This window comes from Microcaecilia unicolor, chromosome 3 (assembly GCF_901765095.1).
Source record: "Microcaecilia unicolor chromosome 3, aMicUni1.1, whole genome shotgun sequence".
NCBI lineage: Eukaryota > Metazoa > Chordata > Amphibia > Gymnophiona > Siphonopidae > Microcaecilia > Microcaecilia unicolor.
In genome coordinates, this window is record NC_044033.1 from 207,669,923 (window position 1) to 207,808,525 (window position 138,603).

Consider the following 138,603-nt stretch of genomic DNA (forward strand, 5'->3'; position numbering starts at 1 on the left):
TTTAAAATGTAATAAAAATAATTTATTAAAAAAAAAGAGAGAATGGCACTCATGGACAAGGTGGCCGCAGATGATCTAGGACAGCCAGTCACAGGGATCGACCAACAAGGCTGTTAAGAACTTCCCAAAGCGACTGAAGACTTGTGTTAAAGCTGGGGGTGGGCACTTTGAGCATCACAGTGACTGTAAAATTCTGACATGTTGTTAATTGTATCTTTTGAATGATGCCATTTTACTGAGTTTTAGCTCGGAGCAAAAATCGATAGGTTGTAATACTAAAATATCAGTAACATCAACATAGCTTAAGATAATTAAAAGTTGTTTAATAGTAATATGTAAGTATGATGTCTAAATAAGTACATACACTTTCTCATTGAAATTCAAAGCGCTTGCTGAGAAAACGGCAAAAAACTATAGGGGGTTACTTTTTTTTTTTGCCTCACCCTGTAGATAAGGAGCATCCCCTATTTGGGATGTTATAGTTTTGGTCTTACGGAATCTTCTCAGTCAAACCCAGGACATCACTTGTGGCTACCCAGGAATCTTTTTAAATGTATTTTAAATTTCCAGCCTCCTACCCCACTTATCCCACTATTGCATTGACGTCTACAGAATGCAAGTGCCAGGTTACATAGACCTATGTCTGACCACTAGGTGTCACTGTTATACAATAGCTTGGACTCCTTGCCTCCCTCACCCCTAGGGCTTGTGAACCCTACAGTATCCCTGGCCAAATGCAGGACCAAAGCTAGGAATTGAACCCAGGACCCTTCTCATTGCATTTTACCAAGGACCTACAGCCCATATGAGTTTTTAAAGCTTGTACAGAGAATACAAATCACTTTCTGTTTCTACCATTCCCCTTCATGTTGCCTTATCAGGTACCCTTCTGCCCAATATCCACTGATCTGGTCACTCCCAGTAACTTTTTCAGGTCATGCTGATCTGTTTTCCTGCTCTAGTGCAACAGTTTTGAGTAGCCTAATGGTTAATGCAGTGGGCTTTGATCCTAGTGAGCTGGATTTCATTCCCACTGCAGCTCCTTGTGACCTTGGGCAAGTCACCTAACCTTCTATTGCCCCAGGTACAGAGAAGTACCTGTTATGGTGGTCCTTTTACAAAGGCACGCTGAAAATGGCTTGTGGTAGTGTAGGTGTGGGTTTTAGGCGTGTGCCGATCCATTTTTCAGCACGCCTGTAAAAAAGCCCTTTTTAAAATTTTGGCCGAAAATGGATGTGTGGCAAAATGAAAATTGCTGCGTGTCCATTTTGGGTCTGAGACCTTACTGCCAGCCATTGGCCTAGTGGTAAAGACTCATGTGGTAACCGGGCAATAATGACCTATGCGCATCAAATGCCACGGCGCACGGCTGCTACGCTCAGCTGAAAATTAAAAAAATATTTTTCAGATGCACATATTGGATGCTTGCCAAAAATGAAATTACCACAAGAGCCATGTAGTAACTCCCTTTTGGAGTAGGTTGGGTGAGCATAGAGTTTTTTCTTTTTTTGTTACATTTGTACCCTGTGCTTTCCCACTCATGTCAGACTCAATGTGGCTTACATAAACAGGTACTTATTTGTACCTGGGGCAATGGAGGGTTAAGTGACTTGCCCAGAGTCACAGGGAGCCGCCTGTGCCTGAAGTGGGAATCAAACTCAGTTCCCCAGGACCAGAGTCCACCACCCTAACTGCTAGGCCACTCAGATGCTTATGTGACTTAGTAAAAGGACTCCATAATGTGTTTACCTCTAGTATTGTTATAGAAATGATTAATACTAGTAGGTGTTCATTTCCAAAAGTCACTCTCACAGGCTAAGATGACAGCAGCTCTGCATCTGTCCACACCCTCTGTGAATCCTAGTAAGCAGAGCTACCCAGATCCAGGAGGAAGAGTTCTCAACCAGCCCTGGTTTTTAACTTACAGCCCAAAGTAATGCGGGATTCACAGTCCCTGATGCTTATCATTGGAATCAGTGCTGCAGGTCTCATCCTGAAATCAGGATGATGTTGGAAATCCAGGACTAGCCTAAAATCACCCTCTGGAACTGGGTAACTCAGCAAGTCTGCATATATTGAATGCACTTGCCTATGTTTTATACATCAATATAATGGATTGGAGGTATTAAATCTAGAGAAACAAAATGGGCAACTGTACACCCAGAATAAGAACTTCTATCTGAAATTTTATGTCAAACAGTAGACCCTACCTAGTTATCCATGGCAAACAGGGCTGGATTTAAGATTACAGCACTCAAAGGCAGAGGACTGGTGGGAAGTGGGAGATCCCCGAGCCCCAGTTTTTACTACTACTACTATTTAACATTTCTAAAGCGCTACTAGGGTTACGCAGCGCTGTACAATTTAACATAGTTTTTGGCTGACTTCCAAATGTGATGTCCTAGGCTCTTTCCTATGTCTAAGCCCACTCCTGGTGGAAAAACTCATCTGAAATTCCTATTTTCATGGGGGTTAATTTCAGACGCACTAGTTTCCAGCTTTTCACCTCCATAAGCCTAGATGTTACCTTTGGGACCCCCTGAGAAAAAGAAATATGGTCACAGTTATATCTTGGATGTAATAACAGTATCTTTTCTGAACTGCCAAGTGCAGGTATGTTTCTGTCAATTCTGTGAAGCCTGGGTTGTGATTTATGGCAACATGATTTAACCATTTCTTTTACAATGGAAGATTATTTCTGATTTCTCAGCCTGTCTGGACCCTCCCCCTTTGCACAGTAGGACCTGTAAGTGATATAATCTTAACATGCATGCCTGTCCTCTTATTTATTTATTTTTTGGAAGGGGGGGGGGTGTATGAAAAGTGGGTTTTCTAGGCAGGTGTGACAGAGCAGAGACAGGTCTGGGAGAAGCCTGCTGTTGCTCTCAGCATCCTCTCTTTCCTGCCCGGGTGGAGGGTCTCCGGAGGCTCTCTTGTGCATTGTGTGTCTAGGAAATATCACTGAGACTGGCAACAGGTTCATTTTGGTTCCCACGGAGCCAGGGGGAGGCGCAGGCTCATGGTGACATGTCCTGTGTAGGACGGAAAGTTGAGGGCGGGAGGGGGTGGCAGTTCCTAGAGATGGTCCTCTGTCTTCAGCCTGTGTGTGCAAACAACAGACCTCACCCCACGGTCTCTGGGTCGGAGGCAGCATCTCACTAGAGCCTCTACTGTCTGGACAGAGCCAGCTGAGGGGGGGGGCTTCTGAACACCCCCCACCATCATTACCACCAGGGCCTGGCCTTTTCTCCTTTCTGTGGATTTACAAATTCCCCACGCCTGGGGAGCCACTGACCCTGAAGGGGGGGATGGAGCAGTGCCCGTTACTTCTCCTCATCTTCCTGTGTCTGCAAGTTTGTCAAGGTAAGACAGAGACCCTCCCTCCCCTCCCACAGTCAGACAGAGAATGAGAGAAAGAGAGACTGTTTCAATGTGATGCCATGAAAGACAGAGAGAAATGTCAGGGGGAAAGGGGAGAGACTGTCTCCACTTTAGTGTCAGGGTGTGGGGGTAAGAGAGAGTTCGGCAGGGGGAGGGAGGACCCCCGCTCTCTTCACCCTCTCTTTGGGCAGAAGCAGCTCTCTTATGTGATGTCACAACTGAGTTTTTACTTGATTATGACATCAAAGAACAAACCTGTTTGCCAACTGCATTGAAGCTTCACTGTGCCACCCCCCACCCCATCCCACCCTCTATATCCAGAGACCCAAAGGAAAGGGTAGTAAACTTCAGATCAGTATCCACGATTCCCAACTTTACTCTTGCAGGTTGTGATCCCTTTGCCACAAAGGGTGGGGGCAGGAATTGTCGGGGTGCTCCCTGGTATTTTCAGCTCCCTGCTGGTGTTTTCTCCTTAGAAAGAGCCTGGCTGGGATTCCTCACCCCTCTCCCACAAAGCGTTTCCTGAGAGGGGGGGGCAGCAGGATGGGGGCATTGTATGAGGTGCCCTCAGTCCCCAGGCAGGAAGCTGAGCGATAAGGGCAGAACAATGATGGGGCCGGATCTCCAAAATGCAGTCCCTGTATGGACCATGAGAGGAGGCAAGAGACTGCTCCTTCCTGTCTCGCTTTTGAATCTTATGTGAGACGGAGGAAGCTCTAATGAGGCTGTTAGTCCTTTATATAGCTCCTTATGACCTTGGGCAAGTTACTTAATCCTCCATTGCCCAACCAACATTCTGCACCTCTAGCAGTGCTATAAAAATGATTACTAAATGCATTACTTTGAAAACACACTGAAAAATTGTCTGGCTAGGAAAGATTCCCTGCCCCCTGCTCCAGAGATACTGCCTTCCCTTCCCGTCGCTGTCTCGTCAGGGAGAGACTGCTCTGCCACCCTGTTCTCTCTCCGACAGTAGAGCAGGTTTACATTTAAATAGGCTGTTGCCTAGGGCGTCACATTTTGAAGGTGTCACATATCTGCCTGCTCCTGCTTACAGTAAGGCGGTGGTGGATCTCAATCCAGTCCTCGGGACACACCCAGCCAGTCAGATTTTCAGGATATCCACAATGAATATGCATGAGAGGGACTTGCGAGCTCAGGATCGCCATTGTATGCAGATCTCGTTCATATTCGTTATCAAACCAAAGTAACTACTCTGCTTGACATGTAAAATTATTACATTTCTTTATTGAAAACACATCATAATGCTTATAAAATTCTTATTTTTCTATGTAATCCAAAATTATTTCCTTAACTGGACACTCCCCTCATTAGTTAGTGGTTCTTTTTCATAGAAATGATGGAATATTTGAAGTGAATCCATACGTATAAGTTTAAAACTTGTGAAACAAAAAATAGACAGTTCCCATAACTTTGACTGTGGTGTGTATGGTATGGATGTGTTGATATGTGTTGCATTACATAGAAAAATAAGAATTTTATAAGCGTTATGATGTGTTTTCAACAAAACTCAACAATCTAAAAAAGCTGGAGAGCAAAATCTACACAGAAACTATAACAAGTGAATCAATTTGCTCTTATATTGGCTCCCACTCACTACAGATAGAAGACCAAAGAAATTCTTTAACTAAAGGAACCTCAACTGCCTGGGGTGCCCCAAAGTATGTCTAAACCCCCAGTAACAGCTACTATCATGGGTTTGTGTGTTTTCAACAAAGAAATATAATAATTTTACATGTAAAGCAGAGTAGTCACTTTGGCAGGGCCGCCAAGAGACTGGGCCGGGCCCGGGGCAAGGCCGCCCCTGGGGCCCCGCCCCCCGAGGTCCCCGCCGCCGCTACACCCTCCCCCCCCCGAGGTCACTGCTGCTGCTCCCCCTTCCACCCGCCCCCTCCGTCCACCACCAGGCCGGGCCCCCTGCATTGAAATCACAGTGCCTCTCACCTCCCTGTGAAAGCGCTGCAGGCAGCAGGGCAGCAGATCGCCTCCCTTCGGCCCTCCTTCCCTCCTTATGTCCCGCCCTCGCGGAAGTTACGTCAGACGAGGGCAGGACACAGGGAGGGAAGGAGGCCCGAAGGGAGGTGATCTGCTGCCTGCAGCGCTTTTACACGGAGGTGAGAGGCGCTGTGATTTCAATGCAGGGGGCCCGGCCCGGTGGCGGATGGAGGGGGGCGGGTGGAGGGGGGAGCAGCAGCGGTGACCTCGGGGGGTGGAGGGGGTGGAGGGGGTAGCGGCGGCGGTGACCTTGGGGCCCAGTGGCAGATGGTCGACGACGGAGGGCGGGTAGGACTGCGGCGCCGGGCCCCCCTTGGAGGCCTGGGCCTGGAGAATTTTGTCCCCCCTGCCCTCCCCTCTTGGTGGCTATGTACTTTGGTTTGATATAGCTTGATTGTAACTAGATTGAAATCAAGATACTTAGGTATTGGTGTGTTTCATATTCATTAGGAATATCCTAAAAAGCTGGCCTCTAGGCAGCCCTCAAGGACTGGGATTGAAGACCTAGGACCTAGACATGGGCAAAGGTATAATCATTCTTTTGGACATGAGTGCTACTTCAGCTTTGGTCAAGCGCTTATTTTTAGCTTGTTATAACAGCTTGGCATTGTGGGAGCTTCTTTACATTGTTTTAGGGTAGGTCATTCCCAATCCAGTCCTTTGGGGCACACCAAGTCCCATCGGGTTTTCAGGATATCCACAATGAATATGTATAAGATAGATTTGCATGCCCTGCCTTCTTAGCATGCAAATCTGTCTCATGCATATTCATTCTGGAAATCTTGAAAACCCAACTCAATTGTGACCCTGAAGGACCAATGGTTGCCCACTCCTGGTTTAGGTCCTTCCTATCTGATTGTGCTTTTTGTGTAGATGTCTATACCAGTCCTCAGGGAAGGGGATGGGATTTGATATACTGCCTTTCTATGGTTACAATCAAGGTAATTTACATATTAAATAGAGGTAATCATTTTATACCTGGGGTAATAGTTAAGTAACTTGCCCAGAGTTACAAGGAGCTGCAGTGGGAATTGAACCCAGGTTCTCGGGCCGCTGCACTAACCACTAGGCTACTTCAGGATAGCCACAATGGAGTGGGGGAGTAGCTTAAAGGTTAGTGCAGTGGGTTAGGGCCCTGGGGAACTGGATTTGATTCCCTATGAGCCTGGGCAAGTTACTGAATCCTCCATTGCCCCAAGTACCAAATAAGCACCTGTACATACTATGTAAACTGTATTGATTGTAACCACAGAAAGGTGGTATATCAAGTCCCATCCCCTAGTGTTTAAAAACACAGTATTGAAGCACCAGTGGGCAGCCTTCCCTCTGACATAGACCCACCTATGCGGAAACAGGAAGTTGCATCAGAGAGAAGGCTGTGGGGGTGGCGCTAAGCAGCATGCATTGGTTGCTAAAAAAAAGTGGGATTTAAAAAGTGGGGAGGGGGAGCTCAGAGCCCAGATTGCCTGCAGGGGGGAGGGAGGGAGTGGAGTTCCTTTGCCCACCCACCTTCGGCCCAGGCCCACCCAAAATTGGGTGCCTGCCTAAGCCACTGAGAAGCATTGCCCCTCCCTCTCGGTCACAATACAGTGGTTTGTGTTACTAATTCTATAATGGCTTGCACATGCCTAATACCATTATAGCATTCACTTCACTGGCTTCCTATCCATTTCCGCATACAGTTCAAACTCCTCTTATTGACCTATAAGTGCATTCACTCTGCAGCTCCTCAGTACCTCTCCACTCTCATCTCTCCCTACATTCCTCCCCGGGAACTCCGTTCACTGGGTAAATCTCTCTTATCTGCACCCTTCTCCTCCACTGCTAACTCAAGACTCCTCAAGACTCCGTTCCTTTTATCTTGCTGCACCTTATGCCTGGAATAGACTTCCTGAGACGGTAGGTCTAGCTCCATCTCTGGCCGTCTTCAAATCTAAGCTAAGAGCCCACCTTTTTGATGCTGCTTTTAACTCCTAACCCTTATTCACTTGTTCAGAACCCTTATTTTATCATCCTCACTTTAATATTCCCTTATCTCTTGTTTGTCCTGTTTGTCTGTCCTAATTAGATTGTAAGCTCTGTCGAGCAGGGACTGTCTCTTCATGTTCAAGTGTACAGCGCTGCATACGTCTAGTAGTGCTATAGAAATGATAAGTAGTAGTAGTAATTGGCATCCCATTGTACCACCTAAATTGAGGCACAGAGGTTTAGAATTTCACTCTAAGGTGCTCATCAATCTGTGAGATCACTGCCCTCCCCACCCTGTCCCTGCTCCTCAGGGTCTGCTGTGTGGTCCTGCCTTGGGCACTCAGATCCAGCCCTGCTCTGTTCCTCTCAGCCCACCCCTCTGAAACAGAAGATTCCCTCACCCCTTCCTCTCATAAATTGATTCTCCAAGGGCTGCCCCCCCCATACAAGGGTATCAGGTACCCCAGGGCAAACTTCAGCCTCATGCCCTCATCCTCCCAGTTAACTCACGTCCCTGAGATTTTGCAACTAAACTCAACAACAATCCCTTCCAGAACAAGCCTGTAAAAATGCACATCACACCAAAGGCCAGAAAACAAAGTTTAATATGATATATAAATCTGTATCTATTTCTATCATACATAACAAGGGCAATTTCAAGGGCTGTGCAGCCAGAACATTTTTGTTTCCTGGAAAGTTTGAGAGAGGGGGTCATTTTTAATTTTTTTTAACTTTATGTCATCACAGCACAATGCCATTGACCCCTGGATTCTATAAAGTTAAGGCTCAACTTGACACTTTGTGCATGCAATTTATAGAATAAGTTCAGCTATCGTGCAACCTAATTTAATAATTATCTGTTAATTGGCATTAATGGACAATTATTGGCTTTGATTGGTGTTAATTGCTGCTAATTCACTTGTCCAACTGCCCCTAGTTGGTATTCTATGGTGCTGAACTTCTAAGAGGGTGTGGAAGTGGGAGGGGCATGGACAGGTCAGAGGTGGCTAGGTGTTCTGTGCATGGGTTATACAACGCTTGGGGTTACGCTTCCAGCTGCCAACAATTATTATTATTATTATTACAATCTTATATCCCGCAACTATCAATCAGTTCAATGCGGGTTACAATCAAAGACATTGAAGTACGGGCAGGCGTAGTTGGTCGCACCGACGGTTCTGCAGGAAACTGCGAACTTTGCTGGTGTTTTATAAGAGCAGTTCTGCATGGAACTGCCGTTCTAGAATTCACACTTAGCACGCATCATCTCAGCACCTGAATTTTGGCGCTTTTCCTTGAATCTACGCCGAAGAGTGTGCACTGTTGATGGCACATGATAAAACCCCCACAAATTTCATGGGGTTTTTTCTACTCATTTTTGTTTGCCAGTGACATGGGATACGTTGTTGACCTTTCTTTTGTCGTGTCAAACAAATTCACATTTTTATATTCCAAAAAATCATTTACATAAGAACATAAGCATTGCCATACTGGGACAGACCTCACCCCATGCTTGGAATAAACTCCCTGAGCCCATACGCCAGGCCCCCTCCCTGCCTATCTTCAAATCCTTACTCAAAGCCCACCTCTTCAATGTCGCCTTCGGCACATAACCATTACACCTCCATTGAGGAAATCTAGACTACCCCAACTTGACATTTCGTCCTTTAGATTGTAAGCTCCTTTGAGCAGGGTCTGGCCTTATTTGTTAAACTGTACAGCGCTGCATAACCCTAGTAACACTCTAGAAGTGTTAAGTTTAGTAGTAGTAGTAGTAGTAGAAGACAGACTGAAGGTCCATTAAGCCCAGCATTCTGTTTCCAATAGTGGCCAATCCAGGTCACAAGTACCTGACAAGATCCCAAAACAGTACAATACATTTTATGTTGCTTATCCTAGAAATAATCAGTGGATTTTCCCAAGTCCATCTTAATAATGGCTTATGGACTTGTCTTTTAGGAATTTAGCCAAACCTTTTTTAAACCCTGCTAAGCTAATTGCTTTTACCACATTCTCTGGCAATGAATTCCAGAGCTTAATTACACATTGAGTGAAAAAATATTTTCTCCAATTTGTTTTAAATGTACTACTTTCTAGCTTCATTGCATGCCGCCTAGTCATAGTATTTTTGGAAAGAGTAAACAAGCGATTCACGTCTACCTGTTCCACTCCACTCATTATTTTATAGACCTCTATCATATCTCCCTTCAGCCATCTTTTCTTCCTAGCTGAAGAGCCCTAGCCGCTTTAGCCTTTCCTCATAGGCAAGTCGTCCCTATGGAAATTAGCCACCCTCACTGCAGGTAAAAATACAGGCTGATGGTTCCTTGCGGAATTTTCAGGGCTACTGTTTTCCTTTCACCACAGCTCTTTGCCATCCACTTTCAATTTGGCACTTCAGGTGACTATCTAGTCTTGCCTAATGGTTCAGCCAGCCCTGATTGCCCCCATCCCCCTCACCCTTCCTCTCAGTGACTGTGGTGAGTCTTCACTCATTTCTTGCTACCTATTGCTCCCCCACCTTCTCTGTCACTGACTGGAGAGACTGCTTCTCCATCTCTCTCTGTCTGACTAAGAGAACACTCCTCCACCCCTCTTCCCTACTTGTTTTTTTTCTGATTCTGGAGAGACCGCTACTCTCTCTTTGTTTGGCTCTGGAGAGACTGTGCCCTCGGTCCTTCTAACTCTGAGCAGACCACCTCCCCGCCCATGTCTCTTCTTCTTTGACTGTGGAGAGACTGCTCTCTCTGTCTCTCCGTGACTGTGGAGAGACTGTTTCCCCACCCTCTCTCTATTTCTGATTCCCATGCTAAAGAATGACGCTCCCATGACTTCCTACAGGAAATCCTTTCGCTCCAGGACTATGCAGGCCTCTGCAAATTACACAAAAGCTCAAACGTAGACTCCAAACAGGAAAAAAAACAGGAAAGGTCCAAAAATGAGTCCCCATCACAGCTCCCCTGGGATTTCCTGAGCCCTTCCCTGACCAGCCTGGGCCAATAATAGTTCTATGGACATGAAGGGAGAGAGCAGGGGGCACTGGGAACTAATCACAGGGGGCAATACAGGTTGTCAACTCAACAGACTCTAGATTCACTCAACAATGTTGACCCAGTCCTGGTGCTTTTTCATAAAAAATGCAATTAAGAAATCATGGAGATTCAGCTGGGCAGGAGAGGTTTGTGCCTGGTGAAATCACGGTCAGTGGGCTATCAGGTGATATTTAGTGGCAACTAAATTGGACAGAGCCGCTGATTTTCAGCAAAGACCGCCATGGTTCTGGCCAGGCAGAGACAGGGAGGTCTAGGGGTGGTCGGGATGGAGCTGGAAGATGTACGGGCACAGGCAAGTTGGACCGTGCAAAAAGCTAACTGCCCGGTTAAGTAGGTGTGTACAGCATGAAATATTGAGTGGAGGTCCACCGAGACAGAGGAACACGGAAATCCCACAATGAAACAACAACAGAAAACGAAGAATAGGAAACAGACCAGGCTGACCAGGAACAAACTAGGAAACTTCAAATGCTAATAAAATATTCATTGGTGAAGACGCAACCAGCGCTGTGTTTCGGCAGTGAGCCTGCTTCAGGAGTCTTTATAAAACATACATAAAAACCATAAAATCGACGATAAACGTTGGTACAAACAGATCTCGAAGATGGTCTTGAGAAAGACTTTTACAACAAACGGAAAATCCAGCATAGAATGAGTTGTCTAAGTTCGAGATCTGTTTGTGCCAACGTTTATCATCAATTTTATGGGTTTACATATGTTTTATAAAGACTCCTGAAGCAGGCTGACTGCCAAAACACGGTGCTGTGTCGAGTCTTCACCAATAAACGTTTTATCAGCATTTGAAGTCTCCTCGTTTGTTCCTGGTCAGCTTGGTCTATTTCCCATTCTTCTTTATTTTCGGTCAGCACGGAATATTGGCCATATCCGCTTACTTTCCAGAATGTGATTATATGTGTTGTTGTATAACAGAGATAATATGTAAAACAAGATATATGATATGGGTTATGCTGTGGTATGTTATATAATACTAGTAAAAAAGGCCTGTTTCTGAAAGAAATGAAACGGGCGCTAGCAAGGTTTTCCTCGGAGTGTGTATGAGAGTGACTGTGTGAGAGAGCGAGAGAGTGAATGTGCGAGTGTGTGTGACAGAGAGAGAGTGAGACTGGGTGCGAGTGTGTCTGTGAGAGAGAGTGTATGTGTGAGATTGAGAGTGTGTGTGCCACCCCCTCCCTTTGAGTTCCAGGGTCGTACCCTCCCTCCCTTCGAGTTCCAGGGTCATCCCCTCCCTCCCTTCAAATTCCAGGGTCGTCCCCTCCCTCCCTCCGAGTTCCAGGGTTGTCCCCTCCCTCCCTCCCTCCATCCGAGTTCCAGGGTCATCCCCTCCCTCCCTCCATCCAAGTTCCAGGGTCGTCCCCTCCCCCCTCCGAGTTCCGGGGTCATCCCCTCCCTCCCTCCCTCCCTCCCTCCTCTCTCCCAGTTCCAGGGTCCCCCCTCCTCTCTCCCAGTTCCAGTGTCGTCCCTCCCTTCCAGTTCCAGGCCCCCTCCCTACGAAGTTTGAAAGTCATCTTGACTTACCTTGTTGGGGTTACGGCGGCCGCCAGCAGCGGTAAAAGGCGTGCAGGCTCGGCCCTTTTCTCTCTCTCAGCTGTGGTCCCGCCCTCATTTCCTGTTTCTGCAAGGGCGGGACCACAGCTGAGAGAGAGAAAGGGGCCTAGGCTGCATGCCTTTTACTGCTGCTGGCGGCCGCCGTAACCCTGACTTGGTAAGTGAAGATGGAATGACCGGCACCGATACCTGAGCGGGAAGCGAGAGGGACGTGGGGTTGCGGAGGAGAGTGGCAGCGATGCAGAGGCGACCACAGTAACATCTCCTGACGTCAGGCACGCAGGCTTCTACTGTGGGCGAGTGACGTCAGGAGATGGTTAGGTGGCAGAGCTGGTGGTGGGAGGCGGGGCTAGTGGTTGGGAGGTGGGGATAGTGCTGGGCAGACTTATACAGTCTGTGCCAGAGCCGGTGGTGGGAGGCGGGGATAGTGCTGGGCAGACTTATTCGGTCTGTGCCGGGGCTGGTGGTTGAGAGGCGGGGATAGTGCTAGCCAGACTTATACGGTCTGTGCCCTGAAGAGGACAGGTACAAATAAAAAGTAGCACATATGAATTTATCTTGTTGGGCAGACTGGATGGACCATGCAGGTCTTTTTCTGCCGTCATCTACTTTGTTATGTTATGTTATGTTATGTTATGTTACGAACGCAGGTAGCCTCATTGGAACGTTGGAGGAGCAAATTATTAGATTAGATGTAATATAAGATATATATCATGAGTCAGCTGTGATAGTTATTATGAGTAGGATGTCATATGAGATATTTAACATGGGCACTCCAGGTAGGAATTGCTTCGGGGTTCCACTGCTCACCCCGATATTCAGTACCACAGCACGGACATGGCCTAGCATTGAATTTCCAGGCTTCATTCAGCCTATGAGTGTCAGCAGCATAAAAACTACTTAGCACTGTGGGCAGAATATTTCCTCCCTCCTCCCCCACCACCCCCGGACACGTAACAGGGTAAATTCAAGACCAGATCAACCCTGTTGGATGAATCTTGAGCCAGTTGACAGTCCTACTTGGGTAAAGACCAAAGGGGAGAGAGCACTGACCTGAATGATAGGTAAAGAGCAGGTTGTTCTGGAAACTAGGTGAAGGGTAGAGAACAGGAGTCATTGGAAACTAAAGGAGGAGGATAGAGCGGTGAGTAGAGGATTATGGGAACTGACCAAAGGACAGTGAGCGGAGGATTCTGGGAACTGACTGAAGGAGGGTGATTAGAGGATTCTGGGATGCATGATTCCCTCTTACCCAACTGTATAGAGTGACAGAAGTTAGTTTCATAGCAACCCCTTTTCTCTCTGCCTTGTCCTAGCTCAGTTTTGTCGTCCTGTTTCATGCAGGTCTGCGCTGTCTGAACTCCAAGGATTCTTGTGCCAATGGTGGGATATGCCTGAGTTTCCACAATGGCACTATGGCTTGCCGGTAAGTGCACCTACATAGCCTTGGTTCTGGATGGTTAATACTCTGGTAGACACAGAGTATTATAGAAGAGCTGGATCTGCTTGGGATATTCTCCAGGAAAGCCAGGATCTGTTTGTGCAGCGCTGTGTACGCCTTGTAGCACTATAGAAATGCTAAATAGTAGTAGTAGTAGTAGGGTAACACTTTGGTAGAGCTTGGGATTAATGGTTGGATAATGTTCTAGTAGAACTGGAGCTTATCTGGGCTTTGGTTGAAGAATGCTTCTGTAGAACCAGGCCTTAACCAGGCTCTGGACAGGAAGTTCTCGTGGGGTATCAACCAAGGCTCGGTTGGATAATGCTCCAGTAGAGCTGGAGATTAACTGGGCTTTGGCTGAGTTATAAAACAAGAGACTAGCTGGACGCTGGATGGTTCATTCTCTGAGAGGACCGGGGATTAGTCAAGCTTTAGTGGATGTTGCTCTAGTAACGGCTTTAATGCTTTATTATTATTTATTTGGATTTAACTCCCACCTTTTCAGTAGTAGCTCAAGGCCTGTCCCAGAGGGTTTATGATCTAAGTTTGTACTTGAGGTAATGGAGGATTAAGGGCCCCTTTTACAAAGCGGAGGTACCTGTACCACTGTTTTGCAGTTCATCATTTCGGCGCTACCGCTGGCCCACCGCAAGAGCCATCAGTACTGCCACCCCCACTGTGCACCATTTCCAGCATAACAGAATTATTTTTTTGCACTGGGGGCTTTGGTGCTGCCCGATTACCACCGGGTTAGCACAGAAGCCCTTACCACCTCTTAATAAGTGCCATTAAGGGCTCCCCCCCTCCTCCGGAAATGGCTGCCCAGCAAGTTTGGGGTTTTTTTGCCTTTTACCCACAGCATTAGAAGGGGCCTTGGCGCACTGCAAATTCATGCACTGATGCTACCACAGGGCCCCTTTTGCTGCAGTTTGGTAAAAGGGGCCCAACATCACTTGCCCAAGATCACAGTGGTGGGATTTGAACTAGGCTTCTCTGGTTGCCAGTCTGGTACTCTAGGCTACTTCTTTGTTCCACTTGAATTTCCTGGGCATCAGTTGTGTAATGCTCCTGTAGAGCTGGCGGTTGGTTGATTAGGCAATACTTCAGTAGAGCTGGGATTTTTGGTTAATTAGGCAATACTTCAGTAGAGCTGGGATTAACTGGACTCTGATTAGGTAATACTTCAGTAGAGCTAGGATTAGTTGGACTTTAGTTAGGTAATACTTCAATAGAGATTGGATTAGCTGGACTCTGATTAGGTAATATTTCAGTAGAGCCTGGATTAGTTGGACTCCGATTAGGTAACACTTCAGTAGTGCTGAGATTAGCTGGACTCTAATTAGATAATACTTCAGTAGAGCTGAGATTAACTGGACTCTGATTAGGTAATATTTCAATAGAACCAGATTATCTGGATTCTAATAAGGCAATGCTTCAGTAGAGCTGGGATTACTTGGACTCTCATTAGGAAACACTTCAGTAGAGCAGGGATTAGCTGGGTTTCAGTTGGGTAAAGCTCTGGTCAAGCCAATGATAAGTAAGGTTCTATTTTCTCTCACAGGTGTGACTCTGGATTTGTCGGAGAGCGATGCCAGTTCCCGGACCCCTGTGTTCTCAGCCGTTGCCGTAACGGTGGCACCTGTACAGTTCTGCTCCGCCCCTCGTCCGCTGGCTTCCTCTGCTCCTGTCTGCCAGGGTTCACTGGTGAAGAGTGTCAGGGCATGATCGGGGATGCCTGCTTCCCACAGCCCTGCAGAAATGGAGGAACCTGTCAGCGGTTCTCCACCTCTGAATACCAGTGCAAGTGTATCCCTGGCTGGACTGGTGAGAGCTCAGTGATACTGGGGGGCAAGGTGGGAGAAGAAAATACATCCTGGAATTGGTGAAACCCCCACCCCCAACTGCCATAAGCAGAGGGAAGAGAATAGGCGTTGTGGTATAGATATATTATATAGATGTTATCACATGGGAAAGGTACTATATAATGGGAATAGTTTATATTGTTCAAGCATGAGAAGCCCCCTAGTGGCAGGGGAAGAAAAGCAGAAAGCCACAGTATAGAATAGACACAGGCAGACTGCAGGGACCAGGGTTTTCCTATTTACCAACATCTACCACATGGGTTTAGTGATACTGATTACAAATATAGGGATCCTTAGGCCACTTAGGCGCCGACGCACACCCAAACGGGCGTCAATTTGGTATAACCGACCGGCTACCATGTGGCCAAGGCGGTAATTTCATTTTTTACGCGTGTCTGCTACACGCGCCAGAAAATAATTTTTATTTTCTGGCGCATGGTAAAAAACATTCTACATGCGTAGACCATTACCGTCCGGTTAACATGTGAGACCTTACCGCTAAGTGAATGGGTGTCGGTAAGGTCTCAGACCCAAAATGGACGAACGGCAATTTTCATTTTGCCGCACATCCATTTTCGGCTGAAATTTTTCAAAAAGGCATTTTTTTACAGGTGCGCTGAAGAATGGATCTGCGCGCGTCCGAAACACGCACTTACACTAGCGCAGGCCATTTTTCAGTGCACCTTAGTAAAAGGACGCCATAACTGGCATGATTATTGCAGAAACAATTTTCAGAACCATTAATCAAAGTGAATCACTATTTTCCTGGATGAAACAGGTCCCTCTCCCACCAAGCTAAAAGTGGGTGCCAGCCTTCATGATCTGCATACTTTTAGCCAGGTGAAAGAGAGATATTTTCAGGGCTGGGGTTTTGCACCCCCACTCTCCCACCCACACAAAAAGAGCTATCTTCAAAGGAAAACCTTGCACAGAATTTTGCACTAGTACTTTCTCATCCCACCCATTTCCAGCGTGAGTAATGCAAGGGGGCTATTTTCAAATGGCCCCATCTTGCTGTATTAATCTCTCTTTAGATAACTGTACTCAGAACATACACGCAGGTATGCTGGAGTAATTTATATCCTTCCTATAATCTGTTATAAAATGTTATGGGTAGTGAGTGAAATATGACATAGATCCAGTGTATTTTTTCTAGCGAAAAAGATGCCGGGCCACCCTTCAGGGGTAGGGTAATCACTTAGGGACCTACCTCACAATAGCTAGGCCCCCTGCAATCAGTCACAGAATCTATGACAAGGCAGAATTGGTGTGTCGAGCCTGAGCTCTTTCATTAAAACTTGGGGACCATGGGTCAATTTTTGCAGACAATGGAAAAGGTGCCGGTACTCAGTACCCCGAAGTACCCCCTCAAAAAAAGCCCTGAATAGATCTCATGTATATGAAATAGAAATAGTGAGCAATGTTCAGAAACACTTGAGTGCTTTTTTCCCCTTATTTATTATTTTATTTTCATGATTTAATAAAAGTAACATTATTAAAGCATAAAATAACAGCTTTGACTAATTAAATGAAGACTCTATTTTCCAAGCAAAGACCTCTTTGGTGAATTTCCATCACAGTCTAAAGCTGTAAATTCCCAGTGTAAACTTTCTTAATAATATCTTTGAAAATTGACGAAGACATATATATTTCTTGTTATGACATTTGGGGTATGTTTACTAAGGTGTGTTAGCGATTTTAACGCACCTGTAAAGTTTGTGCCCATACATTTCTATGGGCGCGTTAGCGTTTAACGCGCATAAACCGTTTCCCCTTAGTAAACGTAGGCGAGAATCACAAGAAGCTCATTCCAGATAAAAGCTTTCTTGAACTGCGGTGCCGTTAAAAATTTGTGAAACTGCACATCCTTTGGATTATAGAGGAAGGTGAGTCCACAAATGCGCTCCTTCCACATCAAACATCCTGGATCTACAGTCCTCCAGTCTAATATGTCTATAGGAGAAGTTTGTCACTCAAACGTAGTGAACGCTGGGGACGATGTATTCTCAGCATCATAGCCTACACTGCCGACGTCTTGTTATGAATTGATTTGTAAATAAGTGTCAAAATCTTTAATTAAATGATATCGGCTGCCAGTGAAACAGCAGATTTAATTTAGGTTGGTAAAATTCTCTGGTGGCTTTACAGAGAGATTTGGTGATCTGTAGAATGGCCCGATTTATCTGTGGGTCATGGGCCTTCCTGTAGCACGATCAAAGCAATTTACAATTATTATGTATGGGTACTTTTCTCTGTCCCTAGTGGGTTCACAAGTTAAGGGGCCCTTTTAGTAAGCGACAGTAAGCCCAACGCAGGCTTACTGCTTGCCATTTCAGTACTACTGCCATCCCCACACGGGCGCCGGCAGTAGTTGCATCCCCAGCATGCGCCTTTTCCTGTGCTAGCGGAAATATTTTAAATATATTTCCACAGGGAGGGAGGTCACCTGGCGGTAATTTGGCAGCGTCGCACGCTGCCTAGTTTTTGCCTGGTTAGCGCAGGAGCCCTTATCGCCACGTCAATGAGTAGTGGTAAGTACTCCCCCCCCTCCACATGGCCATGTGGTAAGAGCAATGTTACTGCATGGCCATATATTTTACAGCCTTTTTACCTGCTGCGGTAAAAAGGGCCACGTCCCCTGTCGCTAGCGCAGGGCCCTTTTTACCGCAGGTTAGAAAAAGGACCCCTATTGTACCTGGGGCAATGGAGGCTTAGATGACTTACTCAGAGTCACAAGGAGGTACAAGGGAATTGAACTCAGGGTCTTGCATGACCCACTGCACTAACCGTTAGGCCACTCCTCCACTCAGGAAAAGGTGAGTGGTCTGGGGGTGGAGCTAAAGTGGCAAAACTTTCAGTGGTGAAATTTGACTGCTGAACTGCCGATGGGTAAATAGCACATCTAATTACTGAACGTATAACTAGGCATATCTACTGCTGAGATGGCCAGATATATTTACAATTTAATTGCTGGCTGCACTGCACAATATTGACCTCATAGTATAACACATGATATATGATTTTTATGTTTCAACGGTTTTTATTGATGACAAATCAGCAAATACAACTTTACTATAACACATTAATATCATGTTTGACAGTAACACAACTGGCACTCATCCTTATTGATAGTCATCAAATTTTTTACATTTTAACCCTCCCCCTCAACTATTTATGTTTCAACAATTCGCTTATTGATGACAGAACGATCATCTCCAACAAGTGCGATGTACATAGGTCAAACATCAGATTTTGTTCCCCCACAACAGAACATTAATATCAGTCAGCAAGCTTTGTCTGTTATCTCCCCCCCCCCCTTTATATTCAACAAGTTAGTACTATAGCAGTGTTTTGTCCCCAGTGTCAACCTTTAACATTCCCCTCCCTGCCCTACCCATCCCCCAGTCCCCAGGGTAGATGTTTGCCCAGCCAATTATGAGATCGTTTTGCCCTAGTATATGTGTCGTTCCACTATGGGCAACTTTCAAGTGTGGACAACAGCAAATTCCAGATGAGGGGTCCTTTTTCCCTTAGTACCCCCCAATCCTCTATTCGGCCAACCTTCATGAAAATGCCATTGATTGATCACAAAGTGATCCCTAACGCGCCCCTCAATGAGCATATATCTCCCTGCAGTTAACTGGTATAATAGGATAAGGTCTCTCATCCCCCCAGAGCTCTGACCCCCCCCCCTCCCCCGCTGTCTCATTCACTCCACATTCATCCCAATACATTCATCACCTGGCTTCTGGATCTAGGTGCCATGATGTTTAGGTAAGCTCCCCATACTCTAATGAACAACTTCCTCCTGTTCCCAAAATGACGGGCCCCTTGTGCTTCCCATAGCATCAGTGCATGTAATTTATTCCTCCAATACCAATAGGATGGAGGGGTGCCTGAAATCCAATGGTTGAGTATACATTTTTTCCCCAGGATGCAGGACTTACTAAGGAACAATTTCTCCTCTCGAATGATATATGATTTTATGTATTGTTGTATAACATAGATACTATGTAATACAAGCTATATGACATGGGCTATGGTGTGGTATGTACTATAATACTGTTTATTGCACATAAGATATAAGATATATATCATGAGTCAGCTGTGATAGTTACTAGGAGTAGGATATTAGATATATAACATAGGTGTGGTGTGATATGTTTCAGGCAAGAACTGCCAGCAGATGGATTACTGCTCTGTGAATCGTTGCGCCAATGGGGGTAAATGCATCAACACTTACCCTGACTTTGTCTGCCAGTGCCCGCCAGGCTTCGAGGGTGAGGCATGCGAACGGGACATTGACGAGTGCCAAGGAGACCCCAGCCCCTGCCAGAATGGTGGGGTCTGCCTGAACCGGGTGGGCTCCTACGAGTGTTCCTGTCCTTCCGGCTTCTCTGGCTCTGGTTGTGAGTTCCAGCTGGGGTCCTGCACCCCATCTATGTGTCCTAATGGAGGCACTTGCCGGCAGATTGGCCAGGGGCTCTTTGAGTGCGTGTGCTCTCCTGGTGAGTTGACAGGACACCATATTACACTCGAGAGTGTGGCGCAGTATGGTTTACCCTTCCCCCTCCCGGCATGCCATACAGAACAATCCTGGTTTCTAATAGCTACTTGAGAATGCCTGCTTGCCCTCATCAAATATGGTTGACTTGGTAAGCTTTGATTCAGGTTGGGGGTCTTTGAAGGTGTGTGCTTTCCAGGTGAGCTAACAAAACACCAGATTACATTCATGAACTCATAGTTTATCTCTCCCCCTCCCTTGCCGACATGCCATATAGGATCATTCTAGTTGTAGTGGCCGCTTAAGAATGACTGTTTGCCTTCATCAAACGTGGCTGACCTGGTAAGCTTGGATTCAGGCTGGGGGCTCTTTGAAGGTGTGTGCTTTCCAGATGAGCTAACAAAACACCAGATTACATTCATGAACTCATGAGTGTAGAGGAATATAGTTTATCTCTCCCCCTCCCTTGCCGGCATGCCATATAGGATCATTCTAGTTGTAGTGACCGCTTAAGAATGACTGTTTGCCCTCATCAAACATGGCTGACCTGGTAAGCTTGGATTCAGGCCTGAATGTGTTTTGTACCAGGAAAAAATATGGCTATTGAGTGACGGCTTTGTGCGATGGAACATTGTATCAGAATAGAAGGATGAATATTTCCATATTCTCATTTTGCCTTTTCCAACCTTCCCACAGGGTTTACAGGACCACAGTGTGAGCAGAATGTGGATGATTGTTTAGGGCACCTCTGTAAGAATGGTGGGAAATGTGTGGACGGCATCGGGATATATACTTGCAGCTGTCCAGAACAATGGACAGGTGAGTACCCCATCACCTGCAGCTGGACCCCACCCTGTGTGTGTGCAAAGACAGCTGAGAGACCCCCTCACTATGACTCCATCACCTATGCAGGTGTCTGGGGCTGTGGACGGGTTAGAGATCCCTTACCGTGTCCCTTCACCTATGTTTACTTAATTCACCATTACAAAAATACATAGAACAACTCTCTGTGAGAATGCCCAAGACAGGGACAGGTGAATAACCTCTCACAGTCAACCCCATCACCTGTACCCAGACTTCTCTCTGTGCGTCGGTCTTTGGGATCTCATCATTGTACCAGCTCCTTCATGGGCAGGTGTCTGGGACTGTATACAGGTAAGTGACCTCTCACTGCACTGTTTCTCAATCCAGTTCATGGGACACATCCAGCCAGTTGGGTATTCAGGATATCCACAATGAATATGCACGAATGACATTTGCATACTTACGGTAATTGGGAAGCAAAACCAGTGCTGGGCAGACTTCTACGGTCTACGCCCTGATCGTGACTGAATAGATAGGGATGGGCTGGAGTGTAAATTTTAAGGGGCTTCGACGTTAGCTTCAGAACTTAGTACAAGAATAGCACTGGGCAGACTTCTACAGTCTGTGCCCTGAGAATGGCAAGGACAAATCAAACTCTGGTATAAAGTATCACATACCATGTAAAATGAGTTTATCTTGTTGGGCAGACTGGATGGACCGCTCAGGTCTTTATCTGCCGTCATTTACTATGTTACTGTTTGGGGTTTTACATGGAATGTTGCTGGTAATTGGGATTCCGGAATCTTGTAACTCTTTAGGATTCCAGAATCTTCAGAACTTTTAGTACAAGAAGAGTGCTAGGCAGACTTCTATGGTCTACACCCTGATCGTGACTGAATAGATAGGGATGGGCTTGAATGTAAATTTTAAGGGGCTTTGATGTTAGCTTCAGAACTTAGTACAAGAATAGCGCTGGGCAGACTTCTATGGTCTGTGCCCTGAGAATGGCAAAAACAAATCAAACTTAGGTATAAAGTATCACATACCATGTAAAATGAGTGGGCAGACTGGATGGACCGTACAGGTCTTTATCTGCCATCATTCATTTAGTATGTTAGGAGGCAATGCATGCAAGTCTCTCTCATCCATATTCATTGTGGATATCCTGAAAATCTGACTGGCTAGGTGAGTCCCATGGACTGGGATGAGAACTCCTGCCTTACTACGATCCCATCATCTGCATGTAGTATAGAGTTTTTGAAGTATTGGAGGAGTGGCCTAGTGGTTAGGGTGGTGGACTGGGGAACTGAGGAACTGAGTTTGATTCCCACTTCAGGCACAGGCAGCTCCTTGTGACTCTGGGCAAGTCACTTAACCCTCCATTGCCCCATGTAAGCCGCATTGAGCCTGCCATGAGTGGGAAATAAAATAGATACTATTGGAGATTCTAGATGGAATGTTGCTATTCCACTAGCAACATTCCATGTAGAAGGCTGCGCAGGCTTCTGTTTCTGTGAGTCTGACGTCCTGCAGAAGCCTGCGCAGCCACATTGGTGATCTGCAAGGGCCGACTTCTACATGGAATGTTGGAATAGCAACATTCCATGTGTAGAATCTCAAATAGTAGCAACAGTGGAGGAGTGGCCTAGTGGTTAGGGTGGTGGACGTTGGTCCTGAGGAACTGAGTTCAATTCCCACTTCAGGCACAGGCAGCTCCTTGTGACTCTGGACAAGTCACTTAACCCTCCATTGCCCCATGTAAGCTGCATTGAGCCTGCCATGAGTGGGAAAAGCACGGGGTACAAATGTAACACAAAAAAAAAATACACTTAACATAGAACATTATCAGTAGGCATGAATTTGTCACTTATTGCAGTCAGTAAGAATTAGATTAATTTTATTTTTGGTAACTTTGTTGTCACCATGTTAATTTTAGTATGTTTTTAAAGGGTTTTTAATGTTGATGTATCCATAATTGTATATGTATAAAGTGAGATCCACCCGGGCTAGTGTAGAATTATAAATTAATAAACCATAAATCATCTTTACTTCTCCCTGTATGGGTAATGCCAAGGGACCCTAATCCCCGATTCAAATAACTTTTTTCCCGGTTTCACTCCCCTCCTCCCCATCGTCTTCCCCCAACAGGCTGGGACTGCTCTCAAGATGTAGATGAGTGCCGAGAGTTACACCCCAAAGTCTGCCAGAATGGGGGCACCTGCCACAACCTCCCGGGGGGGTTCCGATGCGTGTGTGTCAACGGTTGGACGGGGGCCACCTGCAGTGACAACATTGATGACTGTGCCTCTGCCACCTGCCATGAGGGATCCACCTGCATCGATCGCGTGGGCACCTTCTCCTGCCTGTGCCCGCCGGGCAAGACTGGTGCGTGGGATGGTTATCATTGGTGAGGTGTGGGGGAGGGGGGGTCATGCAGGTAGTGGAATAATTGTGATGTGTGATGGACAGGAAGAAGGGGGGAAGGGTTGGCTAATAGACTAAGAGTGAATAGGGATGGTGCAGCCTCTCTATGGATACTGTCATGGTACATAAGTACATAAGTATTGCCACACTGGGACAAACCAAAGGTCCATCAAGCCCAGCATCCTGTTTCCAACAGTGGCCAATCCAGGTCACAAATACCTGGCAAGATCCCAAAACAGTACAATACATTTTATGCTGCTTATCCCAGAAATAAGCAGTGGATTTTCCCCAAGTCAATTTAATAATGGTCTATGGACTTTTCCTTTAGGAAGCTCTCCAAAGCTTTTTTAAACCACGCTCAGCTAACCACATTCTCTGGCAACGAATTCCAGAGTTTAATTACACATTGAGTGAAGAAAACATTTCTCTGATTCATATTAAATTTACTACTTTGTAGCCTCATCGCATGCCCCCTAGTCCTAGTATTTTTGGAAAGAGTAAACAAATGAGGGTGTATTTCCGTAGTGCCCATCAAAACGGTGCCCTGGGCAAGGATAATTTCTGACACCTTCCTTCTCATCTGGGTTCACATGCTCGCAGATTCAAAAGAGTGGCATGAACCCCCACCCCTCTTGGCTTGGTGACCGGGGCAGTCGAGCTTTCATCCCACTCCTGATGACAGCTCAGCCCATCGGGTTCACTTCCTGCGTCCTGTAGCACTCGCTTCCTTGACATGACACATGACTTCTGATCCTTTCTACTTGTCTCTGTGTCTTCCAGGCCTCCTGTGTCACCTGAATGATGCCTGCCTCAGCAGCCCGTGTCATGCAGATGCCTCTTGTGACACTAACCCCCTGACAGGCTCCGCCATCTGCACCTGCCAGACTGGCTTCACTGGGCCCACATGCCGGCAGGACCTAGATGAGTGCCGCATGGGTAAGTATGACACCAGAGTCGTGATCTGTGCTTGGGGATGGTATTTTGTTGGGCAGACTGGATGGACTGCTCAGGTCTTTATCTGCCGTCATTTACTATGTTACTCTTTGGGGTTCAACATGGAATGTTGCTATTAATTGGGATTCCGGAATCTTGTAACTCTTTAGGATTCCAGAATCTTCAGAACTTAGTACAAGAAGAGTGCTGGGCAGACTTCTACGGTCTGTGCCCTGAGAATGGCAAGGACAAATCAAACTCGGGTATAAAGTATCACATACCATGTAAAATGAGTTTATCTTGTTGGGCAGACTGGATGGACCACTCAGGTCTTTATCTGCCATCATTTACTATATTACTATGCTTCTGAGAATGCAGATGAGAATGCATGCATTCAATTTTTCTCATCTTGATGCAAACGCAGCCCCGGGCATGTGCCTTTTTTAATGTGGGTATAATGACACGCACTGTGAACTCTGGGCCAGAATAATACAGGGCAATTTTCTTACTTGGGGTAAGATGCTTGAAAATTAACACCTCCCCACCAATGAGAGAATCATATGGTTCATATACAGCTCCCTGTATTCCAGCATATCCTCAGTGCCCTGTGCACTAGTGACTCCACCACCCCACCCCACAAACAGGAGGACCACAGCAGATCACCTTTTCTACCACAGTCCTGCCCTGCCACACACGTGCAAATGTAACATTTTTTTTTTTTGTTACATTTGTACCCCATGCTTTCCCACTCATGGCAGGCTCAATGCGGCTTACATGGAGCAATGGAGGGTTAAGTGAATTGCCCAGAGTCACAAGGAGCTGCCTGTGCCTGAAGTGGGAATCAAACTCAGTTCCCCAGGACCAAAGTCCACCACCCTAACCACTAGGCCACTCCTCCACTCATAGTAAATGACAGCAGATAAAGACTTTTACAGTCCATCCAGTCTGCCCAACAAGATAAACTCGTTTTACATGGTATGTGATACTTTATACCTGAATTTGACTTGTCCTTGCCATTCTCAGGGCACAGACCATAGAAGTCTGCCCAGCACTGTTCTTGTACTAAGTTCTGAAGCTAACATCGAAGCCCCTTAAAATTTACACTCCAGCCCATCCCTATCTATTCAGCCATGATCAGGGCGCAGACCGCAGAACTCCACCCAGCACTGGTTTTACTCTCCAATTACTGGCGTTGCCACCTAATCTCCGCTCAGATTCCGTGGATCCATTCCATCTAAACAGGATTCCTTTGTGTTTATCCCACACGTTTGAATTCCATTACCGTTTCATCTCCACCACTTCCCGTAGGAGGACATTCCACGTATCTACCACCCTTTCCGTGAAAAAAAAAGCACTAGTTCCAACCATGCAAATGAGTAGTGGATGCCAGATTGCAAGTGATTTGAATGGTTTCTATTGCATATTGTATGCTGTCCCACGAAAGCTGGTTTGTCGTGTAGGTTTATTTTTTCTTATATTGAAAAGATTTAACTCTGTTTGTCTCTGATTGTGGTGTTCACATTTAGGAGCCGAAAACAAACAAACAAGTGTTCACAGAACGGAAGAATATTTAATAAAAATATATTTTTAAAATGCATATTTACAAGACATTTTCAAAGGATAGAACCCGCCTGCTTTTCCTTTAAAAAGTCTATGCATTAAAATTGCCCACTGAATGTATCCTCCCTCCTTCATACTCTGTGCAGGTGCTAATCCCTGTGAACACGGGGGTCGATGTGAGAACACCGTCGGCTCTTTCTTGTGCCGCTGCCAGCCCGGTTACACTGGTACCCGCTGTGAGAGTGACATGAATGAGTGCCAGTCTCAGCCATGTCAGAACCGAGCCACCTGCCTGGACTTGCTGGCCCACTTCCAGTGCCTGTGTGTGCCTGGTGAGAGCTGCCAGGACATCGAATTGTGCCTCTTTCCTCTCACACTCTCCTTATTTTATTTTATTTTGTGGTATGTGTGTCTTTCACTCTCTCTATCCAGTGGCCACAGGTGGGCTTGGGTGGGCCAGGGCCCACCCATTTATGGCTCAGGCCCACCCAACAGTAGCACATGTTTAGTGGTAACTGGTGGGAATCCCAAGCTCCGCCAGCTGAAGATTTCCCCCTGTTGGTAACGAAAACGCTACTCTCCACAAAAACCGGCACATGCTCAGTTTTCAGTGCATTCCTGCTCTCAAGGTGGAAAGAAGCATTTTCCCACCATCTGAGATTTTTTTTTTTTTGGGGGGGGGGGGGAGAACACTTGGTGCCCACCCAATTCTTGCCTAGGCCCACCCATAATCTGTTGTCTGGCTACGCCCCTGTCTCCATCCCTCCTTCCCACTCTCTCATGGTCCTTCCTCTCTCTCCTCCCTCTCCGTACCTCTCTTCCACTCCCTCTTTCTGATACTCCAATTCTCCCTCTCTGTTTCTTAGAGTCCCTCCCTCTGTTTCATTCTCCCTCTCTCACCCCCCCACAGGTTTTGAAGGGGTGCTGTGTGAGATTGACACGGATGAATGTCTCAGTGACCCATGTCTGAATGGGGGCATTTGCATCGATCAAGTCAACGATGTGAGGTGTCAGTGTCCACCAGGTTAGTAACCCAGGAAGAAGAGGAGACATGGGGGAGGAAAAGATGCGCCAGTGAGCATCAGGGTGGGAAGAGTTGGAGTGTGTGTGTGTGGAGGGGGGGGGGGGGGAATGCAGGAAGAGGCTTAACAGTGTCCCTAGGTAAATAATCTTGGAAAGATAGAGAGTGAACAAGAAGAGACAGACAGGATGAGAGAGAGGCAGAAAAGATGGGGGGAGGGAAGGAAGAGTCTGAGAGGAGAGTGAAGGGGGGGGACAGGAAGAGTTAGAGAGCAAAGAGAGGGGGCAGCAACAGGAAGAGAGAAGGGGCAGAAAGAGTTGGAGTGGAGGGATGAAAAGCAGGAAGAGAGGGTGGGAGGCAGGAAACGCCCAAGATTCGCTGAGTAAGTCAAGCAAGAGATATGTACCCACATACAGGGACGCCCCCTACTGGACAGGCACTCCCCCATCCTAGCACGTCCTGTCTTGGGAAGATTGTGTGCACACACAGGGCTGTACCTCTGTATAATTTATTTATTTTATTTATTTATTTGCATTTGTATCCCACATTTTCCCACCTATTTGCGGGCTCAGTGTGGCTTACAATACATTGTGAATGATGGAAGTGCAATTGGTTGCAGTACAATTCTGAGTTACATTGTGAAGAGTTATAGAAAACAAATTAAATACAGGGTATCATTTGGGGATGGAACAGCGGAGTATATGGGAGTACAGTTGGTTGCAGTGAGCTTATAGGTTACATTAGGAAGAATTGTAAAAGACAGAGTAAATTCGGGATATCATTCGGGAATAGAACAGCGGAATATAACAGTGGCGAGTTGAAAGGGGGACATAACAGTATATAAGGCAATCTGTCCCATAAGGCCTTGCATTAACTCCAAAGTGCTGAGTGGCCCAACTCTCAGTCTACTGCCTGGCACACAAACATGTTCCATAAAATGATGAATTGATTCCTTTCACCTGTCACAGGGTTCACCGGCTCCAGATGCCAGAATGACATGGATGAGTGTACCAGTGGTCCGTGTCAGAACGGTGGCCGTTGCCAGGACAGGCCGGGATACTTTGAGTGCCAGTGTCTGGAAGGTTGGTATACCTAAATCCCTTAATTTCAATCCCACCGCTGACACCAGACAGCCTAGTATTGAACACAGAGCTGTGACCCCTGTTGACCCCCAAATCCTATCCCACTTCTGCTGCCAGCTCTCACCGTGCATTACCACAGAGCTGTGACCTGTAACATCTGTCCCTTTCCTTGCCTCACCAGGGTTCGAGGGCCTCTGGTGCCATCTGGAGGTCGACGAGTGTGCAAGTGGCCCCTGCCACCATGGACACTGTGTGGATGGTGTAGGAACCTTTACCTGTGACTGCGAGCCTGGGTATGTGGGTCAGCTCTGTGCCCAGGAGCTAGATGAGTGCCTGAGCATGCCCTGCCGTCGTGGAGGAAGCTGCAAAGACCTAGTTAATGGGTATCGGTGCCTCTGCCCGATTGGAACCTCTGGTGAGTCTCTGTGTTCTCGGCCCTCTACTGTGTCTAAGAACATAATTGACGATCGAGAGGGAACAGTGCCACCTAGTGAGGATAGCACATGGCTAGACAGTGTCCCAGGCCACTGAAATTCGCACTCTGCAACTAGGGGATCTGCTGTTATCCCATCCCTGGGAGTGGAGTGGAAAGGGTAGATGTTTACTCTTTCCAAAAATATTAGGTCTAGGGGGCATGCGATGAAGCTACAAAGTAGTAAATTTAAAACGAATCAGAGAAAATATTTCTTCACTCAACATGTGATTAAACTCTGGAATTGGTTGCCAGAGAATGTAGTAAAAGCAGTTAGCTTAACAGGGTTTAAAAAAGGTTTGGATGGCTTCCTAAAAGAAAAATCCATAGACCTTTATTAAAATGGACTTGGGGAAAATCCAGTGTTTATTTCTAGAATAAGCAGTATAAAATGTTTTCTACTTTTTTGGGATCTTGCCAGATGTTTGTGACCTGGATTGGCCACTGTTGGAAACAGGATGCTGGGCTTGATGGACCTTCAGTCTGTCCCAGTATGGCAATACTTATGTACTTATGGTTTGCTCCCTACTGCACCGGTAACAGGTTTTCTCCCTTCCTCTTACCTCTCCCGGCAGGCGAACACTGTGAGATCGATGTGGATGAATGTGCCAGTGATCCTTGTGTGCATGGGCACTGTGAAGACGAAACGGCAGGATTCACGTGTGACTGCTTTGCAGGATTCACAGGCAAGTGCATGTCAGTCCCGGGGGGTGGGCTCTGCACTGAGCCCTGAGATGGGATTACTTGAGCCCTGGTCCATATCCTACAGTTCTGTGCCTCTCTCTGTCTCTCTTCCCCTCTTTGTAGCTGTCCTCTGATATCCATGTACTGGGGATTTCCTGGACGCTCTCTTCCTTTTCTCTCTGGATGGCAGACTCAGGGTAACTGGCTCCCCTCTCTTCCTCTGCAGGATTTCTCTGTGAGCTGGAACTGGATGAATGCACCTCGAACCCCTGCCAGAATGGGGGGAGATGTGAAGACAGGGAAAACACCTTTCTGTGTCACTGCCTCCCAGGGTTCCTGCCCCCTTACTGCTCCCTCCCGGAAGACAACTGCACAGACACCCCCTGCGTCCACGGGACCTGCCACAGTACTAGCTACGGGTGAGACACAGGGATGCATTTTCACACCAGTTACTCCCATCCCCTCAGTGGCATAGCTACGGGTGGGCCTGGGTGGGCACAGGCCCACCCAATCTTGGCTGAGGCCCACCCAGCTGCAGCGCCACACTGCTCTCTTCCCCCTCTCCTCTGCGGTGTCCCGGCATCTGCACTCCAGTCTCTGAACCCCTTCCCTCCCCGGTGTCAGTACAGGTGTACTCGGCGCCTGCAGCAATTCAAGCACCGGCCCCGCAGGCTTCCATCTGCCGCGTTTTGCCAGACAGGAAATGGGAAATGACGTCAGTGAGGGTGGGACATGGCAGATGGAAGCATGTAGGGCTAGCGCAAGTAGCGAGAATGAATCACTGCAGGCGCCGAGGACGTCTGTACCGACATTGGGAAGGGATGGAGTTCAGAGACAGGAACGTAGGTGCCGAGACGCCACAGAGGAGCAGGAGAAGATGTGGGGTAGGTGGGAAAAAAAACCTCTTATGTTCTTAAAAATATCTCCGGGAAGATATCTGTGGTGTGTGGTTTGGGGGGGGGGGGGGTGCGTGGAAGGGCCCATCCAATGTACCTCTGGGCCCATCCAAAATACCAACTCTGGCTACGCCTCTGCATCTTCTTATTGGTCAAGGTGATGGAAGGAATCGTAGCAGCCCAGCTCCCTGACTGTCTTTCCAGCTTTCGTCTCCTGCACGTGTCCTAGTCTGACTTCAGGCCCTGCTATAGTACTGAGACTGTTTTAACCACTTTAGTTTCTACCTTCAGGGAGGAAATTTGTTAAGGCAACAAGGTCCTGGTTATGCAATTCGACATGTCAAGTGCCTTTGATGTGCTGGATCATGATCTTTTATTTGGGATTTGTGAGAAAGTCTTGTCCCGGTTTCAGGGCTACCTGGTCTAGGTCTCACAGAGTAAAACTGTCAGGGGGGGCGCATTATCGCCGCCTTGGTCTGCAAATCGTGGTGTGCCGCAAGGCTAACCCTAGCTCCAATATTATTTAACGTCATGATGGCTCCGTTGGGGGGGGGGGAGACTTGAGTCAATGAGATTCCATCCTTTTATCTACGTGGATGATGTCACTATTTACATCCAGGGAATTCTATATAGGATTAAAATTGGCCTTGATTTAATGGGATCCTGGGCTTTTGAATTCAGGCTAAAATTAAATCGGGAAAAGACTAAGACCCTCTTTTACTAAAGCGCGCTCACATTTTAAGCGCACGCTAAAATTGGGTGCACGCTAAACGTTAGAGATGCTAATGCATTCCTATGGGCATCTCTAACGTTTAGCATGTGCTCAATTTTAGCGCGTGCTAAAAGTGTGAGCACGCCTTAGTAAAAGACCCCCCTATATTTTTGCCAATAACCAATTTCTTTAAACCATGATCCCTGCAGTGGTGTAGCAAGGGCAGGGCGGTGGGAGCGGTCCTCCACGCATGCACGCTGCTGGAGGGTGCAGAGAGCAGCCGCGCGCCTGTGGGCTCCGCTGGTTCCCTGCCCCTGGAACAGGTTACTTCCTGTTCCGGGGCAGAGGGAGCCAGTGGAGCCGAAAGGCGCGCGGCTGCTTTCTGCACCCTCCAGCAGCCAAGAATGCACCCGGTGGGGGGGGGGGGCTTGATGCGCCGGGGAGGGAGGGTGTCATTGCACTGGGGGGGGTGTCGTGCTGCACCCTGGGGGGGACGCCGCTGCACCCGGGGAGGGTGTGCAGCAGCGATCCGCCCCGGGTGGCAGCCGACCTAGGATCGCCACTGGATCCCTGCAGCAATTGTAGCATTGACTGTGTTTCTTATGCTTTGGCGTCCATTCTAAAAATTTTAGGGCTTGTTGTTGATCGGCACTTAACCTTTGAATCTCAGGTGTCCTCGGTGGTTACTAAAACTTTTAAATTTCTTTGGAAGCTGAAGCACATTAGACCCTTTTTTTCAATTGATATTTTCAGATGACTTACCCAATCTGTTGCGTTGACCCAATTTGACTACTGTAATTCCATCTATGCAGGGTGTAAAGAATGTATCTTACGGAAACTGCAAACTGCCCAAAATACTGCGGTTAGACTTGTTATGCATGTACCATGCCAAGGGCGGACTGAGAGTACTCTAGGCCCCTCTCCCCGCCATGCTGTTGCTACTGTCACCAGTGACCCCCACCCCTACTGGGCTGCCTCCCTCCCACTGTGTGGCTGCTGTCCCCCCCCTACCTTGAAGGGCCCTATTGGTCTAGTGGCTGTGACTTCTTCGGGGGCAGGAAATAAATCCCCTCTTTCCTGCCCATCCGCTGCCTCTACTGTGCCCGGTGTGGCGCCGTGTTTACAAAATGGCTGCCAAGACAGCGGCCACTAGACCACCAGGGCCCTGTGGGGGCTTTAGTGTGCGGCGGCCGGCTACCAGACAAAACCTCTGGGCCCTCAGGCAGTGCTCGGTTGCCCAAATGGTCAGTCTGCACCTGTACCATGCTTTGAGAGGGCTACTCCTTTGCTGATACATTTGCATTGGCTTCCTATTAGGGCCAGGATCGTATCTAAACTCTGTGCTCTCATATTTACTACTACTACTACTACTACTACTTATGATTTCTATAGCGCTACTAGACGTATGCAGTGCTGTACACTTGAACATGAAGAGACAATCCCTGCTCGACAGAGCTTACAGTCTAATCAGGACAGACAAACAGGACAATTAAGGGGTAAGGACAAAGGGTAGCAAGATTCCATGCAGAATTCCAAAAAGTAGCAAGATTCCGGAATCCCAAAGAGTAGCAACATTCCGGAATCCCAAAGACTACTACTACTACTTATCATTTCTATAGCACTACTAGACGTACGCAATGCTGTACACTTGAACATGAAGAGACAATCCCTGCTCGACAGAGCTTACAATCTAATCAGGACAAACAGGACAATTAAGGGATAAGGACAAAGGGTAGTAAGGTTCCATGCAGAATTCCAAAAAGTAGCAAGATTCCGGAATCCCAAAGAGTAGCAACATTCCGGAATCCCAAAGACTACTACTACTACTTATCATTTCTATAGCACTACTACACATATGCAGTGCTGTACACTTGAACATGAAGAGACAGTCTCTGCTTGACACAGAGCTTACAATCTAATTAGGACAGACAAACAGGACAAATAAGAGATAAGGGAATTACTATGGTGGGAATGATAAAATAAGGGTACTGAACAAGTGAGTAAGGGCTAGGAGTTAAAAGCAGCATCAAAAAGGTGGGCTTTTAGCTTAGATTTGAAGATGGCCAGAGATGGAGCTTGACGTACCGGCTCAGGAAGTTTATTCCAGGCATATGGTGCAGCAAGATAAAAGGAACGGAGTCTGGAGTTAGCGGTGGAGGAGAACTTGAAGGGTGCAGATAAGAGAGATTTACCCAGTGAACGGAGTTCCCGGGGAGCAGTGTAGGCAGAGATGAGAGTGGAGAGGTACTGAGGAGCTGCAGAGTGAATGCACTTTCAGATTTTGGGCCCCGTTTACTAAGGTGCGCTAGTGTTTTTAGCGTGCCTACACTTAGCGTGTATGCTAATCATGTAGGCACCTATAGGGGCACTGTAGGCACGTACATGGTTAACACGCATTAAAAATGTTAACGCGCCTATAACGCTGCTTAGTAAACAGGGTCCTTTGTATGGTTTTGCCCCTGACTAAATGTTGCCTCTTGTCACTTTGTCTTCTTGCAATTCAGTCTTTGGTGAAAGACACGACCCTGCATCTTCGTTTTCCTACCTGTAAGAAAGTAGTTTATGAATCTATATGTTCAGCTGCTCTTTCATACCGAGGTATTAAATAGTGGAATTCCTTGCCGAACACTATTTTATTTATTTGTAACACTTATACCCCGCACTTTCCCACTTGTTAGCAGGTTCAATGCCGCTTACATGGTACTACAGGTTAAACAAGTAGCTAAGAATGGATGCAGCTGTAATATAGTGAATAAAGAGGTGGTGGTTTACATAGCATTACAGGTTAAACAAAGTAAACAATGAAAAGCACACCAAGTAGAAGAAAGAAAAACTACAGTACCGACAACTAGTTACAAATCATAACGATCTGTCACTGAGGAGAGAGCAAGCAAGAGGGAAAAAGCAGAGACTGTAGCCTCAGACTTGGCACCTGACCTTGGGAAGAGAGGGGATAAGATCCCAACTTAATTCTTTGTTTTTTTTTTATTACGTTTTTGAAATCTTTCCTTTTCAAAAAATTTCTGTCAAGTGTTCCTGGTGCCTAATCTCCCCCCTCTTCCATTCTCCCCATTATGCTTTATTATTTAATTCTTTATGTATCTATGATTCTTTCCTTATTGATATGTGTGGGTTTATGTATTTTGTTTCATATTTTGTCATGACTTCTTTTTTAGCTTGTTAGCCACATCGAACTCAAAATTGTACGGGGAAAATGTGGAATACAAATGTCATAAATAAATAAAATTGCTCCCCGTCCTTTGTTTCTTATTCTATGCCGTGGCGCAGAGGGCAGGACGAGGGTGCTGGGGCAGCATATCACACAGTGTGCGATTCTGTCTTGGTACAGTCCTGTTTCACCCGTGGCAGGAAAGTGCCCAAGGCCACAAGTTAAAACTTAGCTCATGTTCTGAAGAGAAGTTTTAGCCACACAAAGTTGTGGCTGAAACGTCTCCTAAATCCAAGTGGACAAAATTAGTGGCCAACTCTTGGAGTTGGGCAGCACAATCTGGTTATTTAATGTTGAAAATCAGCTCTAGGGGGCAGATTCTTTTCCTATTCTCTGGCTGCATCTAGGGTTGCCCAGTTTTGGGGGATTTTTAAAGTCAGGACTGATGGGCCAATGTCAGGAGTTGGCCAGCCAGCCTGCTTTAGAAATCCGCCCCCCACGAGAGCCAGGCTGAGAGGATTAGAGCTCTGGAGGCGTGGCAAATTTTGTGTCCTCCATAGGAGCCACTACATTACCAGCCACCGGGAAGAGGATGGTGCAGGAGAGCTTGGTCTCGGCTCTGGTGGTCTAGGGAAGAAAGGGGAGTTTGGGAGTAATTTGGGATTATGATGATTTTTCACCAACCCTCCCCCCCTGCAGGTTTCTCTGTGCCTGTAACCCTGGCTGGAGCGGGTCACTGTGTGATGTGGACATTAATGAATGCAGTTCTGACCCCTGTGAACCCCATGGACACTGCCACAACCTGGTGGAGGGCTACAACTGCACCTGTGACCCCGGATACGCTGGTAAATACCCAGGGAAAGAGTCGTGGGTAAGAAAAAAAAACCGGAAGCGGTCATCGAATACCCCAGAATCAAACTGAGTGGGGAAGGGGAATCATCGACTTCACCAGAATAAATCTGGGGTGAGGCCACCAACATAGACAAAAGGACTTCATTGGATAGCTAGGTTCCTGCCCGGTTAAATCCGTCTGGCAGCAGCAGAGCACCTTTTCACTTAACCAGACAGTGCCGCTGAACATCTGTTCTGAAACCGTGGCTCGGTCCAGGGGTGGAGTCTGGGATTTGCCTGGTTAGGGTTCTGTACAGTCTGCTAATCATGTAAGCTCCTGGATAAAGTTAGAACCGGTGGCGTAGACACAGGTGGGCCTGGGTGGGCCATTTCTTCTCCCTTGCATAACTTGTTCTCTGCTACGCAGCTGCCAGTCCTCTCCCCCCCCCCCCCCCCCCCCATAGACAATCGGCAGTCTCTCAACTCTACTCTCCCAACCCCCAGTACCTTTTAAAACCTTCAGTTCTTCACCGGCAATGAGCAGAGACAAATAGCCACTACTCAGACCGAACTGGAGTCTTTCCTCTGACACAATATCCTGTTTCCACTAGGCAGAACGAGGTCAGAGGGAAGGCTTGGGGCCGGTGCGAGCAGCGGGTATGAATCGCTGCACACTGCTGGTGAAAGGCTGAAGGTGGGGAGGAGTGGAATTGAATGTCTGATTGCTTGGGGAGGAGGGGAGGGAGATATGCCGGGCATGGTTTGCGGGTTGTGTGCCCACCCACTTTGGACTCAGGCCCACCCAAAATGAGGTGTCTGGCTACGCCCCTGGCAACCGCTGACCCATTTCAATCTCCCCCCAGGACCCCACTGTGAACTGGATATAGATGAGTGCGATGTGGACCCCTGTAAGAACGGAGGGCTGTGCATTGACCAGTCGGCAGGTTACACCTGTCAGTGTAATTCCCCCTATACAGGTGAGTGCAGTGGGGGATCTCCATCAAAGTAGTACTCTAATAGTCTGTCCCCCCCCCCCCCCCCCCCCCAATCTGTCTGGTTTTGTGTTTCTCATGTTTGCCTCTTTATTTCGGAAACCCTGCCTTCTGTAGCTGAAAATTGGCTTTGATACATACAGCAATAGGCAGAATATCAGATTAATAAATTCAGTTCCTCCCCCCCCCCCCCCCCCCCAGCATTGGTTAATTCAGATTTTCTCCCCCTTCCCCGTTCTCCATCTCCCACCCTGTCACAATGAGATTGTCTTTTATCTAATTGTACTCAAATTCCATGTTGGAAATGTATAAATGATTACATTTTGTCTCCTCTCCCACCCCTGGATATTCTCCACCTTTTTTCCAGGTACACACTGTGAGACTCTCATCAGCCCATGCAGCTCGGACCCTTGTCAGAACGGAGGTGTCTGCCATCACTCCCATGCCCTCAGGAACTTCACCTGTAGCTGTCCCAAGAGCTGGCAAGGTAGCCCGGGGTTAGGGATAAAATGGAAACTGCCCTCCAGGAACTCCTGGGAGGAGGGAGAAGCAGGGAATGAAAAAAAGAAATACAAAAATAATTAAGGGGCCCTTTTACTAAGCCGCTTAAGCATCTATGCGCGCCCAATGCAGGCCAAAATGGAGTTACCGGCCGATTACTGCATGGCTTTTGTGGTAATTTCATTTTTGGTACGCGTCTGATATGTGCTTCTGAAAAATATTTTTTTTCTTTTCGGGCGTACTTAATGAACGCGCACAGGTCATTACAGCTAGGTCAATGGCTGGCAGTAAGGTCTCCGACCCAACCAGTGGCAGGGTGGTGGAGGTGGTCCGGTCTGGTTCCCTGCTCCCTCTGATGTTACTTCCTTTTCCAGGGCAGAGGTAGCAGGGAACCGGTGAAGCTGACAGGCATGTGGGTGCTCCCAGTACCCCAGGGGGTAAGAGCAATACACCCGGAGGGTGTTTAGAGGTGATGCATGGGGGGGGGGAAACAATGCTGCACTCGGGGGAGGACGACACTGCACCTGGGAGGGGGGGTACAGCGGCAGTGCGCCCTGGGTGTCAGCAAACCAAGGAACACCACTGCCCCAACCTTGCCCAAGCTCCACCCCCACCTGCATCAACCAACTAGAGGTACCTTCCTTCCTCTGGAGCGTTTCTTTCCTCTTTCTTCTCATCCACTGATTTAACACCGCCCTAAGTGAATTCCTTCAAAAAGGTGGTAAAATAAATCCCTAATCCTAATAAATAAATATCAGCATGTCACCTGTCCCTCCAGTCAGCAGCAGGACACGTTAATAAGACTGTCATCTCCAGCTGCCATGGGGACAGGTCTCTTATTGCGAGACTGGACCCGTGGCAACAAGAGATGATGTCTTCTTAATGCATTTCCTGCTGCCACGGAAAGAGATGGCTACTGCAAGTTTGAGCCCTCAGTGGGAGTGGGGGAGATGCGGGTATGCAGTTGGGGGGGGGGGACACTGTGAAACAATTGGGGATGGAGGGAGGTGATGAGAAGGTAGTCCCAAACAAAAGGCAAAACAGTTCCACTGAAAAGAAGGCGCCAAGAAAGACACAGCAGAGCAATGGAACCTCTCGCAGATGGTGTTCAAAAACATCTTTATTAAAAAGTTCTTCTAAAACAATGAGGGAAACCCGACACGACTCGTGTTTCGGCCTAACCGGCCTGCATCAGGGGTCAAGGAAACTGTCATTCAAAGAATGTGTTCCTAGATTGGTCGTCGAAGGACAAAAATCTCCACTCCATAATCAAGCCAACTGGATAATACACTCAGTGGTGTTCCTAGGGGGGCTGACACCCGGGGTGGATCGCCGATGCACCCCCACCCCCCGGGTGCAGCGCCCCCCTCCCCCCCGCAACAGAGCGACGCCCCCCCCCCCGGCGAAGGAAACCCCCCCCCCCCCCGGGTGCACGCCGCTGGGGGGGGGGGGGGTGCCGCGCGCCTGCCGGCTCTTCGTTTTCATGCTCCCTCTGCCCCGGAACAGGAAGTAACAGGAAGTAACCTGTTCCGGGGCAAAGGGAGCATGAAAACGAAGAGCCGGCAGGCGCGCGGCACCCCCCCAGTGGCGTGCACCCGGGGCGGACCGCCCCCACCGCCCCCCCCCCTTGGTACGCCACTGAATACACTTATATACCAACTTAGTGCCAAGTGCTGTATCTGTAGGATAGGCCGAAACACGAGTCGTGTGGTCTCTCTCATTGTTTTAGAAGAACTTTTTAATAAAGATTTTTTTCTGAACACGATCTGCGACAGGTTCCATTGCTCTGCTGTGTCTTTCTTGGGAGGTCATGAGAGAGCAGGTGGGGACCATGAGACAGTTAGCAGGCAGGGGATTGGCGGAACTGTGAAAAGGTCAGTAGATACTCCTCTCCTTTCACTGCTCTCTTTTGGGAATGACCTCTAGGGGTAACGTGCTCTGAAGATGTGGACGAATGCCTCTTCGGCCCATGCCTGAATAATGCATCATGTGAGAACACAGCTGGGGGTTACCGCTGTGTCTGCCTCCATGGTTACACCGGCCAGCACTGTGAGACCGACAAGGATGACTGCTTTCCCCGTAAGTAACCCTGCCTCGGGGACCCCAGCAGACCAGGCCAGGCTTCCCAGCTACCCTCAGTGCTGACACCAGAACTACACATCCCACAATGCATTGTAGGCTGAAAAGGAGAATCAAAGGAGACAGAAGGGACAGGCTGAGTTAGGGGCCTGGTTTAGTCTTGAGTGTGTCTATGGACCCACAGTTCCTGGGAGGAAGGGAACTTACATAGAGAAATTAAACTACAAGACCCAGCATTTAGTGCAGGGAGGGGATGGCTTGGAGCCACCAAGTGACCCTTCTAAAGTCTCCTTATATAAACAAGTCACTAGATGTGACATTTTTTTTATTTTTGGAGGGATGGGTGTGGGACAAGAGGAGATCAATGACATCTTGTACTAAGGTGCACCAACCAATAGGGAGACAGTTTTCACAAACACTATAGTTGCTTCCAACCAATCACAGAGAGGCAGGCCTGGAAATAGTTCATTCTATAAGCTTCTGATTAGCTAAGCACCCCCTGGTGGTAACAGGAGATGATGCATTATAGCCCTGGGGGTGTGAGGGAGGTCTAGAAGCAAGAGGGTTATTGATGCGTTCTTACTCCTGTAGACCCCTGTGAGAATGGAGCATCCTGCGCTGACCTTCCTGGGGGCTTCTTCTGCTACTGTCCTCTGGGGTTCCAAGGCCAGCGGTGTGAGGAGGACGTGGAAGAATGCGCCAGTGACCCCTGTCTGAACGGTGGCCTCTGCCAAGACTACGTTGACTCCTACACCTGCAACTGTCTCCCAGGCTTTGAGGGTCCCCACTGTGAGAGAGACATGCCGGACTGCACAGACAGGTGGGACACAGCCGGGAGTGGGGTAGGGGAGGGGAGAGAGGAAGGAGTTGCAAGACCCAGCTTGGAGGTTGAGACACAACTGGAGTGAAAAGGGAAGGGAGAGGGGATTTTAGATTTAACTCATGCCTTCTTCAGAAGTAGTCCAAGACGATTTAAATTCGGGTACCACAGTCATATGCCGTCCAGTCCAGCCTGTCCTATCCATACCACCCACACTCAGGCAGAATGACTGTTTAATTTTTGTGAAAAAGGAACATGATCACCTCCATTTCTCTTTCAATTTGAGACATGACTATAGGTCCTCTCCATTACAGAACTTTTTCAGACCACGGCATCACATACTGCCCAAATTACTTCTTCTCCCTTCAGTAAAATAACTCGTATGTCCTGGTAACCGTAGGGCTGGAGGAGAACGACAACATCCTTGACCCGACCCAGCTAGCACAGAAATCTTTACTTTTGTGTCTATAGCTTGTCTTATATCCTCTATCTCTGCTTATTCTTGGTCTCAGGGCCACCTAGGGGAGGGGGCAGGGGGGACAAAATTCCCCGGGCCCGGCGCCACAGTTCCCGATCTCACCCGCCCTTGGCTCCGTCGACCATCCGCCACTGGGCTGGGCCCCCCGCATTGAAATCATCACAAGCTAGCGCCTCACCTGTCACCTCTGTGACTGAAAGCGCAGCAGCGGCAGATCGGATTCGCCTCCCTTCGGGCCTTCCCTCCCTGTGTCCCGCCCTCATCTGATGTAACTTCCATGAGGGCGGGACACAGGGAAGGAAGGCCCGAAGGGAGGCGAATCCGATCTGCCGCTGCTGCGCTTTCAGTCACAGAGTGAGGTGACAGGTGAGATGCTGTGATCATTTCAATGCAGGGGGCCCGGCCCGGTGGCGGAAGGAGGGGGGCGGCCTTGCCCAAGGCCCGGCCCAGCTTCTCAGCGGCCCTGCTTGGACTTCTCTTGCTTCCTCTCTGCCTTTCATGTTCTTTGTCTTTTATGAATTCTTTTCCAGTCTTCTTCTCATTTCTCTTCACTCCATGCGTTTGGCTCTCCATAGTCTGTCTCTCTACCTTCTCTCATCTCACTTCTTTCTAGTGTCAACCCCCCATGCCAGTTCTCACCCTTGTCACCTTCATGTCTCTTCCCTCCATCATGACCTCTCCTTTCTCTCAGCCCCTCTTTTCCCAATCCCACAAGGATACACTCTACCTCTTTCAGCTCCTCTTTTTTCAGCATCTTGAGTCCCCTCTGCCTGCTCTTCTTCAGGGCCACTGAGGGGAGGGGGGGGAGGGACAAAATTTCCCAGGCCCGGGCCTCCAAGGGGGGCCCAGCGCCGGGATTTCTCTCTCTCTCTCTCTCCTGTTCCTGATGGGACCCGGGTGATCGCGTCCTGACAGGAGCAGAAGAAAGAAAACTCCGGTGTCGGGCCCCCCCTTGAAGGCTGGGGAGGACCCAAAGCTTCCTCCAGCTCTGCTCCTCTGCCCTTTGCTGAGCGGCTGCTTTTCCTCTCAGGTGCGCATGCTCAGTTTTGAAACCGAGCATGCCCTGAGAGGAAAAGCAGCCGCAGGGGTAGGCACTAGGCGCTGGAGGAAGACGTCCTCTGCTGGCGGGGCCTGGGGATCCCTGCCAGCCAAGGTATCTAGGCAGTGGCAGCAATCGGTTGGAGGTGGGGGTCAGCAGCAGCAGATGACGATTGTGCGGTGGGAGGGGCGGCAGCAGCCCTGCCCCAGGCCCAGCAGCGGTGGCCCCGCCCTGGGCCCGGTTCAGTCCCTCGGCAGCCCTGCTCGTCTTCCTCTCTCCCAAATCATGTCTCTTTCTTCCAGCTCCCTTCTCTCATCATAACCCTTGCTCCCTCTCTCTGAGCTCCTCTGGTTCTCAGTTACCAAAAATGGGACAGACAGCAAGCCCTTGTTTTCAGTACATCAAATCCCATCCCCTTTCCTTTCGTGTTTTTTATCCTTAACAACCGGGCTGGGGACAGCAGAGCAGGGAATCGGGTACTTTTAGTAATATTTTGGCCAGTTCTTTTACGGGGGGGGGGGGGGGGGTCAGCATAACTTGACTGCTGGTGGACTTCAAGCAGTTATTGAGTAAATTCAGTAGGCAGGTATATCTGACCTCTTAGCTAGTCTACCACACCTAGCTCAGGATAAGATAGACTAGAACTCAGTGTCATGACTCTTGGAGCTTGGTAATTAGAAGCCCCAATATCATGGAGCATAACCCTGGCGCAGCAATCACCTGAAGTCTCTATTATTTTATGAAGTCTCTTTTATTGAATAAATCACAGATAATTTACTCACAGATAGATGTTCAGGATACAGAGACTTCTTAATCTGGAGGCTGTGGGAGGTGGAGGTCTGAAGAGAGGTAGTTGTATTGCAGGGGGAGGGGAAGGTAGTTGAACAGGTAGAAATAGTCCAAAGCTGGGTGACTGGAATGTGCGATATCTCATTTGGAAGAAGATATTCACAGGGTAAAAAATCCAGGTTCGTTACAGGGATTTTCAGCAGGACAGAGCTGTGTGGAGCCAGATGGTGTTGGCTCCATGTTCCTGGCTATAATGGAGGAAGAACAGGGTTGCCAGGTGGAAAATATTTTTCCAGCCCAAAGGAGCCCAAAATCCAGCCCAAAACCCGCCCAAACTCAAACCCCGCCCCTGACACCCCCGCCCCCGCGTCATCACCCCCGCCCCCGCCGTCATCAACCCCGCCCCCGCCGTCATCGGCCCCGCCTCCACGTCATTGGTCCCGCCTCCCACGTCATCGGTCCCGCCTCCCACGTCATCGGCCCCGCCTCCCACGTCACTAACCCCGCCCAAAAACGTCGCTAACCCCGCCCACCGCGGCCGAAAAAGCAGCCCAAAAAACCGCCCGAAGCCCAAAAAGCAGCCCAAAAAACCGCAACCCGCCGCGGGCAAAAATTTCCCGCGGCGGGTCGCGGAAAACCGCCCAATTGGGCGGTAAAACCGCCCACCTGGCAACACTGAGGAAGAAGCCCCACGTGGCTGAAAGGACAAAGAAGTGGTGGGGCTTCACACAGGGAGGAGCAGATAGAGACCAATGGGGACAGAGCCTGCCATCGGATAGCAAGGGGTAGTCCTAGAGATAAGAGGGAAAGGTCATACCTGGCTGACCTCTGAGGACAGATAGTAAGACTGAACAGGAAGACAAAAGAGCCAAGCTTGGCAGAGAGAGAGAGAGAGAGAGAGAGAGAGAGAGAGAGAGAGAGAAGGTCTGAGCAGCCTCACAACCAGTGATAGCAGTTCTTACACAGCCAAACAAGTGTGGTTCAACTGCCTGTGAACTACATTACCCACAGTGCATTGCTCGTGTATTTTCCAGTGGGAAACTGCAGCAATGATAGTCCTTGGGGCTGAGAATAACAGTAAAGGCATTACACACATTTTAGGATCACGTTATAAACTAGTGCGAGGCTGTCGGAGAACAGAACACTCAGTGTCCTATATTTAATCAAACCTCTCTAACCATCAGCCAGCCAGTTGCTAAGACCTTGCTTTTTCCTCCCCTTGTAGGTCAGCCTTGCAAGTAAGGCATTTAAACCCAGTAACTCTCTAACACAGTGTTTCTCAAACTTTTTTCTATTGTGACATGTCTGAAAGACAATATTCACATCCGTGACACACAACACTACAGTTGATGTCTGAACAACAAAAAGAAAATCTGTTATACACAGTGTCTGGAATAAACAGGACCCCTTACATAGTTTCAAAATACAGTGTGACTGTTTAGTATTAGTGTGGAAAGGGAAATAATGTATCACATTACATGGTATATACAGATGCTTATTTGTACCTGGGGCAACAGAGGATTAAGTGACTCAGAAGGAGCTGCAGTGGGAATCAAACCCAGTTCTGCAGGGTCATAATCCACTGCATTAACCGCTAGGCTACTCCTCCACTAACTTTGACAATACACTATAATAATGGATGGTTTTTTTTTCAGTTAAGTCATCATTTATGCTCAAAGCTTCCTCCTTCAACCTTGACACATTCACTGACTAAACGTTATTTTTGCTAAAATGGATCGTCACGGTCACTTGCTGAACGGTGTAATTTTTTAAACGGGGACCATCCGGTTTTATAGCACCTTGTAGTAAAACTTGTCAATGATAGCTATAATTTTGCAATAACAGTGCATTTGTTTTGGGGTTATTTGGGAAAATATTGGGGGTTCCATTATTTCCAGACATCGTGTATATCATTCATTATTTACTAAAAATGATGGAAAGAAAGGTGGTGACTGCTGGGTGGGGAAGAGCAAACTTGCAACATTTCCAGTTGGGGCTGATGGCAGCAGTGCGCATGTAGGGGTGGGTGGGGGGAATACTGAAGCAGAAAGGACCAGTTATATAGTAACATACATAGTAGATGACGGCAGTTCCATCCTAATCTCTTGACACCTCCCACAGAAATTAAACCCTGGAAAAGTTACACACCTCCGACCTGTTTCCCAATGGCCTCGGTGAGTCGTCTCGGATGTGAAAATCCATTTGTCTGTACAGGGATCCCACGCATAGGCAGACAGGCAGGAAGCGTTCTTTCCTTATAAGTAATAAGAGTTTCTCCTCTGATCCCCTGCTGTGTTTTTCCCCACAGCTCATGTCTGAACGGTGGAATCTGCGTGGATGGAGTTGCTAACTTTAACTGCATCTGCCCCTCCGGATTCTCTGGAACCCACTGCCAGCTTGATGAAAATGAGTGCGATTCGAATCCCTGTCAGAACGGGGCCACGTGCCACGACAGCTTGGGGACCTACCGGTGCATCTGCCAGGAGGGGTATTCTGGGAGCCAATGCCAGGTAGATCGTTAACCCCCACCACACACACACCCCATGACTACCACAGGGGAACCATATAACCAAGTGGCCAGTATATCACAGTCCTCTGGATTCTATATATGGCGACCAAAACTGGTTGGGGACCCCTGCCAGCAAAGATACCTGGCTGCGGCAGGGGAGGGTCGGCGCGGGGGGGGGGGGGGGGAGTAGAGGGGGCCAGGGCTAAATCTGTGGGGGCCATGCCCCCATCTAGCTACGCCCCTGCTGTATAGAATGAGAAAAATGTTTTTGTTTCTCTCACTGACTGATGTGGATTTGCTAATTAGTCCATGTCTTTCTCTTTCATAGACACTCATCGATTGGTGTTCTCTTCATGTCTGCCAAAATGATGCCAACTGCACCCAGACTGGACCCATCTTCCAGTGCCAGTGCCGGAGCGGATGGGCCGGGCCATACTGCGACATCCCCCGAGTGTCCTGTGAAGCTGCAGCACAGAAACAAGGTGTGGCTGAGGGGAAGGGGTCTCTGTTTTCATCTCCTCTTCAACCTGCACCCTCCTCCTCCTCGTCATTCACCAAAACTCTTTGTGCCCCCATCCCCTCCCACACAGGTGTGGAAATAGACCGCCTCTGCCGCAATGGCGGTCGATGTTTCGATACAGGAAATTCTCATCGCTGCCAGTGTCCCCCTGGCTTCACAGGCAGCTACTGCCAGGAGCCAGTGGATGAGTGCCAGCCGGACCCATGCCAGAATGGGGCCACCTGCCTGGACCTGACGGCTACCTACTCCTGCCAGGTAATGGATTCATGCATCTAGTATGGAGCATGAGGGGCAAAGGAAATTGGACATGCTTCTCATTATAAAATGTCTTATAATAAAGCACACGGCTTAGTCCAGTGTGATCTTATCCCCAACCCCATTTAACCCATGTAATTTGTGCTTCTGACATATGAACATCTCTGCACACTGCAGGGTGTATTGTGCATGCCTGCGCGTGATAATTTCCATATCATCTTTGTATAGCCCTTTATTGCACGCAGCTTATACCCCAGAGGTAGCTGTATGCACATTTTAGTAACATTAGTAACATAGTAGATGACGGCAGAAAAAGACCTGCACGGTCCATCCAGTCTGCCCAACAAGATAAACTTATATGTGCTACTTTCTGTGTATACCTTACCTTGATTTGTATCTGTCATTTTCAGGGCACAGACCGTAAAAGTCTGCCCAGCACTAGCCCCGCCTCCCACCCACCAGCCCTGCCTCCCACCACCGGCTCTGCCACCCAATCTTGGCTAAGCTTCTGAGGATCCATTCCTTCTTAACAGGATTCCTCTATGTTTATCCCACGCATGTTTGAACTCCGTTACCGTTTTCATCTCCACCACCTCCCGCGGGAGGGCATTCCATGCATCCACCACGCTCTCCGTGAAAAAATACTTCCTGACATTTTTCTTGAGTCTGCCCCCCTTCAATCTCATTACATGTCCTCTAGTTCTACTGCCTTCCCATCTCCGGAAAAGGTTCCAGTATTTTGAAAAAGTACTGCCACTGTAAATTCATAGTGACCCAGCATGAGAGAGTCTTTCATATCATTGCATTCCTCCCCCCCCCCCCCCACTCCAGTCAGTCATTCTCACTGACCCGAGGAGGTGACCAATGGGCTGAGGCCTTTGCAGTTCTTATGACACACATGTATATCATGGGATCTCTTAGGGAAAGGAGGAGATAGTGGTTGCTGGGGATGGGCATACTGGATGGGCCATTTGGCTCTTCTCTGCCATTATGTTTCTATGTAATAAAGACATGTAGGTTAAACTAAGTGTTGGGTACATGTTTTCTTTTTCAGTGTGCCCCTGGGTACCACGGCGTGAACTGTTCGGAGGAAACCGATGAGTGCCTCTCGGATCCTTGCCAAAACCATGGTGTCTGTGTAGATCGTGTGGATGGGTACCAGTGCTCCTGCCCCCGGGGAACACGGGGTAAGGTCTGATCTGAAAGAGGCAGGATAATTTACTGAAGGGGATTTAGGGAAGGCCAGACAGGTGACTGAGTTGAGGCAAAAGATCATAGATGAGGGAGTGAATGATGCAAGAAGGATAGACGATGGAATGAGCTTAAGAAGGCAAGTAGATAATGCAGAGGGATGAAAAGAAAGGCAATGAATGATGGAGGTCTGAGTGGAAGGATGGAGCTGTCAAGAAATGTGTTAACAGTTTGAAGAAGGTGTGTGGCTTTGTAGAAAGATAATGAGTAGATGAATGAAAGGTATTGGATGGGTGGATGAACAGATATATCTGAAGAAAAGGATGATTAGATGGAAACAACCCCATTGCAGGGTAAAGGAAAGAGAACTTGTGTCTGGGGGTGCCTTCCATAAATATGTTTGGATGATGGATGGACTGATGTGGGCTATGATGGAAGGTGGGGGAATATTGAGAGTCCCATTGATGGACTTGTTGGATGATGGAAGGTGAAGGAGGAATGGTGGGATTCCCACTGATGGACTTGTCAGATGATGGAAGATAAAAGAAGGGTGTTGGAAGTCCTGTTGATGGATGTGTTAGATGATGGAAGGTGGAGGGATGGTGGGAGTCCTGTCGATCAGCTTGTTGGATAATGGAAGGTAAAGAAGGAATGGTGACTCTGGGCGAGTCACTTAACCCTCTGTAACCCCAGCTATAAAGTAAGTGTACTTGTATATAATATAATATGTAAACCTCTTTGATTGTAACCACAGAAAGGTGGTATATCAAATCCAATCCCCTTTCCAGTTTCCCTTTGGATGATATAAGATGGAGGGATGTGGGAATCCCATTGATGGACTTGGTGGATGATGGAAGGTGATAAGGAATCCTGACGATGGACTTGTTGAATGATAGAAGATGAAAGAGGGGTGGTAGGAGTCCTATCAATGGACTTGTTGAATGACGAAAGTTGAAGAAAGAATGATGGGAGTCCTGTTAATGGGTTTGTTGAATGATGGTAGGTGAAGGAGGAATGGTGGTAGTCCTATCGATGGACTTGTGGAATGATGGAAAATGGAGGGATGGTGGTGGTCCCATTGATGGACTTGTTAGATGATGAAAGGTGAAGAAGGCATGATGGGTTCCCATCAATGGATGTGTTGAATGACATACGATGAAGAAGGGATGGTGGTGGTTCCATTGATAAACATACTGATTGATGGAAAGGAAGGATGTTGGGGGTCCTGTTTTAGATGTGTTGGATGATGGAACTTAATTGCCATGCCAACTCGGACTAAAGTTCATTCAAGACCACTATTGTCTCAGACAATGGACAATCCTGATCAGTTGGAGGTACACTGCATATCCAAAAAGGAAGATCCATTTGCTGCTCAATCCCAGAATAGATGGCCCTGCAAATACCTGGCTAATAGCTGTTAAGCTCCTCTCTGCCAGAAAGTTGTCCAAGCTTTGCTTCAACTCAGCTATGCTAACCTTTACCATAATTGGCAAAATGCCAGTTGAATTATTTACTGAGTGAAGAGAATACTTTCATAAATCTCTCTACATAATTTGCTTAACAAACAACTGCTCCCCTTGCCACACAGATCAATAGCAATGGTGTTGCATCAGAGGCAATGAAGTTCCAGCGGCTGCCTGGGCTAGAAGGAGACTCCAATAACGGCTACAACTCACATGGCCGGGAGATGGACTACAGCCCAGACTGAGGGGTCCACAGGTGTGTGCCGGTTAAAATGTATGTTCATCTGGTTCTGGCCTGCATGTGTCAAATGGCCTGGTAGTAAGAGCCAGGGAATAGTCACAGCGTCAGGTGGCCTGGAGGGGAAAGCTTCAAGACAGCCAGCGTGTCGGGCAGCTAGTGGGAAGAGCCTCCTGGCCACAGCACAGATGAAGCATCAGGAGCCCTGGAGAGGCGAGAGCTGCAAGGCTATAAGATAGTCGAAGCACTGAGAGGCCTGGAGACGACGGCTGCGGACCAAAGGCAGACAGAGCAACATACAAGTTGATGCACTTAATGTGCATTATAGTAAACAGATACCATTGCATATAATGGGACCTGTGGTAAATAATGAGGGTCTTAATGTGAGTTAGTGTGCAGTAATGCAGGAAAACAATTTTTTCTGCTTGGACCTGTGAGCAGAGCTGTTACATCTTGTTCTGTCTTAAAAGCTGCAAGCACAGTTATGCTCAGCGCAAAAGAAGACACTGGCATTAATCCTCTCAGACCCTACTGCGGAAGAATGAACTAACTCCTCTACGCCTCCTCAGATCTGGTGTTCAAGTTGCAGCGTTGTGTTTGCCTTAGTCTTCTGTGTACTTCTCTGCATTGGGGCTGAATAGCTAACAGTCTCATTAAAATTCATTTTAACATGCTGCCCACAAGTGTCTTACACGCGGATTCATATAGCGTTTTATCTTCTGTGTGAAATACTTCTCTGCATCGTAGTGGTGTAAACATGCATGTGGATGTCTCGCTAATGCTGTGCTTATTCCCACATGACCTTTTGGTGTTGGCTTCTCTGTTCGGCTTGCTGTTATGCTTCTCCACTTCCAGAGACTCCTTGGTCCGCAGCTTACTTAGCAGATTCATCTGGGTATGTCTTGGTACTCCGTTAACTAAAAATCCAGAAGGGACCTCCCAAGCTGACAAAATATAAAAGGTGCTGCAGCGGCACCTCTTGAACTCCACCATCTTGGCACTTCAGCTAAGTTACTCAGGTCCAGAAGGGAGACATAAGTACATAAGTAATGCCACACCAGGAAAAGACCAAGGGTCCATCGAGCCCAGCATCCTGTCCACAACAGCGGCCAATCCAGGCCAAGGGCACCTGGCAAGCTTCCCAAACGTACAAATATTCTATACATGTTATTCCTGGAATTGTGGATTTTTCCCAAGTCCATTTAGTAGTGGTTTATGGACTTGTCCTTTAGGAAACCATCTAGCCCCTTTTTAAACTCTGCTAACCGCCTTCACCACGTTCTTCGGCAATGAATTCCAGAATTTAATTATGCGTTGAGTGAAGAAACATTTTCTCAGATTTCTTTTAAATTTACTACACTGTAGTTTCATCGCATGCCCCTTAGTCCTAGTATTTTTGGAAAGCGTGAACAGACACTTCACATCCACCTGTTCCACTCCACTCATTATTTTATATACCTCTATCATGTCTCCCCTCAGCCGCCTCTTCTCCAAGCTAAAAAGGCCTAGCCTCCTTAGTCTTTCTTCATAGAGAAGTCGTCCCATCCCCACTATCATTTTAGTCGCCCTTCGCCAGTCCTGGTTTTAAGCTTACATCCCAAATGTAAGCCCCAAAATGCATCTGGATGAGGTTGGCAGAAATCCAGGATTGGCCCAAAATGTCCTTCCTGGAACTGGATTAATTTGGCAGCTTTTCCCACCCCATGCTGGCTCGTTCTCAGTAAGTAGTGTTTATTTATCTGTCCTGTAATTCTGTTCTTAACAATAGCTTCTACCATTTTATATGGCACCATTGCCAAGCTCAGCAGTGTGTAGTGTAGGATCTATTTGCATGCATTCATTCATTGAGGAAATCTTGAAAACTGGACGGATTACCCACCCGTTTTAGTGGGTCTATTTTAGATCAAGGGTTCTCAACCCAGTCAGTCAGGTTTCAGGCTACCCACAATGAATAAGCAGGAGATAGATTTGCATAGAATGGTGGGTAGTGCATGCAACTGTTTCTCATGCATAATCATTGTGGATGTCCTGGAAACCTGACTAGTTTGATAGTTCCCCAAGGAATCTGTTGAGAAACATTGAGTGGAAGCCAACTTCCACAGATTAATGTGATAAGAAATTTATTTTTTATAGCTCTACTAGATGTGTACATTGGTGGTAAAATATTCAGATATACTGCACAGCCTCCAACAAGTCTGTGGCCCTCCAGGACAGCATCCCTGCTTTAACCCAAAATTTCAAAACTTCGGTGCTTGGGCTACTGCAGCCAGACTGGTTTTCAAGATAATCACTCTGCATATGCATGACATAAATATGCAACCCTGCCTCCGTTGTATGCAAACCTAATCATGCATATGGATGCCCTGAAAACCGGACTGGCTGGAGAAGCCTTGCTCTAACCACCACTAGGCTCTTCCTCTCCTGATTAATGTTGTTAACTTTGCTTCAAAGTTCAGAGACGTCGGAGAAGGCACTGAGGGGAGGGGGGGAGGCTTTTGAGAAAAGGTCAAGGCTTGACCGTCAAGCTATTGGTCCTCGGAGCTCAAAAACGGGAGCAGTAACATGAAAGTGCAAGGGCGAAAAGGGCGTGCGACGTATCGCGTGCGTGACGAGACGACCAGAAGAGCTCAGGGAGAGGGGCGGAGTCAGCGCGAGGGCCGGAAGCACTCGCGTCCCAGGGGCGGGATACACGCGGAAGGGAAGGCAAGCTATTGGAGGGCTACAGGCAGAGGCCAGAAAAAATGATTGAAGCGAAAGAGGGAAACCGGAAATAGCTGATGTTCGGGGCGAAAAGCAGCGGTGAGAGAGGAGGAGGTGTGCGTCCGTTTACTCGCTTAGTTGGACGACTGGGTATGGTACCGCGACGAGAGGTGATGGGGCTAGAGGAAGAGAGCCGGGAGGGTTAAGAGGACGAGGAGAGAGATGGAACTGGGAGATGCACCCAGGGCAAGCATTAGGGCTGAGTCCAGTGTTCCTGAATCTGGGCGTGGGCTAACTCCACCTTCCCCCCTTGTTTTTCTGATATCTATTATGAATACGCATGAGGGAGATTTGCATACAAATTTGGGGTATAAGTATCCAAAAAAAAAGTTTGGTTTGTGTTACTTTAATAACATAGTAGATGACATAGATGACGGCAGAAAAAGACCTGCATGGTCCATCCAGTCAGCCCAACAAGATAAACTCATATGTGCTACTTTTTGTGTATACCTTACCTTGATTTGTACCTGTCCTTTTCAGGGCACAGACCGTATAAGTCTGCCCAGCACTATCCCCGCCTCCCAACCACCAGTCCCGCCTCCCACTACCGGCTCTGGCACAGACCGTATAAGTCTGCCCAGCACCATCCCGCATCCCGCCACCGGTTCTGCCACCCAATCTCGGCTAAGCTCCTTAGGATCCATTCCTTCTGAACAGGATTCCTTTATGTTTATCCCATGCATGTTTGAATTCTGTTACCGTTTTCATTTCCACCACCTCCCGCGGGAGGGCATTCCAAGCATCCACTACTCTCTCTGTGAAAAAAATACTTCCTGACATTTTTCTTGAGTCTGCCCCCCTCAATCTCATTTCATGTCCTCTTGTTTTACCGCCTTTGCATCTCCGGAAAAGGTTCGTTTGCGGATTAATACCTTTCAAATATTTGAACGTCTGTATCATATCACCCCTGTTTCTCCTTTCCTCCAGAGTATACATGTTCAGGTCAGCAAGTCTCTCCTCATACGTCTTGTAACGCAAATCCCATACCATTCTCATAGCTTTTCTTTGCACCGCTTCAATTCTTTTTACATTCTTAGCAAGATATGGCCTCCAAAACTGAACACAATACTCTAGGTGGGGCCTCACCAATGATTTATACAGGGGCATCAACACCCCCTTTCTTCTGCTGGTCACACCTTTCTCTATACAGCCTAACAACCTTCTAGCTACAGCCACCGCCTTGTCACACTGTTTCGTCGCCTTCAAATCCTCAGATACTATCACCCCAAGATCCCTCTCCCCATCCGTACTTATCAGACTCTCCCCGCCTAACACATACGTCTCCCGTGGATTTCTATTCCCTAAGTGCATCACTTTGCATTTCTTCGCATTGAATTTTAATTGCCAAACCTTAGTCCATTCTTCTAGCTTCCGTAGGTCCTTTTTCATGTTTTCCACTCCCTCCGGGGTGTCTACTCTGTTACAGATCTTAGTATCATCCGCAAATAGGCAAACTTTACCTTCTAACCATTCGGCAATGTCACTCACAAATTTATTGAACAGAATCGGCCCCAGCACCGATCCTTGAGGCACTCCACTACTCACCTTTCCCTCCTCCGAGCGAATTCCATTCACCACCACCGTCTGGTGTCTGTCCGTCAACCAGTTCCTAATCCAGTTCACCACTTCGGGTTCTATCTTCAGCCCATCCAGTTTATTTAAGAGCCTCCTGAGGGGAACCGTGTGAAAAGCTTTGCAGAAATCTAAGTAGATTGCGTCCATAGCTCGTCCCTGATTCAATTCTCCTGTCACCCAATCAAAGAATTCAATGAGATTCGTTTGGCACGATTTCCCCTTGGTAAAACCATGTTGTCTGGGATCTTGCAACTTATTGGCTTCCAGGAAATTCACTATCCTTTCCTTCAGCATCGCTTCCATTACTTTTCCAATAACCGAAGTGAGGCTTACCGGCCTGTAGTTTCCAGCTTCTTCCCTATCACCACTTTTGTGAAGAGGGACCACATCCGCCGTTCTCCAATTTCTCGGAACCTCTCCCGTCTGCAAGGATATATTAAATCTTTAAGACGACCCACCAGAACCTCTCTGAGCTCCCTCAATATCCTAGGGTGGATCCCATCCGGTCCCATGGCTTTGTCCACCTTTAGCTTTTCAAGTTGTTCATACACACTCTTTTCCGTGAACGGTGCTCTATCCACTTCAATCTCATTTGTACTTTTTCCAGTCCATCGCGGTCCTTCTCCAGGATTTTCTTCTGTGAAAACAGAACAGGAGTATCTATTTAGCAAATTTGCTTTTTCTTCATCATTTATCCACATAGCGGTTCGCAGTATCTTTTAGTCTCACAATTCCCTTTTTAGTCATTCTTCTTTCACTAATATACCTGAAGAAAATTTTGCCACCCCTTCTTACATTTCTAGCCATTTGTTCTTCCGTTTGACGGCAGAGAAAGACCTGTACGGTCCATCCAGTCTGCCCAACAAGATAAACTCATATGTGCAACTTTATATGTACATCTGACCTTGATTTGTCCTTGCCATTTTCGGGGCATAGACTGTAGAAGTCTGCCCAGCACTAGCCCTGCCTCCCACCACTGGCTCTGCCACCCAATCTCCGCTAAGCTTCTGAGGATCAATTTGGGGCTTTTTTTAAATATTAATTTCACCTATTTGTGCTAGTGGCATATTTATTCAAGGTGCATGTATTGCATATGCATCCCCTGTCAGACTCGGCACTCCCCACTGTACCTTAAAATAATCTCGGCAGCAGTACACATAGACAGCCTGCACCGGGATTTCCTCTCTGATCCGTCCCGCCATTTCTGATGCAATTTCTTGTTTTGTGACGGGCGGGACGGTTCAGAGAGGAAGTCCCAGTGCAGGCCGCAGGCAGCCAATGATCGCCACTGCCTGGGCGAAGACTGGAGCAGAGCTTTTATTTTTTTTAAAGTCTGAATGTTTACTAAGCCGTGCTAGAGGTGCGCTAACCGTGTTGGCCCATAATATTCCTATGGATGCCTACACAGCGTGCACTAAATTTTAGCACGCGCTAAAAAAACTCTAGCGCACCTTGGTTAATGGGGCCCTATGTTTCTTTATTCAAAGACTTTGTGAAATACTGAAAGAAACAGTAAACCATCAATATAGAGCAACTGAAAGCCTTGACAGTACTCTTTATATTCTTCCCCTTCAGCAAAAAGTTTAGCAAATGGAGAGTTGTCTGATTCCTTTATATTACATAGAGGAACTTGACAGGGATGTCACCTCTCCACTATTGTTTAATCTAGCCCTGGAGCTGCTTTTAGCAAGAATTAGGCAGGATGCCTGTATAAATAGTATTCAATTTAAACATTATGCTGATGATATTTTACTGTACCTATCTAATCCTCAACAATCATTATTTAAGCTCACTCAAATAGTCTGTCTTATGCCACTTAATGACCTCTGAATCCCATTTACAATTCCCAACTGTCCATTTAAATAGGTCACCACCTCTATTAAATAACTAGGTGTCAAAATAGAGAGCTCAAATTCTCAGCAAAGATTAACATGGACAAAGTATTAGGCAAGGTGAAACACGCTTTGACCCCCTGGTTACCACTTCAGCTTTCATGGTGGGACTGTCTAGATTCTTTGAAAATGGTTATTACGGCAAAAATATTATACCTCCTTAATATGTTCCGGTCTTTGTTTCCAACCTCTTTTTATACCTCATTAGATAAAATCATGTCTAAACTTCTCCGGGCAGGTAAACCGCACAGAACATCATTATCTAAATTAAAGGCTCCTAAATCTACCGGTGAGGTACGATTCCCTGACATTTTACATTATCACAAGGCCTTCATATTACGCCAAGGTGCAATATGGCTATTAAGCTTGGTTTCGAACATTACTCTCACTCAAAGATGGTTAGAAGTGGAGCAGAGATGATTTTAAGGTACCGGGGAGGGGGGCACGGGAGATGCACCCCCTGTAAAAAAAAAAAATTCCTGGCTATTCCACTGCTTTGTGTACATGCTGGAGGCTGATGCAGAAAATTGTATTAGAGCCATGTGCCAATGACTAAGTGCAGGAACAAGAAATTTATGCTTGCTGTTTTAGTGAGCAAATCATATTCATATTTGAAGCGCGTAGAACTTGTGCGCTAATCAGGGTAAGTCTACAATGCCCACAAGATTCAGTGCCAAGGGCAGCTAGCATTGTGCGCATGTCCAAACGAACAGAAAGTGTCAGCACAGGTTCTGGACCATTATTATGCAGATAAATATAAGCATCACAAAACCTTCCCGAACATAAAATCTTTGCAGTGTTGATATTTATGCTCAGAACTTTCCAGTTCATGCACAGATACGATTTTTCTGTTCAAATCTGCATGCAGAACCATTACCTCCTGTTCTGACTTAAAAGTTGCTGGTACTGTTATGCTTCTACCAAACAGAAAAAAAAATCTCAACCAACCCTTCTAAGCCTCCTCAGACCTGGCATTTCACGTTTTAGCATTGTGCTTACTTTAAAGTCTTCTGCATAGTTCTTGTGTTGGGGCCGGATAGCTGTAGTCTCATTGCAATTCATTTTCATGTGCTGTACACCATCCTACGCGCAGATTCTTGGAGTTTTATCTTCTGCATGAAGCAGTTCTTTGCATTGTGTGACCGTAAAATTGTGCATTGACATCTTGCTACCTGCTTGCTTCTTCCGTTGGCTCTGATGTGCTAGAACTTCTTTGATGGTGCAGATCAATTGTACATATGTTAACTCATTGAAATTACCATGTAAAAGCAATTTGTTAATTTTTAAGCGCCCAGACTAACTGAACATGTGTTCATCAATGCGCATCCTTAATGCAACGCGATCTCATGCATATTCATTATGGATATCCTGAAAACCAGGTTGGTTACAGCTGTTCTTTACCATCCCTTAGAAACCATCTAGTCTGCCATTGTTAAACCAGACCCTCTTTGGGGAAGGGAGGAAAACAATTTGGGGGACACAGAATGGTTAGGATAAGATTTCTCTGCATATTTTTATGGTCAACAAGGGGTTGGGGGCCCTTGGGTTAGAGGAAATAAAATTGATTTTCCATTGCTGACGGCTTTTAGTTTTTGTTCTAGAGCTATTACTTGAATTTCTGCGGTGAGGGCCTGGCAGGCGACGACAGTTGATGGAGCCCAGGCAAGGAGGGGGAAGCGAGGAACCCTTTTTACGCCATGTGGAAAAAGATGTTTTAATTCCCAAAATAATGAGGGAGAAAGCAAGGGAGCTTTGCTCAGACCAAGTGGAGGCATTTACAAAATGTTGTAAAGAAACTGGCATTCTGATGGTGGTGAAATGCCAAGAAGAAAACAAAGCGCTGAAAGCCTGTCTTACCGCCTACTACAAAGACCCAGCGTTTTATGAAGAATGCAAAGAAGAATATTTAAAAGAGAGGGAAGAATACAGAAGGACTGGAATACCCGCTAAACGGAGAGAGCAGAAACTTCCTACCAGCATGTAGCAAAACACCAAAAGAGAGCGTTTTCCTATGACATTAAGAATCCGTGTGTTGTCCTATACTGAAATGGTTTAATTATGAAGTATTATCTCATTATCTGAACTTAAGAAAAATTGCTTTTTCCTATCCCTTAGATTTATTTTCTAAATTATGAACATGTGTGATGCTGTAAATTTTATTTTTCTGTTTAATAAAATGTAAAAACAAGGCCTTTTCGTTAAAGAGTATTTCTGAGTTTCACTTGTCTTTTGAAGAGCCCATCTATGGTGGAGTAATGTATGTTCAAGAATGAAATTACAGAGGTTTGTGTATTTCAAATGTGCTTAAATGGTAGCAGATTTTACATTCTTTTTTTTTTTCAAGGAACTTCTGTAATGTTACTGAAAACTTAGCTGTTGTACTCTGTAACCTGTGTGTTTTTCTTGTTCATGTTTTTCAGTTTCTTTGGAGTTAGTGTATTAGCTGAGCATTTTTAATGGTACAGTGAGTTGGGAACATTTTAGCCTGAGCTGTAAAGAAGCAATGCAGGCTTTTTGTGTGTGTGTGGGGGGGGGGGGGGGGAGTGTGTTTGTGGTTTTTTTGTTTTGTTTCTTTTATTTTGAGAAGCAGACCTTGGTTAAAATTTAGTTTGTTCCAAAAAGGAAATTGACTCAACAAACAGGATGGTAGTGAGTCGGGTTGGGTCTCTGTCATTGTGCTCAGTATTGCCCCCCCCCCCCCCCCCCCCCCCCCCCGAAACAAACATCCACCCGGTAGGGTTCTTTCCCACCAGCAGCAGGAGAACAGGGCTCCTTACCCATTCTGTTTGGTGCTTTCTCTGCTGGCCACTGTCTGAAGTCTAAAGTACATGGAGGTCTCCACCCCCAAAACACACACATTTTCAGACTGAAGCTGGCAGAGCCAGGAGGGAGCCCCAGATACGAAATTCTGCCCCCTGCTGGTGAGAAGAGGAGTGGCCTAGTGAACCAGGTAAGCCAGGGTTCAGATCCTGCTTCTCCCACTGATACTCTTCATGATTTTGTTCAAGTCATTTCACCCTTCATTGTCTCAGGTACAAGCTTAGATCATAATCTCTCTGGGGAGTGGACCTACCTACTGTACCTGAATTGTAAATCTCCTTTAGCATAGGTTTTTAAAGGTGAGTAATTCAATCTAAAGTGATAATTGCTCTGGAGGACTGCCTAGGGACATATTGGTTGGCAGGAGGGATTGGGGGGGGGGTCTAATCTATGTCCATTAGATGGCAGGAAAACGGATGCGTGACTAAGGCATGGATTAACATGGCTATTTATGTCATTTTTCTCTGATTGCAGCTTCTAGGATTTATAATGATCTATTTGTGGAGCTGAGACCACTCTTTCCTGTCTCCATATTTCAGGAGCCCACTGTGAGATTAACATCGATGATTGTGACCCTCTCGCTGATCCTGTGACCTTTGAGCCCAGGTGTTTCCATGGGGGTACATGTATTGACAAAATTGGAGGCTACTCCTGTTACTGCCCCGCAGGGTATGTGGGCGAGCGCTGTGAGGGTGATGTGAATGAGTGCCTCTCGAACCCCTGTGATGCCCGTGGTACCCAGAGCTGCTTCCAGTTGATCAATGCCTACCGGTGTGAGTGTAAACAGGGTTACACAGGTAAGTGCAGTGACCTCTGAGAAGTGCTCAGCAATGTACAATCTTTGTTGGAAACAGGATGCTGGGCTTGATATACCTTTGGTCTGTCCCAGTGTGGCAATAATTATGTACAGTGGCCAATCCAGGTCACAAATACCTGGCAAGATCCCCCCCCCCCCCCCCCCCCCCCCCAAAAAAAAAAGTACAAAACATTTTATGCTGCTTATTCTACAAATAGTGGATTTTCCCCGTCCAATTTAATAATGCTCTATGGACTTTTCCTTTAGGAAGCCATCCAAACCTTTTTTTAAACTCTGCTAAGCTAACTGCCTTTACCACATTTTCTGGCAATGAATTCCAGAGTTTAATTACACATTGAGTGAAGAAAAATTTTCTACTACTTTGTAACTTTATCACATGCCTCCTAGTCCTAGTATTTTTGGAAAGCGTAAACAGACGCTTCATGTCTACCCATTCCATTCCACTCATTATTTTATAGACCTCTATCATATCTTCCCTCAGCCATTTTTTCTCCAAGCTGAAGAACCCCAGCCACTTTAGCCTGTCCTCATAGGGAAGTTAGGGACAGATATACTCACATCACTCCTCTCCTCAAGTCACTTCACTGGCTTCCGATCAGGTACTGCATACTGTTCAAGCTTCTCCTACTAACCTACAAATGCACTCGATCCACAGCCCCTCCTTACCTCTCTACCCTCATCTCCCCTTACATTCCTACCCGTAACCTCCGCTCTCAAGACAAATCCCTCCTTTCAGTAACCTCCACCGCCAACTCCAGGCTCCGCCCTTTCTGCCTCGCCTCACCCCATGCGTGGAACAAACTCCCAGCGCCCATACGCCAGGCCCCCTCCCTGCCCATCTTCAAATCATTGCTCAAAGCCCACCTCTTCAATGTTGCCTTCGGCACCTAACCACCACACCTCTACTCAAGAAATCTAGACTGCATCAACTTGACATTTCGTTCTTTAGATTGTAAGCTCCTCTGAGCAGGGACCGGCCTTCTTTGTTGATCTGTATAGCGCTGCGTAACCCTAGTAGCGCTCTAGAAATGTTAAGTAGTAGTAAGTTGTCCCATCCCCTTTATCATTTTTGTCGCCCTTCTCTGCACCTTTTCTAATTCCACTACATCTTTTTTTGAGATGCGGCGACCAGAATTGAACGCAATATTCGAGGTGCGGTCGCACCATGGAATGATACAAAGGCATTATAACGTCCTCATTTTTGTTTTCCATTCCTTTCCTAATAATACCTAACATTGCTCCCACTAACTCTCGTTCCATCATATTTCAGGAGTACGCTGCGAATCTCTGATCGACGCCTGTAAACTGAACCCTTGTGCCAACAAGGGAACCTGCACTGTGACTGTTAACACACCACTGGGTTTCACCTGCCGCTGCCCACCTGTAAGTAGTCTTCCCTATCGGGTATGGAAATCTGGTATATGTATTCATGTGATGTTATTGCATTTTCAGTAATGCCATCTCACTGCTTGGTTCGCTAGGGCAGATGCAGCAAAGAGAATGGGTTGTGGTTGGAGAGAGTTGTTACTGATAGCTAATGCCTTGACTAGACTCACAAGAAACCCTTCTGCACGGGGCAGTTACCCGGTAGTTAATGCACTGCTTGGGTTCATCATTGTTCTCACGTGCCTTCTCTTATCCCTAGGGCTTTGAAGGTGTTACTTGCTCTCAAATCTTGCCAAAGTGTGACGGGCATCACTGCCACAATGGAGGGGTGTGTGATACCGTACGAACCGTTCCCCGCTGCGTTTGCCCTAGTGGATTTACAGGGCCTCAGTGCCGGGTTCCCAAGACCAGCGCCTGCAATCAGAAACCATGCCAGCACAACGGTACCTGCAGCGAGACCCCCACTGCACCATTCTTCCGCTGCACTTGTCACCCTGGTTTTACAGGACCTTTCTGCAGGCTCCCGGTCTGGGAGGGGAGGCCGTCCAAAGGGCCTCATCCGGCAATCACGGATGAGAGTAATGAGTGTGCAACGCTAGCCAGTAGCGGAGTCTGTGAGCCACAATGCAGCATGCACGAGACCGGCTGGGATGGGGGAGACTGCTCCCTGCAGAACCCAGACCCTTGGAAAGAGTGCCCTGAGAGTGACTGCTGGAGTGTTTTCCGCGACGGAGTGTGTCAGGAACGCTGTAACACCGAGGAGTGTTTCTACGATGGTCACGACTGTATCGACTTTAAAAACTGCAAGTAAGAGGCACCGTGGAACGTCTCTCAATCATGTACGCTCTCTCTGTTTCTCATTTATTCTACGCGCTCTCCCTTTCCATCCTTTCTATTCCTTTCCTGATGGGTTCTGCCTCCCTTCCCTCATGTTTGGTAGGATTCCCTTGGATCTGTACTTCTTACAGCATCTGCGTATGTGGAGACCAGGGAATGAATTGGGGGGGGGGGGGTCTTTGAATATGACTGTAAGTTGGTAGGGTGGGAAGTTATGTTTGGGGTGGGTGGGTGGAATGGAAGGTTTGCTTCAGCCTATTCACAGGAACTCTCAGGAGAGCCGATGCAACTTCTTCATCTCTCGCCTGTTCTCCTTTTTTTGTATCTGCCCTTAGCCCCGTCTACAACCGGTACTGCCAGGATCATTTCGGGAACGGACACTGTGAGTTGGGCTGCAACTCTGTGGAGTGTGGTTGGGACGGTGGAGACTGCATCGGGGAGACCTCGGGCCCCAGAGTGACCCTCGTCCTGCTGGTGATGCTGCGCCCGGCATCTCTGCGCCATGACGTCACTATGCTGTTACGAAGCCTTGCCATGACTCTTCGTTCAGCAGTACGGCTGAAGCAGGATACGGCTGGTGAGATGATTTTCCTGTGCTCTTCCTGCGAGGACTTGGAGAACAGGACTGCGCTGCAGAGATGGCAGGAGCCAGAGCCCAGGCCTGGGAATGACCTGAAGAGATCGCTGAGTGCAACCATGAGCAGCAAAGAGTTACAGGACGGTGGTCAAACTGAGCGGTGAGGAATGGCTGCTATTTACTTGTTGTCTACCATGAGTCCCCAAGCCCTCCCATCCAGGTTTGAACAGGGATTATTATTATTATAACACGCAAAATACCGAAAGTATCGGGAATTAAAATATTTTAAACCAAATTATACAATAATTTTCAAAAAATACACCGTTACTACAAATTAGTAAAATTTCTTAAAAAGAAATATCTTAAAAGAGCTTTCCTAAATTGATAACCACAAATTCTTAAAAGATAAGAAGGGAGAAAATTCCAAAACTGTGCAGCCTGATAGGAAAACATAAATTTAAAAAATCCTCTTTGCCTTTACTTGGCAAAATGAGATAAAGTTAAGTAAAAATTGGTTTCTCGTAGATTTAGATCTTTTGGAGAAACAAGATACACCTAAATAAGCAGGAGTCGATCCATACAACGCTTGATAGGTCAAAGCTGATATCTTAAATTGCATTTGTTACCATTGGAGGCAAGATTTTCAAACGGAATATCAAAGGAGTAATATGTTCATAACATAACTCTTGCTGCTGCATCCTGTACTCTTAATTTAGACTTCTGCAATTTTGTACAACGACTATAAACCGTTACAGTAGTCCAGTTTTGAAAGATTCAAAACCTGAACCAACCATCTAAAGACCGGCAAATCAAAAAATGTCCGAAGAGTCTCTTACCACCTTAGGAGCCTGAGTTCCTAAAGAAAATTGACTATCCGTCTCAATTCCCACAATTCTGGAAGAGACATCCAGTTTTATCTGAAAATTATTAACTTGTAATATCACATGACTCAATGGGAATGGTGGACCTACCCATAAAAACTTTGTTTTCTCTTTATTCAGCTTCAGCTTATATGCAGACACCAACTAAATCAAAAGAACCATAAAGAGGAGATTCATGTCTTTTGTTGCCAGTATTGAAAGGCAATACCATGGTAATGTGGTCTGCATACTTAAAGAATTGGATCTTTGCATTCTGTAGACTTTTTACTAGTGGTTGCATCAAGATATTAAACAGCGTAGGGGACAATGGGGAGCCCTGAGGGACCCCACAGGTAGCTGTCCATGGCTCCGCCATTTCCCCATGTATTTTCACTATATATGATCTATCTAGAAAACCTCTGATCCAATACAAAACAGGCCCCGAGATAACCAAAGTCCAATAGAATCAAAAGCATTACTTAAATCAAACTGCTATAAGGGAAGTCTGTCCTAAACTTAACATATTCTGAGCTGTAGTGAAATAAGGATGGTTTCCGTGCTAAAACCCTTCCAAAAGCCAGAGTGTGACTGGTGCAATATTTGAAATTGCTCCAAAATGTATTCCGTGACTCAACCCTCCATGCCATGCTGTCTCTTACCTTACTCCTCCTCCATTCTGCTTTCACCAGGGATTTAGCTCTCACACTGCTCACCTCACACCTTCCCCCAGGCTGCTTTCAGCAGAGAGTCATGTTTTCCAGATGTCACACTTTTTTTGTTGCCTTCAGGCACAGGCTTCCAGCATTTTCTAAAAACTCCTCTCCAGAATCTTGCTGCACCTCCTTCCCCCATCATCCCTGGGCTTAGCAGATTGCAGCCTGTGATAATGCCACTTCTGGTGCTGCTGTTTTTCAGCCTCCTGGCATCACAGTGAGGGCAGCACCAGGTTCTCCTTACTGGGGTACGAGTGTCTTCTCCAAAGCACCCTGTTTCAAGCATTCACATTGTGTCAGTGGAAAGTAACATAGTAACGGCAGATAAAGACCTGTATGGTCCATGCAGTCTGTCCAACAACAAGATAAACTCATTTTACATGGTATGTAATACTTTATACATATACCCGAGTTTAATTTGTCCTTGCCATTCTCAGGGCACAGACCTTAGAAGTCTGCCCAGCACTGTTCTTGTACTAAGTTCTGAAGCTAATGTCGAAGCCCCTTAAAATTTACACTCCAGCCCATCCATATCTGTTTAGTTACGAGAAGGACGTAGACCGTAGAAGTCCACCTAGCACTGGCTTTGCTTCCCAATTACCAGTGTTGCCACCCAAGGTCCGCTAAGATTCCACAGAACCATTCCTTCTAAACAGGATTCCTTTGTGTTTGTCCCACGCATGTTTGAATTCCTTTACTGTTTTCATCTCTACCATCTCCTGCGGGAGGGCATTCCGTGTATTCACCACTTAACTATCATAGTGGTGGTGCTGGTGGGTGGGGGGGGGGGGGGGGTGCGATGACGTCTCTCCCTTACAGTTTTTCCCCTTTCTCTCTCCCTCCTGTTGCATAGCTTTGTTGTGTTCCTGGAAGTGGATACCAGCCTCTGCGCAGACCTGCACCCACCCTGTTTGAAGTTGGCGGAACACATGGTGCGATTCCTCGCTGCGCTGGCAGCAGCCAACACCCTGGAGAAGCTCCTCCCCTTCCCGCTGGTGGCGGCAAAACATGAGAACAATGAAATGGGTATGAAACTTTTATAGTCTGTTGTAATACAAATACGGATGCATCCTCATTCAAGCTGTATGTTTGGAATTGCATTCCTAAGCGAACAAGACAATCTCTACATAGCACGAAGTTAAACGGGACATTCTGAAAATTTTAATGCACAATTAGTACTTAACAGGCTGAAAATATTATAAAAGTGTGGCAGGTGCAAATATTTGTGGATCCATCGTAACCTTTGTGGAGGTGGGTGAAGAATACATGGCACTGATACTCTGTTAGTGATTCCCAACCTGTTCTGGGAATCCTGATTCAGCCGGTCAGTATTTCAGAGTATCCATCATGAATATTCATGAGTGAGATTTGCATGCACTGCCTCCACTGCATGCAAATCTCTCTTATGAATATTCATTGTGGGGTATCCTGAAACCCACTGCTCTTGTTAATGCTTCAGGAGGGCTCATGCCATGCCATGCTGACAATTAAAAAATGATGTCTTTAACGGACAATGGGGCCAGGGTATCGGGATAATCATCTGAGAAGGAAGGGAGGGAGGGAAGAAAGACGGAGGGGGTTGAGGGGGAAGGGGGAGGATGAGGGTTGGGAAGGAGGGAATGAGTTGATTTGTTCTGTTATACACAGCATTATGATTCTGTATACTATTTAAACTTACTAAATAAAGTTTAAAAAAAGTCTTTGGTAAAGCAAGTTGTACTTGGTCAATGTGACAAATTCTGCAACAGCAATTCACAGGGTCCAGTTAATATTCACCTAGAGGGGCATAATCGAAAGGGACACCCAAGTTTGGCTGAGGACGTCCTCGCAAAACGTCCCGATGGAGGGGCGGGGAAACCCGTATTATCGAAACGAAAGATGGACGCCCATTTTTCGTTTCAATAATACGGTTGGGGATGCCCAAATCTTGAAATTTAGGTCGTCCTTAGAGGTGGTCGTCCCTAGACTTGGTTGTTTCTGATTTTCGGCGATAATGGAAACCAAGGATGCCCATCTCAGAAACGACCAAATGCAAGCCCTTTGGTCGTGGGAGGAGCCAGCATTCCTAGTGCACTGGTCCCCCTGACATGCCAGGACACCAACTGGGCACCCTAGGGGGCACTGCAGTGGACTTCAGAAAAAGTTCCCAGGTACATAGCTCCCTTACCTTGTGTGCTGAGCCCCCAAAACCCACTCCCCATAACTGTACAGCACTACCATATCCCTTACAGGTGAAGGGGGCACCTTCGTGTGGGTCCAGTGGGTTTCTGGTGGGTTTTGCAGGGCTCACATTTACCACCACAAACGTAACGGGGGGGGGGGGGGGGGGGATGGGCCTGGGTCCGCCTGCCTGAAGTGCACTGCACCCACTAAAACTACTCCAGGGACCTGCATACTGCTGTGATGGACCCGAGTATGACATCTGAAGCTGGCAAAAAATATTTTGAACGATATTATTTGAGGGTGGGAGGGGGTTAGTGACCACTGGGGGAGTAAGGGGAGGTCATCCACGATTCTCTCCGGTGGTCATCTGGTCAGTTTGGGCACCTTTTTTTATGCCTTGGTCGTAAGAAAAACAGGACCCAGGTAAAGTCATCCAAATGCTTGTCTGGGACGCCCTTTTTTTTTCCCATTATAGGTCGAGGACACCCATGTGTTAGGCACGGCCAAGTCACGCCTTCGCTACGCCTCCAACACGCCCCCCGGGAACTTTGGTCATCCCCGCGATGAAAAGCAGTTGGGGACGCCCAAAATCTGCTTTCGACTATACCAATTTGGGTGACCCTGTGAGAAGGGCGCCCATCTTCCAATTTGTGTCGGAAGATGGACATCCTTCTCTTTCGAAAATAAGCCTGCTAGAGTATTAACAAATTCAACATGCAATTGAAGCCATAGTACTAGTAATTTATAGCCATCTTTAACTATGTACAAGGCAGAGCTGCTGAGCTCTAGGGAAGGGCTATAAGAAACAAGGCCCTTTACTGATATACTTTGTTAACTTGTCTTTTGCCTTTGTATCATGGCTTGCTTGGGTTGGCTGTCAAATTGTTCTTACAGTCTGGGAATGTCAACCATCAGATTCGTATACAATTGAGGGAAGGGGGGGGGGAAGAGGGATTCTCAGTGTAAAATGTTATCAATATGTTGGAATTGTTTTTTTTTTCCTCCTATCTGATTTAATAAAAATGTTTGAAATAAAAAATGTCTTTCTTTGACCCTAATCACTGGGCTTTTCATGAAGGTTGTGTTGTGTGATTGATTTGAGAACCTGTCTGTTGTGGGTTTGAGGATAATGTGCAGCCCTTTTGCTTGGGGGTGGTGAGCTTGGGGTATCGATGGCTTAGGTTCAAGTCTCTGATTTTTTTTTTTTAGTTCAAAATAGCAGAAATCCTTATCAAAGTTAACAAATGTAGAATGATACCATTGTATTGAGGTTCCCCCCCCCCCCCCCCGCCCCTGAAAATGGCTACATCTTAAAACTTTTGTATACAGATTCATAAGTGTTGCCCTACTAGGATAGACTGAATGTCCGTTGAGCCCAGTATCCTGTTTCCAACAGTGGCCAAATCCAGGTCACAAGTACCTGACAAGATCCCAAAACAGATTTTCTGCTGCTTATCCCAAGAAATAAGGAATTATTCCTGCTGTGGCCCTTTTTTTGGCACTGAGCCAGACTTCGGCGGGAGGGGAGTCCAGAGCCTGAGGTGAGGGGGCACATTTTAGCCCCCCTGGCGCCGCCCCTCCCCCATCCCTTTCGACCCCCCCCCCCCCCCCCCGCCGCTGCCAATTCTCCCCCGCCACCGCCAGGTACCTTTGCTGGCGGAGGTCCCCAACCCCCGCCAGCCAAGTCCCCTTCAGCTCCGGTCTCCGAGTCCGACGTGTTCGCTGATTTGGATTCCGCTTCTGTGAGTCCTGACATCCTTCACATTCCTACGGAGACCGGCGGCGGGGGGGGGGGGGGGGGGTCGAATGTGGCAGGGGAGGGTAGCGGGGGGGGGGGAGTGAAAGTATGGGGCAGGGCTAAATCTGTGGGGGCCCATGTCCCCGTGGCCCCACCTAGCTACACCCCTGCTGAGTGCTGGCACTGGAGGTGACACGGACTCCCTCCCTCTGTACCAATTCTACATCTTTGTCAGAGATCCCTCTTGCTTTTGTTTCCCCCTATCGCAGAACTCTACACCTCAGCTCAGCCGCCTTGGAAGCTCATCTCAAGCTCTGTTGCCGTGGGCTTGGCAGTGGTACTGGGGATATTAATCGGAGTTCACCTGAGCCGCAGACGCAAGCGGGAACACGGCGCCCTCTGGTTTCCTGCTGGCTTCACCCGACACAGGGACCCGAATGACCGACGGAGGAGGGAGCCTGTGGGGGAGGATGCCATCGGACTGAAGTGAGTGTACCAGAGGCATCTTGTAGGCCAATGGCTAGAGCTTGTTGAGCAAGGGGTTCAAGTCCCGCTTCCGCAAGTGACGCACACGAAGGACATCCGCATCGGAACATCCCGAAATACATCCATCTCGCGTGTATTTTCAGAACAGGAACTAGGTTGAGGTTTCCTGTTTGAAAATGTGAGATGGATGTCTGCGTGCTGTCGACATCCAGCATGAACGACCACTTTACCAACTGGAATGCCAAATTATGAACGGGAAAACAAGGGACATGAGCATCTGTATGGCAGCATTCGTAGAAAATGGCCATACAGACGTCCTTGAAGAGCAGAGGAGTAGCTAATGGTTAGTGCAGGGACACAGTTTCAAAAATCCCACTTCAGCTCTTTTATTTTGTAACCGTGAGCTCTGCAGGAACAGAAAAATACCTACTGTATTGAATGTAAACCACTTCAATAGCCCTGAGGCATGCAGGTGTCATATTTAGATACAGTAAGTATTTTTTCTGTTCCTGGAGGGCTCACAATAAAAATATATTAAAATAGGACCAAAGAGGGATTTGAACCTGGGTCTCTTAGTTTACAGTCCACTGCAGTAACCACTAGGCTACTCCTTAGACCTGCTTTTTGTTTTGTTAAGAATGCCCATAATACCTGAAACTGTCACAGAGCCTGATATCCCCTATCAGTTTCACTGTCCAGGGAGAGGAAGGGGGGACAACAACCACTGAGGAATTAAGGAGGTGTCATGTCTTAATCCCTCAAGTGGTCAGCTGCTCAGAGCATTGTTTTGTACTCTGGACGTCCTTTTTAGACCTGGATGCTTCTTTCCTTTTGCTAATCGCTGTTGGACTCCTGATTTTAGACCCACCCTGGCCTGCAATGTGTCCGCTTGCTATTTGGACCTACGACAGTGTCGTACATCCAAATCCTGGCTTTGCAAATTTGGGATTTGGACGTTTCAAGCACACGGATATCCATTTCAGCCTTTTGGGACGTCCATACACTTCGAAAATCAGTGTGAATTTGGGCAAGTCACTTCCTCTTCTGTTGCTTCAGTACCCACTTAGGTGGTAAGCTCTTTTGGGGGGGGGGGGGCATATTCTACCTAAATATTTATCATCACTGAGCAGTGCTGGGTACGTCCACCAGTGCTATAAAAATAACTGTTGCTAGCCTATGGGGTGTGGTAGGCACGTGCTCTCTCCATAGTTAAATCCACTCCTCTCCCTACAGCATTCCCTATGGTCATCTTGCCTCAAAAACAGGAGAGACTGGTATTGCAGGAGCTGTGAGCTCCCCTAGCACTCTTGCAGCTTTCTCTATAGCACCTCCTGCTGGAAGAGGCTAGGGCTGCAGAGGCTGAGAAATCCCTTGCATTAATCTTTGCTGCCAGACCATGTTGTGCTAATTTTCTCCTCAGGCCGCTGAAGCAGGATACAGACTGTGAAGAGGACTCTGACGTTTATTCCAGCCCTGAGGATAATGGGCCACCGGCCCCCAGGAAGATGAAGGTGAAGAGAAATTCTCTGCTGCTGAGAGCCTGCATTCCTTCTTAAATACTGCAATTTCTTGTGCTGGGGCCCCAGGATCCCTGTTTCCAGTCAATGGCATAGCCCTTAGTCTCAGGGGAGGGGGGGGGGGGCTTGGCCCATTCCCACTCCCACATTGGACTCAGGCCCCCTCCAAACCTGCAACACCCCATTAAATGTCTGGTGGGGATGCCAAAGCCATGCCAGTCAAAGAAATTTGTGATCTGAGCCACCATCTTGTGCTGCTGTTGTGATCGGAAGCCGGTGGCGTGCCTCCAGACGCTGACGCCGGGACTTCTCCTTGTGCATGCTCAGTTTGCGCAAGGACTGAGCGTGCTCAGGGAGTCCCCAAGTCGGTGGCTGGAGGCACGCCGCTGGCTTCCAATTACAGCAGCAGCACAAGAAGGTGAGAGGCTCGGAGCCTGAATTTCTTTGGCTGGCAGGGCTTTCAGCATCCTCGCCTGCAAAGGTGTGTTTAATGCATAGGAGTGGCGGTGGAAGGGGAGGGAGGAGGGAATGGGCCCTCCCCCAAAATGAAGGTTGGCTACACTCTTGTTTGCAGTAACTGTTCTTGTTGCTTCTACTGGGGCCTCTCCCTGCCCTGACTGGTTAATTCTTCTAATATTTGGGATCCTTTCTCTCATTTGTAGTCTCTGCCTTTTAGGGGGGGGGGGTCAATATTTAAAGTGATTTAACCAGCCAGAAATAGCTCTTGGCCGGTTAAATCACTTCTTTTGGGGATAACCGGTCATATCAGTGGTACTTAAGCTGTTAGTGCCTGCATCAAAACCAGCTAGTTTGAGGGCGTTCCAGGGGCAGAGTCAGCAAGGTAACCAGCCAAGGTAATTGCATGAAAGTCAGTCCTAGCGTTATACGGCGCTGAATGATTTAGCCGGCTCTGTAAACCTGGAAATTCAATGCCGGAGCCTGGATACGAATTTTCAGGCATAACGCCAGCGTAGTCAGCAAAATGCTAATTGCTGCTGACTGAATTTCAACCCCTTAATTCCCTTCAGTGGGGCTCTCTCCTGGGGTGAGGTGAACTATGACAGGATGCCTGAGGTTAAAAATCATTCTTCTGCTATCTTCTCTGACCCCCACAGCTAGAAGAGGGTTCATCTGTCCTGGACCGTCGACGTTGGACCCAGAAACACATCAAAGCCGGTGTCCACATCCCAGAATCCCCTGCTCTCACTCCTCCCCAGGATGAATCCGAGTGCCGTGACATTGACGCAAGAGGCCCGGGTATGCAAAAACCCCATCAAAAATCACAATTCCCCCATCACAGACTTCTATACATGTCACAGCCCTTCTGGCACACAATCCTGTCTGTAGAAGGGTGCACAGAAGGGAACATGACCCTAAAGTGGACTTCAGGCCTGTATCTATGTATCCAGAGCCTTTGTTCAAATATAGATAACTTTATTTACCAGACAATTTGGCATATGTTGCCAAAGTAATACATTTTGTAGTTAGACCGCAAAGGATTTTTTTTCCCCTTTAATTTCTTTTCCTCTGGCAGATGGGGTCACGCCCCTCATGTCGGCAATCTGCGCCGGGGTCGGCCTGGAGGCCAGTGAAGGAGAGGACACAATGCTGGAGGGTTCAGCCACAGTGATCGCCGATCTGATCGTGCAGGGTGCCAGCCTGAACGCCCAGAAGGATTCTACGGGGGAGACTGCCCTGCATCTTGCCGCTCGATTCTCCCGGGCAGATGCGGCGAAGAGCATGCTGGATGCCGGTGCCAACACCAACCTGCAGGATAAGCTGGGTCGCACCCCTTTGCACACTGCCATTGCTGCCGACGCCCTGGGCGTGTTCCAGGTAGCGCCAAGCAGCATCTTTGCAACTAAGTGGTGAAGGATAAGCAGAAAATTAGAAGGCATGAGGCTGGAGGTGTTGGGGGGGAATGGATGAATCGGGTTATGGCTGGAGAGATTCAGAGAATGGATATGGGACTGATAGTTGAATTTTGGATAGATGGATGGAGAAAGAAATACAAGACAATGATGATGAATTAATTGAGGGGTGTATTAGATGGAACATGGTTGAATGGAGGTGGATAATTTATAGTGTGACGAGAGCAGTGATCAAGTGGATTGGGAAGATGGAAGGAGGAATGCATGTCCGATACAGATGGTGAAGGGATAGATCACGGATGGGATGCCTAAGAAAGCTGGATAGATGGATTTTATCAGAAATTCAAAGGACGAAGGGATGGCTCGCAGATGGATAGGAAAGATAAATGGCTGTCTTATAGTCTGAGGAGCTGGGAACATAGAGATTCACAGCAAAACAGAAGTAAGACTATGGGGAGAGAGGTCATTGTCAACATGCGGAAGAGATATCGATGGGTGATTATATCAAACTAGAAAAGGAAAGACAAACATGATCAGCTGATCTTGTGCCTTGGAAGAGGGTGAAGAATCTTTTTGAGGGAATAACAGTACTTGTAGAACGACACCTTCTAGTTTATTTAGTAGCAGGAGAGGAGTTAGTTCAAGGCTCCTTACTGAAATGAACGCGATGGTTGAGGGTGACTGTAAGGTGGTAGAGGGTTGACGTGGCTAAGCCTGTAACTTTTTTTTTTTCTCTTTTTTGGTTACAGATCCTTATCAGGTGTCGCCAGACTGACGTGGATGCCCGGATGCAGGACGGTTCCACGCCGCTTATCCTTGCCACTCGCCTAGCGGTGGAGAACATGGTGGAGGAGCTGATAAATTGTGGTGCAGAGGTTAATGCCACCGACGGACGGGGTATGCACTTCCCCCAGTTCTCTGGTCAACTGGAGAGGCTAAGAGAGACAGCGCTATGTCTTATGGAAGCCACTGGGGGTGTGGGGTAAATGACGTCTGGGAGGAACCACAGAATGCTGGAGAAGTGGGACTGCAGCAGGTTGTCACAGGTTGTCTTGCATTCAAAAAATAATTTTGTCATTGGCATGGGACAATGTGCTGTGAGAGCCCTAAGAGGCGAGACGGGGAGGGGGACAAGCTGTTAATCCTATTAGAATGTTAATAGGTTTGTACTTTTTGGGATCTTGCCAGGTATTTGTGACCTGGATTGGCCACTGTTGGAAACAGGATGCTGGGCTTGATGGGCCTTTGGTCTTTCCCAATATGGCAATACTTATGTAGGTTACCCCATGAGGATGAGGGTGGTGATGTGAGTTACCCGAGTTAAGGGTCAGGTTTTGATGAGGACTGTCCCAAGGGAAAGGAAGTACCCTGGGGCCTGGTGAGGGGCGGGGAAGAGCACAGAGGTGGTCCTGCAAATTGAGTGGTACTCCTGATGACTTAGGGAGGTGAAGGAGTCTCATAAATGATAGGGCTGTGTGGGGTAGAGGTTATGGGGACCAACTCATGCCTTAAGTCACCACAGTAACACTTTTGGGAGATGAAAGGCTGTAGTGGAGGTTGGGGAAGGCCCGTGGCAGGATGGGGGTGGTGATTATTATCATGGCCCAAACACAAACTGGGGAAATCTCTATGTCATCAAGACCAAACAAGAAGAAGTAGAGGCTGATTCAAGGACGTATCCACCACTGGAGATGTTTATGGAGCAAACACTTTATTGATGCAACTGTAAAAGGACCTGACACGGTCTGTGTTTCGGCATATAAGCCTACATCAGGGTTCATACAGATAGTTCTAAAAGAACAGGAAGTCTTGCACAAATATGAATAACACATATATAATACTTACAGTAAAATACAGTGATGTGAAACAACTAGTAAAACGGAACAATCTAAAATGTATAAATCTATATAAATAAAAATGTAAATGTTTGTTCAAAATCTTAAATCTCCGAAAGTTCTTCACTGATTGCTTTATTTGGACACAACGTTGCATTCGAATAGGCGCATGTTTTTATATACCTACTATTATATAGATGTCACAGCTGGCGTACTCGCGGAGCGGAAGCAGTGCGACGAGTAATTGCAAATCAAACTGAGGAAGAACGGCCATCAGCGAACGAACGAAACAGACAAAGAATGGCTCAAATACATGCTGAGGAAGCAGCAGAGCGACGTGCAGCCAGACTTGACGATGCACGGTTGCGAGCACGGCGATCGCGTTCTGCAGCTTCAGATCTGCTTCGTTCTCAACAGAATCAACGCGACAGGCTGAGAGTGGCTTAAATCTCCGAAAGTTCTTCACCGATTGCTTTGAAATTTCAACACAACGTTGCATTCGAATATGCGTGTGTTTGCTTGCAGGAGATTTCAGGCAAACATTACCTGTAGTTCCTCGATCGACACCAGCGGACTAAATGCTTGCCTAAAATACTCTACTTTGTGGCAACACGTAAAGACGTTAAACTTAACTACAAATATGCGTGTCCAGCTGCAAAACGATCAATCAGCTCAGATATTCTCACATCAATTGCTGAAAATTGGGAACGGAAAGGTGCTGGTTGATCTGACCTCAGGACGAATTTCATTGCCTCATAACTTCTGCAATTTAGTGACCTCAAAAGAACAATTGGTTGAAAAACTATTTCCCAATATTCAAACCAATTATAAGAATCACGATTCGCTGAGTGAACGAGCTATTCTTGCGGCCAAGAACAAAGACGTCTACGAACTGAACAATATTATTCAGTCTAACATTCAAATCGAGCCACTCACATACAAGTCCGACGACACTGTTCTGGAAGCAGATGAAGCTGTTAATTATCCAACAGAATTTTTCAATTCACTCGATCTGCCAGGGATGCCACCACACGTACTGCAATTGAAAATCGGTGTGCCAATTATGTTGTGAAATATCAACCAGCCAAAGCTTTGCAACCGCACGCGGCTTGCAGTAAAAAAATTAATGAGCAATGTCGTACAACCAACAATCTTGACAGGACCTTTCAAAGGTGAAGATGTCCTCATTCCTCACACTCCTATGATTCCAACAGATATGCCATTTCAATTTAAGAGATTGCAATTCCTAATTCCATTGCCGTTTGCAATCGCCATCAACAAAGCTCAGGGCCGATCTTTAGAATTCACCCGTTTACATCTACACACGGATTACTTCTCACATGGACAATTATATGTTGCATGTTCTACAGTCGGCAAACCAGACAATCTCTATCTCTGCACACACAATGGAACAACAAAAAATATTATATACCCACAAGCTGTTGCGTTCCAAGCATTGTGAAATTAAACATTAGAAACGTGCGCTTCCTCTTTTCTTTCTTTTCCATTTAACCAGACTGAGCCATAGCAACGCGTGGCCGGGTAGAGCTAGTAATAAATAAAAAAACTAATTAAAACAAAGGACGTATATAAATGAATGTTCATGAGTTGCATCAATAAAGCGTTTACTCCATAAACATCTTCAGTGGTGGATTAAGTCCTTGAATCAGCCTCTACTACCTCTTGTTTGATTTTTATCATGGTCCCACGCCTGGTTACTAGTTTGAAGTTCCGATGACTGAGTGATTGCTATCTTTTCTCTGTAGGTAAATCCGCTCTGCACTGGGCTGCAGCTGTGAATAACGTTATAGCAGCTCACGCTCTCTTACGGCACGGCGCCAACAAGGACTTGCAGGACAGGAGGGTGAGTAGTGGGGGAGGAAGTCTGAACTACACACATAGCACTGTACAAAGTTTACTATTACAGAAGTACCATACATTTTAAGAATAGATATGTATCGGCCACTCTTTCTTCTGTAGGAACAGACCCCTCTCTTCCTTGCTGCCCGTGAAGGAAGTTACGAGACAGCCCGGCTTCTTCTGGAGCACCGTGCCAGTCGTGAGATTCCAGACCACGTGGGTTGCCTACCACGCGATGCAGCCCACCAGCGGCTACACCATGACATCCTCTACCTGCTCGATGACCACAACCTTTCGCAAGGCAGCGGGGGAGCCTCTCATGGGGCGCCGGGACCAGGCGGCTATCCAGCTCTGCAGACACCTGCCGCACCTCAGAAGAAGAGCCGCAGGCAGCACTCTCGCAACCCTACCCACGTAAACTGTGAGAAGGCAGGGGTGGCACTCAGTGGTGCCCCGGGGAAGGGAGCTGTGGCTCCCCCGCCGCAGATTGACCTCAGTCAGTCTTACTGCATCCATGAGCCAGTCTCTCCATCTTTAAGGAGCCCTGATTTACCTACGCCTTCGTTCCTCGGTCTGCACCCCCTGGATGGACGCTACTGCCAGTCTGGCCTGGGCTCCATCCCCCACCACCAGGCTCCGGGGTTCTTTGGCTTTGGGGGGCAGCGTGACCTGGTGACCCCCCATGAACCTTGTCATCAGTACCTTAGCAGCCGAAGCAGTTCCTTTTCTGGCAGCATTTCTGGGGGACCAGCAGGGCCCTGGGCGAACAGGTCATGTGAGTGGGTCTCACTGGGCCAGCATCGAGGGAGGGAAGGATCCATTCATAGCTGTGGGCACCATGGAGGGCATTATTGTGGATCAGCAGTGCCTCCAGGCCAGACCCTAGTAGGCAGTGTCGGGTCTCACTGCTCCATGCCCAATGTCGCATATGCCGCTGTGCCTACCAGGTGCTATCAGCGACAGGCACCACACCCTGGAGGTCTTCATGGCCAACCTCTACATGAAGTCCCGTATCCAGGTGACCAACATCAGCATACAATGTCACAGCACCATGACCCCGCTGTGGTCTCACCCTCTGAGCTTAGCACTCCCTGCCTTCCCCTGCCTCCAGAAAAGGGGGCAGGATGCTTCCCCACAAGCAAAGATCCGACAGGGAGGAACCAAGACACCAGCCTCTATCTGACCCCTCCATCCCAGCACAGCTACCCGTCACCTCCCGGGGCAGACCACATCCCAGCCAGTCGCACCCACCATCCTTTTCTCACTCCTTCTCCTGAGTCCCGGGACCAGTGGTCCAGTATCTCACCCCACTCTAACAAGTCAGACTGGTCGGAGTGTGCAGCCAGCCCCAACGCGGGAGATGTGAAGTGATAGCAAGGTTATCTGCATCTTGTCCCTTTAGGATCAGATTCAAGAACTGCATTACCGATAGGTGGGTGTTGTGGAACTTGAAAGGACAACCCCTGCACTAAAGCAGCCACAGAGATCAGTTGCTGCTGTGTTTTTTTGTGGCTGGATTCAAGATCCCACTGCTAACACCACTTCTTAAATATGTCAAGGTTTGTTTTGAGGGCACTCAGGATGAAAACTTTTTGGAATTTTTTTTTGATCTACATGTAGCACTTTGCCCCTGCATGGCTCCCTTAGTGTGAACTAGCCCAGTGCTTCCACCACTCCCTGCCTTTGTCACACGTCCACACTATTCTGTGACAGAAGTGCATTCTCAGCATGTTTGTAAGATGCTACATCTCTCCCGCTTTCAGCATTTCTCCCTTTCAAGAGTGACCTGGACATAGCAGAGGGAGAAAATGAGGGCAGAATAGGAGCAAGGGACACAGAACCACACAGGCTGAGGCCTGTACTAGCACAAATGACAATGCCCATGTTTTTGTAATGCTAGGCTCTTCTTCCCAACTATGACATCATCCCACTCCAATGATGTCAAGAGCAGGGGGAACACAGCTGGGGCTTCATCAGCTATTGTCACTCCAGCAGTATCTTGAGAGGTAATGACTATTTTTTTTAAACTAATACGGTGCTGCGGGAGTGGCAGGGTCTTATAAACTTAACTTGTAGGGTGGGGAGAGGGTGCTGTTTTGTACAGTGGAATAGGTGCTGGGTAATGAACCTTGCCTCATGTGTGCGGTGGAAGTAGAAGTACCTCTTTGCAAGCACTAAAAAAAAAAAAATGAGGTGACAAGGAAGAGGACCAAGCCCCCATTCCAAAACTGTAACATTAATTTATAATAAAATATTCGTGAAATATTGTCTTTCATATTGATATTCTGCATGGCACGCAAGGAATAAGGTAAGAGGGATCTGGTTGTTAAACATTCCCCTATGATACTAGAAGCAGGATTAATTTTTTGGTGGGAGTGGGGGCTCATCTCGGATTCCCCTTTTCTGCTTCCTCTTCAGGCCAGGTGAAAATTGCACTCGCCGGCTGACGGTGAACCTATAACCTCAGTAGCCATAGAAGTTTGAAACTTCTTTGGATTGTATCGAGCAGAATACCCAACCACAGGGCTGGATGCTTTCTGCGTAAGAAGGAGAATGGGTTTGGGGCAGAGCAAGTGCGTGCAAAACCTTATCTGGACTGTGAGATCCAGCCACCAAACTGGAGAACTTGCATGTTTAAGTCAGGCCTGCTGCCTAAACGAAACGCATAAGCCTGCACAATAATCTGGAAAGATGAGAGATGGAAAAACAATAAAACACCGTTCTAAATGTTATGCACAAGCCTTAAACTTTGCGCACCAAAAGTCGTGCATGCAAATTATAGAATAAGGTGGGTAAGGTAATGGAATAATTAGCTGCTAATTGGCTATAATTAGCAATTACATGCATAGCTGCCATTAGTTGGTATTCTGTAAATTTGCATGTGCAAATTCTATTGGGCACAACTGCAAGGGGGTGTGTGGAACTGGGCGGGGGTGTGGGCAGGTCAGGGGCGTGTCTAACTCATGCACCCAGGTTACAGGATGCCTAGGGTTAGGTTGTCATTTACAGCAGCCTTTGTGCTAACGCAAAAATGCCTTTTATTGAATTTGCGCTCAGTTCCTTTTATCTTGGCGCCTAACTTAAGGGGTTCAAAATGTTTAGGTGGCCTGAACGTTGCTGTTGCACCTAGGTGGGACGAGACAGCCGTGGCTTTTAGCCCATCCTGCTTGGAATTAATTTACTGAAACGATCTGGAGGGGGGGGGGGGGGGGGGGGGGGGGGAGAGATAAAATGTGCGAAAGGAAAAACATTCCTGAATTTATCCCTTAAAAGGGAGTGAAGTGTCTTCAGCATTTTTGCCATAAGCCCCCCCCCCCCCCCCTTTTTTTTGTTATTTGAAAAAGAACATTGGTTGCATTGGGCGGGGGCAGAAGCCACAAGAGACAGAAGCAGGTAGAGAGGTGAGGAGCTCAGATACAAGAGACAGTGGGAGAGGTGCTCTTAGATATGGGGGAGGGTCTCTTAAAGGAAGGGGCTTAGCTATAACAGACTGGGGGAAGAGGTGGTCTTAGAGATGGGGGAGGGACTTTCATAGCCCTGCAAGCAACTGAGCTCATATGGGACTTCATATGCCTGATAAAAACTTATAACCAAAAAAGGGTGCCAGGTTTAGCCATGTCAGCCCTCTTATCACCTTACAGTCAGCCCTACCTACTGTGTTCTTTCTCAGCAAGGGACCATGAACTAATTCCCCTCCTGCTTTTTCCCCCTACCTCAACCTTTCTTCCTTTGCATGTTGGAACTTGTAGTTTTGCCTTTCCAGCAGAGTCATAACTAAGTGTGGATGAGGAAGAGAGTTATCTTCCTCCTGCCATCCTGAGTGTGCAGAGAGAGGATGACTGGTGATCAGGGGGATGGTGCAAATTCGATGACCTTATCAGTGAGGACAGAGCCCCATGGGGTTCACGCTCCTTCATCCCCTTTATTCTCCCTGACCCCAAGGTGTGGTAGTGTAGGAGACAGGAATGAAGACCACAAAACTGGCACAGAAATACATCCCTTTTATCTTCCTCTTCTGAGGGTTCAGTCAAAGCAAAAAGTCTGTGCGAGAAATAGGTGCTGCCTCCACCCCCGAATTCTGAGTCTTTTAATCGACCTCCCCCTTTCCCATGGCTGTATGGGACCTAGCATTCCTGTAATACCTGTTTGCACCAGTGGGTGGTGCAGTTTCTCATGTATAGTGTGTGTCCTGGTCCCGAACATCTTCGTTTGGAACCTGAAGAAACCCACCAATGGTAATAATTGTTCCTTGTATCTGTGGCTGTTAACAGTGTAACACAAGTCACTCCCCAAGGGTTCAAGCACTTGAGAATCACTTCCGGTGGCTGCCACTACTGCATTGAGAATCATGCCGTCAAGCTAGCGCTGAGGATAATCTCCCAAGGCCGGTGCTACACTACTGACAGTCGCTTCCTACTGCTGCCGTAGTGGTTAGACAAGCCACCAGAAGCGTAGGTACATCATCAGCATGAAAAGGAAGATGCCGCTGGCGGCCACTTTGGCATAGGCAGAGCGGGTGTTGAGGAACTGTGCGTCCTTGCGATATTTCTTCGACACGGAGGAGAGGTTGCTGGCTTTGGAGTCCAGAGCTATGGGGGCAAACAGCAAAAAAACAGATGTCAGAAACCTGAGAGCTGTCCCTTCTCTATCTCTAGAATCTCAGCCTCTTCCTCTAATAATCCATTCCAGAGAGACCTTTCCCTCGTCTCTTGTATTTAAACCCCTTCTTCTAATAACCCATTTCTGAGACCTTTCCCTCGTATTTAAGCCCCTTCCTCTAATAATTCATTCCTGACAGTCCCTCTCCCCCTATCTCTTGTATCTAAGCCCCTTCCTCTTATAATTCATTCCTGACAGTCCCTCTCCCCGTCTCTTGTATCTAAGCCCCATCCTCTAATAATCCATTCCTGAGAGACCTTTCCCTCATCTCTTGTATTTAAGCCCCTTCCTCTAATAATCCATTCCTGACAGCCCCTCCCCCATTTCTGAGAGCACCTCTCCCCCTGTCTCTTGTATCTAAGCCCCCTTCCTCTAATAATCCATTCCTGAGAGACCTCCCCCATATCTAACAGCACTTCTGTCTAGGATCCGAGCCCCTTCCTCAAATCCGTTCCTGAGACCCTCCCCCATATCTATGAGTACCTCTCCCCCTGTCTCTTGTATCTGAGCCCTTCACCTATACCTGCTTCTGTCTCTCTCATGCTGAGCCCCCTTCCTGTGCTAACCCAGAACTCCCCATACCTGAGAGCGCCTCTCCCCTCTGCAACACCTCCTCAATGTTGGTCACCATGATCTTCTGTACATCCTGCAGCTCGGTGTTGATGGAGCTGAGGTGGCGTTTGGACCAGGAATCCACATAAGACTTCTTTAGCTTCTGGATGTAAGTGTCTGTAAAAACACAGCCAATGAGGGAGGGAATGGGGTGAGAGGAGAGGGTAAGGGAATACAATGACAAATCCTGGTTCTCATCACGTGGATGGACCAGCTGAAACAAGAAGAGGGCTCGAGAGGAGGAGGAGATGATGGTGTTGGTGCAAGAACTCACCAGAGAAAGGAAGGGATTTTGGATTTAGCTCATGTCTTTTGTCAGTAGTAGTTGTTCAAAGTGAGTTAACTTTCAGGTACAGGAGGTATTTTCTCGTCCCCCTGAGGGTTTACAGTCTTTAAGTTTGGTACCCGAGGCAATGGAGGGTTAAGTGACTTGCCCAAGATCACCACAATGGGATTTGAACCCTGGCTTCCCTGGTTCTCAGACCATTGCTCCAGTGGCGTAGCCACAGGTGGGCTTGGGTGGACCGGGGCCCACCCATTTATGGCTCAGGCCCACCCAACAGTAGCACATGTTTGGTGGTAACTGGTGGGAATCCCAAGCTCCGCCAGCTGAAGATTTCTCCCTGATGGTAACGAAAACGCTACTTTCCACAACACCGGCACCTGCGCATGCTCAGTTTTCAGTGCATTCCTGCTGCCAAGGTGGAAAGAAGCGTTTTCCCACCAGCTGAGATTTTTTTTTTTTTTTTTTGGGGGGGGGGGGGGGGGGGGGACACTTGGTGCCCACCCAATTCTTGCCTAGGCCCGCCCAAAATCTGTTGTCTGGCTATGCCCCTGCATTGCTCTAACCTTTAGGCTACTCCTCTACTTCACACACAGGAGGGTGGTACCAATGACAGTCCTTGCTTGGGACATCATGGTGATCTCAGTGAAAGAAGGAGGAAGTGATGGTGTGGAAAAGCGTTGAGAGAAGGAAGAAAAAGTGGTGTGGGACTGTGCTGGCATAGTAGGATATGACATTTGGGCAGGGGGGGGGGGGGGTAAGGAAGAGAGCATACCAAATTCAATGAAAGCATACGGTCTGGAGACAGAGGCCACCTTCTTGCCATACACTTCAGAGAACTCAACCTGCAGCTCTTCCAGGTAAGTGAAGGCCAATTTCTTGGAGTAGCTGGCATTGGAAAGTGTGAGATAGCAGACCCCCTGGGAGATCAGATAGCTGAAAGGCAAGAGAGAGACAAGGAGATGGAGAATTTAACTGTGCCCATGGATACAGCGGTGTTAGGTCACCCCTCTACAGATGACCCTCTACACAGATACATATCCACAAAAAAATTTAACACACATCCTGTTTATCTGCTATACTTCAATTCTTATTTCCCCATCTACCCACACATAAAGGACCCCCCAGCCTCATCTATCCTTTCAGTACCAACCTACATCTGAAGACCCAGTCATTCATCCATGTCTTTAATTCAACCTTTTCTCCACTTGTTCTCTCCATTCTTCATCTTTTTACTAACTACTACCCACTGAAGAGCTAGTCAAATATTAACCTATAAATGTGAACAACTCAACACGACCCAATACCTCATCCACACATCACTCTGTTTGGCAATCCGTCCTTTACGATACAGCTTGCTGCTAGGTTTTGTGTATCTCTTCTGGTTTGGTGGCCATTTCTTGTATTTTCTCAGCCACTTGGACAAAAGGCCCTGCAGTACTTCCAACAATCTGTCCCACTTAGCCGCAGTTCCATCCAACTGCCCCGTCCGCTCAGCCTCTGATCCACCCAACAACCCCGTCCACTGGGCTGCTGACCTGCCCAATAACCCTGTCCGTTCAGCCACTGATCCACCTAGCATTGATTCTGTATCCACTTTCTCCCCACAACTTTATAGAAAATTAGCACCAGCACATACTGGAAGGTCATAGGGCCAGCCTCCAGTGAACAGCGGGAGGGCGAGTGCTCGCTCAGCTTCCGGAAGAGCTGCTTTGCCTGATTCTGATACTCCTGCAGGTTCCGGCTGGACTGTGAGGGAAGAAAAACAGTGTTAACACACCTTTCCAGTGAGCAGTGTGGATTTCTAGTCTGCCTTTCTAGAGGAACGCTTAATGTGTAATCCCAATGTTTCTGGAATTCTGGTCCAGTAATTCCCTGGCACAATCTTAAATTGCCCTGCTCCTGGTACCTAATTTGAGCAGTAGCCCCTTCAGCTGAAGGCCTTACCCCCTCCCCCCCCCAATGGTGCCAAAAACGATGCTTTCCACCTTGGCAGTCTACGTCATCTTCCTGAGCCACCGACACCGGTACCCACACATGCTCAGAAACTAAATAAGTAATAGGTAAAGTCCCTATGCAGCACGAGAAATGGGAGGAAGCCAGAAGCTTGTTCCATAAAGAGAAGACAGCTTTAACCCGAGTCCCTGAGGAAAGAACTTTGAAACCCACGGTGTCGGGTGCTTCTAGGGGAAGGCAGTCGGAAATTAACAGTTGTTCCAGCTCTCCGACTCAGCGGAGCAAGGACTCAGTGAGAACGCTGACAAAATGATAAAGATAATTTTAAGTTTATGATTGATTATGCTAGTTTAAAATATTGGTGTATCACTATAAGACACGAATAGCATATACACAAATGAAAAAGAGTAGCCCGATGAAAGAAGTGCTATACCACTGGGCGACAGTAAATCTGGTTGCCTATAAACAGTGGAATTTACTGAGGGCACTCTTATACAAAATTCATTTGAAAAAAAAAATAATATTTTAGTATGTTCTAGCAATGTGGTTTTCAGAAATTGCCAGCTATTTGTCTAGGTAGCGGTAGTCTTGGTTCTAGCAGAGCAGAAACTAAATAAGACCCATTCTGGTTTCATGTGATAAATGTACATACATTGAGTCCCTTGTGAAAGAAGTACAAGAACTAAGAGAAGAAGTGGCAAGACCAAGAAGCATCTGGGACAACCTGAAAGTTGACCCAGAGACCCAGATCAAACATTGAGGACTTCCAGCAAAGGGAAAGAAGATCTTGGACAGGCAGAGCACAGCTGGAAGCAGGTCACCAAGTCCCACAAGATCAATCCTCCAACTCCACCTTCTATTCAGCTAAAGAATCGGTTCACAGCCCTGGAGGTAGAAGAGCTAGAAACATCTAAAAAAAAACTGATGGCATTTTTGGTCATTGTTTCCTCCTCAGTCGGACAATTGGCCCAAAGAAAGCGAAAGGTAGTGGTGGTTGGAGATTCATTTCTCAGGGGTACGGAAGCGCCCATCTGCCGGCCAGATATGTTGCCAGAGAGGTGTGCTGTCTGCCTGATGCCAAGATTCGTGATATTGTGGAAAGACTGCCTAGACTCATCAAGCCTACAGACCACGCTCCTATGCTACTCATCCATGTTGGCACAAATGATACAGCTAAGTATCCTACTGAACGTGTTGTATGAGACTTTGTGGCTTTGGGTCAGAGGGTGAAGCATCTAGGTGCGCAGGCGGTGTTCTCATCAATCCTCCCTGTCGAAGGTAAAAGGTCGAATGAGAGATGCTTGCATCTTGGAGATACAGTGAAACCTCGGTTTTCATAGACTTCGGATTTTGTCGTTTTCGGTTTTCGTCAAATTTGTTAGCGAAAAATTTGTCTCGGTTGCTTCGGTTTTCGTCGGTGTGCCCACGCTGGTAATTTTGCGTTCTCCTGCGGCGTTCTTCTGGGGCGTTGTTTTTCATTGTGTGATACAAATTTTGTCATTTTGCCCACCCTGCTGCTTTTGGTTCAGTGCCTCTTCATAAATGACTGTGGCTTGATGATACAAATTTTGTCATCATGGGACCAAAAAAAGTTTCTAGAGCCAGCAGCCCTTCAAAGAAGGACAGGAACATGATCGAGTTGAAGAAGGAAATCACTAAAAAATACAAGAGCGGCATTAAGATTGCTGAAATTGGCCACATGTACGGGAAGTCACCATCCATGATAAGTTCAATTGTGGCGAAAAAGGAAGCAATAAAAGAGGCAAAAGGCGTGAATGTGCTAACGAAGCAGAGATGGCAAACAATTGAAGATGTGGAACAGTTATTATTCATTTGGATCAATCAAAAACAGTTAGATGGCGATTCTGTTTCTGAGGCCATCATGTGAAAAGGCCAGACTGTTGTATGCCAATCTCATTAAGAACATGCCTGGGACAAGTGCTAGTTTACTAAGGGGCTTATTTTCAAAGCACTTAGACTTACAAAGTTACACAGATTACTATGGAACTTTGTAAGTCTAAGTGCTTTGAAAATACGCCTCTAAGTGATTTTAAGGCCAGCAGCGGGTGGTTTGAAAAATTCAAGAGGCGCACTGGCATACACAGTGTTACTAGGCATGGCGAAGGTGCGAGTTCGGACAAGTCTGGTGCCAACAAATTTGTGTCTGAATTCAAAGATTACGTAGAGGCTGGAGGATTCATCCCCCAACAAGTCTTCAACTGTGATGAAACTGGCCTGTTTTGGAAGAAAATGCCAAAGAGAACGTTCATTACACAGGAGGAAAAGGCACTGCCAGGACATAAGCCTATGAAAGATAGGCTAACTCTTCTGTTGTGTGGTAATGCTAGTGGTGATTGTAAAGTGAAGCCCTTACTGGTGTACCATTCAGAAACTCCTAGAGTATTTAGCAGAAACAATGTGATCAAAAGTAAACTGTGTGTGATGTGGAGAGCAAACAAGAAAGCATGGGTCACGAGGGCAATTTTTATTGAGTGGATGAATGAAGTGTTTGGGCCGAGTATGAAAAAATACCTCCAGGAAAATCATTTGCCCCTTAAGTGCCTCCTGTTAATGGACAATGCTCCTGCACATCCTCCAGGTTTGGAAGATGCACTGTTGGAGCAGTTCAGTTTTATCACTGTGAAGTTCTTGCCCCCTAATACCACACCACTCATCCAGCCCATGGACCAGAATGTCATTTCCAATTTCAAGAAACTGTACACAAAAGCATTGTTTCAAAGGTGCTTTGAGGTGACATCAGATACAGAATTGTCCTTAAGAGAGTTCTGGAAAAACCATTTCAACATTCTCAACTGCATTAGCCTCATAGATAAGGCTTGGCAGGGAGTGACATCCAGGACGATGAACTGTGGCTGGAAGAAATTATGGCCAGGATGTGTGCATGAGAGAGATTTAGAAGGGTTAGAGACTTCACCCGATGACCCTACACATGTTGTGCAGTCAATTGTTTATTTGGGGAAGTCCATGGGTTTGGAGGTGAGTGGTGAGGATGTGGAAGAGTTGGTGGATGACCACAGTGAAGAACTCACCATTGAAGAGCTGCAAGACCTTCACCTAGAAGTGCAACAAACGGCAGATGAAGACGTTGCTTTGGATAAGGAGGAAGAGACAGGGGAGAATGTGCCTTCTTCAGAGATTAAGGACATCTTCTCCACGTGGAGTAAAGTACAGGTGTTTGTGGAGAAAAATCACCCAGACAAAGCTGTTGCAGGCTGTGTCTGCAACTTGTTTAATGATAATGCCTTGCCTCATTTTAGGCAAATCTTAAAGAGGCAGCAGAAACAAACCTCTTTGGACAGCTTTCTTGTGCGACATGGGTCCACTGACTCTGAAGCTGGTCCTAGTGCCAAAAGACCAAGAAGGGAAGTGACCCCCCCAGATAGTGCCTTGATACCTACTGTCCTTATGGAGGGGGATCCCCCTCCCAAACAATAATATCTGCACCTCTCTCTCTCCGTCTTCCAAACGCCAAGAAGAGTCTTCAGAAAGGTAAATGCCATGTTAAATGTTCATTTATTCTATACATTAGTCTTTTTTATTCATGTACAAGAAAAATTTCTTATTGCCTCGGTTTTCGTCAATTATTTTCGGACGGATTATCGACGAAAACTGAGGTTTCACTGTAAATGCATGGCTGCGTGGTTGGTGCTGATGAGAGTGCTTTGGTTTCGTAGACCATGGCATGATTTTCCAAGAGGTACTGAGCGGTGATGGTGTCCATCTGTCAAGGAAGGGAAGGAGTGTCTTCAGCAACAGGCTGGCTAAAGTACTAAAAAGGGCTTGAAACTAAAATTGATGAGGATGGGTATAAAAGGCCACAAAGCCATAATGAACCCCAAGGAAGGTAGGACATCAAAATCCTCTATAGAAGTGAATAAAAAGAGATCTTTTTATTCACTTCACTTTATTAACTTCTAGATCTTGAGGCTACAATGATGGAAGCGGACTTGGATTTAGTGGTGGTCACGGAGACGTGGGTTCACGGAGAACCATGACTGGGATGTTGCTATACCTGGCTATAATCTATTCAGGAAGGACAGCATAGGAAAAAAGGGTGGAGGTGCGGCATTATATGCTAAGAATGATATTCAAGTGACAGAACTGCAAGTGGGAAACGCTGGCTTAAATAAAGTCAGACAAGAGGGGGAACTTTAAAACCAGTGTGGTTATCTATTGGTCATTCCCATCACGAGTTTACTATGTTTTTTTTTCTCTTTTGTTTGTTTTGGGTTTATAATATTCAGTAATGTTTTACTTTGTATTTTATATTTTAAAATCAAAAATTTTGTGAAATTTAAACAGCTATATATATATTTTTTTCTGTTTGTTTTTATTTGGAAGTTAATATCAAACTTTTGAAACGGCAGCTAGATTTGAATAAAATGTGTCCTTTAGCTTAACCAGATAGTTTTTCTATAACAAAAAAAAAAAAAATGGCATGAGCTGCCATAACCAACTGGAAAAACAATTTTAACTCAAGAACAGAAAAACACAGCATCGCTGCCCAGATGTGGCAAATAGAATTGTAAAGTGACAGGTATCGGTGCTAAACATTTTTTCCAAACAGTTATGAAGCAAAGGCCAAAAATTATTAATTTGAGGATAATGATAGGCTGTGTCATACCACTGGGCCCAACCCCGTGTCCAACAGTGGCTGGTCTAACTTGTCAGACTATAACGGGGACACTCATTTCATATTGCTTTATTTCCAGAAAACTTGACGGATCCCAATTTGTTTGACTAATGACTGTCAGTGGACCTGTCTTCCAGGAAGTCATCCAAACTTTTTTTTCTTTTTAAACTCGGCTCTATCCCTGGTCCTGATCTCTTCTGTCACAGCACCCGTTTTTCTTCAGAGATGGATGAGTAAAGTATAGGTTAGGTCAGTGGTTCCTAACCTTGGTCCTGGAGGCACCCCAGCCAGTCAGGTTTTCAGGATATCCACAATGAATATTCATGAGAGAGATTTGCATGCATTGCCTCCTGTGCATGCAAATCTCTGTCATGAATATTCATTGTGGATATCTTGAAAATCTGACTGGCTGGGGTGCCTCCAGGACCAGGTTTGGGAACCACTGGATTAGGTGCAGTTTTTTTGTTTTGTTTTTTCTATATGGTACACTGAGAGCAGTAAGGATAATAGACACTCTCCCCGTATTTAGAGGGTTAATTTAAAACTTCTGGCTGTTGCATTCTGTGTTAAAATTTGTGGGGGTCTCTCTGAAGCTGGTTTACAGGCCTGCCTGGTACAAGGGTTATCAGGTGCCCCCTAGGCAAACTTTTACCTCTGTACCCGCTCTCTGAATCACTGTCAAATCCTTGGCTCCTCTCCCCCTTGAGATTTTGATATTAAACTAAAAAAAAAAAATCATGATTACCCCAACCTCACTTTCCTCAGAACAATTCTGCACAAACTAGACATCACAATTTGTTTTGGATAGATTTATGTATTGCTAATTAAAAAAAAAAACAACATCCAGGAAAGTGGACCAAATGCTGAAGTGTCTGTGCATTTGTGTAACCGTGCCTTCAATGAAGCTGCTCCTTGCTGCCCCCACCCAAGACGCTGTCGCCCTAGGTGACTGGCTACTTCACCTAAGAGGTCTTTTACAAAGCAGCGGTAAGCCCAACGTGGGCTTACCACTCTCTCATCCGGAACTTGCGGCAGACAGCTGGATTGTGCTAACCCGGTGGTAATCAGGTATTGCCGCGGGGTTACTGTAGGCACCCTTACCACCACTACTTATCATTTCTATAGCGCTACTAGACATCAGGGGTGTAGCTAGGTGGGGCCATGGCCCATGGGCCCCCGCAGATTTAGCCCTGGCCCCCCTGCAAAGGTACCTGGCGGTGGCAGGGGAAGGTTGCCAGTGGCGGGGGATCGAAAGGGACGAGGGAGGGGCAACTGTGCCAGGGGGGCTAAAATGTGCCCCCACCTTGGGCTCTGGACCCCCTCCCGCCAAGTCTGGCTACGCCCCTGCTAGACATACGCAGCGCTGTACAGTTGAAGCACCACCACCTCAATAGGTGGCGGTGCTTTCCTGCCGCATGGCCACGTAGCCATTTTTTTGCATTTTACCCGCTGTGGTAAAAAGGGCGCTAATGCGTGGGAAAAACAGCCTCCGCTGCTTCCACAGGGCCCTTTTTCCTGCAGTTTAGTAAAACAACCCCCTAATGAACAAGCCTGCCCTGTTTATGGGAAGTTTTAATGGCAACAATTGTTGGTACAGCACGCTGACAAACATCCAAATTTTTCCTGCTCACCTCCAAGTTCTGGCGGGTCCTCTTAAGGTTTTGTTTAATAAATCCTTGGAGACGGGAGAGGTTCCGTGGGATAGGATTGGAGAACGGCGGATGTGGTCCCTCTTCACAAAAGTGGTGATAGGGAAGAAGCTGGAAACTACAGGCCGGTAAGCCTCACTTCGGTTATTGGAAAAGTAATGGAAGCGATGCTGAAGGAAAGGATAGTGGTGAATTTCCTGGAAGCCATGCAATATCCGAGACAACATAGTTTTACCAAAGGTAGATCGTGCCAAATGAATCTCATTGAATTCTTTGACTGGGTGACCGGAGAACTGAATCATGGACGTGCTATAGACGTAATCTACTTAGATTTCAGCAAAGCTTTTGACACGGTTCCCCACAGGAGGCTCTTAAATAAACTTGACAGGCTGAAGATAGGACCCAACGTGGTGAACTGGATTAGGAACTGGTTGACGAACAGACGCCAGAGGGTGGTGGTTAATGGAATTCGCTCGGATGAGGGAAAGGTGAGTAGTGGAGTGCCTCAGGGATCGGTGCTGGGGCCAATTCTGTTCAATATATTTGTGAGTGACATTGCCGAAGGGTTAGAAGGTAAAGTTTGCCTTTTTGCGGATGATACTAAGATTTGTAACAGAGTGGACACCCGGGAGGGAGTGGAAAACATGAAAAAGGATCTGCAGAAGCTAGAAGAATGGACTAAGGTTTGGCAATTAAAATTCAATGCGAAGAAATGCAAAGTGATGCACTTAGGGAGTAGAAATCCACGGGAGACATACGTGCTAGGTGGTGAGAGTCTGATATGTACGGACGGGGAGAGGGATCTTGTGGTGATAGTATCTGAGGATCTGAAGGCGACGAAACAGTGTGACAAGGCAGTGGCCGTAGCTAGAAGGTTGCTAGGCTGTATAGAGAGAGGTGTGACCAGCAGAAGAAAAGAGGTTTTAATGCCCCTGTATAATTCGTTGGGAGGCCCCACCTGGAGTATTGTGTTTAGTTTTTGAGGCCGTATCTTGCTAAGAATGTAAAAAGAATTGAAGCAGTGCAAAGAAAAGCTACGAGAATGGTATGGGATTTGCGTTACAAGACGTATGAGGAGAGACTTGCTGACCTGAACATGTATACCCTGGAGGAAAGGAGAAACAGGAGTGATATGATACAGACATTCAAATATTTGAAAGGTATTAATCCGCAAACGAACCTTTTCTGTAGATGGGAAGGCGGTAAAACTAGAGGACATGAAATGAGGTTGAAGGGGGGCAGACTCAAGAAAAATGTCAGGAAGTATTTTTTCACGGAGAGAGTGGTGAATACTTGGAATGCTCTCCCGCGGGAGTTGGTGGAGATGAAAACGGTAACGGAATTCAAAAATGCGTGGGATAAACATAAAGGAATCCTGTTCAGAAGGAATGGATCCTCAGAAGCTTAGCGGAGATTGGGTGGCAGAGCCGGTGGTGGGAGGCGGGGCTAGTGCTGCTGGGCAGACTTCTACGGTCTGTGGCCTGAAAACGACAGATGCAAATCAAGGTCAGGTATAGACAAAAAGTAGCACAAATGAGTTTATCTTGTTGGGCAGACTGGATGGATCATGCAGGTCTTTCTCTGTCGTCATCTACTATGTTACTATCTCCTCCCCCCCCTCCCCATTCAAGCTGCCCCTCTCTCTGCCCTTCTCTTCCACTGCTCATTCCCAGCTCTGTCCTTATGGGCCCATACAAAGCTCTGACGCAAAGCTGCTGCATCACATGCCCCCTCCTCTCTGCCAGCCCCACCAATCTCCTTGAGAATGCTTTTAAATCGTACACGTGGAGGGGCATAATCGACCGCGAATGCCCATCTCCATGGGCGTCTATGTCCGAGAACAGGTACGTGAAGGGGCGGGACAGACTGTATTTTCGAAAAAAAAATGGGTGTCCATCTTTTTTTTCGATAATATGGTTTGGGCTGGGCAAATGCATCGGATTTGTGCGGATTTGAGCTGGGCGGTATCTTTTTTCAGCGATAATGGAAACCGAAGGCGCCCAGCTCAAAAACGAACAAATCCAAGGCATGTGGTCGTGGGAGGGGCCAGGATTCGTAGTGCACTGTTCCCCCTCACATGCCAGGACACCAACTGGGCACCCTAAGGGGCACTTGTAAAAAGTAAAAAACAAAAGTTAAATACCTCCCAAGTACATAACTCCCTTCCCTTGGGTGCTGAGCCCCCCCCAAAAACCCACTGCCACAACTCTACACCATTACCATAGCACTTATGGCTGAAGGGGGGCACCTACATGTGGGTACAGTGGGGTTTGCGGGGGGAGGGCTCAACATTAACCACCACAAGTGTAACAGGTAGGGGGGGGGATGGGCCTGGGTCCACCTGGCTGAAGTCCACTGCACCCACTAACAACTGCTCCAGGGACCTGCATACTGCTGTGATGGAGCTGGGTATGACATTTGAGGCTGGCATACAGGCTGGAAAAAAAAGTTAACTTTTTTTTTTTTTGGTGGGAGGGGTTTAGTGACCACTGGGGGAGTCAGGAGTGGTCATCCCCGATTGCCTCCGGTGGTCATCTGGTCATTTAGGGCACTTTTCTGGGACTTGTTCATGATAAAAAAAAAAGGTCCAAACAAAGTGACCTCAATTTACGCTAAAAAAGGCCATTTTTTTCGATTATCGGCCGAAGGCGCCCATCTCTCCTCGGCTGATAAACACACCCCAGTCCCACCTTCACCACGCCTCTGACATGCCCCCTTCAACTTTGTTCATTCCCGCGACAGAGTGCAGTTGCAGGCGCCTAAAATCGGCTTTCAATTATACCGATTTGGGCGCCTTTGCGAAATGGGCGCCCATCACTTTCGAAAATAAGGCTGCTAGGCTCTCATAGCCCTGTTTCTTTTTCCCATATTTGCTATAACAAAGTATTTCCAAAAGTTTGTCTTATTATAGTATAATAGTTTAAAAAATAACTGGATATACTACCCTCTGCGAAAACAAGTCAGAGTGGTTGAAAAATAGAAAAGAAATGAACGCCAGTTAAAAACAGGAAAGATTAATCGTACAAAGAACACGGACACTACATTCATACCACATCTGCAGATCACCAGCTCAAGGAGACAGTTCAAAACTCAAGTTCCCAAAAACTTTTTTTTAACTTTGCTTTGGATAATCCTCTTCAGTGTAAACTCCCTCATGTGATCTGTATGGTGCTGTTACCTGGATTGGGCACAGTATATTGAAACTTGTGAAACCACTTTCTTGAAGAATGTCCCTCACCATCAATAGTCGAAAATTAAAAGATTATGTACATACTTTTTTATTTTCCCTGATGTAGGTAGTACAGGAATTATAACCCTACTTAATAATATTATAATACTATTTCTTAATTATATACGGTACCTTTTACAATATGAATTCATGCCATATCCTATTATTAGGTTTTAATTTGCTGTTCTCAAATTTACTTCATTTATTGTATTTATGTTTATATTTGGCCGTTTTTACTATTATGCTGTTAACAAAATTGTAAGTTTTTAATGTTACTGTACCTGCTGTACAGCACCTTGGGTGAATCTCTTCATAAAGGTGGTTAATAAATCCCCAATACATGAACTCTTAAATGCTATCATTTCGCTAAAGAATTAGTAGTAATAATCCCTTTTCACTCTTGAGTTGATTTGCTTTTTTAATCCCACTGCACCTCATTTTCACCCCTTTATAATACCACTGCATGAGTTTTTGCCCCCTCCCTTCTTTTCTAAATCCTACACCCCGTTTTCACTCCCTTTCAAACTTTTCTGCTACTTTTAGGTCATTTTCTTTGCTGTCCTGTAGTCTGATTTTTGGATGGAGGGAGGGGGGAATCCAGATGTGGGGGTGATCTCCCTTTCTGCACTCACCTGCTCGCTCTCCTGCATGGAGGCAGCCAGCAGCAGCCCGTCTTGCACCCGCGCTACCATGGTCAGGATCACCATGTTGGGTGCAGAAAGTCTGGGGGAGCCGGGATTCGGGTCGGGGGGGGCGCGACACTCCCGAACTCACTTTACTGACGTGGCTGAGCTCAGCTGAGCGGCCTTCGGCAATCTCCGGAAACAGGACACTGCTTCGTTGTCTTCCGGAGAGGGGGCGGGGCTTAATAGATCTCAGGCGAGGGGTGGAGTTTTCAGATTTCCAGTGACGGGGGCGGGGCTTGTTGTAGAAGCGAGGCAGGCGTGGCGGTGCTCGAGAGCGCTACGTGCTGTGTCACATGGTCTGACATGACGTTAAGCTGCCTTGGTGGCAATGGAGCAGGTAATGGAAGGCAAAAGTGCAAAAAAGTTTCTTTTTACCACTCAAGTCCTCTTTCTCAAAGCTAGAATGACTTTAGCTAGGTCTAAGCGTATCCAGCTGTTTATTGGGAATTGTAGTTTACTGTACTGTACCTTTGCATAACTTTTTTAGGACAGTTACCCCTGTTTTATTGGATACGGGGACGTGCAGTCTTTTTTTCCTTTTGCAGGCTGGGACTTGTAGTCCACTCCAAACACCACCTTTATCACCACTAGAAGCCAGACTGGGCCTACATACATTAAGTTTTAAATGAGGCCTTATTTCTGATGACCTGTAGGTGCTATGGGGTTTGAAGCTTAGATATGAACATTAGAATAGTTATAGTGGGTCTGAATAAGTAGGGTTACCATACATCTTGATTTTTCTGGACATGTCCTCCTTTTCAGGGGACTGTTGGGCGTGTGGACTTATTTTTTTCCCAGCGATCCCATTTGGGTTTGCGGATTGGCTGGTGGGTTAGTGGGGTAGACGGATCGCTTGATTTCTCCCTGCTCCATAGTCCCCCGCAGCACACCCTGGTGGTCTAGTGGTCTCCTGCTAGCTGATTTCCCTGCTACCGCCACTTCTTGAAAAAGGCTACCTGGACTTGCAAGGCCACCATTTGAAGTAGATGTATCCAAGGGTGTAGCCAGACACCCAAGTTTGGGTGGGCCTGGACCCAAGGTGGGTGGGCAGAACTCCGCCTTGTCCTACAGGTGATTTGGTTTCTCCCTCTCTCGCCTGCATGCCATATGGTCTTTCAAACATCCCCTCTCCCCCATATACCTTTTAAATAGCAGATTTTCACCGGCAGCAAACAGTTGTTGGGAGTTTTTGGCTGGTGGGGCTTGGGGTCCCTGCCAGCCACATTATAGGTGTGCTGCTACTTGGTGGGCCTGAACCTAAAGTGGGTGGGCCTGGGTCCACCCCAGCCCACCCTTGGCTATGCCACTGGATGTATACCAAGTACTGGTTTGCAAAAACCCCTGATTTCCTGATGAAGACTTCTTAGTAGGATTGTGCACTCACAGGTCAACTAATTATTACCTAAATTGGTTATTACTTTATCATTAACTTTCTGTTTGCTTCATGTACAATTTCTCGTTCATATTAGATTTTCTAAATGTTAAACTTCCATAGTTATCCCAGTATGTTTATGATACTGTATTGTAAAATTGGATTCTTACAACAAATTACTTTCGTATGCATTATTCTTTGTTATGTATCCAAGTGGAGGAGTGGCCTAGTGGTTAGGGTGGTGGACTTTGGTCCTGGGGAACTGAGGAACTGAGTTCGATTCCCACTTCAGGCACAGGCAGCTCCTTGTGACTTGTCTCTGGGCAAGTCACTTAACCCTCCATTGCCCCATGTAAGCCGCATTGAGCCTGCCATGAGTGGGAAAGCGTGGAGTACAAATGTAACAAAATAAATATTGTTTATTGTAAGCCACATTGAGCTCAGACTTGTTTGGGATAATGTGGGATGTAAGTGTCACAAATAAATAAACAGAACTGGTTAGTCCATTGCTAATATTGCCCCATGGTATGCCTGGAGTTGTAGTTTTGATTAATTAAGGGAAATCATTGGGACAATCAGAACTACAGCTCTTTGAATGCCAGAGATATTTATTTATTTATCTGTAATTTACTCACAACTTTTTCAATTGTAGCTCAATGTCGATTACATTCAGGTACACTGGGTATTTCTGGAGCTGCTGTGTGTTTATTTTGTATTGCTGGAGTCAGGATCCCATGGCTGTTACTTCTAAGTATTTTAAACTCCTGCACTTTCTGGAGCTGTCTGTGTTAAAAACATTTTGGAATTTTTTGCCTCCTTAAGTATCTCCCTGGGGCCTCTCCGAAGGTTTCCTAATTCTAGGAGAGAAAGGGAAATGTGACTTGATATACCGGCTTTCTGAGGTTTTTGCAACTACATTCAAAGCAGTTTACATATTTTCAGGTACTTATTTTGTACCTGGGGCAATGGAGGGTTAAGTGACTTGCTCAGAGTCACAAGGAGCTGTAGTGGGAATTGAACACAGTTCCCCAGGATCAAAGTCCACTACACTAACCACCAGGCCAGGATTCCGGAATCTTGCTATTCCTTGGGATTCTACATGGAATGTTGCTACTCTTTGACATTGTGCCTGGAATCTTGTTAATGGGACTTGATACATTGTCTTTCTCTGCTTTTGCAGCTACATTAAAAGAGGTTTACATAGTATATAAAGGTACTTATTTGTACCTGGGACAATGGAGGGTTAGATGACTTGCCCAGAGTCACAAGGAGCTGCAGTGGGAATCGAATTCAGTTCCCCAGGATCAAAGTACACTGCACTAACCACTAGGCTACTAGGAGGGAGATTTCAGGCCAGTTCTGGGTTTCTGACCACAATATTCTGAACTGCAAGTCTGACCTTCGGTGGATAGAATCAGGCATTACAAATACCACACTGCTTTGGGGTGTAAATTCAAAATCAAGACTAGCTAAGAAGTGTTTTTCTTGGAACTGGGTAACTTGACAGATGTGTGCTCTGATTTCTGCCTCTGTTGTATCTTCCTGGCATGAAATTCCATCTCACACTGTTCTATGACAGAAATGCATTTTCAGCTGGATCAGCCTATTTTGGTGGCCTGGGATAAGTTTGATGCCCTGTCAGTTTTTGTTTTTATTTATGCTGCGATTCTGGGATTCCTTGCATTTTATTTAATTTGCTACTCGCTCTGTATGTTCCAGAACATATTGAAAGGGGGTGGGGGGGAGCCTTGAAACCTCTCTGCTTTCTCTGTTTTTAACTCACTCCCCATTTCTCTCCTTTTACCCAGGCAGGATAAGTCTGGATAAAAGCAATTTTTTAATATTATTTTTGGTTTAAATGCTCCATTGCCAGTTGCCAACACTCTTCCAGGTAACGTCATTTCCTATACTAGTAAGTCAACATCAAACTCTGTCCTAACAAATTCCTGGAGACCCCTGTACCCCTCACTGCCCCTGGGCAACCGCAAGTACCTGCAACTTTTAAACAAAATGTTATTCCCCACAGACCCACCTACATAAAAGTGGAAGGTCATGATAAAATATTATTAAAAATGCACTTGCAATCCCAAGAACACTGTTAATGTTTTCCACTGCTCACCTTCCTCTCTCTAAATTTTTCCATATGCCCCGTTGTGCTTTGCCAGTGATTTAGACAGGAAGACTGATGCAGCATACTTAAAAATGCTTCAATCTCATCCTTACCAACTGTGGCCTCTGTTCCTGTTTTTCTTTAGGGACCGTTCGATTAGGAAAACTTTAGACTCTAATCCCCCCCCCCTCTACACCCGTCAGCTCAACTAACCCCTTAACCTTGGGACAGGCCCACCAAATGGGCAAGTATGTTCTCTCCTCTTGAGAACCCTTACAGAGAAGGGCGACGAAAATGATAAAGGGGATGGGACGACTTCCCTATGAGGAAAGGCTGAAGCGGCTAGGGCTTTTCAGCTTGGTGAAAAGGCGGCTGAGGGGAGATATGATAGAGGTCTATAAAATGATGAGTGGAGTGGAACGGGTAGATGTGAAGCGACTGTTTATGCTTTCCAAAAATACTAGGACTAGGGGGCATGCAATGAAGCTACAAAGTAGTAAATTTAAATTGAATTGGAGAAACTTTTTCTTCACTCAACGTGTAATTAAACTCTGGAATTCGTTGCTGGAGAATGTGGTAAAGGTGGTTAACTTAGCGGAGTTTAAAAAAGGTTTGGATGGCTTCCTAAAGGAAAAGTCCATAGACCATTATTAAATTAGACTTAGGGAAAATCCATTATTTCTGGGATAAGCAGTATAAAATGTTTTGTACTTTTTCGGGATCTTTCCAGGTATTTGTGACCTGGATTGCTGGGCTTGATGGACCTTTGGTCTGTCCCAGTATGGCAATACTTATATATTTTATGTACTTATTGATCCCAAGCTCTGAGGTAGATAGGTTGAATTCTAAGTATTTTGGAGTGGAGGAGTAGCAGCAGGCTGGGATAATTCCATGGTAGCTCCTCCTGGCCTAGGGCAAGTCACTTAACTGTTTATGCCTTGAAGAACAAACTGCTCCTGTATCATGCCAAGAAAACCACAAGGGGGGGGGGGGGGAGGTCCTTCATTGTGTGGTTGCCAGGGGTCAGCAGTGAGTCAAAGGCACATCTGGATCTGGAGACAGATTTACCTTTATCAGGATACTTATTAATGCCCTCCCTGGCTCCAGAACCCTTCAGAAATCTCCTCCACAAGACCTTATCCAGCTCCCTCATGAATTTAAATCTATTGAACTTCCCCCTGCTTAAATAGGAGTAAAATTTCATAATTGTCCCTTTGATCTCTATAATCCCTCTACATCCAGTACTCTGTCCTTTCCCTCCTCACCCATTTCATATCCTATATAATAAAACGCACCTCCAACGTTCTGAAGCCGAGAAAGTGAAGCCTTCAAGCCTTGAAGCATTCCTGCAACGTTCCGGAACTACGTGTCGTCAGTTGAGGAGATGGAGCGCACGAATGCTTCAAGGCTTGAAGGCTTCACTTTCTCGGCTTCAGAACGTTGGAGGTGCATTTTATTATATAGGATGTGCTCGGTGCTTTTCTGTAGCACTTGGGAGGAATTTAATATATGCTGATTAAAGTGGAGGAGTGGCTGGAGGGGGGGCAGGGGAGATAGGAGAATCGCTGGGTGGCTGGAGGGGGGGCAGGGGAGAGGAGAATCGCTGGGTGGCTGGGGGGGCAAGGGAAAAAGAATCGCTGGGTAGCTGGAGGGGGGCCAGAAGAGACACACTCGCACCCAGCAGTCTCACTCTCTCTCTGTCACAATCGCTGGGTGGCTGGGAGGGGCAGGGGAGAGGAGAATCACTGGGTGGCTAGAGGGGGGGCAGGGGAGATAGGACAATCACTGGGTGGCTGGAGGGGGGCAGGGGAGAGGGAGAATCGCTGGGTGGCTGGAGGGGGAGGAGGGGACAAAGGAGACTCGCTGGGTGGCTGGAGGGGGGCAGGGAGAGGAGACTCGCTGGGTGGCTGGAGGGGGGGCAGGGGAGAGAAGAGCATCGGTGGGTGGCTGGAGGTGGGCAAGGGAAAAAGTAGAATCGCTGGGTGGCTGGAGGGGGAGCAGGGGAGAGAGGAGAATCGCTGGGTGGCTGGAGGGGGGACAGAGGAGACACACTCGCAGTCTCACTCTCTGTCACACACACACACATTCACTCTCTCTCACACGCAGTCAATCTCACACATACTCTCTCAAACATACACACTCCGAGGAAAACCTTTTCTAGCGCCCGTTTCATTTGTGTCAGAAATGGGCCTGTTTTACTAGTTTCCTTATAAAATACGAGACCTGCAGCTTTTCTAAGTTCCTTCTAGAAGGCCAATTTTTTCCTGAAGCTTCCTAAAAGGTAAGAATGTCTCTCATGTATGAGATGTAAAAAATATGCTGATGCCTCTTCAGTCTCATATCTCACACAATTCCTCCCCCCCCTCCCTTTCCAGGGCAAAAGCTGGTTCATTTCCATTTTAGAGCAGACTAAATAACTCCTTTCTCGGCCCTGTCATCCCCCTCTATCTCCCAGCAAGGTTTTCTCATATAGGTTTACTCTACGACATCTATGGGAGATATTTCGACGATGGTGACTTACAAAATAGGCTGTGAAGCAAACATCAAACTCACAAAATATATATACACTCTACTGTTTGTGTGAAAAATCAGCAAAATCAAACAAGTCTAAAAGTGTCATGAAGAAGGAAAAAGTCTCAGAACCCCGTCAGACATAACTTTTTGCTCAAAGACTACACAGGGTAGTTCACCTCACAGGCAGAAAAAACCTTCATGAATATTACAGGTGATCCCTTCTGAATGCTTAAATATATCATATAGAGTCTCTTTCTCTTATATACTTTAGAAAAAACTTTCACGCTTATCTGAGCCGAAGCCGTTGACACTCTGAATGTTTCGTTTAGTGGTGCTTCAGGGTGATTGGGATCACTGCACTTCAAAAACAGCACAGTGTCTCTATGCTCAGCACTCAGAGTTTAATTACACGTTGAGTGAAGAAATATTGTCTCTGATTCATTTTAAATGTACTACTTTCTACTACTACTACTTAACATTTCTAGAGCGCTACTAGGGTTACACAGCGCTGTACAAATTAATAACTAAGGACGGTCCCTGCTCAGAAGAGCTTACAATCTAAAGGACGAAATGTCAAGTTGGGGTAGTCTAGATTTCCTGAGCAGAGGTGTTGTGATTAGGTGCCGAAAGCGACATTGAAGAGGTGGGCTTTGAGCAATGATTTGAAGATGGGTAGGGAGGGGGCCTGGCGTATGGGCTCAGTGAGTTTGTGCCAAGCATGGGGTGAGGCGAGGCAGAAAGGGCGGAGCCTAGAGTTGGCGGTGGTGGAGCTTCATTACATGCCCTCTAGTCCTAAAATTTTTGGAAAGCGTAAACAGACGCTTCATGTCTACCCATTCAACTCTAGTCATTATTTTATAGACCTCTATCATATCTCCCCTCAGCCATCTTTCCTCCAAGCTGAAGAGCCCCAGCTGCTTTAGCCTTTCCTCATAAGGAAGTCATCCAATCCCCTTTATTATTTTCATTGCCCTTCTCTGCACCTTTTCTAATTCCGCTATATCTTTTGTTTGAGATGTGGTGACCAGAATTGCACACAGTATTCAAGGTGCGGTCGCACCATGGAGCGATACAAAGGAATTATAATGTCCTTATTTTTGTTTTCCATTCCTTTCCTAATAATACCTAACATTCTATTTGCTTTCTTCGCCGCTGCACAAGCAGAGGGTTTCAAAGTATATCGTCAATGATGACGCCTAGATCCTTTTCCTGGTCGGTGACTCCCAATATGGAACCTTGCATCACTTAGCTATAGTTCAAGTTTCTCTTTCCCCACATGCATCACTTTGCACTTGCTCACATTAAATGCCATCTATCATTTGGATGCCCAGACTCCCAAATATCTTATTGCTTTCCTTGCCCTTCTAAAGAACATAAGAGTAACCATACTGGGGCAGACCAATGGTCCATTTAGCCCAGTATCCTGTTTCCAACAGTGGCCAATCCAAGTCAGAAGTACCTGACAGAAACCCAAATTGTGGCAACACTCCATACCACCAATTCCAGGGCAAGCAGTTGCTTCCCCAGGTCTGTCTCAATAGCAGACTACAGATTTTCCTCCAGGAACTTGTCCATATCTTTTTTTTAAACCCAGATACACTACCACTGTTATCACATTCTCTGGCAAAGAGTTCCTGAGTTTAACTATTCGTTGAGTGAAAAAGAGACCTGCCTCTGTAAATGCACCACTCCCTCTGTCTACTGTCTTAAACCCTGCCACCTTCTCCCTTAGGGGTTGATGCAGAAAGCTACCATGGGGCATGCGCTCACATTTTTAGGCGCAGAATGTAGAGAGGGGTTAAGCAGGTGAGTTAACTCACGTGGAAGACATGGCCACATGCTATATTAAAATGTATGGTAATGAGTTCATTTAAGTAATTTCAAGCAATGCAGAGAGCTTTTGGTGCATGGGCAATGCAAAAATATTTTTGCCAGGTCTGGGGCAACATAAAAGGATTTGAGAAGATCTCTTGCCTGTTTTTGAAACTTAACCACCAGTTTGTCTTCTTTTGCAACCAAAAGGAAGTGCCTGCAAGTTTCAAAGGCAGAGATAAAAGAAATGCACATGTCCCAAGCAGGCCTGGTAATAGGAGATTGCATGATGTCACAAGGCTGAAGCCAGTCTCTACCCAAGGAGGTTTTAATTCTCCCCAGTGCAGCCACCCCCATCTTGGTACAGCCAAAACAATGCAATTGATAGGACGACAAGCTCCGCCTACTGGCTTCAGCCCACATACTGGGCCAGATAGGCTCATGCCGTCTCCTGTTATCAAACCTCTTTGACGTCTCTGAACATAACCAAATGTGAAAGCAGACATTGGCGCCTGTTCTTCTGCTCCTAGGGTTACCATATGGCTCCTCGCAAAAATGTTATTTGCAAAGAAATTTTTGCGAGGCTGGTATTAAGCAGAGGTGTAGCCAGACCTCAATTTTGGGGGAGGGGCTGAGCCCAAAGTGTGTGTGTGTGGGGGGGGGGGGGGGGGGGGGACACATTTTGCCCTGCCTCTCCAACCCCACATACTTGTTCTGGCAGGGGTCCCTCAGCCCTACCAACAGAAGCCTTCCTGTAGCCATACTCGGCACCATGCTGCCTGCCCTGTTTTCCCGCTCTGGTGCACATACTCGGTTTTAGTGCAGCTCGCGCATGCTCAGCGATGTACCGAGAGTGGGGTGGTGGGGGCGGTCTGCCCCGGGTGCACGCTCCAGGGGGGGATGCAGGGAGCAGCTCTTGGCTCTGCTGGTTCCTTGCTCCCTCTGATGTTACTTCATGTTCCAGGGCAGAGGGAGCAGGGAACTGGCGGAGCCGACAGCTGTGCGGCAGCTCCCAGCACCCTAGGAGGTACGAGGCAATGCACTCGGAGGGGGGGGTGTCTTGAGATGATGCGCCGGGGGAGGGACAACGATGCTGCACCCAGGGGGGGGGGGGATGCTGCCTCCCCAGGTGCAACCAAGGAACGCCACTGCACATGCTTGATGTCATTAAAACTGAGCATGCACACAAGGGAGGGGAAAGTAGGGCAGGCAGCGAATATCGCCGCAGGAAGGCTTCTGCTGGTGGGGCTTGGGGACCCCTGTCAGCCAAAGCAGCAAATTTGGGGGGGGGGGGCCATGCCCCCCATAGCTACGTCACTGGTATTAAGGCGCTCATGCGTGCTGAAACTTCCATTTTCTTTTGGATATGTGCACGAAGAAGCCACACGTACCATGAAACCTTTGTGCGCATGAATCCAGCACCCCCCACCCCACCCGCCTTTAGCTGCAAGTTTTCTGTGCATAAAATCTAACCCTATTTACCTTTCTCTGAGGCACTGTATAGAAGCTGTGCGCTTAAACATCCACGCTCGGATACTTAGTTCTTTAATTACAGCCAGAAAGGATAACAGTCGGTGAACCACATATAGTGAAACATATAATTTTATGCTCCCCATCCGCCCACCCTAATTTATTTACTTATTTAAAATTCTTATCTGCCACCTGCTTGTTTCCACAGAAACCATGGAATCAGTGCACATGAAAAAACAATTTCAGTGCTAACAGAAAACAAAAACCTTTGCATTCAATAAAAAGAACCTCGAATCCTCCCTTCCCTTCTCAAACTGTTATTCAACCCCCGCCCCCCCAATCCCCCAAACAGCCCCACTGCATCTCATAGCTAATAGATACATCCATGTTCAGTGGAATCCAAGGAGCTCTCAGGATCAGACTATCACAGCTGCACAGGGAGTTTCAGGAAAAGAGATTTTATTTACAGGGTACAACTACTAGAATTGGAAAAAAAAAGACTTAAATTAACTTTTCTAGTAAGGTTTACAATAAATTCTTGTCCTTCATCCCTCTGTCTCAGAGCTGCCAAGTTACGGAGTTGCAGGAGGGAGACCTTTTGGCCAGTCCCTGATTCTGCCCATTGATATCAGTGCTGCAGGTCCCATAATGCACCAGGATGGGATGCCAGAAATCCAGGACTGGACTTGTAGAACTGGATAACTTGGCAGCCCTGGAGGTGTGCGGGAGTGCAGTGAGGGATGGGAGAATTTGTCCACCTTACCCCAGGTTAACTGTACAAGATAATTCAGGGCTGAGTTCGTCTTACGGTATGAAGGGACTTCTTGTAGTTGTTTCTGATAGGGAAATCTGGGGGAGGGGGGGTTAATTCTGTCTTGGGTTTACCCTGTTGCATGAGAGACTTGTAGTGTTGGAAAAGGAAAGAAAGAGGTTGGAATTTCATATATATATATATTGTATACACATACTTATTTTGTTTCCAGGGCCATGGAGAATTAAGTGACTTGCCCAGAGTCACAAGGAGCTTCGGTGGAAATTGAACCCTTTCCCCTGGTTCTCAGGCCACTGCACTAATAGTTTGATTTCCCCATTGCACATCCTATGAAAAGCAAGACTTCAAGTCCCAGCATGCAGTGGGATAAACCCAGGACTAGATCAACCCTGTCTGGTGAATCTGGATCCAGTTGGAAACCTTACATTGGGGCGATGTGGCAACCCTGGCTGAGAATGATTTGCTAATGAGAGAGAGGCTCTCTATGCTTCAGTTCTAATCACATGCATCTATCCATTCAGATAAGTGATTTAATCTCCCTCTACTTCAGGTTTACCTATATTGAGGTAACTGTAGTAACGTTGTTCCTTTTCTCTGGAGGCTTCCAGGCAGTCTGCGGGTCGAGGCCAGAAATGTGCCGCTTTGCATCCTGCACCCTGGAAATGTCTGCACCTCAGTTTTCTGTGGAGCTGCACCTAGGAAGCACATCGAAGGTCTTTTCGAAGAAAGGAGCTCACAAGTCCAGGTTAGAATTCATTTGTGAATACTTTTTTTTCAGCTTCTCCTTTCCACTTCCACATTGTCCCTTGTTTGCAAATGAAGCCTTTGATCATAGTCTACAGGAGCTCAAGAGTTTTCTCCAAGAATACCTAAGTGGGCGGAACTTCAGTGGGGTTTGTCCCTCCCCCAGCTTCGTATGTAGCTCCTCCCTTCTCAGGGAAGGATCACTGCATATATTATTTCTTTGTGTAAGTGGTCCACTAAGTGCAGTAACTTCTGAAGTGGGGGAGGGGGATCATTATTGGTGAGATGGGAAACCACACTGTTGCATCTCATGTCCTCAACACAGGTTTACCTCATGCTGCAGTAATGCTGGGGGAAGCTCCACCCGCTGTTCATCCATTCGCTCACCCTGCAACCGCAGCAGCAGGTCAAAGAGGTCACTGGCCGCCACAGGTAGGGGTGGGTCACTGCGCTGCTCCTCAATCCGCTCTGACTGGGATGCACCCCCCCCAGAAAAAAAATTAACACAAGGTCACACATGGTAGATTCCAACAGTGCCAGACAGAAAGCAACATGAAAAGTTTGACGCTTGAAAGGATAGGGCTGGTAGGATCCTTAGGAAGTCATATACTTAGGTACACAAATGTGGAATGCACTACCAAAGAGTGTGAAAACGATCCATGACCATCTAAACTTCAGGTGATCTTTAAAAACCTATCTGTTTTGCAAGGCCTACTCTACTGATCTAACTTAAATGCCTCAACTCTGTAATGCATCAAAACCTCACATCAGAATGGACGTTGTATATTTCTTAGTTCCTTGACCCTTCCTCATCTCTCCCTACACTCCTTCCCTAGAACTCCGTTCACTAGGCAAATCTCTCCTAGTTGCACCCTTCTCCTCCATCGCTAACTCCAGACTCTGCTCCTTCTATCTCACCGCACCTTATGCCTGGAATAGGCTTCCTGAGCCATTACGTCTAGCTCCATCCCTGGCTGCCTTCAAATCCGGGCTAAAGGCCTACCTGTTTGATGCTGCTTTCGACTCCTGACTTGTCACTTTTATCTTATCCTTGTGTCCTTCTGTCTGTCCTTCCCTTATCCTTATTGATCCTGTCTGTTTGTCCTGATTTAGATTGTAAGCTCTTTTGAGCAGGGACTGTCTTTCATCATGTTCAGTTGTAAAGCGCTGCGTATGACTGGTAGCGCTATAGAAGTGATTTATAGTAGTAGTAGTAATATCTACTGGACTTGGCGATCGCCTTGACAGTATTATGTAAACCACATTGAGCCTGCTAATGGGTGGGAAAATGAGGGCTACAAATGTTACAAATAAATTAAATAAATATACAATTAGAGGAAGACACCTGGAAGGTATCTCAGGAGGTCATCTAAAATCAGAGGACGATAGAGCTGGAAGGAAGCTCAGGAGTTCATCTTGAATCAGAGGAAGACAGAACTGGATGAATCCTCAGGAGTCATCGAGAATCAGAGGAAGATAAAGCTGGAAGGAACCTCAGGAAGTTGTATAGAATCAGAGGAAGACAGCTGGAAAGGATTTCAGGAGGTCATCTAGAATCAGAGCAAGATAGGCTTGGAAGGAACCTCAGGAGGTCATCTGGAATCAGAGCAAGATAGGGCTGGAAGGAACCTCAGGGGTCATTGAAAATCAGAGGAAGATAAAGCTGGAAGGAACTTCAGGAAGTCATATAGAATCAGAGGAAGACAGCTAGAAAGGATCTCAGGAGGTCATCTAGAATCAGAGCAAGATAGGGCTGGAAGGAACCTCAGGAGGTCATCTGGAATTGAAGCAAGATAGGGCTGGAAGGAAACTCAGAAAGTCGTCTGCAATCAGAAGTAGACTCGGAAAGTCATCTAGAATCAGAGCAAGATAGAGGAACCTCAGAAGGTCATCTAGAATCAGAAGTAGATAAGAGCTGGGAGGAACCTCAGGGGGTCATCTAGAGCCTGAGGGTTAGGGAGGGACCTTTGGAGGTCATCTAATCCAAATCATCCTAAACAGATGTGCATTTAATACCCTCCGGTGATGGACACCCCATCACTTCTTTAGGTAAATTGTTTCAGTGACTGTCCTCCTTCACAATTAGAAATTTAACCCTAACATCTCATTCTGATCTCTTCTCTAATTTAAGCCTGTTACTTTTTGCCATGATCCCAGTAGAGAACCAGATGATATTTATTTAGGAATACATTTATTGGAGAGGGGGGAGGTATTACAGGAGGCCTCTCATTATCGCTTCATCTCCCTATACACTGCCTGGTGCTCTTGGGGTGTGCTGTGCTTACCTGGTGAGTTAAGATGGTATTATACAGCTCCTCATCTGGGACTCTGCACGGCTCAGTGACAGCTCGCTGGCGAACTTTCCTCCATGACTTCCTCCCCTCCCTTTCTATCAGATTGAATGACCCTCTCCCATTTCTCGGTTTTGCTACTAGGAGTTCAGCCTCCAGGGGGTTGGCTCGTTGGTCATCCAGCCGCCGGGCCTGGCTCCAGGCCACCAGGTCAAAAAACTCCTCCGTTTGCAGGGACATGGTGGACGCAAAGACAGCTGCCAATGGAGAGGGAGGAAATGAAGCATCAGTGAAGGCATGTACTGGTGTTTTCATAGAGAGTCTCCATGAGTGCATGTCAACATCTTAGGAAGGTTTTCTGCAAATTGCACCAACTTCCTTGGTTTCAAAAAATATTATTATTAGGGCTGCATTTCTGAAGTAGGCAGCGGAAACTGTAAGGCTGTTTTAGATTCTTTCATTTGTAGTTTTTCAGTTTGTGTTTTGTATTTACCTTTTCATTATTTTTTATTGTTTAATTTTTTTTAAGCACTGCATTTTGATGAAACGTTCTAATCGCGATTAATTGTGCAATTAACAGCATGTTGTTTATTTGTGCTTTTTTTCCTATTGCAGCAGCTCCTTGTGACTCTGGGCAATGGAGGGTTAAGTGACTTGTCCGGAGTTACATGGAGCTGTAGTGGAGGGAGGGGGAAACCTTTAATCACACGATTAATCACGATTAAAAATTTTATCCTGAAGCTGTCATAGAGCCTGGAATGTACTGTCACTGTCACATCTTTGGGGGGGGGAGGGGATCAGTGACCACTGGGAGGATTAGGGGAGGTCACGCCTTAATCCCTCCAGTGGTCAGCTGGTTAATTAGGGCACCCTGGTGTGACTTGGTTGTGATTGAAAGAGGTCCAGATAAAAACATCCCAATTTTTGCCCTAAATGTTTTTATTGTTCCATTATCTCAGGAAAATGTCCAAATTCTGGGCCCACCCAAAACCTGCCCGCAACACACACCTCCTTACGATTTAGACGAACTGTGGAGAAACCCATCTCAAACGTTTCCCCAAACGTTCATCTGGTACTTTGCATCTCTTTTGAGACTTTTTTTTCTTTTGAAAACTAGTAAAAAAGGCCCGTTTCTGACACAAATGAAACGGGTGCTAGCAAGGTTTTCCTTGGAGTGTGTATGTTTCAGAGAGTGTATGTGAGAGTGACTGTGTGTGAGAGAGAAAGAGTGAGTCTGTGTGCGAGTATGTCTGTGAGAGAGAGTGTGTGTGTGTGAGAATAAGAGTGCATGAAAGTGCGTATGTGAGACACAGTGTGAGAGACAGTGTGTTTCACACAGATACAGTGTGTGCGAGAGAGAGTGTATGTGAGACACAGACTCTGTGAGACTGAGTGTATGAAACCAAGAGAGTGTGTGAGTGACTGTGTGACACATAGAGAGTGAATGTGATACAGTGTGAGACAAAGAGTGTGTGAGAGACAGTGTGTGAGAGTGAGAGAGAGAAAGACATTGACTGTGAGAGAGAGAGAGTGTGTGTGTGTGAGAGAGAGTGTGTGTGTGACAGAGATACCCCCCTCTCTCTGGTGTGAGGCCCCCCTCACTCCCTCTCTCTGGTGTCAGGCCCCCCCCTCTCTCTCTCTGGTGTCTGAGCGTTACTGTGCAGCAGTGGCGTAGCCAGAAGTCAATTTTTGGGTGGGTCAACAGGTTGGATGGGTGGGCACTAGACAGTGGTTTGCTGGTAAATGTTTAACAACAGGCTCTCTCCCCGGTCCACCTCTGCGCCCCCCCCCCCCCCACCTCCCCTCAAAATTGCAGAGCTGGCTATGGCCGGGGAGAGAGCCTGGGGTGGGGGGAGGCAATGCATTACTCTCTCCAGGAAAAATAAAATTAAATGATCCCAGGTTCCAATCTAATTTATGTTTAATGTGGGATAAAATGCCATAAATAAGTAATAAATATAAACTTTTAATGTTGAGCACCTGATTCTCAAAGTGGACATATTCCAAACACTATAATGAAAATAAAATGATTTTTTCTACCTTTGTTGTCTGATGACTTTGTTTTTCTGATCATGCTGGCCCAGTATCTGATTCTGCTGCTATCTGTCCTCTTAACTCCGTTTCCAGGGCTTCCTTTCCATTTATTTCTTTACTTTCCTCCTTTCTTCTTCATTTCTTGCTCTACATCCGTAAGTAAAAGCTGGGTCCTCCGCAGACTTGACTGTCCAGTGGATCCAGCTTCTGCCTATTTTCTCAATCCATGTGCAGTTTTTCTCTTCTCTTCCTTTTCCCTCATATCATCTCCTTCCTCTGTCTTCCCTCCCCTCCATCCATGTCAGCATTTCTTCTCTCTCCCTTCCCCTCCATCCATGTGCATTGCATCTCCTTCCTCTGTCTTCCCTCCCCTCCATCCATGTTCAGAATTTCTTCTTTCTCCCCTCCATCCATGTGCATCTCCTTCCTGTCTTCCCTTCCTTCACCTCCATCCATGTCCAACAATTATCTCCCTGCCCTCCCCTCCATCCACCCATGTCCAGGAACCCTCCTCTCTCCACTGCCCTTCCCTCCATCCATGTCCAGCAACTCTCCTCTCTCCTCTATCCACCCATGTCCAGCAACTCCCCTGCCCTCCCTCCATCCATCTATCCATCCATATCCAGCAATTCTCCTCTCTCCCCTGCCCTCCCCTCCATGTCCAGCAATTTCTCCTCTCTCCCCTTTGACCATCTCCCTCTCATTCCCTCTCCAGCACTCTCATTCCCCCCTCTGTCTCTCCCTTACCCAGTCTCCTAAATTCCTCCCCCATCTTTCACCCACTTCATTAGTCCCCCCATATTCTGTACTCACCACCCCTCCCAGACCCATCCTTCCCTCTGCTCACCACCCCTCCCAGTCCCATCCTTCCCTCTGCTTACCAACAATAAAGAACGACAACATGGATGCAGGCAGCAGCAGCTCGGGTTGCTTGCTGTGTTTTGAATAAACGGCGACGGATGCGCGGGGGAGTAGAAAAAAAGATTTTCTAAATGGCTTTCTTCCTTCTCTACTCGCAGCGGCGAACTGGCGGGCGGCGGCAATAAAAGTATAAAGCAGCCAGGCTCCTCGACTCCGTCCCGTCCTTCGCGTTCACTTCCCTGCCCTCTGCCTTCCTCTGATGTCATTTCCTTTCGGGCGGGACGCTGGGAGGGCAGGGAAGTGAAAGCGAAGGACGGGACGGAGTCGAGGAGCCTGGCTGCTTTATACTTTTATTGCCGCCGCCCGCCAGTTCGCCGCTGCGAGTCTGGAGAGATCATCATCAGCTGAGCCAGAGTGGGTGCTGTTTCTGCCCTGGACCCGTGGTCGCTAAGCTGGTGCAGTGTGTGTGCGCTTGGGTGGGCGGGCCTGAGGTGAAATTGGGTGGGCCTGGGCCCACCCAGGCCCACCCGTAGCTACGCCCCTGCTGTGCAGGACGCTGAGCTGTGGTTGTGCTTCAAGGAACTGACCAATCCTATTTAATAGAATGCACCTCCAACATTCTGAAGCCAAGAAACCTCGTGTGGTTGGTCACTTCTGCTTGTGACGAACCCGGAAGTACGTGATGTCAATTCAGGAGATGGATACAGAGAGCAGGAATGCCTCAGCCATGCAGTCAGCTTCAGAATGTTGGAGGTGCGTTTTATTATATAGGATGAGCACCTTGATTTCACTGCACTGGTTGCCAGTGAATTTTAGGATCCAGTATAAGATTCTCTTGATAGTTTTTAAAGTACTGACTAATAGGATTTCACTTGTTATCGCCTCTAGAATGCATTTACACCAGCCTGGAAGGTCTTTAAGATCAGCATCTGGTAACATTTTGGATGTTTCATCGTTTAAATTGATTTACGTGGATCGGTACAGAAATTCCATCTTTTGCGTTGCATGACCAAAGCTTTGACTCTACCCACAGATATAAGATCTATAAAGAATATGTTTGATTTCAAATTTCACAGAGCATTTCTAACTGCTTGATTATGAATTTTACATTGGAAATGTTGCTTACGATCAGTTCTGGTTAATGTTATGATGTTCATGTGATGCACTTTTTTTTAATGTTTAATATTATGCTACTTGTTACCTTCTCAGGATAGTTAATGATGTGGGCTAGACATTTTATAAATAAATAATCAAAATGCAGCCCTAATTATATTTTGTTTTGTGTGATATCTCAGTTATTGGCTGATCTCTTTCTTGTGATCTGCATTGATCCACGTAACTTGGAAAATGCAGAATACAAGAAACACACAGCTCCAGACAATATGGTACCATTAATAAACTTGCCTCAAAGAAACACTAAATATGGGGCAATAAACTATCTCAGACTACACCTCCCAAACTGCAAAAAAGTGATCTGCACTCTGCAGACTTCACTTACCTAGGAAGCAAATGGTGGAACTCCTTACCACCCAAAATAAGAAATATACAGGAATATACTAGATTCCGCAAAATCCTCAAATCATTCCTATTCAAACAAACCCTCACAAACAACAACAACCATATCTCAAACAACTAATTATTACCTGAATTGGTTGTTACTCTATTTACCAATAACTTTCTCTTTGCTTCATGTACAATTTCTCATTCATAATATATTTTCTGAATGTTAAACATTCATAGTCATCCCAGTACATTTATGATACTGTATTGTAAAATCGGATTCTTACAACAAATTACTTTCTTATGCATTATTCTTGGTTATGTATCCTATACTGGTTATTGTAACATCGAACTCAAACTTGTTTGGGATAATGTGGGATATAAATGTCACAAATAAATAAAACTCCCATCTCTGGATTCTGTGAACGTATAACACCTCATACGTGAGCAAAAGTTACTGTTCGTATGCTACCTGTTAGCAGTTTCCAAACCCGTCCCGAGGGGGGGGGGAAACCCCAACCAGTCAGGTTTTCTGTATATCCACACAAAATATGCACGAGAGAAATTTGCATACAGTGGAATCAGTGCGTTTAAATTGATCTCATGAATATTCTTTGAGATGCCATTGAGGTAGCCGAGTTTTTGGCGGCTCCTCGTGACGAGAACTCTTTTTCCGGGAGTACCCGAGCAAACGTTTTGCCCAGCTATATATGTCTGCTGAAGACGCCATAATAGGCAAAACGTGATGTCACGTCAAGGCAGCGCGGTTTGGAGACTAATCCGTTAGCGATTGGAAACCGTGCGTGCTGTCCTTCAGCAGTGTCTGAGGAGATCAGCTTCTGCATCTGTGAAAGTTGGTTTGGCAGCTATTTTCAAGATTTATGTTCAGCGTGATTTAGAATAATGAGAGAGATTTTTTTTCAACAAGTTCATTGACGCCAATTTGATGAGAAGATAAATGACCTTCGTTTCAAGGTTACTTAAACTATTTTGGATTACAAGTATAATACAGACTGCCTTGTTGAAAGTTTATTATAGTAGGCAACCGACTAGCGGTTTTGTTTTAAGTTTTATCTATTGTGAATTTGTTATTGAATAAAGATTTGTACAATGATTTGATGATGGTAATGAATATTCATTGCAGGTATCCTGAAAACTTGACTGGCTGGGGTTCCCCCAGGATAGGTGTCAGAACCGCTGTGCTACTTGGAGAAACAGACAAGTGCAGGGGATTCAGGGGTGTGTAATACAGAAACAGACATTGAGGTGGGGTCGCACTAAGATGGACGGGGAGAGGGGTGAGGGTACATTTAATTTTCTGTATCTCTTCCATAGAACAGAATATCTACAAAGGGAGATGAGATGGACATCTGTTTCTTAAGAAGAGATGCAGCCTGTTTCCTGAAGCCCTTATCTTCCTGCTCCAGTGTTGGGAAGAAGGGGGACACAGTGGGTCCCCACATTCCAGTTCTAATACCTTCTATCCCAATTCTGCAATTTTGCCAGCAGGGGTAGGAGTGTGTAAGCTGGTGCTGTACAGAGAAAGAAAGTGAGGAGAACTCAAGGAGGATGTACAAATGAATTTTAATTCTAACAAGCATAAAAACGACCCGACACGGCCGTGTTTCGGCGCTAAGGCCTGCCTCAGGGGTCATTGTATCTCTTATACTCTTGGCGATGGGATTGTCTCATGATACTCACGATTGCCGGTGGTTCAGCAATCCTACACAGTTTTTTGAAGACTGTATAATGTTTTCATAGTGGATTTTGCCATCTGCTCTTATACAATCCCATCGCCAATAGTGTAAGAGATACATTGACCCCTGAGGCAGGCCTTAGCGCCGAAACACGGCCGTGTTGGGTCGTTTTTATGCTTGTTAGAATTAAAATTCTTTTGTATATCCTCCTTGAGTTCTCCTCATTTTCTTTCTCCGTGCTCACATTTGCATGAGGGACTTTTCCTCCTCCTTTGTTCTGCTTAAGTAGGTGCTGTGCCAGGCCAAATAAAATATAGATGAGGGGTATCCAGGGTTCTCCCAGATCAGATAATGGAGGGGCATAGGATTCACGGTCAGTTGTGCTCACCTCTCCTCTCCCTTACGGGGGATGATGGGGCAGAGTTCCAGGGTCTGGTGTCGCCCCGTGGCTTCCGACGGAAGGAGCAGCGTTGGTCGTTCATGCGCCGGCTCTGAAAGTGGCAAAGGAGGTCGAAGAAGGTCTCGGTATCACTGAAGTCAGGGGTCAGAGGTTTCTAGAGAACAGAGCAGAAGGAAGGCTTGAGATGCAGTGACCCCAGCCTGACCTGGAGTCAACACAGGCATCATGTTACCTTGCAGGAACAGTGTTTCCTGTCCCGACCTGCTTGTCCCTCCCAGGCTGTTACCCTAGAAATACAATGACCCAGACTCAATCTGTCTATTTCTCCCAGGCAGGTGATCCTACATTCCTCTGGCTCAAGCCCCAACCTGCCCGGCCCTCCAAGATAAAGTGGTGACATCCAGCCTCCAGGCTATGTAAAAACCCTGTTGGAGTGAGAATGTTTCCTGCCCCAACCTGAATCACTGTCTTGTCTCCATCCAGAAGCAGAAAGGTGAGGGCCTCCTGTTCTGGACTGTTCCATGCCAGGTCCCTAAAATCTCCACCATCGTCTTCATCCTCAGAAGCTGGCGCATCCTGCGGCAGGTTCTCTGTGCTGTCTTCTCCGTCCTTAGGGTCAGGTCGGGTCTCCTTAACATCTCCTGCCTTGTTCCCCTCCTCTTTTGGTATATCCTTCCTCAGAGAGAGGACCTCTGTGTCGGCCTTGTCCAGGGAGAGCATCCTGTCTTCCCACTGCGAAAAGACAAATTAGGGGTTGCAGGAGGTTGGTTTGATGACACAGCGTTGTTCTAACCAAAGCTAACTCAAAGAAGTGTATAGCAAGTATTCATTTCATGCAATACAATATAAAACATTTTAAAAACACAGTACAAAAAGTTACAACAAAATATAAAATTGTAAAAAATATATCTGTTCAAACTTAAATCCAGATATAGGCTAACAGAAAATCATTTGAAGGGGTGAGGATCAAAAAGCTTTCCTTTTTTCTCATAAAGATCAGCAAGCGCAGTTGGTTTCATAAGTATGGAGTGACTGTCGAAAAGGCTTTTGACTACCTTCATATTCTGCGAATTAACACTCGAAGGGACCATCAGCGGACCTCGGTACTTTGTCTAGATTATGACATAGTAAGCTACCACATAATTCAACAGAAGGTGAAACTATCGGTCAAATGCAAAGATAACAGCTGCCTACTGGGATATTCAACGGAAATCGTGTCACCGAATATCCTTACAGACTTTTCAGACTGCCTCAGCACTGTGCAGATAGCATCCAGTCTACAGGGTGAGGCAACAAAAGTAACCCCCTAGAGCAACAGTTCTCATACTGTGTGCCGTGGCGCCCCATGGCACTACAGCGAACTCTCAGGTACTGTGGCACATTTTCCCCACTTTCCTCCCGCCGCCATACAAGCCACTGCTGCTGCTTCTCTAGATGAGCAAAGCAAAACAACGTGTAATTAAACTCTAGAATTTGTTGCCAGAGAATGTGGTAAAGGTGGTTAGCTTAGCGGGGTTTAAAAAAGGTTTGGATGGCTTCCTAAAGGAAAAGTCCATATACCATTATTAAAATGGACTTGGAGAAAATCCACTTCTATTTCTGGGATAAGCAGCATAAAATGTTTTGTACTTTTTTGGGATCTTGCCAGGTACTTATGACCTGGATTGGCCACTGTTGGAAACAGGATGCTGGGCTTGATGGACCTTTGGTCTGTCCCAGTATTGCAATACTTATGTACTTATGTAAAACAAGCTGCAGCCACTGCAGGGCCAGGCTATCCATACCCGCGGCTGATGGTCCTGCCCCCTCAGATGTCATTTCCTGTTCTGGGCTGGCAGCCATGTAAATGAAGAGTCCTGCCTCTTGGCTGTAGTTTGCTTTGCTGCTGGTCTAAAGAAGCAGCAGCAGGGGTGCATGTGTGTGTCTGTATGGTGGAGGAGGGGAACAGAAGAGGTAGACGCTCAATTAGGGGAGAAATGGAGGGGGGTCTTAGTGGATGGATAGGAGGAGAGATGGAGGGCAGAGGTTGGATGGAAGGGGGAGGAGAGATGGAGGGCAGAGGCTAGATGGAAGGGGAGGAGAGATGGAGGGCAGAGGCTGAATGGAAGGGGGAGGAGAGATGGAGGGCAGAGGCTGGATGGAAGGGGGAGGAGAGATGGAGGACGTGTGTAGAAATGACAGCGTCAATTGCTGCTCGAGCTTGGGCCTCAGGCAGTAGATCTCTTTAGTTGGTGGGGCTTGAGCATCCCTACCAGCAAAGGTAGGACTCAATGCCATTGGGGAGAGAGAGACCTGAGAGGAATTGTGTAGCCTAGGGATGCTCTGACCTGAGAAAGGTTAGGAACCACTGCCCTAGAGTTTTTTTTGGTGTTTACTCAACAACCACTTTGAATTTCAATGAGAAATTTTACGTACTTATTTAGTCATCATATTAAACCACATTTAATTATTTTAAGCTAGTTGATGTTTCAGTTCTGACATTTTAACATTGCTACCTAAGGATTTTTTAATGCTAAAAATGTTTGAGCTAAAGCACAGTAAAATAACGTCATTCTAACAATACAATTAACAGTGTGTCAGAATTTTGCAGTCACTGTGATGCTCAAAGTGTCCACCCCCCCCCCCCCCCCCCAGCTTTAACACAGGCCTTCAGTCGCTTTGGGAAGTTCTTAACAGCTTTGTCCATCGGTCCCTGTGGCAGTCTGTCCCAGATCATCTGCAGAGCTTCCTTGAGTTCAAGGATTGTTTGCAGCTTTGGATGGAGCTTGTGATAGGCCTCCAACATTGCTCCCCAGACAAAAGTCTACATTACTGTGACATCATTAACAGTAAACTGGTACCCTGGGGTTTTTTTTTTTTTTCAAATGATGGTTGTTTTGCAGTGCAAACATTTTTGAATGCACAAAAATCGTTGGGTGGTCATGCTAAAAAGTCTATAACTTTGCCATTTTTAAAGGTAATCTCATTCCACTCGGCACATAAACATAGATAGTAACAGCAAATAAAGCTGTAAAATTTCATGGTGAAATTCCAAGCGGTTACTGAGAAAATATCAAAAAACTCTAGGGTGTTACTTTTTTTTGCCTCACCCTGTACTATCTGGATAACTAATCCAGATCATGTAGGACAGAAGGACGGACAGAAGGCTGCCCTAATTTATCCGGATAGCCTATGCAGGTTGTGTTTATTTATTTTATTTGTATACTGCCTTTGCCCAAAGCAGGTAACAAGAATATACATAATCAATAAAACACAAATATATAACCAACAATAAAAAAAAATCCATCCATTCATCCAATTAACTAAAAAAACAATCATTATAATACCGTTCATTCTTCCAAAAAGGCCTTCAAAAAGGATTTAAGGCGGGTTGTGTCTGGAGCCAGGGCGCTCCCGGCCTGCAGTAACACTGAATGGAAAGAAGTAACTAACTTGTTAGTCTCACTCACACACACAAGGAGTGACTCAGGCCGCATATACTGCAGCAGGACATGTTTATCCACTTCTACCCTATCTGAGATAATATTTAACCATCTCTCTGACCTCATGTGCAACTTTCTTTAAATTAGTCACCTTACTTTCTAACTCTTCCTACTTTCTTACCTATCTATTATGTTCCATCTTTGCTTATACCCTTCACTGTCAATTAAAATGTTCTATTGTGTTGACATTGTAAGTAGTATATTATGCCATACTTTGTATTGTTATTTGAATGTTTTTACTGCTGTAATTGTCTATTGCTCATGTTTGATTTATTCTTACTGTACACTGCCTTGAGTGAATTCCTTCAAAAAGGTGGTAAATAAATCCTAATAAATATAAATAAATATTCTGATAGTTTTTGACCACTACAAGCTGGCATTTAAAAAAAACAAACTGACCACGGGGGCTAAATATTGATCATCATGTTTTGTTTTTCGTTTTTTTTTCCAAAAGAAGATTGAGGCCAAGATGCACTAAAACAATCGTTAATGCCCGTTGCTTACCGATTCCTTAGCGAATCAGTAAGCAACGGGAATGCATCAAGGAAAGGGAATGCAAATGAGCTGCTCATTGTAGCTCACTTGCATTCTCTAGTCCATCACTAAACAGTCGGCTGGTCGAGCATGCCAAGGACATCCTTTATGGACGTCCTGCACTATATATAGAAAAAAAGACAAGCTGTGCCTATGGACGTCATTTATGGACGTCCTTAACTATATATATATATAAAACTCACCCTCAACGTTCTATTGGCTGCTGACGTCACTGAAGCCAAGGTTCGTATGTTCGAAGCTCTGAAGCCTCGAAAATCACAGTCTCTGGGCCCCGCCCTCACGTCAAACATTATGACGAGAGCAGAGGCGGAGCAATTCACCCACATCGACGACGGGTGGGGAGGGGGCCACAGGAAAGCCTTGCTAGCACCCGTTTCATTGGCTCCAGAAACGGGCCTTTTTTTACTAGTATATATATAAAAGACGAGCTGTGCCTATGGACGTCCTTTATGGACATCTTTCGTCCCCCCCCCCCCGAGATCGCCGCTGCTCCCCGCTCCCCCTGCATTGAAATGACAGCTTCCCATAGCCCCGCCTCCCCGCCATCCTCCGCCCCCCTCCGTCTGCCACCGGGCCGGGCCCTCACAGCGGCTCTCACCTCCGTGTGAAGGCGCTGCAGGGAAGCGATCAGCTGTTGTTTACTGCAGCGCCTTCACACAGAGATGAGAGGCGCTGTGAGGGCCCGGCCCGGTGGCAGAAGGAGGGGGCGGGGGGAGGGAGGAGCAGCATCTGCGTCAACGACCTCAAGGGGGGCGACGGGGGCGGGGCCATAGGGGTGCTGAGGATGGCGGGGAGGCGGGGCTGCGGGAAGCTGTCATTTCAATGCAGGGGGGAGGGGGAGCGGCAGCAGCGACCTTGGAGGGGAGGGGGCTGAGCTAAACGCGCTGTGAGAGAAGGACGTCCCTGACGAGCACTTTTTTCCCCAATTTTTTTTTTTTTTGTGACATTTATAGACGTTTTTCAATCCTGCGCAACCCCACCGACAGGTACAGACCTCTCGTTAGATTTTCCAGCGTTAAGGCAATCGGAAAAGGTTAGTGCATCTCATTACAATAGGGTTTCTACACAATTTGCTCATCTGCATTCCGTTTTCGTTAGCTGCTATGGTCATCGGAAAATGGCTCCGAGAAGTCTTTAGTGCATGCCAGGGTTTACTACTTGCTCGTTAATGGCTCGTTAAGTTTAGTGCATCTGGCCCTAAGTCCTGGCTTTTCCCCACTGAGCAGGAGGTGATGTGGATCTGATGTTGTTTGTCTAGAGAGTCTTGTATGTTGATACTGATTTTATGCATTGCATTTATTTGTTTTTTTTAAATATTATACGCTGCTTTAGTTGATTCTAGGGCTGTGTTTCTCAACAGGCAGCTCCTTATGACTGGGCAAGTCACTTAACCCTCCATTGTCCCATGTAAGCCGCATTGAGCCTGCCATGAGTGGGAAAGCGCGGGGTACAAATGTAACATAAATAAATCCAGTCCTTGAGGCACACCTAGTCCCATTGGGTTTTCAGGATATCCACATTGAATATGCATGAGAGAGATTTGCATGCACTGCCTCCCTTGGTATGTAAAATCTACCTCATGCATATTCATTGTGGATATCCTGAAAACCTGATGGGACTAGGCGTGCCTCAAGTACTGGGTTGAGAAGCAACTTTCGAGGGTAGCGGGAAGGCAGTTCACAAACATTTATAATAAATAACCGAGCAGCTCCATTTATCCAGAGAATTTTGAATGTTTACACCAGGATCCTAAGTTTAATCCATTCTCTTATTGGCATCCAGTATATGGGCGCATGCTTTCCGTCTTACCTTAGCCAGTGATAGATCTCGACAGCAGCGTTTTGGATTACCTAGAGACATAAATACATAAGTATTGCCACACTGGGACAGATCAAAGGTCCATCAAGCCCAGCATCCTGTTTCCAACAGTGGCCAAAGATCCCAAAAAAGTTAAATACATTTTATGCTGCTTATCCCAGAAATAAGCAGTGGATTTTCCCCAAGTCATTTTAAGAATGGTCTATGGACTTTTCCTTTAGGAAGCCGTCCAAACCTTTTTTAAACCCCGCTAAGCTAACCACCTTTACCACATTCTCTGGCAATGAATTTCATAGAAAATTTCTCCAATTCGTTTTAAACTTACTACTTTGTAGCTTCATCACATGCCCCCTAGTCCTAGTATTTTTGGAAAGAGTAAACAGACGCTTTATGTCTTTCCGGGAAAACCTATATACGAAGTCCCGTTGCATTCAGCGCTAAAACTTGCATTACAGTTCATAGATCTGCTGGTTCCACCACGGCTGTCTCAGCAAAAGCTGTTTGAACTAGGCTGAAAGGAGGAGACTGTTTAAACTAGGCTGAAAGGAGGAGACTCGTGCATCCAGTTTCACTCCTAAATTGCTGACACAGCCTGAGAATGGGGAAGTTGTTTAGTCTGGGGTTTCTCTCAAGTATAACAGTTCGTCTTTTGAGTATTACAGTTTTAATTTTGTCACAATTATTGACGCGCCTTTCCGTTTGTGGATTACGTAAGCTAGTTATAAATTGCTCAGACACAGTTAGGGTATATTAAATTTAATTCCGCCGGCCCTTTAAATTATAACTGGGTGACCGCTGCTTCAGCTTTAGCTGGTAAGTTGAGATCCCTATTTAGTCTACTGTGGGAAAGACCACTTGTATGTCATCTCCATGTAAAGAATAGAGACCCTTAAAGATCAAACAATCTTGAGGCAAAGCTTTAAAACAACATTAAAGGGCGAAGGATGACCCCTGTGGGACACCACAATGCAAAGATTTAACATTGAAGAGCTTAAAACCTTTGTACTTCTGGGGGTGCTGTCCTCACTACTCAGGACTTAATTATCTCCCAGTGTTAAGGGACATCCTGCAGCTGGAGGGGCAGTTCTTTATACCCAGGGTATGTGCTGTGACCCAGGATTCCAGCATGGTGCCACGTGAGGTGGGGGGTGCTGTCCTTTGTGCAGGACAAGCTGCATGTCCCAACAGCCCAGCTCTTCCCATCCTTCTTTCCCTCCTTGTGAGCTGCTTGAGGTGTAGAATGTTTTCCTCACATTGTACAAGTTGACAAACCCTCTCCCAGCTGTCACTTCACAGCTTTGCTTCCAGTCAACAGCTTCTGAGGGCGAGAGAAACAGGAACTGCCTGTGGGGGTGGAAAGATTTCCTTCCCTAAAATCATACAGCTTGAAAAGGACCTGCCATCTTTCCCTCCTACAGGCCAAACCCTTAACCTAGGTTGACACGTAGATGAGCACCCGGAGCGTAATAAAGGTGGGTGCCAATCCCTGCCAGTACCTTTCTACCTTATTACACTTTCTGTGTATTCCTTTGAGTCTGGAACTCTCAGCTCAGACCTTTTTGCAGTTTACACTCAATTACTGCAGAGTGATACTGCAGCAGAAAGCTAAGGATGTGTTGTTGTTGTTGTTTTTCTTCTCTCTAGCTGGTGTTATAGGTTATAGTGATGTTGGTAGAAGGTGATTTCTCAGCTTTGAGAAACCAGTTTTGCTGAAGCATTTCAGACTAGTTTTACACCACAGGTGACAAATTAAATTCTAAGAACTGGGCTGGGATGGCTGGCTCGGCGCCAGTGAAACACTCTTCCAAATGAAGGACAATACAGCTGGGACTTCGGATACTGCAAAACCTATACTGAGAGCCCTGAAAAGGGGAGACACCAGACACTGGATGTAGGATTCGTGTTTGCAGGGTTCAGAGAGGGGCTGTGATGCATGATCCCTTGCTGAGGATATTGTGATGGCTGGACTGAGCTGAGATGGGGATGTCACCGGATCGTTAAAGGGTCATGGTACCCGATCCCATCCCTTATTCTGACTGAGCTAAAGCCCAAAGGAGCTGTAAGAAAGGGCTAGACCCCCTCCCCCCCCCCAAAAAAAAAAATTGATGAGGTTTAGAAGGAGCACCCTGGTAAAGTGGGAGGTCACCCAGTGGTTCCAAGCCTATGCACTACAATCGCTAACCTACAAAAATTGAAACTACAGTGACTAAAACCATCCCCGAGCACCCAGAACTGTCCATTAATTAGAAAAAAGCAAAGACTCCCATGACACAGTTTTTTTCTTCTTAAACCAGGTCTCCCCTGTCTCATCTCCCACCTCACCTGCAGTTCAGGAGCCTTCTAATAGGTTCTTCTAATCCTCTGGGGAGATTGGTCACTCCTGGGAAAGGCTGGTGACTCTGGTCCTTCAGTTGTCACCTCTGCTGCTGGGATGCCACCTCCTTCCCCCTTCCTAAGAGACCTGTCAAGTACTGAGAGAAAAGCAACAGAGATGGAAGGGATTGTCCAGAACTCAAAGCCTCTAATGCGCTCTGCCCCTGACCCTCTGTGTGTGGCCTTGGAAAGGAGTCTTTTTATCTCCCAGTTCCTGAATTCTAGGCCTCAATCTGAAGAGAGACAGATCAGGGTAAAAGAGTCCTTGGAAATACCCTAGCTTGTCATATGAACTTTGGCTATTCTAAGGGGCAGAGAGACTATCCTCACCAGTCCTTATGTCCCACTTGGAGATCCTGCCCACCCCGTTCCTCACACCTCCTGACAGAAAACCAAATGTTATCTGATAGGAGGTGAGAAGAACATTAACCTCACAACCTCTGGTCTGGGGGGTCAAGATTCCAGAGTAATTATGGGTCTGGGCGGTACCATCTTTTCACATATTGTTGTGATGCAGGGTCTCTCTAGCCTAGAATCATAATTTTATTTATTTATTTATTGAGATTTATTAACCGCCTTTATGAAGAGATTCACCCAAGGCGGTGTACAGCAGGTCCAGTTTAAAATAAAACCATTAACAAACAGCTTAACAGTAGTAAAATAACCAAGAATAAACATAAATACATTAAATGAGATAAACCTGAAAACAGTAAATTGAAAGCTAATAGTAGAACTACCGTGAAACAGTATAAAAAAATATATACATTTAACAGCACTGGAATTCAAATACCAGAGATATAATACAATAGTAGCATAATGCTAATGATCCACCTAATAAGCAGCATTAGAACATTCAACCAACATAGATATGATACTAAAGATTTTCTACAATCAAGTTGTTAATTTGAAAAGCTTTATAAAGGGAGAACCAGCTGGGAGTGAGATGTCCTATTTAAATATTCATTCCCATTAAGCCATTCTCAATGTCCTTTTAAGATGTTCACAGCTTTGCAATCGGGTTTATCTTGTCGAAGCAGGTGACAACGCCTGCTATGGTTCTGCTTTAACGCTTCTGAATGGGACTTTTTTGGTGGATACTCTAGTTTAGTGGGCTACCTGGAATGATATTTCAAAAGCCCTTGAGTTTAAACCGTCGGGCAAATCCAAAGCCCTGGACAACCCTAAAAAAGCTCAGTGAACCCCTGAAACTCTTGGGCGCATGCACCAGGCATATTCCTCCCCCTTACTTTCGGTCTCATGGCGCACATATAATTGGAATGCCATTAGTTCTGAGCATTTGGAGGGCTACGTTTCTGCGCTGTCCCCACGCTATAGGGTGGGATGCTGTTCGCTTTAGTGCTGGAGCTCTGAGTTTCAGGGCCTGAAAGTTGGGATTATATTGGATCCACGTCTGGCCATGGTGGTATCTCTACTTCAGGAGGCAGGTGAAAGCCTGGCTCTTCTCCCAAGCCTTTAATACATAGGGTGACTGACTATACACATTCTGTACCTGAACTAGTTGCTACACACACTGTAACTTAGCTCAGTTCCTTATCTCTTGCTTAACTACTACTACTACTATTTAGCATTTCTATAGCGCTACAAGGCGTACGCAGCGCTGCACAAACATAGAAGAAAGACAGTCCCTGCTCAAAGAGCTTACAATCTAATAGACAAAAAATAAATAAAGTAAGCAAATCAAATCAATTAATGTTAACTAAACAAAGAACGTGCCTTGAGTTTAACTAACCATCAAATTATCCCAACTGACTCTGTACCACCCATTTTGTCCCTGTCTATATATCTGCATTTGGCCCCTCAGCTATATGGAAAGCTGCATTGTAGAAAAGCATTAGTATCATATCTGTGTTATTCAAATGTTCTAATGTGTGTGTCACAGACTCTGGGGGGGGGGGGGTAGTGAGCCCTTGAACTTTAACCGCAGAACTGTAATAGCAGACAAGTCACTCAGCTGGGATTAGGAGATACATGCAAGGCTGAGACTTGACAAGACAGGAACTAAAACAGGGCAGGAACTAGGGAGTCCAGGCAAGGCTGGAGTTCGGAGACAAGGCAGGAACTGGGAGTCAGGACAAGGCAGGCAGGCACTCGAAGACAAGACAGCAGCTGAAGACATGGTAGGGCAAGGTAAGAACTCAAGACACACGAGGCGAAGCAAGGTACAGCTGCTGAAGACCTCGTTATGAAGGCATCAGAGCAGAGACCCGATCACCCTAAAATAGGGCTCCACTGTAGATGTTGGAGGAAGGCATCCTTCAGTGACTCCCACTGCAGAATCTTCAAAGGAGAGGCAGCCCGCAGGCATCCCAATACACCCAAGGCTATGAGGCAGGTGACCTGCCACACTGTGGACAGGACCCCAAGGCCCAATTGAGGACCGACCCGACCAGCAGGTGAGCTGGGGTGTGGGTCACGGTGGCAATCATGTCTGTGCTTATTACGTGCTTCATTGGTATTATTCTGACCTTGTATTGTACTTCTGTTGTTTGAATGTTCTAATGCGTGTTTATTAGATGGTTCATTAGTATTATGTTGGTATCGTATTATACAGTGGTGGAAATAAGTATTTGATCCCTTGCTGATTTTGTAAGTGTGCCCACTGACAAAGACATGAGCAGCCCATAATTGAAGGGTAGGTTATTGGTAACAGTGAGAGATAGCACATCACAAATTAAATCCGGAAAATCACATTGTGGAAAGTATATGAATTTATTTGCATTCTGCAGAGGGAAATAAGTATTTAATCCCTCTGGCAAACAAGACCTAATACTTGGTGGCAAAACCCTTGTTGGCAAGCACAGCGGTCAGACGTCTTCTGTAGTTGATGATGAGGTTTGCACACATGTCAGGAGGAATTTTGGTCCACTCCTCTTTGCAGATCATCTCTAAATCATTAAGAGTTCTGGGCTGTCGCTTGGCAACTCGCAGCTTCAGCTCCCTCTATAAGTTTTCAATGGGATTAAGGTCTGGTGACTGGCTAGGCCACTCCATGACCCTAATGTGCTTCTTCCTGAGCCACTCCTTTGTTGCCTTGGCTGTATGTTTTGGGTCATTGTCGTGCTGGAAGACCCAGCCACGACCCATTTTTAAGGCCCTGGCGGAGGGAAGGAGGTTGTCACTCAGAATTGTACGGTACATGGCCCCATCCATTCTCCCATTGATGCGGTGAAGTAGTCCTGTGCCCTTAGCAGAGAAACACCCCCAAAACATAACATTTCCACCTCCATGCTTGACAGTGGGGACGGTGTTCTTTGGGTCATAGGCAGCATTTCTCTTCCTCCAAACACGGCGAGTTGAGTTCATGCCAAAGAGCTCAATTTTTGTCTCATCTGACCACAGCACCTTCTCCCAATCACTCTCGGCATCATCCAGGTGTTCACTGGCAAACTTCAGACGGGCCGTCACATGTGCCTTCCGGAGCAGGGGGACCTTGCGGGCACTGCAGGATTGCAATCCGTTATGTCGTAATGTGTTACCAATGGTTTTCGTGGTAACAGTGGTCCCAGCTGCCTTGAGATCATTGACAAGTTCCCCCCTTGTAGTTGTAGGCTGATTTCTAACCTTCCTCATGATCAAGGATACCCCACGAGGTGAGATTTTGCGTGGAGCCCCAGATCTTTGTCGATTGACAGTCATTTTGTACTTCTTCCATTTTCTTACTATGGCACCAACAGTTGTCTCCTTCTCGCCCAGCGTCTTACTGATGGTTTTGTAGCCCATTCCAGCCTTGTGCAGGTGTATGATCTTGTCCCTGACATCCTTAGACAGCTCCTTGCTCTTGGCCATTTTGTAGAGGTTAGAGTCTGACTGATTCACTGAGTCTGTGGACAGGTGTCTTTCATACAGGTGACCATTGCCGACAGCTGTCTGTCATGCAGGTAACGAGTTGATTTGGAGCATCTACCTGGTCTGTAGGGGCCAGATCTCTTACTGGTTGGTGGGGGATCAAATACTTATTTCCCTCTGCAGAATGCAAATAAATTCATATACTTTCCACAATGTGATTTTCCGGATTTAATTTGTGATGTGCTATCTCTCACTGTTACCAATAACCTACCCTTCAATTATGGGCTGCTCATGTCTTTGTCAGTGGGCAAACTTACAAAATCAGCAAGGGATCAAATACTTATTTCCACCACTGTATCTCTGTTATTTGAATTTCAGTGCTGTTAAATGTGTATATTTTTGATATTGTTTCACAGGAGTCCTATTACAAGGTTTCAGTTCATCATTTCCAAGTATACCTCATTGATTGTTTTTATGTTTATACTTGTTCATTTTATTATTGTTGTGCTGTTAACAAAATTGTACGTTTTATTTTAAACGACCTGCTGTACACTGCCTTGGGTGAATCTCCTCTTGAAGGCGGTTAATAAATCCCAATAAATAAATAACAAAAAATGAAATGACTAATTAGGTGAGTATAAAAAGTATTTCGATTGAGATCATTTTCAGTTGGTGGTTGTACTAATCCACCATCACAACTTGATTATTGTAATTTGCTATATTTAGGATGTCCGACTACATCTACATGACGTTTGCCAGCGTTATGCAATACCACCGCAAAAATGATTTGTGGAAAACAGAAATTTGACAGACTGACACCATTGCTACGACGCCTCCGTTGGCCTGACATCAGTTTAAAATTTGTATTATTGGTTCATAGGATATTGTGTGTCTGGTATTCTTACTGTAACTCTCTTGATGCTTAAACAAGTAACTTAGTAAATGACGGCAGATAAAGACCTGAACGGTCCATCCAGTCTGCCCAACAAGATAAACTCATTTTACTTGACATGCGATAATTTATATGTATACCTGACCTTGATTTGTCCTTGCCATTCTCAGGGCACAGATTGTAGAAGTCTGCCCAGCACTCTTCTTGTACTAAACGCTCTGAAGCTAACGTCGAAGCCCCTTAAAATTTACACTCCAGTCCATCCCTGTCTATTCAGTCATGATCAGGGCGTAGACCGTAGAAGTCTGCCCAGCACCGGTTTTGCTTCCCAATTACCAGCGTCACCACCCAATCTCCTCTAAGATTCTGCGGATCCATTCCTTCTAAACAGGATTCCTTTGTGTTTATCCCACGCACGTTTGAATTCCGTTACCATTTTCATCTCCACCACTTCCCGCGGGAGGGCATTCCACATATCCATCACCCTCTCTGTGAAAAAATACTTCCTGACATTACTCCTGAGTTTGCCCCCTTTCAATCCCCCTTCAACCTCAAAGTAAACCTTAGATTGATTCATGTGGTTAGTTTTGCGTATCGAGCAGTGACATATTGGAATTCTTTCCTTTAAGAGTTCGATTAGAATCGTGTTATCTGAGATTTAGAAAGTTATTGAAGGCATTTCTGGCTCAGAAATGTTTAAAAACAGATGCCGTACATTCTAGTTTTGAATTTTAAAATTTGTATATCTCTAGATATGTCTAGTGTTCTTTAATTGTAATCCGCATTGAGTCGGATTTGGCCAGTGGCGGAACATAAATTGTAATCTCTTGAACGCTACTAGACATCAACATAATTGCACGCAACTGTGTAAGATGTTGAAAACATTTTTCACAGTTTCTGATCAATGGCTTATGACTTTTTATCTTGCATATCACTTGTGAACTATGTCCTTACTTATCCGAATAGTGGATTCTGTATCTTCTCTTATTTGGCTATACTTCATATGTTGACTGTATTGTAAGATGATTGTCGTATACTTATTATTGTCTACTTAATCTCAATTGTTATTCACATTGAACTCGAGTTTAACTTACTACTACTACTTATCATTTCTATAGCGCTACCTGATGTACGCAGCACTGTACACTTGAACATGAAGAGACAGTCCCTGCTCGACATGGGATAATGTGGGGTATAAATGCCTTAAATAAACAATTGTTTTGTTCCTGGAGGGATCCCCAGAGAGGAAACAAGAGTTCCAGTGGGATTTGGGCCTGTTCTTTGGTTTGCAGTAAAGAATGACACGGGATCAAAGGTTTGTCCCCATCCTCTTGGGCTCTGTCCCCGCCATATCCCTGCAGACTCTGTCTTTATCCCTAACCTGTCCCAGCAGATTCTGTCCCCACCCCTGCCCCACCCCCATGGGCTCTGTCCTCATCTGCAGAAGCCTCGAACACTTTATGATTTTATATTTAAATCTTTTTATTGAAGTATAAAAAGGAACAATATGCTGTGTAACTGTTGTTTATAAATCACAAATACAAAACAGTATTAACAACGATCAACTATAATAAGCTCCCCCCCTCAATCTTTCCATCCCCAACAATAGTTGAGTTCTACTACCCCAAGGAATCCTAATCCACCCTGTTAAAATGTCCAGGGGTACAAAATACAACCCATTCTGTATTCCCTAGAGGGGAGAAATATGCCCTTTGAAGCACTGTTATGATTTTTTAATCTGTGGATGAATAAAAAGTCATCAACAATCTCAGGATTCAATCTACCCCTCCTGTCTTCCACAGTCCCTCCAGCAATTGAAGATGTCTTCTTAGAAGATGTGCTGGTAGCAGAATGTACAGGATCCCCCATGCAAATTTTGCTAGTTCTGGCCAGCATGTTTGCTTGCTTTTTCCCCCCCAAAAAATCAAAATATTGTCGTCTGCAAGACATAAACAACAGTCTAGCCCATTAACAGGCTTCAAAGTAGAGAATGACACAGGGACAAAAATTGTCCCCATTCCCACAGGCTCTGTCCCCATCCCCGCCCCGTACCTATGGGCTCTGTCCCTGGCCACTGGGCTGTTCCTTTGACCTGCTTGCTGCTTTGTTCGGAGTGGCCATAATATCTGCATTTGACCTACAGCCTGGTTTTTCCTTTCCAGTTTCACTTTCAGGGGAGAGGGAGAAGGGACAGCAACCACTGGGGGATTGAGGAGGGGTCATGGCTTAACTGACTGTATTCTAATTTGATGTTTTCTTCCATGTAAGCCACATTGAACCTGAACATATTTGGGAAAATATGGGATAAAATATTGTAAATAAGTAAATAGACAAATATGCAGATTACCAGCACACGCAACACATGTATGTAGCGGCAGTGTGAACAAGCACTATTCTGTGAGTGGCATAGAGCTAAATTCGGTCATTTTGGCCTCCCCCAAAAATGAATGCTAAGTGCTATTCTATAAACAGCACTCCAAGCTGGGAACCGTTTGTAGAATAACGCTTAGCACTCAGATCCGCAGCTAATTTTGGGTGTAAGAGTTACACCGATTGGACCCTGGTGTAAATCCTTGCACCTAAACTAGGTGCAGATACAGTAACATAGTAAATGACGGCAGATAAAGACCTGTACGGTCCATCCAGTCTGCCCAACAAGATAAACTCATTTTACATGTTATGTGATACTTTATACCCAAGTTTGATTTGTCTTTGCCATTCTCAGGGCACAGATTGTAGAAGTCTATGCCCAGCATTGTTCTTGTACTAAAAGTTCTGAAGCTAACGCCGAAGCCCCTTAAAATTTACACTCCAGCCCACCCATATCTATTTAGTCACAATCAGGGCGTAGACCGTAGAAGTCTGTCCAGCACGTTTCTTGTACTAAAAGTTCTCAAGATTCTGGAATCCTAAAGAGTTACAAGATTCCGGAATCCCAGTTAGTAGCAACATTCCATGTAGAACCCCAAAGAGTAACATAGTAAATGATGGCACATGAAGACCTGTACAGTCCATCCAGTCTGCCCAACAAGATAAACTCATTTTATGATATGCCGTATTTTATAACGCCGTGCAAATTCTAAGAGCACCCCTGACTCACCTGTACGCCTCCCTTGGGCAGGTCCCCTATTCAGATCGGCATTTAAGAATTTACACGCGCATCGTTAAAGAATACTAACTAGTAAGATGTGCGTGTAAATTCAAATTGTAGTCAATTAGCACCGACAATGGATTGTTGGAGCACATTTGAGCACCGTATGTAGAATATAGGGGATAGTGTGGGAGTCAGCACCCAAGAAAAAGATCTAGGTGTCGTTGCAGATAATATGCTGAAATCTTTTGCTCAGTGTGTGGCAGCAGCCAAAAAAGCAAACAGGATGCTAGGAAAAAGATGGTGAATGAGACCGAAAATACTATAATGCCTTTGTATCACTCCATGGTGCGTCCGCACCTTGAGTATTGTGTTCAGTTCTGGTTGCCGTATCTCAAAAAAGATACAGCGGAATTAGAAAAGGTTCAAAGAAGAGTGACCAAAATGATAAAGGGGATGGAACTCCTCCTGTGTGAGGAAAGGCAGAAGAGGTTAGGTCTCTTCAGCTTGGAAAAGAAATGGCTGAGGGGGAATATGATTGAGGTCTACAAAATCCTGAGTGGTGTGGAGTGGGTGGAGGTGAATTGGTGTTTCACGCTTTCAAAAAGTACAAAGACCAGTAGGCACTCAATGAAATTACATGGAAATACTTATAAATGAATAAGAGGAAATATTTTTTCACTCAACGAATAGTTTAGCTCTGGGATTCTTTGCCGGAGGATGTAGTAACAACAGTGTATCTGGGTTTAAAAAAGGTTTGGACAAGTTCCTGGAGGAAAAGTCCATAGTCTGCTATTGAAATAGATATGGGGGAAGCCACTGCTTGCCCTGGAATTGGTGGCATGGAACGTTGCTACTCTGAGATTCTGCATGGAATCTGGTCTCTCTAGGATTCCTCAATCTTGCTATTCTTTGGGGTGCTACATGGAATGTTGTTACTCTTTGGGGTTCTTCTGGAATGTTGTTACTCTTTGGGGTTCTTCTGGAATGTTGTTACTCTTTGGGATTCTGGAATCTTGTTATTCTTTGGGGTTCTACATGGAATATTGCTACTAATTTGGTTTCCGCCAGGCACTCTTGACCTGGTTTGGCCACTATTGGACGCAGGATACTGGGCTAGATGGACCATTGGTCTGACCTAGTGTGGCTATTCTTATGTTTTTATAAGCAGAGCATGGGATAGGCATAGGCGTGGCTGCCACTTTCAGAATACACTAAGTTACAACTGATGTACCCCCAGTTATGCCTGGTCTGTGGCTGACGTCACTGCGGGTACGTGAACGTGACGCATGCTGATGCCAGGTTATGCTAGAATTCTATAACAGAATCTGAGAATCAACTCTCACTGCGCAGCATCAGAGCGTCCTAAAGGAGACGCCCACTTACAGAATTGTCCCCATCTCAGGTTGTTCACGCTTGTAATTCAAGACGGTAACACACTTACACAAGAGAAGGGGGGGAAATGGAGATGCTGAGTACCACCCAAGATCCAGTTCTTTAAACCCTCGGGATGGCCTTCACGGTGCCAGAGAAGGGATTTGGGGGTTTAGCTCATGCCTTTTTCAACAGCTCAAAAAAAAGTCACGTTCAGGTAAAGTAAGTACAGCTAGAGGAGGGGGAGATGTAGTGAGTTTTATGCTTTGGCCCAAAACTGTGAAAATGGTTGGGAGTAGGGTTGTACTGAATGTTCATATTCGATTCAATTCAGCCTCGAATACATTATTCGTATTCGGCCAAATATTGGTTTGAATTTGAATACAAGTAATCCGGGGCTCTGCTGTGCTAAAGCCTACTGAAAAAAACATCACTTGATCTCAGATTTCACATTGCTTCTTTTATTATTTGTTACGCTAAAGCTCAATGCCCATCATTTGTATTCATCCAAATAATATTTTTATTATTCGTACTTGTCCGAATAGTAAAATATGCTATTCAGTACAGCTCTAGTTGGGAGTAAAGGTTGGAGGACTGATGGATGGGTTCTGGTTAATATGATAATAAATGATGTATTTATTTATTGGGATTTATTAACTGCCTTTATGAAGAGATTCACCCAAGGCGGTGTACAGCAGATACAGTTTAACATAAAACTTACAATTAACAAACAGCATAGCAATAGTAAAATAACCAAGAATAAAGTCAGTTGGGACAATTAGATGGTTAGCTAAACTCAAGGCAAGTTCGTTGTATAGTTAAGCAAGAGATAAGGAACTGATCTAAGTGTGTGTATCAAGCTAGTCCATGTGCAGAATGAGTGTATAGTCAGTCACCCTATGTATTAAAGGCTTGGGAGAAGAGCCAGGCTTTCACCTGCTTCCTGAAGTAGAGGTAGTCTCGAGTTGTACGTAGCCCCTCTGGGAGTAAATTCCAGATCGTGGGGGCTACTCCTAAGAAGGCTCACTGGCGGGTATCACATCCTACAATTTCTTTTGACTGAGGTATCCATGTATTACTTCAGTGATCAAGTTCTGTTAAGTTCTGACTCTTTATCATCCTAGTGACCATGTCCCAGTTAAGTAGTTATCCCCAGTAAGACCTACTAATTCCCAGTTCCTATTGTTCCACACCCCTGTTAAAAAGAATAGAGCCACAGTGGCTCCCTCTCCCAAAAATGAGGCTATTTCTTGTGAGAAATGGCAGGGCCACCACTAGTCATTCCCTGAAATACTTCTTACCCTTCAACCCCACGCCCCACCACACTTACCTCAGTAGTACCAGATCTCCTTTGTCCCGATGGGCGGGGGCATGGTTACCATCCTCAGCCTCTTTCCCTTCTCTGATGACTGCATCTGCCGACCCTTCGCAGCCACCCCAACCTGAGACAGAGAAGAATCTGTACCCTGCTCGCAACGCCAGGGGCCTTGACTCCTTTCTCACCTCTGCTCTTTTTCACACCACCTCCCTGATGTTCTCTCCCTGCCCCTGGTTCTCACTGTTTCTCTTTCTCTTCTTTCCTATTCAGCTACTTGTGGCGAAAGGTGGTTTTTTTTTTTTTGTTTCTTGCACACACTGCGCGGGATGCTACCACTTCCTGCCTAAATTGAGCGCTGCTATTGGCTGACACTCATTGCAGAGTGAAGGTTCTGTCTTTTTTCTTGCTGTTTTATTTTATTTTTGGCTTGGTTTCTCATTTAATTTCTCTCTCTCTTTTTTTTTTTTTTTTTTTTTACATTTCAATTTTGCCTCTACACAATATGGGGGAGGGGAGTGAAAGACTAGAGACTGTATCCCCTCATGCTCCAGGAGAAAGGGGCCCTTCTTGGTCAGACACTAGGGGCCCCGTTGCTAGGGCCGGGGGGGATTGCATGCGGAGGCGGCCTAGGAAAAGAAAGTGAGTCATAGTTTGGTCTGAGAAAGATATTCTTTCAAGTCACTTTTGAAAAAGGGGAACTTAGGTCTTTAAAAGAGGAAGAGAGGCAGCCTTCACCTTAATGAGAAGTAGCTGAGAGATAGAGACATCCTAGTCTGAAACAGGGTGGGTGGGAGGGAGGAAGAGACAGTCACTCCTAGTATGGGCCAAATTTGGGAAAAGGAACTCTGAGGCTGATAAGGAGGGAGATGGTCTGTCTCGGTGAGGAAGACGAGAGCCCCCCCCCCTCCAGTTATGATACAGGGGAGAGAGTTGTAGGTTGAAAGGGAGGAGACGGTTTCATGGATATGATAACAGGGAAGGAGCAGTACTGTTCTCAGTGTGGGGAGCTCTGGGGATCAGAAAGGAGAGATTTTTTTTTTGGGGGGGGGAGCTAACAGGCCCCTCCACAATGTGCAAAACAGTGGAAGAAAGAATCCTGGGAGTAGAATAGACAGCCCCTTCTCAGTGTGAGATAAAGGAAAAAGCTCTGAGGGTTAGAGAGAGAAACAGCTGCCCCTCCTAGCTTGAGACAGAAGGGTAAAAACTTTGAGGATGAGAGAGAGAGAGACCACCACCTTCCTAGCATGAGACAGACTGGTAATATTTTGAGGGTGAGAAAGAGATAGAGAGACTTCCACCTCCTAGTATGAGACAGAAGGGTAAACCTTTGAGGTTGAGAGAGGGAGACAACACTTTCCTAGCATGAGACAGAAGGGTAAAGTTTTGAGGCTGAGAAAGAGAGAGAGAGAGACAGCCACCTCCTAGTATGAGACAGAAGAGTTTAAACTTTGGGAGGGAGGGAGAGAGACAGCCCCTTCCTGGTGTGTGAGAGAGAGTGGTGGAGGAAAGCCATAGGAAATACAAGACTCAGGAGAGAGGGAGGAGGGGGTGTAAGTAGATAAATATATAAATAAAGCAGAGGAGGATGAGATTCCAGGACATGCTGCTCCATTTTTCTTCCACTAATTAGGCCCCTAATTACTTGCCCTGTTCTGTTTAATTAAAACCGGAGAGAGAGAGAGCAAGAGCGAGCGCGGCTGAATGCTTTGCTCTTTTATATTCTGTCTCTGTTGCCTCCTTCACTATTTCTGCTTTTTTTCCTTCACTATTTAAATATGCTGCCCCCCTCCCCACGCTCCATGAATGAAACACTGATTAAGTACTTTGAAATTATACGAGAGAGGAAAACAACCCCCAACAGAGATGTGTATATCCCTAGTATATCGAACTCCCTGGGACGTCTCACGATTTATCTGTCTAGGGGATCCCTTCCTGTCTCATGAAGATTTCCAGGAACTCCACCTCCCCAGGTCTTTGTTTAGAGAATTCCCTGTATCAAGAAGATTACCAGGGATCCCCAACCTGTATATCTCCTAGATCCCTTCCTGGGTCAGGAGACCCTGGGGATCCTTTGAAAATTGGCATATGTACAGGATCCCTTCCTATATTAAGGGGAATCCTGGGGGAACCTCAGAAATCTCTGTTGAGGAGAATCTTAGGGATCCCTGGAGGTCTGCATGTTTAGGAGAACCTCTCTTGTGTCAGGGAGACCACCAGATGATTTTCGAGAGATCTATATATTTTACAGGATCCTCTTGTATCAGGGAGACCGCCAGGTGACCCTTTAATGGTCTGTATATTTAGGTGATCCTCTCTTGTGTTGGTGGGATCACCAGGGAATCATCCAGAGGTCTCTACATTTAGGGGTCCCCCTCTTCTGTAAGGGAGTCTACCAGCGCACCCCTTCAGAGGTCTGTATATTTAGGGGATCCCCCTAGAGATCTGTAGGAGATCCTGCCCTCTGTCAGGAGATATGTGGGAAATCCAGTAGAAATCTGTATATTTCGGGGATCCCCACCTGTGTCAGGGGAACCCCAGTGATTTGTAGATCTAGATTAGATGGCCCAAAACACTTCAAGAAAAGAGCAATGTAGTCCTGGAGGAAAAGTCCATAGTCTGCTATTGAAACAGACATGGGAAGCCACTGCTTGCCCTGGGATTTGTAGTTTGGAATGTTGCTACTCTTTAGGGTTCCAGAGTCTTGCTACTCTTTGAGATTATTCATGGAATCTTGTTACTCTTTGGGGGTTCTGGAATGTTGTCATGATTTGGGTTTCTGCCATGTACTCGTGACGTGGCTTGGCCACTGTTCAGAAAACAGGATACTGGGCTCGATGGACCATTGGTCTGACCCAGTATGGCCACTCATGTTCTAGTTCATTCCAAACCACATAGAGGGCCAGGGATGGGGGTGGGGGGCATTGGAGTTTGCTGAGTTTACCACCAGGCTATACCACCATTGTTATCATAGACCGATAGACCTAGTGGACCCCCTTCTGTGTCGTGGGGATCCTGGGGGGGACCCCTCTGAAGACCTCTCTATATTTCATGGATCTCTTCCAGTATTCACACACAAAGCCCTACTACAGAGGGCACTGAAAGGCCTTTAACAATAGCACGGGGGTGATATGAGTTTTGGGTTGGGGGGGACAGGATTTTATAAGTATATTTATGTAGTATGATATGAGATAGGGGAGGGGAATTTCTACAGGACTGAAATGAATGAACAATTATCCAGTTTCAAGGCCCCCCCCCCCCCCCCCCCCCCGCCGTCAGTAAAACTACTGTTAAAGTTATCCATTCGCATCATTCAAGCAGATCTGTTATACAGTGAGTGATCTGGGGTCTGTCATTAACCCTAAAGTAACACAGAATGGAACGGAACTCTGGTACGAATCCTGCCCCTCCAGTTCTGCAAAACAGCACTCTACACCCACAGTGTGAACAGAACAGAATTAGGACACTTTTCCCCTATTACTTAGTGACCCAAACTCCCTCTTCTGTCAGGCACAAATCCTACAAAGAAACACATTCAGTTACCTCTGAATAAAACCTGCCCTGCCATAACAGCACTAACCACTGGGACTCACTCGGCAACAATTCTACCTGTGAAAAGGCAGCCCTGCAAATATTACACCAGGGCCTTTAGAACACCAGGAAAAATCTGCCTTGCGTAACAACACTAACTCAGTAGCTTAGCCAGCCTTGCAATTTTGAGGGTGCCCAAGGGTGGACTAGGGTGGAGGGGGCAACGCATTCCTCTCTCCTCCCGCACGTGCTAACTATACCTTTGCTGGCAGGGATGCCGAGGCCCCACCAGCCAATTAAATACAGTGCCGCCGTTCCCCTCTTCTTCACACTGCTTCTTGCACGTTCTCAGAGCAGGACGAAAGCAGTGTGAAGAGGAGGGGGAGCGGTGGCACTGCGTTTATTTGGCTGGCGGGGCCTCGGCATCTGTGCCAGCAAAGTTAATGGGGTGCTGGAGTTCAGGAGGGGCCTGAGCCAAAAGTGGAGTGGGCCAGCCCCCCCGCCCCGGCTACGCCACTGTATTAATTGCCAGGTCTCGGACAGCAACAACCTCACCTGTGAAAAGACAACACTGTAAATGTTACACTGAACCCTAGAACACCAAATAACACCTCTAACTGGGAAAATCCTGCCTTATCTATCATAAGAGCACTGGGGAGGGGTCTTTTACTTAAGCTTATTAGCTCGAGTTATCTGCAGCAGGGCCTATTTTATTCCTATGGGCCCTGCTGCAGATAACTCGAGCTAATCTCCAGTAAAAGACCCCCTTAGTGCCAGGTCTCGCATAACAACCACCCTACCTGTCAAAAGGCAGCCCTGCAAATAATACACCAGACCCTAGAATAGCAATACACATCTTACCTGGAAAAACCTTCCTACCATAACAGCACTAATTGCCAGGACCCCCCAGAACAGCAACTCCACCTAGGAAAAGGCAGCACTTCAAATATTACACCAGGCCCTAGAACACCAACGTACCTCTTACGGTTAAACCAGAAAAGGCTGTGGACTGCTAGCGAATCCGTCACCTCAGTCACATGCAGAAAGCACCAACTCCAAATGCACAATGTAAACAGACCTTCATCAAATACAGACTAGAAAGAGAAATGTGCAGATCAAAACTGAACTGGAAGGGCCCTAAGAAGATGCACTGTGTATGCAATGCACCACCCGAAAAATACCGTTCTCTGGGTAATTTGTAAAGTAACTATAAGGCCTCTTACAGGCTTATTTTCGAAAGAGAAAGACTCCCATATTTCGACCCAAATCGGGAGATGGGCGCCTTTCTCTCATGGGCGCCCAAATCGGTATAATCGAAAGCCGATTTTGGGCGCCTCCAACTGCAGTCTGTTGCGGGAACGAACAAAGTTGACGGGGGCGTGTCGGAGGCATGGTGAAGACGGGACTGGGGCGTGTTTATCGGCCGAGGAGAGATGGGCACGCTCGGCCGATAATGGAAAAAAGAGGGGTGGCAGTAGCGAGAATTTGGGCCGCTTTTTTTGGACCCTTTTTTTCATGAACAAGTCCCCAAAAAGTGCCCCAGCTGCCCAGATGACCACGAGAGGGAATCGGGGATGACCTCCCCTGACTCCCCCAGTGGTCACTAACCCCCTCTCACCAAAAAAAAAGAACTTTAAAAACTTTTTTTTTCCAGCCTGTATGCCAGCCTCAAATGTCATACCCAGCTCCATCACAGCGGTATGCAGGTCCCTGGAGCAGTTATTACTGGGTGCAGTTGACTTCAGGCAGGTGGACACAGGCCCATCCCCCCATACCAAAAAACACCTTTCACAATACCCTACCTAGCACCTTGCATCTAAATTACCTAACTTCAGCCTATTATCGACTGTATTTAAGATCATGTAATGACTATATCATAACAACACTCTGTAAGCCACATTGAGCCTGTAAAAAGGTGTGATAATGTGGGGTACAAATGCAATAAATAAATACCTGTTACACTTGTGTTGGTAAATGGGAGCCCTCCAAACTGCCCCCAAAACCCACTGTACCCACATCTAGGTGCCCCCCTTCACCCGTAAGTGCTATGGTAATGGTGTAGAGTTGTGGGGAGTGGGTTTTGGGGGGGATTTGGGGGACTCAGCACCCAAGGAAAGGGAGCTATGCACCTGGGAGGTATTTTAAATTTTTAAAAAACTTTTTACAAGTGACCCCTAGGGTGCCCGGTTGGTGTCCTGGCATGTGAGGGGGACCAGTGCACTACAAATCCTGGCCCCTCCCACGACCAAATGCCTTGGAGTTGTTCGTTTTTGAGATGGGCGCCTTCGGTTTCCATTAACGCTGAAAACCGATACCGCCCAGCTCAAATCCGCCCAAATCCGATGCGTTTGCCCGGCACCAACCGTATTATTGAAACAAAAGATGGACACCCATCTTTTTCGAAAATACGGTCTGTCCCGCCCCTTTGCGGACCTGTCCTCGGAGATAGTCGCCCATGGAGATGGGTGTCTGCGTTCGATTATGCCCCTCCTAGTCTCACATATACTGTGAAAATGAGTCCTTTGGGTAAAAAAGCAGATACAGCACACTGAGCAAAAGGTTTCAACGTACCATCAATGATGACACCTAGATCCCCTTCATGGTCCGTGATTCCTAACGTGGAACCTTGCATGACGTAGCTATAATTCGGCCTGTGGCCTAAACACAGATCTGTGTCGAGTCATCAATAAAACGTTATTTTTTAAAATTTTACTGTCCCAGTCTCCGTAGTTATTTGGTCCATTTCCCACTTTTTCCCTGCATTCTGTTTGACTTCGTGGGACTTCGTTGTCCATCCACCTAGGTGGATTTTTCTTCTATTGCTGGAGGGGCCTCTTTTTCTAAGCCGCCAAAATGAATTTACCGCCCGACTACTGCGTGCCTCTTGCGGTAACTTCATTCTTGGAGCGCGTCTGGAAAATATTTTTTTTATTTTCGGACGTGTGCAGGTCCTTACCGTGCAGATTCCTTACCGCTAGTTCTATGGCTGACGGTAAGGTCAGACGCCCAAAACGGGTTACCTTTGAAAGCTAATCAAAATAATGTATTAAGTTAGTCCAATTAAAAAGGTATCATCTTATTTCTATTGATTACCTTGAATTTTATTTGAATTGTGTGTTCATCTTGTGTGTTTTACTTTCTTGTTGGATTATTGTAGTTCTTTTCTTTGCTTTCAGTTTTTGCCTGTAAACCGGTTTGTTCTGTTTGTCAGTTAAAGCGGTATATCAAATCATGAATAAAGAAGTTAATTAATTAATCATACAGAAACAGACTTATAGTATTGCAGGCCTGCATACGGAAGTAGGTACAGGGCGGAAAAGAGAGAAAAAGTAAAGTCACCTCTGTTGGATTATTTTTTTTTTTTGGTTCTGTTTGTGGAAGGCAGTAGAGATCTTGTGATTAGACTGTTCATTGTATTACTTAATTGTGATGTTTGTTGTTCTTGGCAGTAAAGAGATTTTTTTTTAAACAAACAAACATAGGGTATGGAAAGGATTTCATCTAGTTTTAGGGGCTTTTTGCTTTGGTGTTGCCCGGGGGTGAAGTTTGGGTTAAGTTGCTTCGTATGTGTGTATTTTATAAACATACACAAGTTGATCTGTGGAGTACACACTTATTTTGGAGCAGGTGTGGATTTGTATATGGACATTTTGTGCGATTGGGGCTGGTTCTCGGATCCTCTTTTATGAAGACACATAGACATTTGTACAAAATACCTGACTTTTTGGACTTTTACCCAATTTACATGTTGGTTTGGCAAGGCCTGGACAAATTCCCCAATCAAGAGAGGTTCCCTGGGCTTGAACTCATTGATGTTATCTTTTGGTTTCACAGCTCTGACCCCTCAGATTCAAGAAGCTTTTATTCACTCTCCCGCCTCTGCCTCTCCCCTCTCCTCCCTCCAGCTGTGAAAGCGTTAACCTTCCCCCCCTCCTCTGAAAACCCTATTTGCATTCCAAAGAGAAATTCCCCCTTTGGGCCCCTCGCTGACCAACTGGAGAAAGGGGGGGGGGGTGCCCAGGACCTAACCCAAAATTAACATCTCCCTGGGTCTGCCTTTTGGGTATAGGAGGGCAGGTAGGTGATAGGGGCATCTGTAGGGCAGGATGGGTCAGGGGAGGGAGAGAGAGGATTAGGGCAGGGAGGGATGGGAGGGACATCCCAGTTTGTAAATATCAGTAGCCTTCTCTGTAAATACAAGAAGGTTTAAGTCTGTACACTAAACCCAGGCCTGTTCCTATTCTCATTTTTTAAATCTGGACTTTCTTTTCTTGGGTCCAGGTGCTTACAGTTCAGTCATAACCAGCCTCTGTTGGACCATGGCACCATGAGACTTTATTCACAGGTAACATAGTAACATACATAGTAGATGACGGCAGAAAAAGACCTGCACGGTCCATCCAGTCTGCCCAAGAAGATAAATTCATATGTGCTACTTTTTTATTTGTACTGTCCTCTTCAGGGCACAGACCGTATAAGTCTGGCCAGCCCTATCCCCGCCTCCCAACCACCAACCCCGCCTCCCACCACCAGCTCTGGCACAGACTGTATAAGTCTGCCCAGCACTATTCTCGCCTCCCAACTACCAGTCCCGCCTCCCACCACCAGCTCTGGCACAGACCATATAAGTCTGCCCAGCACTATCCCCTCCACCCAACCACCAGCCCCGGCACAGACCGTATAAGTCTGCCCAGCACTAGCCCCGCCTCCCAACCACCAGCTCTGCCACCCATTCTAGGCTAAGCTCCTGAGGATCCCTTCCTTCTGCACAGGATTCCTTTATGTTTATCCCATGCATGTTTGAATTCTGTTACCGTTTTCATCTCCACCACCTCCCGCAGGAGGGCATTCCAAGCATCCACCACCCTCTCCGTGAAAAAATACTTCCTGTATTGTCCCAGAGATTGACCCATGTTTTGTAACTATCCCCCCCTCCTCACCACCCATTGCAGTGTCAGTCCTCAGCTGGTGGAAGGGTGATGGGCATATACTATAATCAGCTTGGTACCTGTGCACTCTAGATCTGGCCTCTAGGTGTCACCATTGCATAATGATGTGGCTCCCTCTGAAGGCTGAACCTGGTACTCACGAACCATAGATCTGACCACTAGGTGTCACTGTTGCATAATGACTGTGGCTCCCTCTGAAGCCTGAGCCTGGCATATGTGTATTCTAGATCTAACCACTAGGTGTCACTGTTGCAATAATGACTGTGGCTCCCTCTCCCCCATTTCAGAGACAGTGAGCATTGCCTTCACAGTATTCCCTGCCTTGGTAAACCAGTTGAAGGCCTGAGCTGAGAGTGGAACTCAGGGCCCTCCGCATATTGTCCTGATGGCTGAAGCAGTCCTGATTGGTATGTTAATGTCTTTTGAAGCAGCCAACTGATCCGTTTTAGAAACATAGAAACACGAGTAAAAAATGCCCGTTTCAGAAAGCAATGAAACGGGTGCTAGCAAGGGTTTCCTGTAGTGTTTGTTTGAAGTGTCGTTCGCCGGTATGGGAGGCCTGGTCCCCGCCCCCAGCGCCTACCTGCACGTTGATGGGCACTCGCAGCAAGTCCTTGGCCATTTTTGTGTGGTCGCCGGTACGGGAGGCCTGGTCCCCGCCCCCAGCGCCTACCTGCACGTTGATGGGCACTCGCAGCAAGTCCTTGGCCATTTTTGTGTGGTCGCCGGTACGGGAGGCCTGGTCCCCACCCCCAGCGCCTACCTGCACCTTGATGGGGAGTCGGAGCAATTTTCGCGCGTTCGACGGTATCGGAGCCATGAGGGCCTGCCCCAGCGCCCAGCTCCACCCTGATGGCCACTTGCAGCAAGTCATTGGGCATTTTTGTGCGTTGGACGATATCGGAGTCGTGTTCCCCGGCCCCACCGCTTAGCTCCACCTTGATGTCCGCCTCGTTGGTGATGGTGTGGCCGCATCTGACGCACCCTTGTTCGTCATCACGTTGTGACGCGAGGGCAGGGCACACAGTAATGGGCCAAAACAGATATCTCTGGCGCCTCACACTTCCGGTTGAGGCTTCATTTAGAACGTTGGGGTTGCGAATTATGTCCGGAAGGGGCGTGGCTGAGGGCGGGTCTATGAGTGAGAGTGA

General features: G+C 46.6%; 4 protein-coding genes across 10 annotated transcripts; 2 read left to right on the forward strand and 2 right to left on the reverse strand.

The window, feature by feature from the left end:
* Window positions 1–3,115: 3,115 nt before the first annotated feature.
* LOC115466181 (neurogenic locus notch homolog protein 1-like) lies at window positions 3,116–75,354 on the forward strand. Of its 2 annotated transcripts, none has more exons than XM_030197273.1 (34): window positions 3,116–3,363; window positions 13,329–13,410; window positions 14,987–15,249; window positions 19,457–19,795; window positions 20,488–20,610; window positions 22,744–22,980; window positions 23,800–23,955; window positions 25,659–25,844; window positions 26,423–26,536; window positions 27,502–27,615; window positions 27,797–28,030; window positions 28,663–28,773; window positions 28,998–29,190; window positions 34,248–34,393; window positions 35,243–35,356; window positions 35,739–35,858; window positions 37,799–37,951; window positions 38,543–38,771; window positions 43,386–43,587; window positions 43,915–44,068; window positions 44,177–44,361; window positions 45,416–45,548; window positions 56,840–57,097; window positions 58,388–58,500; window positions 58,763–59,310; window positions 59,676–60,077; window positions 62,344–62,516; window positions 65,661–65,877; window positions 67,298–67,388; window positions 68,510–68,651; window positions 68,929–69,230; window positions 70,015–70,162; window positions 72,867–72,964; window positions 73,081–75,354. In XM_030197273.1, exons 1-34 carry the CDS (start codon window positions 3,309–3,311, stop codon window positions 74,329–74,331), a joined length of 7,386 nt encoding a protein of 2,461 aa, XP_030053133.1. In that variant the 5' UTR covers window positions 3,116–3,308; the 3' UTR covers window positions 74,332–75,354. The 2 variants fall into 2 exon arrangements, with proteins under 2 accessions (XP_030053133.1, XP_030053134.1); XM_030197274.1 differs by having other exon boundaries at window positions 19,457–19,696.
* On the forward strand, window positions 49,954–55,668 carry CMC1 (C-X9-C motif containing 1). 4 transcript variants are annotated; one of them, XM_030197278.1, is made up of 2 exons: window positions 49,954–50,052; window positions 55,082–55,668. In XM_030197278.1, exon 2 carries the CDS (start codon window positions 55,132–55,134, stop codon window positions 55,462–55,464), a length of 333 nt encoding a protein of 110 aa, XP_030053138.1. In that variant the 5' UTR covers window positions 49,954–50,052; window positions 55,082–55,131; the 3' UTR covers window positions 55,465–55,668. The 4 variants fall into 4 exon arrangements, with proteins under 4 accessions (XP_030053138.1, XP_030053136.1, XP_030053135.1 ...); XM_030197276.1 differs by having other exon boundaries at window positions 49,960–50,123; XM_030197275.1 differs by having other exon boundaries at window positions 49,961–50,103.
* A 1,590-nt stretch (window positions 75,355–76,944) lies between the features above and the next one.
* On the reverse strand, window positions 76,945–90,839 carry LOC115464932 (vesicle-trafficking protein SEC22b-B-like). Its single transcript, XM_030195318.1, has 5 exons — window positions 90,635–90,839; window positions 80,154–80,263; window positions 79,290–79,450; window positions 78,202–78,348; window positions 76,945–77,549 (listed from the first exon to the last, which is right to left on the reverse strand). Exons 1-5 carry the CDS (start codon window positions 90,707–90,709, stop codon window positions 77,392–77,394), a joined length of 651 nt encoding a protein of 216 aa, XP_030051178.1. The 5' UTR covers window positions 90,710–90,839; the 3' UTR covers window positions 76,945–77,391.
* Window positions 90,840–101,482: 10,643 nt separating this feature from the next.
* On the reverse strand, window positions 101,483–129,228 carry LOC115466183 (G-protein-signaling modulator 1-like). 3 transcript variants are annotated; one of them, XM_030197281.1, is made up of 7 exons: window positions 128,988–129,227; window positions 118,443–118,581; window positions 116,112–116,152; window positions 110,722–110,997; window positions 110,254–110,419; window positions 103,768–104,030; window positions 101,483–101,954 (listed from the first exon to the last, which is right to left on the reverse strand). In XM_030197281.1, the coding sequence occupies exons 4-7, from the start codon at window positions 110,983–110,985 to the stop codon at window positions 101,799–101,801; spliced, it is 849 nt and encodes a 282-aa protein (XP_030053141.1). In that variant the 5' UTR covers window positions 110,986–110,997; window positions 116,112–116,152; window positions 118,443–118,581; window positions 128,988–129,227; the 3' UTR covers window positions 101,483–101,798. The 3 variants fall into 3 exon arrangements, with proteins under 3 accessions (XP_030053141.1, XP_030053139.1, XP_030053140.1); XM_030197279.1 differs by having other exon boundaries at window positions 118,443–118,591; XM_030197280.1 differs by lacking the exon at window positions 116,112–116,152 and having other exon boundaries at window positions 118,443–118,591; window positions 128,988–129,228.
* Between the last annotated feature and the right edge of the window lie 9,375 nt (window positions 129,229–138,603).

Bases quoted from the DNA above. Each gene is read 5' to 3' on its own strand.
- LOC115466181 (XM_030197273.1), top strand. From the start codon at position 3,309: ATGGAGCAGTGCCCGTTACTTCTCCTCATCTTCCTGTGTCTGCAAGTT. The intron at 62,517-65,660 runs GTATGAAACTTT...CCCCTATCGCAG, and splicing joins ACATGAGAACAATGAAATGG to AACTCTACACCTCAGCTCAG. The intron at 72,965-73,080 runs GTGAGTAGTGGG...TTTCTTCTGTAG, and splicing joins AGGACTTGCAGGACAGGAGG to GAACAGACCCCTCTCTTCCT.
- CMC1 (XM_030197278.1), top strand. From the start codon at position 55,132: ATGGAGCCCAGGCAAGGAGGGGGAAGCGAGGAACCCTTTTTACGCCAT.
- LOC115464932 (XM_030195318.1), bottom strand. From the start codon at position 90,709: ATGGTGATCCTGACCATGGTAGCGCGGGTGCAAGACGGGCTGCTGCTG. The intron at 79,451-80,153 runs GTATGTGCTGGT...CTTGCCTTTCAG, and splicing joins GCTGGCCCTATGACCTTCCA to CTATCTGATCTCCCAGGGGG. The intron at 77,550-78,201 runs GTATGGGGAGTT...TTGCCCCCATAG, and splicing joins GAGGGGAGAGGCGCTCTCAG to CTCTGGACTCCAAAGCCAGC.
- LOC115466183 (XM_030197280.1), bottom strand. From the start codon at position 110,985: ATGCTCTCCCTGGACAAGGCCGACACAGAGGTCCTCTCTCTGAGGAAG. The intron at 110,420-110,721 runs GTTGGGGCAGGA...TCTGTTCTCTAG, and splicing joins GAGACAAGACAGTGATTCAG to AAACCTCTGACCCCTGACTT. The intron at 101,955-103,767 runs GTAAGCACAGCA...GGTGCATCCCAG, and splicing joins ATACCATCTTAACTCACCAG to TCAGAGCGGATTGAGGAGCA.